The 144179-nt window shown below is 36.0% G+C and overlaps 2 protein-coding genes and 1 long non-coding RNA gene across 6 annotated transcripts; 1 reads left to right on the top strand and 2 right to left on the bottom strand.

The window, feature by feature from the left end:
* Positions 1–17984: 17984 nt before the first annotated feature.
* LOC141718626 (uncharacterized) lies at positions 17985–20768 on the bottom strand. The gene is made up of 5 exons (XM_074521005.1): positions 20598–20768; positions 19119–19127; positions 18999–19040; positions 18798–18893; positions 17985–18714 (listed from the first exon to the last, which is right to left on the bottom strand). Exons 1-5 carry the CDS (start codon positions 20766–20768, stop codon positions 18547–18549), a joined length of 486 nt encoding a protein of 161 aa, XP_074377106.1. The 3' UTR covers positions 17985–18546.
* Positions 20769–39107: 18339 nt separating this feature from the next.
* On the bottom strand, positions 39108–90222 carry LOC141716772 (uncharacterized). 4 transcript variants are annotated; one of them, XR_012573346.1, is made up of 6 exons: positions 89952–90222; positions 89778–89863; positions 86779–86868; positions 77109–77175; positions 62740–62833; positions 39108–39547 (listed from the first exon to the last, which is right to left on the bottom strand). It is a non-coding gene; the product is annotated as an uncharacterized LOC141716772 (long non-coding RNA). The 4 variants fall into 4 exon arrangements; XR_012573345.1 differs by lacking the exon at positions 39108–39547 and adding an exon at positions 55745–56035 and having other exon boundaries at positions 86762–86868; XR_012573344.1 differs by lacking the exon at positions 39108–39547 and adding an exon at positions 55745–56035.
* Positions 90223–91910: 1688 nt separating this feature from the next.
* LOC141716771 (uncharacterized) lies at positions 91911–93097 on the top strand. Its single transcript, XM_074518955.1, has 4 exons — positions 91911–92307; positions 92488–92593; positions 92716–92814; positions 92957–93097. The coding sequence occupies exons 1-4, from the start codon at positions 92242–92244 to the stop codon at positions 93046–93048; spliced, it is 363 nt and encodes a 120-aa protein (XP_074375056.1). The 5' UTR covers positions 91911–92241; the 3' UTR covers positions 93049–93097.
* Positions 93098–144179: the final 51082 nt, after the last annotated feature.

The following is a 144179-nucleotide window of genomic DNA, read 5'->3' as shown; positions in this document are numbered from 1 at the left end:
AAAAGTTCAGCATCTCTTATGAGTATTGTGCAGGGAGCTAAGGAGTCTTTGAAAGATTACCTGAATCGTTTTACAAAGGAGGCTTTAAAAGTCCCAGACCTTAATGATAAGGTAGCCATGATAGCACTGCAACAAGGGACTAGGGATAAGTTTTTCAAGATGTCCTTGGCCAAACGTCCCCCTGAAAGCATGTTGCAGCTCCAAGAGAGGGAAGGGAAGTATATCAAGGTTGAAGAAAGCATGAAGAAGACCGTAGTAAGTAATGAGTCCACTGGAGGCAAGAAGCGAAAAACTGATATGGAGTATATCGCCAAGGACAAGTATCCTAGAACCGAACAAAACCCTGATTCAACCCCCAAGAAGGGAGGACCTGGGCAAAAGTTCACCGAATACGCTAAGCTGAATGCTCCTAGAAGTCAGATCTTGATGGAAATCGAGAAAGATCGAGATATTCGTTGGCCTAAGCCCTTGAAAGCTGATCCTGCCAAGCTGGACAAGAGCAAGTATTGCAGATTCCACAAAGATGTTGGCCATGACACCGATGAGTGTAGGCAATTGAAAGACGAAATTGAGTTTTTGATTCGAAAAGGAAGATTGAACAAGTATACTGGAGAAGGAGGGGACAGGAATAATAATGGAAGGAAGAACTTTGAAGATCGTTGGAGGGACCAAGACGATCAGGGGCGGAATCCCCAACCTAGAGGGCCGGTTATAAATGCAATTTTTGGAGGGTCGTCACCTCGAGGACCTGTGATAAACACGATCTTTGGAGGTCCAACTGCTGCTGGATTGTCCAAAATTTCCAGAAAGGCATATACTAGAGAGGTTATGCATATTATTGGAGAAGCCTCGAAGAGGGCCAGGACAGAAGTAACATTGGCTTTTGATGATTCTGACCTAGAGGGTGTAAAGTTTCCTCATGATGACCCGCTGGTCATAACACCAATAATAGGAAATAGCCCGGTTAAGAGGGTTCTTGTGGATAATGGTGCTTCTGTGGATATATTGCTCCACGACACCTTTCTAAGAATGGGGTATAACGATTCCCAGTTGACACCAACCGACATGCCGATATATGGATTTGCTGGAGTAGAATGTCCTGTGGAAGGGATAATCAAATTGCCAACCACCATAGGTACGGAACCAAGACAAGCAACGCAGATTTTGGATTTCGTGGTAGTAAAGGCTAGTTCAACTTATAATGCTATCATGGGGAGAACAGGGATACATGCCTTTAAGGCAGTCCCCTCTTCCTACCATTCAGTTATGAAGTTTCCCACCCGAAACGGGATTGGAGAAGAGAGAGGAGATCAAAAAATGGCTAGAAGCTGTTATGTGGCCTCTTTAAGGGCAGATGGAGTCGGGGGGGCAGGTTCTTCCTATTGAAGATATGGATGTCCGAGAAAATGACGAGAATAGAGGAAGGCCAGCAGAAGACTTGGTTTCCTTTCCTTTAGACCCCGAGAATCCTGAGAGGATGACTTTCATTGGAGCCACATTAGAGGAGCCCCTTAGAGGGAAGTTGGTGAAATTTTTGCAAGAAAATAGTGATGTGTTTGCATGGTCAGCAGCTGATATGCCAGGCATAGACCCGGAATTGATTACTCACAGGTTAAACGTGGATCCAAGCCGGAAGACAGTGAAGCAAAAGAAAAGAAATTTTGCCCCGGAAAGACAAGAGGCTATAAAACAGGAAGTAGAAAAGCTCTTAGAGGCTGGTTTCATTGAGGAGATCCAATTTCCAGAGTGGTTAGCAAACCCTGTAATGGTGAGGAAGGCTAATGGAAAGTGGAGGATGTGTATAGACTTTACTGATCTGAATGATGCATGCCCTAAAGACTGTTTTCCGCTGCCAAAAATTGATACTTTGATTGATGCCACTGTTGGGCATGAGATGCTGAGTTTCATGGATGGATTTAGCGGATACAACCAGATCAAAATGCATAAGGATGACATTCCAAAGGTATCATTCATCACTGACTTTGGTGTTTATTGTTATCTTGTTATGGCGTTTGGTCTCAAGAATGCAGGAGCCACCTATCAAAGGTTGGTAAATAAAATTTTTAAGGATCTTATTGGTAAGACTATGGAAGTCTATGTTGATGACATGTTAGTCAAGAGTCTAGTAAAGACTGATCATATAACCCATTTGAGGGAAGCTTTTGAGGTCCTGAGGTACCACAAGATGATGTTGAATCCTACGAAGTGCGCTTTCGGAGTAGGATCTGGAAAATTCTTGGGATTGATGGTCTCAAAGAGAGGAATTGAGGCTAACCTTGATAAAATAAAGGCAATCCTGGACATGGAACCACCAGAAACTGTCAAGGATGTTCAGAAGCTCACAGGAAGGGTCGCTGCGCTAGGACGATTCATCTCCAAGTCAGGAGACAAGTGCTTGTCATTCTTCAAGTCACTAAAGAATATCAAAAACTTTGTATGGAATGAGGAAAGCCAGAAGGTGTTCGAAGAGTTAAAGAAGTATATGGCTCAGGCCCCGTTGTTGGCCAAACCATCTTTGAATGAAGTTTTATTCTTGTACTTGGCTGTTTCAGAGAGCGCCTTGAGCGCGGTGTTGGTTAAGGAGGAGCTAAAAGTTCAGAAGTCCGTATATTATGTCAGCAAAATTCTGCATGGTGCTGAATTGAATTATTCAACTATTGAGAAATTTCTCTAGCCTTGGTAATGGCTTCGAGAAAACTGCGTCCTTACTTTCAGGCTCATCAGATTGAGGTGCTAACGAATCAGCCACTGAGAAATATCATTCACAGTCCCAAGGCAAGTGGGAGGTTGATTAAGTGAGCAATAGAGTTGGGAGAGTTCGATCTCAAGTATAAGCCACGTACGGCCATAAAAGCCCAGGCACTAGCTGACTTCGTGGTGGAATGTACCATACCCAACTAAGAAGTCAGGGGCAGGAAGATACCATACCTCAAGACAAGGAAGTCGATAATGGGGACAGAGAGAGGAAGATACCATACCTCAAGACAAGGGAGTCGATAATGGGGACAGAGAGAAGGATGATAAGGAGAAAGAATATTAGGTCCTCTATTTTGATGGAGCATCAAAAACAAATTCCAATGGAGCAGGGTTGGTTTTGCAAAGCCCTGATGGGTTCTTAATTGAGTATGCTATGAAGCTAGACTTCCCAACCACAAACAATGAGGCAGAATATGAAGCCCTGATAGCTGGACTTGGTCTAGCTGGAACACTTAGAGTCAAAAACTTAAAGGTCCGTGGAGACTCGTAGCTGATTATATCCCAGGTAAAGGGAGAATTTGAGGCAAGGGATGATACGATGGCTAAGTATGTCCGCCTAGTAAGGGTTGTGATGACCCAATTTAATGAATGCCATGTTGAACACATTCCAAGGGAAGAAAATGCTAAGGCAGATGCGCTATCAAAGTTTGCTTCATCTGAGATAGAAGAAAGTTCAGGAAGTGTGTACTTCCGTGTTTTGAAGACACGAAGCATAGATGTTAAGCTTGTGGCTCCCATAGGCCTGGGGATGTCATGGATTGATCCTATTAAGGCTCACATTCAAACCGGTTGGTTGCCAAGTGATGCAACTGAAGCACGAAAGTTAACTGTTCGAGCACTAAGGTACTCTTTGATAGATGGGATTCTTTACAAAAGATCTTTCGTGGTTCCCTACTTGAGGTGTTTCAGGCCCGATGAGGCACGCTTGGCTCTTGAAGAAGTGCATGAAGGTATTTGTGGACAACACTTGGGGGGCAGGGCCTTGGCTCATAAGATAACTCGTCTAGGCTTTTATTGGCCAGAAATGATGGCTGATGCCAAAGAATATATGAAGAAGTGTGATCGCTGTCAGAAGCATGCACCTGTTGTTAGACAACCTCCCGAGATGCTGACATCTATCAACTCGCCCATTCCCTTTGCAATGTGGGGGATGGATATTCTGGGGCCTTTCCCTATGGCCACGGCACAAAGGAAGTTTCTGATTATCGCCATTGATTATTTCACCAAGTGGATTGAAGCCAAACCCTTGGCCAAAATCACAACTAAGCAAGTTGCACAATTCCTGTGGGAAAACATTATGTGCCGATATGGAATTCCCTGTATCCTCGTCACTGACAATGGAACACAATTCAACAATGAGGAATTCAAGAAGTATTGTGAAGAAAATGAAATTGAGTTACGGTTCACCTCTGTGGCTCACCCACAAGCCAATGGGCAAGCGGAAGTAGCAAATCGAATAATCCTGGATGGACTAAAGAAGAGGATCGATAAGTCAAGAAATAATTGGGTGGATGAGATACTTCCCATATTATGGGCCTATAGGACTACCTGTAGAGTCACGACAGGAGCAACTCCCTTCATGTTGGCATATGGGGCAGAAGCAGTAGTTCCAGTGGAGATATCACATTCCTCTCCAAGGATTCAGGCTTTCGATGCAGAAGAAAATGAAGAAGGATAGAGGTTAGCCCTGGATCTAATCGATGAAGTGCGAGATAAGGCACATGCAAATATAGTAGAATATCAGAAAAAGGCTTCATTCTACTACAACCTAAGGGTTAAAGAAAGGTTTTTCAAACAAGGCGATCTAGTCTTGAGGAAGATAGAAGCATCTGGTGTAGGACAAAAAGGGAAACTTGCCCCGAATTGGGAAGGGCCGTACAGAGTCAGGAGTGTTCAGGGTAGAGGAACCTACAAGCTAGAGACTATGGATGGTTTTGAAGTCCCGAGAACTTGGCATGCGCAAAACCTGAAGGTTTACTATGTGTAGGATTGTTGAAGTACGATTCTCACTTGTCAGTATGACAAGTAGGTTTAAAAGCACCTTGAAGCTTTGCTTGTGTAGGATTTTATATTCCAGTAGAATTTACATTATCGAGTTATTATTGTTAAGGGTCGAACCCATACCATGTAAGGTTTTGAAAAGCCAGACTTCATGATTAAGAGTTTGAAATTATTTCAACCTTTGGATGTTTAAGTTATGATAATACCCTGTGAGGGTATAATAAAAATTCATGCCTAAAACGCGTATTAAGTATTGGAAAGAAAGGCAAGTAAGAAAAGCAGCATATGAAATATAACCCCGAAGGGAAACAAGTTCTGATATGAATAAAGTTCAAAAAGAAGATATACATAAAAAAAACTTAGGCCTTGGAAGGTTGGGATTCCTCGGAACCACTATCTGAAGTCTCCTCGGATGTCTCAGTCGTCCCTTCGGACATCTCGGTCGTCCCCTCCGAAGTCTCTGTAGAGGTTCCCTCTGCGGGAGACGTTGGTTGCTGAGGCGCTGCTCTTGGAGGCTCTTCCACCCTGTCCTTCTTACCGACAGGCTCAAACTCCTCTTCAGAAGAATCTTCCTCCTCTCCGGAGCTGGACCCAAGCTCTTTTCTCTTGTGGCCTTGGCTCCTTGAAGGGCCGTCCTTGATCATATCAGCAAGCTTCTCAGTAACACCCCCAAGCTTTGGAACTCGCACAGGGCAAGGAAAGGAGGACTGCTCGAGGACTTCTGGAAATTCATCTTGTATGGCCTCCACAGCAGCATCCCAGCCTTCTCTATAGCTAACTGGATGTAGGAGAGCATCGTGCTCCACCATCAAGTCCTTGAACTCCTGAGTGTCCATCCAGCCATCAAAGGCTTTATCCTTCTGAGCCTTCAGGATAACATTCTCAGCCCGGGCCGTTTCCAAGTCAGAAGTGGAAGAGGCAAGTTGAGCTTCAAGGGCCTCTATTCTCTGGTTGGCCTCCTCCAACTTCTTGTTAGCGTCCTCTAGGCCAACCTTCCAATCCTTGGCTTGGTGAATCGCCCCTTGAAAGTGGGCGTTAGCCTACAAGAGAAGCAGCAAAAGTATGAGATAAGAAAATCGAAAAGGGCAAGTATGAAGGGCATAGAAAAAAAAAACGTACCGTCGCCAAAGCCTGGGCTCCGAAAAGCTCGTTCCCCTCTAAGTCCTGTTGAAGGACAAAGTCTTGATAATCCACCGGGGAGATGGAATGCTTAGACCATTCCTTGGCAAGCGCCGTGCTGCCAACGATTGAATCCTTGCCCCGGATTCCCCAAGCAGGTTGAAAATAGGCCCCTGGCCTCTGCTTGGTACGCATAACTTGGTTGGGGCCTTCCTCTCCTGGTTCCATTGCTTGGAGTAGGAACTCAGGGAAGCGATCACCAAGGCGCGGGTCTTTAAAGACCTTCCCAGCCCGCTTCATCCTGGTTGTCTCCAGGTCTTTAGGCTTGGTAGCCTCCTCAATCTTCTCAGCCACTGCAAACAAGTGAGATAAGTTGAAGAATCAGCGGAATAAAAAATGAAGGAAATAAAAAAGAGATATAAGGAAGGAAACTTACTTTTCTTAGGGATGGGAGAGAGGTCGCGTTCTACAAGAACGGTCTCCCGGATAAGATCCCAAGAATGGGAAGTCCCATTATCTTGTGTGAGGAGGTTGAAAGCTCTAGCCTCCTCCTCAGACAAAGTTATGTCATTTGGGCTCCCATCGATGGCAAGCCCAAAGGACGATCGAAACAGGGTGCCCCAATCGCCACCCTCCCAAACAACGAACAAAAAATCTTTCTTTCACCCCAAGTTGTTGTCAGAGATGGACTTCCCGTTCACAATGTGGGGAATAGTAGGGCGCTGGTTTAGAGAAACCCAACCCGAACTTTTATCAGGGTTGTTTTTGAACTGGAAAATCTTTCTGAAAATGGCAACGGAAGTGGGGACATTGTGCTTGGCACATTGTGACAGATAGCACAGAATAAACCTCCAAGAATTAGGGGGAAGTTGGCAAGGGTTGATGCCCACATCAGCCAGTAAAAGAGGAATGAACGGATGAAAAGGGAGTCTGATACCTGCCCTTAGAGTATCCCTATAGATGCATAATGCGTCCTTCCTCCACTGGCAGGCCCTATCGGCCGGACCTGCAAGAACCAGCTTGAAAGGTTCCTTGATTTTGAAGCAGCTCCACAACTTTTCCAGCTCCTTGGGATCCCGCAAAGCACTAATATGGTCGTGCGCGTCCAGATGCGCATCAGACGGGTACTCATCCCCTCGAGTGTTGATCATGTCGATTAAGGAAGTGTACCTCGATCGAATAGGAAATTTATTGGACTTTCTAGCCACGTTCATCTTGGCCAAGCGAGTCATTTTCTTGTCAGCCATCTGAAAAAAGGGCACGTAGGCAGGCTATCTTAAAAAGGCACACAATGGAAAAATAGACACGAAAAGTAAAGGGAGGGATTTTACCTGAAGAAGCGATCCTAAAAAAGGCTTTGAGCTCCGACTTGCTGTTATTGCTCTGAGAATCTTAGTAGGAGGAGAAAGAAGAAGAACTTAGAAATGAGAAAGTGAGGAGTAGTAGCCTCTCCTCAGTCCTTTATATAAGAGGAAAAGGGAAGTTGAAGGGACAAAAGCCCATTAGGGACAAAGGCCCAAAGGAAAAAGCCCAGAAAAAGGAATATTCCAGAATATTCCTGGGAATTCTAAGGGATTCTAAACAGGGTATAATAAGCCCAGATCAATATTAAGCCCAATAAAAGAAGGCCAGGCCCAAATCCAATTAGGATTTGGAAAATACAATACCCTAGATTAAAGCCCTAAAAGAAGTGAAGCCCAATAAAGAGGCCCAGTAGGATTTGATAAAGCCCAATAAAAGAAGGCCATGCCCAAATCCAATTAGGATTTGGAAAATACAATACCCTAAATTAAAGCCCTAAAAGAAGTGAAGCCCAATAAAGAGGCCCAGTAGGATTTGATAAAGCCCAATAAAAGAAGGCCAGACCCAAATCCAATTAGGATTTGGAAAATACAATACCATAAATTAAAGCCCTAAAAGATGTAAAGCCCAATGAAGAAGGCTAGTGGAAGACCAGAATCCAGGTCGAAATTCAGGTCGTGAATCCTTCCCGAAATCATTCGAGTAGACACCCGAAAATAACGGGTAAAAAAGACCAGAATCCGGGTCGTGAACCCTACCCGAAATTTTTCGAGCAGACACCCGAAAATAACTGGAATAGCAGGACTGAATTGAGGTCAAAACCTCGACCAGGAACGAGGTCCAAGGAATCAAGCATTTTTTTAAAATGGGGATTAAAAAACCCAGATAAAAACCCTAGTCGAAGATCGACTAGGATCCTGGTCAAAAACCAGGTCGTGGATACTAGTCGAAATCCTTCGACCAGGAAGCATAAGAATCAAAGAGTTCTCGAACAGGATCCAGGTCGAAATATCGACTAGAGTTCTAGTCGATAGGCTCAAGTCCAGGAATAAAAAAGGGGGGTGAGTATTCGACCTAGATCCAGGTCGAAAGTTCGACTAGGATCCTGGTCGAATTCCAGGTCGTGGATCCTAGTCGAACTCCTTCGACCAGGATTGCAAGGCTGCCCCCTACTTCGACTAGGATCCAGGTCGAAATTTTGACTAGGATCCTGGTCGAAAAAGGGCTGGAAATCTGAAATATCCCCAAAAATAAGGATAAATCCCGGAAAATTAAGGATAAATCCCGGAAAATAAGGGAAAAATCCAGAAATTAAGGATAAATCCTAGAAGTTAAGGAAAAAATCCAGAAAATTAGTGAAAAATCCCGGAAGTAAGGGAAAAATTCCCGGAAATTAAGATAATTCCTGGATAAAAGGAACAATCGTTGTAAACGTGTAGGTCGCTCCACACTTTACGCAAAAACGAAACCCTGTAAGGGAATGAATAGACTTAACTTTTGCAAAACCTAATCAATGTTTCCCAAAAGTTGGGGGGCAAATGATAGGGATAAATAAATCCTGATTACATAATAGTTTGGGCTGCAAGGCCCAATAAGAAGATGTATGACATTCAAGACCAGAAAGGTTAACATGTCGATCAGGCCTGATGGACCAGATCAGGCCTGATGGAACAAAGAAGGCCCAAAAACCCTGATTATTCATTAATTTCGTAATTAGTAAATAAGAGAGAAAAATAGCTATTAAGATAAGTCCTAGTGAGGATATAAATCCTTGTAGATTGGCCTCCAAGGAACCTCGTGGGATAAGGAATCAGCTTCCTACTCCCTAGGACTCCTAAGTCTATCCTAATTCAGAGACTTGACCACCAAGTCTCCTATACCAAGTCCAATTCAAGGACTCTCAACATCTATATAAGGGGCCTCACCCCACAGATCAGAACTACATTTTTTGACTTGATCCTTGGCAATCAGCAAGGTACGTAGGCATCTTGTTAAGGCAGATTGAGTCACGAAACACAAGAACAGTCAAAATCGAGCCTTGAAGCTCACGTTCCTTATTATTAGATACAGCAATCATATATATTAGTTTTAATCCATAACACAAACATAAAAACTACACACCTGATAAATATGCACCAAAAAAAATATGTGTTAAAAGTGGTAGTGTTAATCATTTGTCTGTTAATTGCAAACTTGTTGTGTATGCTTCCATGTCTGTACCCCCTTCATTTCCCAGTATGCCTACATTGCCTATGAATGTTATGCCTACACATAATTTGAATGCACAATATGCTAATATGCTATTTGCACAAAATCCTTACTATGCTGCTTTTAGTATGCCATAAATGCCATTTAGCATGCCATACTGGAATACCATGTTTTCTCAAAATATGCCTTTCCATGTTAATCAAGTTGTGCATGATAATTCTGTAATGATGAATAATTTTAAGGGTTCTACTCAATTGACTAAGGATGAACTTCAAGTACCTAAGTCAAATGAAGATAAACCTAAGAAAACTAAGAAAAAGGCTAACAAAATAGGACCCAAGGAAACTTGGGTACCAAAATCAACTTGATTTGATTTTGGTGTGTGCAGGGAAATAGAAAGAATCTTTGGTATTTAGATAGTGGGTGCTTAAGGCACATGACTGGAGATTCTACCCTGCTCACTGAGTTTAAGAAAAGAGTTGGTCCGAGTATTACTTTTAGAGATGACAGCAAGGGTTTTACTGTGGGATATGGCTTGATTTCAAAGGATAATGTCATCATTGAAGAGGTTGCCCTAGTGGATGAACTCAAGCACAATTTGTTGAGTATCAGCCAGCTTTGTGACCAGGACAATTCAGTAACCTTTAATTCTGAAGCCTGTGTTGTGACCAACAAGAAGAGCAACAAAGTGGTTCTCACTGGAGTGAGAAAAGGAAATGTGTACTTAGCTGACTTCAACTCATCAAATGCAGAATTTTTCACTTGTCTATTTAGCAAGGAAAGTTAAGATGAAAGTTGGTTGTGGCATAAGAAGCTATCTCACCTCAATTTCAAGACTATGAATGAGCTAGTTAGGAAAGACTTGAAGAGCGGTATGCCTTAAGTGGAATTCTCAAAGGATGGACTGTGTGATGCATATCAGAAAGGAAAGAAAATTAAAGTATCATTCAGAAAGAAGCTTGATTCAACAATTGAAGAACCTCTATAACTATTACACATGGATTTGTTTGGACCAGTCAATGTGTTGTCAATCTCGAGGAAAAGGTATTATCTAGTAAATGTGGATGATTTCTCAAAGTTCTCTTGGACATATTTTCTCAAGTCCAAAGATGAAGCTAGTAAAATCATCATCAATCACTTAAGACAAGTCAACAATCATCCTGATTTTAAAGTAAGAAGAATCAGGAGTGACAATGGAACTGAGTTCAAGAATTCTGTGATGAAATCATTTTGTGAACAGAATGGGATCATGCATGAATTCTCAGCAGCAAGAACCTCATAACAAAATGGTGTGGTGGAAAGGAAAAACAGATCTCTTATTAATGCTACAAAGACAATGCTAGAAGAATCAAAGTTACCAACATACTTTTGGGATGAAGCTATAAATACTGCATGCTACACTCAGAATATTTCCTTGATCAATCAAGCAAAATACATGACACCCTACCAATTGTTCAAGAATAAGAAGCCAACACTAAAATTTCTTCATATCTTTGGCTGTAAATGCTATATCTTAAGGAATCAAACTGATCAGCATGGGAAGTTTGATGCCAAAGCAGAAGAAGGCATTTTTGTTGGATATGCTGTTAGAAAAGAATATAGAGTCTACAATCTCAGAACCAACATTGTTATGGAATATGTACATGTTGTGTTTGATGACAAAAAGATTGAAGTACTGCAAGATAGAGATTTCCATGAAAGCCTCAAATTTGACAATGTTGAGATGGTCAGTGAAGACAGTGATGATGAAAGTGATCAAGAACCAATGTCTAAGGAAAATGCAGAAAAATCTACAACTAATGAAGCACATAATTCAATATCTGTTAAAAGACCAAGTGCATCATCCATTGGAAGACAATCTGCATCATCCGTCGAAAGGCAAAATTCAGATCCGTTGAACCTTCAATAGAAATTGAGGGCCAATACAGATCACAAGTAGAAAGAACCCCAACTACAAGTCAAAGACCCACAAACTCAGGGGAAGTTTCTTCTAATCAAAACTTTGTCACACATCAAGACAATAATGAGGCCTCTTCATCTAGAGCTAATCTACCTCAATAGAGAAAATGGAATGGAGATCACCCATTTGAACTAATCATTGGTGATGCATCTTCAAGAGTGCAAACAAGGAAAGCAACTCAAGATGAATGACTATATAGAAGCTTTCTATCTCAGGATGAGCCTAAAAAGGTAAAGGAAGCTCTGTTGGATCCTGATTGGGTTTTAGCTATGCAGGAGGAGCTAAACCAATTTAAAAAGAATAAAGTATGGAAGTTGGTACCCAAGCCTAAAGGAAAGAATCCTATTGACACCAAGTGGGTATTCAGGAACAAGATAGATGAAAATGGCATAGTTGTAAGGAACAAAGCTAGATTGGTTGTTAAGGGCTATTGTTAACAAGAACGAATAGATTTTGATGAAACTTTTTCCCCTGTTGCAAGACTTGAAGCCATTAGAATTTTCTTAGCCTATAAAGCCCATGCCAATTTCTAATTCTATCAAATGGATGTCAAAAGTGCTTTTCTGAATGGAGATTTGGAGGAAGAAGTCTATGTCAGTCAGCCTCCTGGTTTTGAAGAGCCAAATTTTCCAGATTATGTCTACTATCTTTTGAAAGCACTTTATGGATTGAAGCAAGCACATAGAGCCTGGTATGATACATTATCAAAGTTTCTGCTAGAAAATCACTTCACTAGAGGTACTGTTGACAAAACCTTATTCTTTAGAAATGTTAATGGCTCTAGTATACTTGTTCAAATTTATGTAGATGATATTATATTTGGCTCTACAGATGAAAAACTTTGCAGAAAGTTTGCCAAATAGATGCAAAGTAAATATGAAATGAACATGATGTGAGAACTAACTTACTTTCTTGGTTTACAAGTTAAGAAAGTTAGTGATGAAATATTCATTAGTCAAACCAAATATATTTATGATCTTTTGAAGAAGTTTGATCTAACGGATTGCACATCTGCAAAAAATCCCATAGCCACTGCAACTAAACTTGAATTAAACACAACTGAAAAGTCTATAGATATTTTAAGCTATAGAGGCATGGTTGGCTTATTTTTATATTTAACAGCTAGTAAGCCAGATATAATATTTTCTACTTGTCTCTGTGATAGATTTCAGGTTAATCCTAGAGAATCTTATTTAATAGCTATAAAGGGAATTTTCAGATATCTCAAAGGAATACCAAAATTTGGCATTTGGTATCCTAGAGATTCTGGTTTTGATCTAACTGGTTATTCAGATGCAGATTATGCAGGTTGTAAAATTGATAGAAAAAGTATAAAAGGAACCTCTCAATTTTTAGGAAACAAGCTAGTATCCTGGTTCAGTAAAAAGCAAAATTCAGTTTCTACTTCTACAACTGAAGCTGGATATATTGATGCTGGTAGTTGTTGTACACATATTTTATGGATGAAAAATCAAATGTTAGACTAAGGTCTTCAGGTGAATAAGATTCCTATTTTCTGTGATAACACAAGTGTTATGTCCATCACTGAAAATCCAGTACAACATTCAAGAACAAGCACATTGACATCAAGTACCACATCATTAGAGAGCATGTTATGAATTGTACAGTGGAACTTCATTTTGTTCCAAGTGAGAAACAACTTGCAGACATCTTTACCAAACCACTTGATAAAACCACATTCACTAGGTTGGTAAGTGATTTAGGTATGCTTAATTACTCATAATCTATTTTGATGTCTAAGCAAATTGAATTACAACCAGAATAATATTTGATATTTCTTGTCAGTAATGTAAATTTTGGCTAAGTCAAAATTTATATCTCGACGGATGTTCATTATCCATTGAAAATGAACATCCGTTGAACTTTATTATCCGTAGAAGTATCAATTATTACTCTAGGTAATTTTGTCATCATCCGTCGAATTATACTTAATCTTAGCCGGTAATTTTGAGCATCATCCGTCGAATTTATTTACAGCCTATATGTATATTTCAACGGATAATCTTAGATTTTTGATAGTTTTTCTCATTTTTAAACGGCTATTTTGGGTTAATTTGATTGGTCACTTTATTTTACTTTTTTACATTTTATTTCTGAGAAAGTATAAAAGCTAATTACATTTCTATTCTTTGTTTTTATCTTTCTCAAAGAAATTTCTCTAAATTCTTCTTCCCAAAAGCAAAAACTCTCTCTCTGCAACTAATCTCAATCACAACAATGGCACCCGTAGTCAAAATCATGTCCTCAACTGGGTTTGTTTATGAAAAGAACAACTTTGTGGCTTTGGTGAACAAGCAAATTCCGGCATCTGAAGACTATCACAAGATAATGAACTTCATACTAAACTGCAAATTGAGCTCTGCCATGCTTGAGTCCCCAACCATTTACTGTGAGGTTGTCGAAGAAATTTGGACTAGAGTTGTGTTCAACTCAAAGGAAAAGACTATTACCTTCACTCTCAAAGGTCATGAAAATTATGTTAACTGTGATACAATTGAAAAGTGTTTTAAATTTCCTGAGAATAATACACTTGCTCCACACACGGACACTGATGTGAGTAAAATGCTAGTTTCTATGGGTTATGCTCTTGATGCCATTAAATTAGGTGATGTTAGGAGACTAGGTCTTAGAAAAGAATGGAGTTTTCTGTGTGATTCATTTTTCAAGGTATTTTTTGGAAAAATAAGTAATTTTGATGTTGTATCTTACTCACTTGTTCACATGATTTACATGCTTCTTAGTGATAAGTATTTCAATTTTAGCACTTCCGTCATTTATGAGATAGGGAGTAAATTAGGGGATATTAAGAAGAGGTCTATGAATATCTATTATGCTAGATTTTTCATGATGCTAGCTAATTTTGTTTCTGAGAATCTCACCATTGAGAACCCAACAAACAAGTTAGCTTGTTGGATCCAAGAGAGGAGAATTATTGCTGACTTGAACAGGGCAAATCATCATAAGGAAATTGCTCTTGTGTATATGTCAATCATGAAAAAGCCTCAGGTAAGTGAGGTAAATGTTTCTGTTCCCACTACTTCTCAACCACCTGCTTCTTTACAACCATTTGTGGTAATGGAATCAGTGACAATGACCAAACAGATGCCTACCCAAGCCACAAAACTAAAGGTTTCCAAAACCAAATCAAAGAAAGCCCCCTCTAGTGTCTCTCAAAAGAAACTAGTTGAAAAATCCACTACAAACCAAGAGGGGAGTGTGAAGGGAAGGGAGACTGGTGAGGGACAGGGTAAATATAAAAGAATCTCTAAGGATAAGGATGGAGAGGTGAGTACATCCCACCCAAGCCACACTACAGTTTCTCAACAAACTGTAGTGCATATTAAGGATATTAGCTCATTGCTAGTTGCATCCTCTCAAAAGGATGTAACTATTGAAAAAAGCTCTCAGCCAAGAGCACATGCCAAAAGGGTAAGGGACACAATCTCACCCCAAACTTATGCTAGAAAAAAGAAATCAAAACCATTGGGAATACACAGGGTGCACACACTGTGCCTACTGCAGTCAAAGACTCAGTACATGCACATTCTCAAAGTCAGGTTGATGTGGCTCCAATAAATGTGGAGACACGGCCAAAATCTTTAACTATAGAAGCACCTAACACACCAAACTCACCCACACATTCTCTGGATGTTGATATAATTCATACATCGATTCCTGATTCTCCATCTCTCACTGTCATGGAGAAGCCAAAATCCAAGCAAGTGAGCATCATCTTTTAGATTATTTGTTGGATCACTTGCCATTTCTTTCTGAGTCTACTAAAACATCTATGCAAAATCTCAAATTAATCACCACAGATTCTATAGTAGTCTCTACTTCAAACTCTTTCATTTCCACTATTTCAACGGATATTGTTCATCTGTTGACAAGTGATTGTATCTCAACGGATGTGCTTAACAACAGTCATCCGTTGAAACTCTCAAATACTATTTCGACGGATGTTCCTCATCCGTTAAATATTATTGCACCACTTCAAACTACAACAAATGTTACAAGTGCAGATGATCTAGTAGTTGTACAATCACTCTTAGGACTGAGGGAAGGGAGTGAATTGAGTGAGAGGCTGAGTTGCTCTCAGGAAAAAGGAGAGGAAAAGAGTGAAAATATGCAAGATATTTCTTCCAGCTTGGCAAAAGTGAGTGAGTGGAGTCCCACTTTAGTAGGTGAAAGTGAGGGTGTGAGGGTGGGAAGCCAAGGGGAGCCCTTGATCCAAAAACAGAGAAAACTTGAGAGAAAAGCAGGTATAGGAGAGATAAGGATGGAAACCATTGCCAGTGAGTCAACGAATGTCAGTGAGCAGAAAAAGAGAAAATATTTCAGCAAGAATATCAAGCTGTCATAGATTCTATCTCTTTGGATGCTGAGACATTTACTCATCATGTTACAACATATCAACTTTTTGATGGACAGGGCAATGAGGAGGCTGAGAAGCTACTCAACTTGGTGCACACTACTGCTTCTATGCAAAGGGCTAAGGATGCCATCACAGCCATGCCACCTACAGCTAGTGATGATATTGATTATGGAATTTGTGGTTCTGGGGATATTTTTGGAGATGAAGATGATGATGAAGAAGAGTTCATGGATATAGGGGGAGAAGCAGGCCCTAGCTCAAGATCAAACATGTCATTTTGGGTGTTTTCCAAAACATGTGATGAGCACCATTTCAAATCCACTCTATCTCACATCATTCAACAAACTCAGACAGCTCTTCACACTACTACAAATGCCAATACCAAGAGACTTCTACAAGCACACTTAAACTCTCTCCAACTTCATCAAATTTAATCTTTCAAATAAAATCTGGATGTTACTGAGCTGAAGACAGAAATTGATCAAGTCAAGAAGGATGTTCTTGAGAGACTAGATGCTAAGTTTCCCAACACAATCATGCTTAACATCAACAGACAACTAAGGAAAAATTCTGATCTAGCTAGCAAGGTGGACTCCTTAAAAAAAATGCTCAAAACCCTGGAAACTTCAGTTACTCAAATCCATCTACATCAAGCTCAACAAAATCAGCTACTACAAAAACTGGTGGGTACATAAACTTCTTCCTCCACTCAACTTGATGTTAATAAAAAGGGGGAGAAAGACTCAATTGTTCCAGTTAGTCAAGGGGAGTCAACAAGTGAGGGGGATAAAGTTCTCAACATATAATTTAGTAAGGTAATTGTTCCAGCAATTGCTTTTACTAAGCCACCAGCCTTGGACAACATTGATCTAATCAATTTAGCAGCAGCTAAGTTAGAGTCAAGTAAAAAATTCAAACAACTTGATATAGCAGCAGTTGAGAAAGACCTAGATGCAAAGTGGAAGAAGCTTGATGAAAACATTAAGAAGAAATTTGGTCCAATTGAGAAGCAAGATAAGGTCTTTTCTCACTTCTGCAAATTGAGACAAATTTCAGCTAATGAAATGAGCCTAGGAAACTTAGAAAGGGGTCATCCCTCAACAATCAAATCTCCAAAGGCCAGTGTGATTTTTAAACCAAAAAGAAATTACCTAAAGACCTCATACAAAAATCCACTGGATTTATCATATGAAACTCATAGGCCAGATGAAAATAAACTACTTGGAAGGTCCTTAGCTTTCTTCAAGGATCCCAGAGATTCAATTCTAAAGAAAAGGATTGCTAAAATCTACAGAAATGGTAAACTGATATGTCTTGTGGCTGGATATCCACAATTTGCACAGGCTAAGAAAGAAGAAAAGGTGAGACTCAAACAACAACAAAAGCAAGCTTTTTAGATACCAAGAACCAAGCTAAGAAGCCTGCAATCACAGAAGCTGCATTGCCAACTGAAAAATTAGAAAATCTGGATGAAGGAAAGAAGGAAGAATCAAAGTAGACAAAAAGGAAGTTTAGATACAAAATTCATGCACAGAGGAAGATAGATTTTGATGAAAACAAGGAAGAATACAAGCCAATCCAATCTACAACGTCAAGCCAAACAGTCATACCTACTGTGAAGGAGGCTGAATTCAAGGTTGATCCCAATATCACCTTTCACGGTGATCTTGTTGTTCCTAAGGATGAATCCATAGATTGGTACAGCTTGCCCCTTCCTGATGTAAACCTTCACTATGCCATAAGTGCTCAAATGCTATGCTCTTCTATTGTTGCATTATATCAAAAAAGCATTGCATTTTCAATAATGCAACACCAAGGGGCGTTACATCTGCGGCCGTTGTATTAGAGGCCTAATGTAACGCTTTTTGGGGGTCTACAGCAACACCAATAAGCATTGCCTAATAGATGTAATGCAACAATATATACATCAAATACAACACCAAAAAGCGTTGGCTCTGACATAAGCTGGATGTAAGACTCCATGTGTGGGGCCCACATTAAGGACACATCAGCACATGACATATGGATGCCACATCAGCAGTGGGCACCATATAAGCACCACATCAGCAGTGGGACCCACTAAAATGTCAAGCAGTAGGGCCTATATACCACATCAGCAGCGATACACATGTCACGCACTGGTATGTAATGCAACGCTTTTTATCAACTTTTAGGATAGGAGAACATAATTAAAAGCAACGCTTATATAGCTAATGCAACACCACAATATCCGGTAAAAACATTGTTATTACTTTATAATGCAACACCCAACTATCAAATACAACGCTTTAATCAAAATTTTTGCAAGATAATATTTCATAATTACAGAACCCATGAAAATTATCCTAATAACCATTCAACAATTTCTACTAGCCATCCAAAACATCATCCAACAACCCTATGACAAGTTCCATCCACAAAATATATCCAACAACCCAAACATCATACTAACTACTAAGAAGGTGTTGGTACTTCTTAGTAAGACAAAGGTTTCAATAAAATTTGGGAAACATGCTGAAAGAACAATTAAAGAACAAAGGTTTCAATAATATTCTTTTTGTAAAGCTTGTCTTTGCTGGTGTTGGATCTTCTAGCAAATATTTGGAGCCATGCTTGTAAACAAAGGCAGTTACCTATAGGCATGCAAAAAAAATAATTATTTATTTAGCAAGAAAAAACAATTAATTACGGCAGCTAAAATTGATGATTGAAAGTTACAATAAAGGATGTTTGACTAAAAACGGTGTCTTCCGAGTTCTCAAGTCCAAATAATGTCAGAAAGGGTTTTGCAAGGTTTTCGACTTTAATGTCTACATGTATGAACATTATCTGTAAGAGGAAAATATATTAGAAGTATGATATCAGACAAATAATTGAGGATCTGAGAGGCTTCTGATATTTCATCACTGCCAACTATAATTGCGACAAGGGAAAATATGCATGCTAGTTGTTGAAGACAAACCATGAAAGCCTTTGTTACCGAATGAGAAAAGTCAGTTTGTTTGAAAGAGAAATCAGGGATGAGGATGAAAATAAAGGGCAGAGAAAGAGTACAATGATGCAATTATCACATTTCGTTGTCTGGATATTGAACTCATCTTGCAAAAGGAAACGAGTTAATGCGACAGAATTTGCAAAGCATAGGAAGACCTGCAAGTTTTGACAATATTAGACTTTATAACATCAAAACAACACTTAATGCAGGTGAAAAACAAAGATTTTTTTAGTACAAACTTTTCAAGGCAATTGCTCTACCTCAGGCAATTGCAGGGGAGAAAACCACCACAACAAACATACCTGTGGCACAATACAAGTATAAATTGCACACGTTTAAACACTGCAACAACAGAAACAGAGGTAAGAAATTGTGCATACCTCGACATATCATTGTAAAGAGCTCGCTTACAAAGCATGTATGATGCACATGGTGCACTGCAATCCATGGAATGTACTTAAATGCAGCATTAACAACAAAAATAAAATTACAGACTAAGGTATTATCAAAAAATGGCATGTGATGACGATTAACAGAGCCAAGCTTTACATCTGTTAGGTTAAATTATTCACACTACATTCACATACAAATTTTTCTTTCAATATGAAAATTTGCGATTCAATTAATATTATTAACCTTCATCCAATATACATATAACATTCACCTGTAAGTTTGTAGTTTAACACTCTGAAATAAGTCTGTAACTGAATGATCATAAATATTCAATGCAATCATAGATGTTCATCTGAATCTCGACGTGCGAGAATGATCATAAACATTCATGTTTACAACACATTTTACAAATTTATCATATAAAAGATCCTAATAGACAGCCAAAAGCTAAAAACACTTGGAATTAGAAAAGTATGTACCACAATGCTGCAAAATAGCAATCTGCATGATCAATTCAGATAATAATTGACCAACTATAGAGAAAAAAACATAGATGAAATGATAGGAATAATTAAATGAAAACGGAGAAAGTGATATATACATGGTGCATCAGCTGTCATTATAGGTGTCAGCTGTAATGGGATACTAGATGTAACTAATACTTAATGAAGAAGTTGATAAATTTGCAGAAGAAAACATAAGAAAGAGACATGGAATGCAGAAGAAAATAAAGCTTATTATCATATTTTTGGTACTAAGTGTAGTAGCTCTTTTGATCATTTACTGGTGGAGAAAACAAGTTTCCAAGAAAGGTAAAAACTGAACCAGACTTATCCATCAAATATGTTTCTGAATCTAAAATTATCTTTGTATTCTTTAAAAGTATTATTTTAAAGGTTGTACGGTTGTTGGGGCATTGTAAGTTTGGCCTTTCATGATCCACAGTTTTATAAGTCTCACGCGATTTGTATTCATCTTAAAGGTTGAGTCTTTTTACTCGTGTTTTATTTGTCTACTCGTACGAGTGAGGGAAAGCGTTGAATGTTATATAATCCAATTAAATCCTCCTCCTGACAGTTTAAGGTATTGTGATTGTTAATTATTAGTCAATTAACAACAATTACTAGTACATCACTAAGAGCTGCAGTTTACTACTTAAACACGAGTACAGGGATCCGAGCGTCTGATAAGATGTTATTGGATAATCTATGCATCCCTTAAAACTCAACCTTTTCGATTCCTAGAGCAAAGTCATTAATTATAAGCAAAGATATAGTAATGTATTAATCTAAAAAAGTGTGCTCTTGCCCACCTTGGACAAGACTTGAACGCTCGACCTCATGTAAAATGTAAAACGAAGAGTTATACAGTGATCTGGTGACTCGAGTATACTACAGTACATCTAAATTCTTGTCTCAAGGTATAATCATAAGTTGATACATATAAAAAAATAACTTAACAGTTACCTGTTTAAGGTCGGGATTATACTTTTCAGAGAAAACTCTAATCTCTTCCAGTTTGTGGGGTGAATCAAGGTCTCGTGTGCAATTATCAGGTCTCAGTTTCCTGTAAATACTCTGTATTCCAGTACTGTTATTACTCTGCATTTTACCCCCTTCAGGAAACACCTGATCCATGAAGAAAATAGCTGGTCTTCGACATCGATTTTCCTCATACTATGTATTCCAGTACTGTTATTACTCTGCATTCCACTGCAATATTTCACCTTACACACCTCGCAACTAATAAACATAAATCGAAACATATTGCAAACGTAACCTAGTGAATCAACAAAACAAACAAGTGCTACCTGCTGACGAGTAATGTAATCAGCCTTAGTCGAAACTAGTATTCACTTTTATTGCTTTGGACAGGGAGGAAACGCCTTATCCTCTTGGTGTCACTCCCATTAGGACTACCACTTTCACCATTCTCCTGAGTCATAAAAACACGTTCCTTCCCATCAGCATCAAAGAAAAAATCTAATTATATTTCATGATATATATAGAGATCATTAAAAAACACTTCACCTCTCTGAAATGACAACATCAAGTATAACTGTGAACTCCATATGCCTGCATAGCAATAATTTCAGTTGACAACTAAGAAAGATCCGAGAAAATAATAATTTTACAGCAGAATTAAATCTAACAAATTACAACAGAACATACACTGAATATAACAAACAAGAACACTATAAATTTAAAAAATTCTTCCAAAAACAAAAATTCTATGCAGTTAGTTGCAGTCTATTGTTTAATCGTTACATACCAAAAATCCAACATACAATCATAAAAGAAGCTCAAATATTAAGAACAAAATCCAACAATATAAGAAACAGATTTGAGAAATTAAAAAACAATATAATTATAGACCTTAGCTCTGAATATAGGAAACAAATCCTTGCTTAAAGATTCAATTGCCATAACTGTATGTAAGAAAGGTCCTGTATGGGACAAATTCAAATAAATTAGTAACTTAAAAATATCGAAGTAAATGAAAATACCATACAGTGCTCTAATTAGGGTTTCGATTTCAAAGACCCCCAATTTCAAAAGTTAGGGTTTCAATTTAAAAAGCCCAAATTAAAATTTGATGCAGAGAAGACCTTAATTCAAGGATATATAATAAATTTACTTACTAATTCGAGTTTCTAAAAAGCCAAAAGACCCTAATTCGAGCCAATCCTCTTACCAACAGAGCAAAGAGTAGCGGAGGTGTGATGGGAAGAGTGGAGGTGAGCAGAGAGTCGAGATGTAGAGGTTAGCTGAGAGAGAGAGTTTTGTCGAGAGGACTGAAAGAAAGAGTTGAAAGAGAGAATTGTTTTTGTTTAGTTTGTCTAAAAGATAGATCAAAAAAAGGGGGGAAACGTAAAATTCGCAAAGTGGGGAGAAATTTTGGGAATAAGCGGGGAAGAATTTGACTAAGCGGGAAAACAATATTTTTAATTAAAATATTATTTTTTTAGATTTTTTTAATTTTCAAAATTTATAATTTTACAAAAATTAAAATACGATTTAAACTTATATAAAATGTATGTCTAAATATCTTTAATTAAATAAAATATTATATTTTATATTTTAAATAAATTAATAAAATTTTAAAGTTATTGTATTTATTTTGATAATATATCTATTTTTATAATATCAAAAATAATTTAATATAATGAAACGTTTAAACGAAAAACCTATATTTCGATTAAAAAATATTTTTTCTTAGATTTTTTTAATTTTCAAAATTTATAATTTTACAAAAATTCAAAATACGATTTAAACATATATAAAATGTATGTCTAAATATGTTAAATTAAATAAAATATTACATTTTATATTTTAAGGAAATAAATGACTAAAATGTTAAAGTTATTGTATTTGCTTTGATAATATATCTATTTTTATAATCTCAAAAATAACTTAATATAATACAACGCTTAAACGTGGTGTTGCACGTCACAACACTAACAATTTTACCAAAACAGTACATTTCTATTTAATGCAATGCTTTTTGACTAGTGTTGGAAAAGATTAAGCAAAATCATACCTAACCAAACGCTTTCCTTTATGGCGTAGTGCTTCCAATCTTTAACAAACCAAGAAAGACAAAGGAAAGAGTAGTCAAAACAGTCAAGTCTACCAAACTTCAATCCAAGTCTTTGGCCAAACCCAAGTCTGCTGTCAACAAGGGAGATCAACCCTACATCTGTGACATCAAGAATTTTCTGACATAAATCTCTATCTGGATGATCTGGAAGAAGTTAGATCTAGTGATGCCTACAGCCATCTTCCAGAGAGATTAGTCTTCAAGTATAAGGCTGGGAGAGAAATAACATGGCCACTTCAAAGAATTCTCGATGAAGGCTATTCAACCTTGGTAGTTGTCTTCTCCTCAATCAAGAAAAACTTTAGATTCAATATAGTTGCCAAGAAAATGGTGGTAAACAAGATTGAGGAGATAAGGAATAGATGGAGAGGGCCAAATGCACTCTCAAGGGTATTGACAATTCCTTTTATTGGAAATAGGGTGCATTTGAGGCCATTCTGGATTATGGAGTTCAAGGATGAGAAAAATATCAGAAGATTCTTTAGATTGGAAGATCGGCTAAAGATTGCCAGCAATGAGACTCTGAGAGAGATGCAAGAAAAGCTTGATCAGACAGATGAGGATGAATCAGAAATTTTATAGGCAACTCCAAAATCAAATTGAGGAAAACAATGTGAAGCTGGGAAAGAAGACAAGGCAATCAAGGAAATGATTTAAATTTTCCCAGTCTAGAGGAGCACCTTGAGAATGAACTGTAAGACTCTCTACAAATCTTTCTTTGTGAGAATTTTCAATAAATTACAGCATTTGTAAATTTTATCTACTTTATTTCATTATGTATTCATAGAGTATTTTGTTATCATCAAGTTTCTCTTAATTTATGGCTACAATTCCAGTAGACATAAATTGGGGGAGATTGTTAGGAATATGTTGTGTACTTGATGATAACTTGAACAAAATACTAAGTAGATTTTATTTAAGTGAATTTGTAGCTTTCAACGGATGATCATTTAAACATCCGTTGAAAGAGTAGCTTGTACAATAAGACTAGATAAGACTAGTAGCACATTTCTGCATACTTAAAAGGCTTAGTGATATAGGTGTTGTAGAATGTTTGAAGTCATGTTGACTACTAGATTGATATGCAAGATAGGATGGTGAATTGTAAATATTAGACGCCTTGTAATCTTGTATAAATAAAATAGAGTTAACTGCCAAGAAGACAGTCTCAACAGATGATTGACAAAGGTTCAAGGGATGATCAACATAAGTCTCGACGGATGATCAACCAAAGTTCCAACGGATGATCAATCTAAGTTCCAACGATGTTCAAATTCAAAAGAGCAGTTGACAGTGACTTGACAGTCACATGCGTTGGTTGTATGCAAAGGGAATGTGGCAGCCTGTTTGAAGGATTTAGAGAACAAATAAGCATTTCCATTTCCATGCTAAACAAATGATATTCAAAGATACTGGAAAGAGAAGTGTAACAACATGAAGTTAAACTAGATATAGTTTGTCTTATTATCTTGTCTTTTTAATCATGTAACTTGGTGATATATAAACAAGGGTAGCAAGTTGAATAGATAGCAAGTAAGTAAGCATTTTACCGGAGAAATAGATAAAGCAAAATTTGTAAAGAATTTCTCTGTTCTTATTTTCAACTTGTAAGCAGTTGTGAACAATTTTGTTACAAAGAGTTCTCAACTTAATATATATCTCTGATGGAAAAGTTCAATCCACTAGAAAATTTTTAAATACTTGCATGCTTTGATTTTAATATTATTCTCATTCCGCACCTTTGCCAAATAAAACACAGTTATATATTTATAGAAGAACAATTCTTGAAATTCAAAAAGAAGTCAGAATTACATTCAACCCCCCTTCTGTAATTTTTTTTATCGTAGGTAATCCGCAACCGCTACCCTTTGGGTGTGCACTGAGTAAACCCTACGGGCTCACGCAATAGCCTGCAAACCACGTGAACCAAGGTAAACCACATTTAAGCGACAAACTCTGACTCAGGAGGCATAATCATAAATTCTCCTCTCGTGGGATTCGAACTTGTGACCAAAAGGATAGTTATCCCCTATTTAACTAGCTGAGCCAACCCTTGCGGACCCCTTCTGTAATTTTTGTTTAAATTGTTTGGGAATAACAAAAATGATTAGGAGATCGCAATTCTAACGAGATTTTTTTAAAAAAGCTGATATTTACTTACTTAAATCGTGATCGTTACAATAATAAATACAAATCATCCTCTAAAAAATATACTATTAAACTAGGTTAAAATAATAAAATCGAAATATAAATCGGTGGTCGGTATAATGGGCTCGAGTTAAAATAAAATAATATATACTACTCAGATAAAACAATATTATATTCAATCGATTTAAAATAAAAGTACAAACAAATTAAATATGGCATTAAGCTGTCGGACATTGATTAAAAAGGTAGTCCCTTAACCGCCTATGATAAGTGGCATTTTATACCACTTAGAACGTCTTAAAATGGCTTAAATTGGTGTCTTGAAATCAAGTATTTTGTGTATTTGATGCGTTTTTCTAGTGTTTATGCATTTCAGGGTATTAGTTGCATTTCGGAGGAGGAATCATCAAGAATAAGCCTTGGCATGTGTTCACCATTGCGAGAGGAAAAGAACGGGCAGATTACGGCGAAGAAACGGAGCAAACCTGGAAATTTTCCAGTAGCGTCCTGCGCGCCCGCGCAGCAATGCTGAGCGGCCGCGCAGCAGCCTTGCGCGCCCGTGCAGCAATGCTGAGCGGCCGCGCAGCAGCCTTGCGCGCCCGCGCAGAAATGCTGAGCGGCCGCGCAGGGTCGGGGAAAATAATATATTGTTTTAGACTTCTACTTCTGTTTGGCTTCCAACTTCTATGTAATCTGAGTTTTATGGGACTATTATATAAGTAGATTTGAGACGTTTTTCACAGAGTATTAAGAAGGGATTATGTTTTAGATTGTGTTTTGCAAGAAGCGAAGGAGATAAGGAAGAAGACCGATTTAGCACACAGCAACGAAGAGGAAGCATATATTCTTGTGATTCTTGTTTCGTTGTAACGTTGGATGCTAGTTTTCTTGCTTTGACTTATTTACTCTTGTGACGTACTCTGTTTTAATATAATTAGTTTAGTTGTTATTTTCTTGTGTTCGTTTATCATGATTTCATATGAACCCATGATGGCGATAAGTTCTATTATGGGTTAATCGTGATCGTGGGGTTGCAACGGATTTATTATGGAATTCTTTAGTTAATTGTTTAATACTTTAGTGTGTGATGATTGTATGATATCTAGTATTGGTTGTGCGTATTCGTCTTATGTGCGTCGCGAACATATAAGATAGGGTGTTAATCTCCTATGAAGTGACAGTGGATCTTGAGATTTAGAACTTGCCATGCTAGCATAGGTTCATGTACGTTGTGCATGATTAGTGGGTAACTCTAATAGTTTTATTTGCCCTATGTAATCAAAAGGAATAACTTGTGCTTAAATCGTTGTGTTGTCAATTTCTGTAGACATATAGGAACTCAACATAATTGATGACTATTCAATTTCTATCTTAATTGTGGATGTTTGGTAGAATGGTATTAGTACAATGAAAGTTGGTTTTTATCAGTTTTGTGTTATTCGATTAATATCATCACTGTCACATGCTAAAGGTAATAACTATGGCTATAGAAGGAAGTAATAATGAAGTTGTGATCTCATGAGTGTTTTATTATTGATAAATTGCAGTGTTAGTTAAGTGGTTAATTAAGTAGTTAATTATAGTTAATATTTAATCAACAATTTTAAGTATTATTATCTTAACATTGAGAAGTAATCATACATTGGTGAGTCAGTTAAATTAGACAATAACTTAGTCTGAGTCTCTGAGGGAACGAATTAGAAAGTATTCTATATTACTTGCGAACGCGTATACTTGCGTGAATATTAGTGCGTGATTTCACCCTAACAAGTTTTTGGCGCCGCTGCCGGGGACTCGGCGTAGTTGTTTAGTTTATGTACTTACCATCATTGGTCATTAGGACTCAGTGATTAGGACGTAGTAGTTAATTACTCTTTTCGGTTGTGTTTCAGGTACTTTGGTGCGTTTATGCAAACTCGTTCTCGTGCTCGCAAGAGGACCTTAGATACAGCTGAGGAGAAAGACGAAGTTCTTGATACACCGGAGAAGTTAGATTTTGAGGATTCGGATTCAGGAACTGAGCAGAAAGAACCAGTAAACATGGGAGATCATATTGTTCAAGCTGATCCAGCTCTTATGGATTTTTCTCGGCCTAAAATTGATGACATTCAGTCAAGCATCCTTCATCCGACTATTCAAGCTAACACCTTTGAAATCAAGCCGGGCACTATTCAGATGGTGCAGAATTCTGTTTCTTTTGGAGGAGCGGCAACTGAAGACCCCAACATGCACATAAGGAATTTTGTCGAGATTTGCAGCACTTTTAAGTATAATGGCGTGACTGATGAGGCAATCAAGTTGAGGCTTTTCCCATTCTCACTGAGGGATAAGGCTAAAGACTGGTTACATTCTGAACCAGCTGGGTCAATCACTACGTGGCAAGATCTTGCGCAAAAGTTTCTGGTGAAGTTTTATCCAATGGCAAAGACTGCTGCTATATGGAGTGCTCTTACTCAGTTTGCGCAGCAACCTACAGAATCTATGTGCGAGGCTTGGGAACGCTACAAGGAAATGTTGAGAAAATGTCCACATCATGGAATGTCGGATTGGATGGTAATCACTGGTTTTTATAATGGTTTGGGGGCTCAATCTCGGCCCATGCTCGATGCAGCAGCTGGAGGCGCCTTATGGGCTAAAAGCTATACTGAGGCGTACAATCTTATTGAGATGATGGCTGCAAATGAGCATCAAAACCCAACTCAGAGGATGACATCAGGCAAGGTAGCAGGTATTCTAGAAGTTGATGCAGCCACCGCTATTGCAGCCCAGCTCCAAGCGCTATCAATGAAGGTTGATTCTTTGGCTACATATGGAGTTAATCAAATAGCTATGGTTTGTGAGCTTTGTGCAGGTTCTCATGCTACGGATCAGTGTTCTCTTGTCAACGAATCTGTTCAGTATGTGAATAATTATCAGCGACAACAGCAGCCTGTGCCAGCAACCTATCATCCTAACAACAGAAATCATCCAAATTTCAGCTGGGGAAATAATCAGAATGCTATTCAGCCACCATATCAGCAAGGAGTGAGTAAACAGTTTAACCCACCTGGATTCCAGCAACCACAGCAGTATGCTACAAGACAATCATATCCTCAACAGGGAAGTGCAGCTGCACCTACTAGTGCTGATTTTGAGGAACTTAAGCTGTTGTGCAAGAGTCAGGCGGTTTCTATCAAGACCTTGGAAAATCAAATCGGTCAATTAGCCAATGCAGTGCTCAATCGTCAACCTGGCACTCTTCCCAGTGACATGGAAGTACCAGGCAGGAAGGAAGCTAAAGAGCAAGTCAAGGCTATTACCTTAAGGTCTGGAAAAGTAGCTGATGCTGAAAAGGCAAAAGAAGTCGAAGTTGAAGTTCGAGATGAAGAATCTAAGCAAGGGGAGAAAGCGGCGGAACTAAGGAAGACTACTGTTGAACACACTCTGCCTGAGGCTAATATAGGGGAGAAACAGCTCTATCCTCCACCACCTTTTCCTAAGAGATTGCAGCAATAAAAGCTGGATAAACAGTTCGGGAAGTTTCTGGAGGTGTTCAAGAAACTTCACATCAATATACCTTTCGCTGAGGCTCTGGAACAAATGCCTAGTTATGTGAAGTTTATGAAGACTATTCTTTCAAGGAAGGTGAAACTGGATGACCTTGAAACCGTTGCTCTCACGGAAGAATGCAGCGCGGTTCTGCAACAAAAGTTACCACCAAAACTGAAAGATCCAGGAAGCTTCACCATTCCTTGCACCATTGGCAATCTAACTTTTGACAAGTGCCTTTGTGATTTGGGAGCAAGCATTAATCTGATGCCGTTGTCGATCTTTAAAAAGCTGGACCTACCTGATCCAAAACCCACATACATGTCGCTACAATTGGCGGACCGTTCCATTACTTACCCAAGGGGCATAGTTGAGGATGTGCTCGTCAAGGTGGATAAGCTCTTCTTTCCTGCTGATTTTGTTATTCTGGATTTTGAGGAAGATAAAAAGATTCCCATAATCTTGGGGAGGCCTTTCTTGGCAACTGGTCGTACCTTGATAGATGTGCAAAAAGGAGAACTTACTATGCGGGTTCAAGATCAGGATGTGACCTTCAACGTATTCAAGGCAATGAAATTCCCTACAGAAGATGAGGAGTGCTTAAAAGTGGATGTGATTGATTCTGCGGTTACTTCGGAACTCGATCACATGCTAATGTCTGATGCATTGGAAAAGGCCTTAGTGGGGGAATTTGACAGTGATGATGAAGATAGCAACGAGCAATTACAATATCTGAACGCTTCTCCCTGGAAGCGAAAGCTAGATATACCATTTGAATCTCTTGGTACTTCTGACCTCAAGAACGCTGAAGGGAAGCTCAAACCATCAATAGAGGAAGCACCTACCTTAGAGCTCAAACCATTACCTGAACACTTGAGGTATGCCTTTTTAGGTGATTCATCTACGTTACCTGTTATTATTTCAGCTGACCTTTCAGGTAGTGAGGAAGACAAGCTCTTAAGGATTTTGAGAGAATTCAAATCGGCTATAGGATGGACTATAGCAGACATCAAGGGGATAAGTCCCTCATATTGTATGCATAAAATTCTGTTAGAGGAAGGTAGTAAGCCAACTGTGGAACAGCAGCGAAGACTGAACCCAATCATGAAGGAGGTGGTGAAGAAAGAAATTCTGAAATGGCTAGATGCAGGCATCATTTATCCTATTTTTGACAGCTCGTGGGTGAGCCCTGTACAATGTGTTCCTAAGAAGGGAGGTATCACTGTGGTCGCAAATGAAAAGAATGAGCTCATCCCTACTCGAACAGTTACAGGATGGAGAGTATGCATGGATTATAGAAAATTGAACAAAGCCACAAGAAAGGATCACTTCCCTCTCCCATTCATTGATCAAATGCTGGACAGATTGGCGGGACATGAGTATTTTTGTCTTCTGGATGGGTATTCCGGGTATAATCAGATTTGTATTGCACCAGAGGATCAGGAAAAGACTACCTTCACTTGTCCATTTGGCACATTTGCTTTTCGAAGAGTTTTATTTGGGTTATGTGGCGCCCCGGCCACCTTTCAGAGATGTATGATGGCTATATTCTCTGACATGATTGGAAATAACGTCGAAGTGTTCATGGATGACTTCTCCGTCTTTGGACACTCATATGATGAATGCTTGAATAATCTGCGCGCCGTACTCAAAAGATGCGTGGAAACTAATTTGGTGCTTAATTGGGAGAAATGTCATTTTATGGTGCGTGAAGGCATTATCCTTGGGCATAAGGTCTCTGGAAAAGGTCTGGAGGTGGACAAGGCCAAGGTGGGAGTCATTGAAAATCTTCCCCCACCTAATTCAGTGAAAGGAATCCGTAGTTTTCTCGGTCATGCGGGTTTTTATCGGCGATTCATCAAGGACTTTTCAAAGATATCTAAGCCGTTGTGCAATTTACTTGAGAAAGATGTGCCTTTCAAATTTGATGATGAATGTTTGGCAGCATTCGAGACTCTCAAGGAGAGTTTGATCACGACACCAGTTATTACAACACCAGATTGGACAGAACCGTTTGAGATGATGTGTGATGCGAGTGACTATGCGGTAGGTGCAGTTCTGGGACAGCGCAAGAAAAATCTCTTCCATGTGGTCTACTATGCGAGTAAGACTTTAAATGGGGCCCAATTGAACTACACCACTACTGAGAAGGAGCTTTTGGCTATAGTCTTTGGCTTTGAGAAATTTTGATCTTATCTGCTTGGTACGAAAGTGACAGTATTCACTGATCATGCAGCTATTCGCTATCTGGTTTCTAAGAATGATTCGAAGCCGAGACTCATTCGTTGGGTGCTTTTACTTCAGGAATTTGAGTTAGAGATCAAAGATAGAAAAGGTACCGAGAATCAAGTGGCTGACCATCTCTCTAGGTTGGAGAATCCCGATTCTACTTCACAAGATAGGACGTTAATCAATGAATCTTTTCCGGATGAGCAGTTGTTTGCAATTCAGGAGGAAGAACCATGGTTTGCAGATATTGTAAACTATCTTGTCAGCAATATAATGCCTACCAATTTGACATCCGCGCAAAAGAAGAAGTTTATGTATGAGGTGAAGTGGTATATGTGGGATGAACCATATTTGTTTAGACAGGGAGCTGACCAGATCATCAGGAGATGTATCCCGTTCTGTGAGACGGAAGGGATATTACGAGACTGCCATTCCACAGTTTATGGTGGACACTATGGAGGTGAGAAAACGGCAGCTCGTATTCTGCAAGCAGGTTTTTTCTGGCCCACCTTGTTCAAGGATGCTCATCAGTTTGTTTTAAGGTGTGATCGTTGCCAAAGAGTGGGAAATTTGTCAAGGAAGGATGAGATGCCATTAAATGTGATGCTTGAAGTCGAGGTCTTTGATGTATGGGGAATCGATTTCATGGGGCCTTTTATCTCATCTTGCAATAATCAGTACATTTTGCTGGCAGTCGATTATGTCTCAAAATGGGTCGAAGTTAAAGCTTTACCAACAAATGATGCAAAGGCAGTGCTAAATTTTCTTCATAAGCAAATTTTCACAAGGTTTGGAACACCTCGGGTAATCATAAGTGATGAAGGATCGCATTTTTGCAACCGTAAGTTCACTTCTATGATGCAGCGTTATAATGTGAATCATCGAGTAGCTACTGCCTATCATCCGCAAACAAATGGTCAAGCGGAAGTGTCTAACAGAGAGATAAAGCGCATTCTAGAGAAGGTTGTTTGTCCATCAAGGAAGGATTGGTCTTTAAAGCTCGATGAAGCTGTTTGGGCTTACAGAACAGCATACAAAACGCCACTTGGGATGTCACCGTTTCAGTTGGTGTACGGTAAGGGATGTCATCTACCGGCGGAGCTTGAGTATAAGGCCTACTGGGCATTGAAAAAATTGAACCTGGATTTAGATGCAGCTGGTAAGAAAAGAATGCTTCAGCTTAATGAACTTGATGAATTTCGACTTCAAGCGTACGAGAATAACAAAATGTATAAGGAAAAGGTGAAAAGGTGGCACGATAGGAAGCTACATCCTAAGTTGTTTGTGCCAGGGCAACAAGTTCTGTTATTCAACTCTCGGCTCCGACTTTTTCCTGGGAAGTTGAAATCAAGGTGGTTTGGACCTTTTATTGTCAAAACTGTGTTTCCACATGGAGCGGTGGAAATTTTTGAGAATGATTCGGACCAAGCATTCAAGGTTAACGGTCAGTGGTTGAAGCACTACTATGGGGACATGGAAAACCGAGAGGTGGTTAGTGCCATTTTGTTGACTACGTGAGAAAGGAACGGAACGTCAAGCTAATGACGAAAAAGAAGCGCTGCGTGGGAGGCAACCCATGAATTGTTGTTACAGGAACCCTTAGAAGTTAATAACCTATCCAAAAATACAAAAAAATCAGAAAATAGGGGCTGAAAAAAAAATTTCCAGAGACCCTCTGCGCGCCCGCGCAGCTATGCTGAGCGGCCACGCAGCTTGCTGCGCGCCCGCGCAGAAATGCTGAGCGGCCGCGCAGGGGTCGAGTTCCAGAAATTTTTTTTACAGTTCAGAAAAAAAAAAAAAACAAAAACAAAAACACAAAAACCCATTACAGCCCATAAACCCACGAATTCTTTTCCCATTACCCCATGATTTTATCCCTCAACCCCACTCCTAATCTAATTTAACCTACTCCACACCCTATATATACATACACCTATCCTACATATCTCCCACAACTTCCTACACTTAAACCCTCTCATAAACATCAAAAATCAGTTCTTACACACTTTTATTCACAATTCAATGGCACCCAAAAGAGCACGCACTATTGACAGCAGCAGCACAGTTCCTACTGCTGATTCATCAAGGGGTACTGCTGCGAGGCCTCGGTTAACTGACAGAGCCGCGGAGGAGGAGTACACTAGGCTGTTGGGGAAGCCGATTCTGAAGGAGAGGGGGTTTTTACCATCAGGGAGGGATGGTGAGTTGTTGCCCATGATTGCAGAGAAGGGGTGGATAGCTTTTTGTGAGTCACCCGAAGCAGTACCGATGAGTGTTGTTCGCGAGTTCTACGCGAACACGAAGGCTGAAAAGAATGGGTTTTCTGTAGTTCGGGGGCTGACGGTTGATTATCATCCTGCGGCGATTCGCCGAGTGATTGGACAGCGAGAGAGGAAGCCCGAGGAGGAGAACTGGAATGAAAAGACTGCTGAGGATTTTGACTTGGATTTGATTTGTGCGACTCTCTGTCGACCGGGCACAGTTTGGAACCGCAGTCCAGCCAATAATGAGTATCGTCACTTTCCGGCGATCGCCATGAACAGGTATGCCCGTGCATGGAACGCATTTATATGTGCTAATATTTTGCCTTCTTCACATGCACACGAGGTCACAGTTGAGAGAGCACAGTTGTTGTGGGGAATTCTGAATGAGGAATACTATGTGGACCTTGGTGAGTTTATCTACCAAGGAATTCTGAAGTTTTTGAGGGGAGCAAAGCATATGAACATCCCTTATGCATCCACGGTTACAAAGCTATGCCGTGCAGTAGGAGTGAACTGGCCGGCTCATGAGCAGTTGTAGTTGCCAGCAGCTCCTATAGATTCTGGCACTCTGAATGGGATGCAGGAGTGGACCGGTGGTGAGCCTGAGGAGCATGGGCTGGGTTATCGTCTTCCAGGAGGGCGTCCAGCACGAGGTGCTACTATGGCCAGGCCAGGGCGTGGTGAGGCTAGTTCTTCGAGAGCTCAGGAGGGTGCTGGGATGGGTGATGCCCAGTATAGGAGGCTTTCACGGCGGATGGATGCCATGTATGAGACGCAGAGCAGGTTTGCTCAGGAGCTCACCCTTGCGTTAGGGACTGCTTTTCGAGGCCTTGGAGCTGATATCCAGTGGCCAGTTTTTGGTGAGGACTCTGCATACCCGCCGCCTGATACTCCACCCACTGAGGGTGATGATGATGATGACTCCGAGTAGGTATACCCTGTGTTCCTTTCTACTACCTTCACTGGGGACAGTGAAGATTTTAAGTTTGGGGGTGGTAGTTAAGGAATATTTTGTGTGTATCATATAGTTGCATATTCATGATAGTTAGTTCATATAGTTGCATAATTTTTGCCATATAGTTTTTTTTATATAGCTTTATTTGTTGTTATATCATATAGCTCATGCATATACCATGATCCCTTTTGCAATGATTTATCGACTGAATTGTGATATTGATGCGAGTGTAGTGATAGCATTAAAGTGATATTAAGTTGTGTAGGTTGATATGTATGTTAGAAGCACTTGTATTGTCACTAAGTCTTAGAGAATGCTGAAGGACTAGATTGTTGTTATGATCTGATTATTTTCGAGGATAATCTATTTATTATGCTTAGAATTTGATAATAGGTTCTTAGTGGTAAAGGCATGAAAAAGAAAAAAAAATGGAGTAAAAATGGAATTTGTTGCTAGTTGTGGCTAGGCGTCAAATGGCTAGTAGCCGGCTCGCATGTTATGCGAGTAGTCTAGGGTTGAGCAAGATGGAGCGAAACGCACTTGCTCAGAGTTAAAAAAAAAAAAAAAAATTGCGTAATTGATCAAGAGTGGGCTCTTTGGTATTCGAGTTATTAAGTTCTTAGGGGACTTTGTGCCTAGTGACCTAAGGCTTTTAGAGTCTGGGATCCGCTAACCTAACGCTCGTTACATGGATACCATTGTATAAGTCTTTTGTGGACCTCACTCACTGCACAGTCAAATAAGCATTTGCGTTGTAAATAAAAAGCACGATTCCGTAGTAAGCTCCAAAGTTCTTGTAGTGTTGTATATCACTTTGTGCCTAGAATTTTTATTCTTTGTATAATCGTAGGATTGCCTTGAGGGAAGTCTAGTCATAGTAATTGGTCTAGTTCCGAAGCATATCTGTTAAGCATTTGCACACACCACGTTTCTGGCGGTATGTCCGTTTGCATGAGTTTCTTGATCTTTAGTGTCTAACTGCATTCGTTGAGATGTGACAATTTGGTTGGTTAATTGTAGTAAGGGGGATCGTTGCATTTTCATATAGATTGCATTCATGCATATTTTTATTTGTTTTTGAGTCTGTGACGCTTGAGGACAAGCATCGATTTAAGTTTGGGGGTGTGATAAGTGGCATTTTATACCACTTAGAACGTCTTAAAATGGCTTAAATTGGTGTCTTGAAATCAAGTATTTTGTGTATTTGATGCGTTTTTCTAGTGTTTATGCATTTTAGGGTATTAGTTGCATTTCGAAGGAGGAATCATCAAGAATAAGCCTTGGCATGTGTTCACCATTGCGAGAGGAAAAGAACGGGCAAATTACGGCGAAGAAACGGAGCAAACCTGGAAATTTTCCAGTAGGGTCCTGCGCGCCCGCGCAGCAATGCTGAGCGGCCGCGCAGCAGCCTTGCGCGCCCGCGCAGCAATGCTGAGCGGCCGCGCAGTAGCCTTGCGCGCCCGCGCAGAAATGCTGAGCGGCCGCGCAGGGTCGGGGAAAATAATATATTGTTTTAGACTTCTACTTCTGTTTGGCTTCCAACTTCTATGTAATCTGAGTTTTATGGGACTATTATATAAGTAGATTTGAGACGTTTTTCACAGAGTATTAAGAAGGGATTATGTTTTAGATTGTGTTTTGCAAGAAGCGAAGGAGATAAGGAAGAAGACCGATTTAGCACACAGCAACGAAGAGGAAGCATATATTCTTGTGATTCTTGTTTCGTTGTAACGTTGGATGCTAGTTTTCTTGCTTTGACTTATTTACTCTTGTGACGTACTCTGTTTTAATATAATTAGTTTAGTTGTTATTTTCTTGTGTTCATTTATCATGATTTCATATGAACCCATGATGGCGATAAGTTCTATTATGGGCTAATCGTGATCGTGGGGTTGCAACGGATTTATTATGGAATTCTTTATTTAATTGTTTAATACTTTAGTGTGTGATGATTGTATGATATCTAGTATTGGTTGTGCGTATTCGTCTTATGTGCGTCGCGAACATATAAGATAGGGTGTTAATCTCCTATGAAGTGACAGTGGATCTTGAGATTTAGAACTTGCCATGCTAGCATAGGTTCATGTACGTTGTGCATGATTAGTGGGTAACTCTAACAGTTTTATTTTCCCTATGTAATCAAAAGGAATAACTTGTGCTTAAATCGTTGTGTTGTCAATTTCTGTAGACATATAGGAACTCAACATAATTGATGACTATTCAATTTCTATCTTAATTGTGGATGTTTGGTAGAATGGTATTAGTACAATGAAAGTTGGTTTTTATCAGTTTTGTGTTATTCGATTAATATCATCACTGTCACATGCTAAAGGTAATAACTATGGCTATAGAAGGAAGTAATAATGAAGTTGTGATCTCATGAGTGTTTTATTATTGATAAATTGCAGTGTTAGTTAAGTGGTTAATTAAGTAGTTAATTATAGTTAATATTTAATCAACAATTTTAAGTGTTATTATCTTAACATTGAGAAGTAATCATACATTGGTGAGTGAGTTAAATTAGACAATAACTTAGTCTGAGTCTCTGAGGGAACGAATTAGAAAGTATTCTATATTACTTGCGAACGCGTATACTTGCGTGAATATTAGTGCGTGATTTCGCCCTAACAGCCTACAGTCACGTTATTAGTTGGGTTTGGTGCCTATAATTAGCCTAGAGTTAAAATAAAATAATATATAATATTTATCTGAGTAAAAACAATATTAAAATCAACTTAAAGATCCTTATGCTATTGCCTAGGCTAAAACTTACATTTTAATTAAAATAAAATCATCTTTTCTAAACGCAATTAGAAATACCAATAAAATTATATACTTCAATAAGTAATATTATCTTCACAAGTTATATCCTTATATATAATTTGACTAAAGCACTTAAAGTGGGATGGTTACTTTGACATAGTCATTTTGGTATGGTCGTCACTGGACCCCACAATTTTTTTTAATTAGTTTCCCATTGAAAACACGTGAACAACAAAACAACAAAAAAGACAGGACTCCAAAAAAAGGTGAATGCAAAACCCTATCTATCAGTGGGCAAAAGCATTGAAAATCAGGCACATGTATTATTTTAGATACATATATATATGTATTATATATAAGATCTTGAGGAATTGGTGCAGAATATCAAAATTGTTTCTTACGACTTTGGGGTGAAGGAATACAAGACTAGAAAAATGGTAAATTACGAGGGTGACTTATGATGACGTAACCATCTCTCTGATACATTAGCGTCCAAGTGGGCATTCATATACCCATTTCAGGTTGCACATTTACTATCACTGGATCCTCTATACTAGGAGATTTTTTTATCTGTACTTTTTTAATTGCCAATTTAAGTCTTCCAACTTCCATCAATTTCAAACGTGTCCTTCCAAACCAGGGAGAGAGTATTATGACCTTTTTCGGTCTTTTAGTACACTGTATAAGAGTTGAATACAATGCTAATAATCAAATTAAATTGAAACTCAACATAAATGAGTAATTTTATATTAATAAATAAAAACTAATTACAAAACTCTTTCAAAATATGAACATATAGACTAGCACAAGATTTGCTCATTTAATTTGGATTCCTTCATTGCTTATGTAAGAACCACGCCCTTCTACTTTGTTTTATAAGTTGTGGCAGCTATTCTGCTTTACCTGCAAAAACTTCCATAATAATATAAATTAAAGTAAGCAAATTGATAGCCTAGCACAAGAACTTTTTGACCTTTCATATAAGTACCATACATAGGAAAATGCACACACCACTCCACACCTATATCCAATCACCACAGCTTCCATAAATAATAAAAATAAAACTAAGCGCCATGTAATTAAGTGAACATTTATGATAGGCTAGCACAAGACCTTCCAATCACCACAGCTTCCATAAATAATTAAAATAAAATTAAGCGCCATGTAATTAAGTGAACATTTCTGATAGCCTAGCACAAGACCTTTGCCACATTCATTAGAATATATGTGTTCATTGATTTAATTTGTGTGGTATAGTCTCTGTCAAGGAACTCAGCTTGATTATTACCACATACATACTCTGTATTAACGTATTAATCATTGTTATTATATTTACAGGAGGCAAGTAAAAATCTCAACAACTGCAAAAGGTTATATGTACAAATTTTTGTTGATATCCTATTACTATTTTTTCATTTTTATTATTACAATTTGAAGTTTTTAACTCATGTCCTCCAGGTAAAGTCAAAAAAACATTAAAATTAAAAATCCCAAAAAGGTCACCTATTTGTTGGTAAATAATTGAGAAATTATAGTTAATTTGCATTCATTAAAAAAGACATCTGCCCTGTATATTTAACTACGCTTACATTTGTTTGAAGTAGGAAAGTTATTGTTTCAATAATGTATAGAAGTTAACCACATGCCTTTGGCAGGATATATATTTATGGTCTCACCTGCTCATGGAAGATCCTCGAATGGAAGGATATGAAAATGGTGATAAAAGGCTAGAGCGAAACAAAAGACGACGCGAACAATATAACACAATGACAGACGAGGCCAGGATTGAAAGAAACAGAAAGCGATCTGAGCGGCGGCGGCTACAAAAAGAAGGTATTGAACACTTAAGAGATATTCAGACTCAGTAACACAATAATAAAGGCACTTTTCAAGTATTCATAGTTGCACTTTGAAGTGACAATAAATAATAAAAAGAAGTTGTAGAACAAGGAAATGATCTAGAATTAACAACAAACATACTAATATAAAAATCATGTTATGCATTAACAACAAGTACATGACATAAAATTAACAATATGAATGCTAATATTTTTTTTCATTAACAGCTTTGATGGAGATAAGTGTTGTTGACATCGATCAACCACAAACTACTAGGTACAGTCATTATGGTGAAGATTGTACCTCATCAATTGATGAGCAGAGGCTTGCGCGAAATAAAAGGCGACGTGATCAACGGGCCAAGAAAAAGAGAAACTTGCAAAGTAAGTTGAGGAATTTAAAGGACTCCCACTTTGAAATTATTTATTAGCCGTCACTTTAGTCTTGCAAATAACATAATAATTGTATCTATTTAGTAAAAATGTTAAATCCGCCACAAGTAATTGTATCATTTTACGATCAATTTGTTGATAATTTTTTTAAGCTATATGTTTGTTTATATTGGATTAACAGGTTCAATGGAGAAAAGTGTAATTGAATTTAATCAACAAGAAATTCCTACAAACATCTGTTATCTCCAAGAGGGTACAATGTTAATTGATGAGCAGATGATTGCACGGAATAAAAGACGGCGTGATCAAAGAGCCCAGAAAAAGAAAAATTTATTGCGTAAGTTCGAAATGTCCCACTTTCAAAATATTTATTACGCCTAACTTTGGTGTTCCAAACACATTAATAATTTTATTTTTTATGTAAATTTTAAAGATATAACAGAGACCGAAGAGCCGTGTAATGCCGAACAACATGCACAATGTAAGAATATGATGCAAAACCTGGCACAAGTAATTTAAGCATTTTACGTTAAATTTTTGACTAATTTTTTAAAGTTATATATTTGTTTGGTTTCAATAAATAGGTTTGATGGAGAAAAGCGTACTTGATCAACAACAAATTTCCGCTCTCAACCATTGCCTCGAAGATTGTAACCCAATAACTGATAAAAATAAGTATTTGCTAAATAAACGACAACCTGAAGAACAAGGCCAAAATAAAAAAACAATACAACGTAAGTCAAAGAAACTGAAATACTCGCACTTTTACTATATATTAGGTTTAACTTTTTTTCCTTACATACAACATACTGATTCTACTTAGTGTGTCACTTTATAACATGTAATAGGTACAGATGAGCAAAGAAATGTAATAAACATGCGACGTCGTAAGAAACGAGCTGAAAAAAAGATTCTCAAGTAAAACGTAAGTGAAAATGGGTAAACCCACCACACATAATTGTATAATATGTTTAATTTATTAAATGCCAGTTTTCATAAAGTAATGTGTAATTGTTATAAAGAATATTTGTAAACTTCATTTGAATAAAACATATAATCTACAATTGTTACCTGCTATAAAGTGGGCGCAGTTTTGCATGTCATACCAATCTTTGTTATTACTATTTTGGTTGAAACTGTTATTGTTTTACAGAGACTGATGACCAGAAAAATGCACGAAACAAACGTCATCGTGAACAACGAGCCCAAAAAAGGGAAGTTTTCCTTCAATGTAAGTTAAAGTAAAATTTTACATATGTATGTAATATCAATAATTTTAAATTTATGCACTATAAAATAATATTATATGCCTCATATTTTAAATTTGGATATATATTAATAAACTGTGAATGCATTACATATGTAGCTAGGGATGTGCCTACAAAATCGATTCAAATGATAAGAAGACAAACTTTTACAACAAAAGGTAACTTAATAATTTTGTTTTACAATTTTTTGAATTTTTTTTACTATAAACCTGCTAAGGTTTCCTCTTTAATTTTTTATAGCATTTGCTGAAGTTAGTACACGAACAAGGAACAAAATAAATGCCAAAAAATTGGAGTTTGGTATGTATTAGTTCATACAATTATACATTTTTATTCTTATAATTTGTATCACGTGTAATGATATTGATTATTTGATTACAGGAAGAAGTAATGCTATTTTGGACATAGGATTTCCTACAGAAGAGTGCTTTCATTGTGGTGCGATAATGTGGAAATATGAAAGAACAAAACAACAAGACCGTATAAATTCTTGGGGTTTTTCACTATGTTGTGGTGAGGGGAAAGTGGAATTGCCAAAATTACGGGAGACTCCGGTGGAATTGAAGAATTTATTAGACGGTTCTGACCAATTAAGCAAATCATTCTGCACAAATTCTAGGATGTACAATAGTGTATTTGCATCTACATCTACAGGTGGAAAGATTGATAACAGGTTTAATCATGGTGGAGGACCTTTTGTATATCGGGTATATGGAGAGCTTTATCATCAAATAGGATCTTTGTTTACGGAGGATGATGATCCAAAGGCCGTATATTCTCAAATTTATATGCTTGATAATCTAGAAGCATTACAAAGTCGCATAAATTTCCCACACGACGATAAACCTTTGGACAACAGGATAATTGATCCACTCTCAAAAATGTTGGACCGTGAGAATGAATTGGTAAAAATCTACCGCCAGGCACGTGATCGGTATAAAGAAACAAATTGTGAACCATTCAGAATTCGTTTAATTGCAAATAGGGAAACAGATGGTCGGGAGGATCGTACCCCTACCAATGCTCATGAATTTGCTGCATTAGTTGCTGATAATAACCTCATTGATAAAAGAGACATAATTCTAGAGTATAAGGGAGGTGGTCTCCATAGAATTTCGGAACTTAATCCAAGTTACATGGCTCTGCATTATCCATTATTATTTCCATATGGTGAATATGGTTTTAGAACCGATATACTACACCGCGGTGTTACCACACATAGACCAAAGAAAAGAGACCAAGTCTCAATGAGAGCATTCTATGCGTACCGATTTCAGCAATGTAAAAATGAAGGGCAAACAGTTATTCGAGGAGGTATATTATTCTTACAGTATGTGGTCGATGCATATACATGTGTTGAACATGGAAGACTATTGTGGGTACAATTGCATCAAGAAATATTGAGGGTTGAACTGTATAATAATATAGTAGATTGTGTAAATCGTGGTGATGTAGATGCGAGAACTGTTGTTAGGAATATATGTGCATTAGTTTGATGATATGTTTAACAAAACACTTAAGTAGAAATCTAGTGTTTGTAGCCTCAACGGATAAGACCACTTTGGCTATCCGTTGATGGTGTAGCTTTACTTAGAAATAAGTCTAGTGTTGTAGCACATTTCAGTCTCTGAATTTGAGATATAATTCTTAAATGTTGAGGGAAATTATAAGTCATGTTGACTACTAAAGGATATGCAGATAGGAAGGCCAATTGTAAGTATTTCATGCCTTGTAATTTTGTATAAATGAAATGGTTTCAACGGATAACTTAAAGACCTTCAACGGATGAGAAACAAAGCTTCAACGGATGTCTCTAAAGCTTCAACGGATAACATCCTTCAACGGATGAGTGCATCAACGGATAGAGCTTCAACTGCTAACACATCAACGGATAAAGCCATCAACGGATGAAGGCTTCAACGGATGTTCTGTTAAATAGCAGTTGACAAGTGGTAGTTGTACCTACAAACAGAGGCACATGGGTTGACAGAGACAACTGAGATGTGGTAGCCTATTTCAGGAACATCAGAAAAAGCAGCCGTTCTACTCTAGCATAAAGAGGCAATAAGTCAACAATGCACTGGAGTAAAATGGAGAAGAAACAAGTGGAGAACTTATTTTATTATTGTACTTTTTATCTTTGTCTTCACTTGTAAACTTGGTGTTATATAAACCAAGTAGCAGCTAGTAATTAGAATAGAATTTTTCCAGAGCTGTTTAGAAAAATCTTGAGAAAAATTATCTAGTTTGTACTAGGATGCAGCTGTGATCAACTTCTTGAATCACAGATTTTCTGAAATACCATCTCTGGTGGAACAACAAATCCACCAGAAAAGTTTTTAAGGTCTGTTGTGTTCTGTACTTTTGTGCTTGAATATATATCTGTCTGTATTAGCTTAAAGCAATTCACACACTTGTTTATCTTAAACACACAGCCTTTGAAACTGCTCAAAACTTGAAAAAGTTTTGAGATTTACATTCAACCCCCCTTCTGTAAATCTCATTGTTAGTTCACTAGGAATAACAATTGGTATCAGAGCAGGCTCTTGACACACAAAGAGTTTAAAGTTCTTGTAAACTAACAAAGATGAGTAAGAAGGATATTGGAGTAAAAATCCCAGTTCTTGACAAAGACAGTTATCACCATTGGAAGGTGAAAATGCACCTTCATCTACTCTCCCAAGATGAAGGTTATGTAAACTGCATTGAGAATGGTCCTCACATTCCCCACAAAGTAGCCACAGTTGCTACAGCCACAATTGTTGTTGGTCAATCCATTCCAAAACCTAGAGCAGAATGGACAATGGAAGACACAGAAGAAGTCCACAAGGATAAGAAGGCTATGAACATTTTGTTTAATGGTCTTGACAAGGATATGTTTGATAATGTGATAAATTGCACAACTTCCAAAGAGGTTTGGGACACAGTTCAGCTACTGTGTGAAGGTACAGAACAAGTAAAAGAAAACAAAATGCAGCTTCTCATTCAACAGTATGAGTATTTTCATTTTGAAGAAAATGAATCTTTAAATGACACATTCAATAGATTCCAAAAGCTGTTGAATGGACTGAAGCTGTATGGTAGAGTGTACCAGGTGAAGGATTCAAATCTTAAATTTTTAAGATCCTTGCCAAAGGAATGGAAACCCATGACTGTCTCCTTGAGAAACTCTCAAGATTATAAGGACTTCACTCTTGAAAGATTATATGGAATCTTGAAGACTTATGAACTAGAGCTGGAACAGGATGAGGTATTGGAGAAGGGAAGAAAGAAAGGAGGTTCAGTTGCCTTGGTAGCTGAAAATGAGAAAGAATGCAGACAAGAAACTGTGAGATCAACATTAAACTCCAAAGATGGCACAAGCAAATCAGAATCAAGCAAGGGTAAGGAGCAAGTTGCTGAGAATAAAGACAACTCCAGCCAAGATGACTCTGATGGTATTGATGAGCATCTTGCATTTCTGTCCAGAAGATTTGCAAAGATGAAATTTAAGAAAAACACTAGAGCCACTAAACCTCATAAGAACATGGTGGACAAATCCAAGTTCAAGTGTTTCAATTGTGGTATAAGTGGACACTTTGCAAGTGAGTGCAGAAAGCCAACTTCTGAAAAGAAGAAATTTGACCAAGTAGATTACAAAAAGAAATATTTTGATATGCTCAAGCAAAAGGAGAAGGCTTTCATTACTCAAGAAAAAGACTGGGCAGCTGATGGAGAAGAAGAGGATGAAGATGTGGAATATGTCAACTTGGCTCTCATGGCTGATTCTGAGGAAAATGAAGTTAGTTCATCAAGCAACCAGGTAATCACTACTGATTTAACACAGCTTACTAAAGAAGAGTACAATGATGCTTTTAATGACATGTCTACTGAATTGTATCACTTGCGTGTGTCTCTTAAATCTCTTGCTAAAGAAAATAGTAGGATTAAAGAGAACAATCTGTTTTTAAGTAATAGAAATGCTGTGTTAGAAGATAAGTTGATTGACCTAGAGAAAACTAAGCTACATTGTATATCTGTTGAAAATAAACTAGCTGAATCTGTTAAGAAAGTAGAAATACTTTCTAATCAATTAAAGAGAGAGCAAGAGGTGATTAAAGCCTGGAAGACATCTAGGGATGTTAGTGCTCAAATTATCAAGGTCCAAGGAATTGAATCATTTTGTGAGACTGCCTGGGATAAAAACAAAAAGAAAATGGAATTAATTGATGGGCTGTCAACGGATGTGGAATCAACGGATGATGAAAATTATCCGTTGAAGGAAGAAAAGGAGCATCCGTTGAAGGTTCCTCAATTAAAACAGGCAGATGTTTCTAAAAGTGAAAATCTAAAGAAACTCAACAAAAAGTTTGGTTCAACTTCCAAGAACTTTGTCAAAGAAGAAGCAAGCACATCCAAAGATTTCAGTAAGGTGAATATAGGACACATGACCATAGAACAGTTAAAGAATAGGCTCAAAGTGGTTGAGGATAAAAAGGAAACTAAAAGGAAATCTAATAGAAATGGGAAGGTAGGGGTTAACAAACATAACAATTACACACCTGATAAGTATGCTCCTAGAAAAAGCTGTGTGCATTGTAATAGTGTTAATCATCTATCTGCTAATTGCAAATCTATTAAGAAAACTCCCATACATGTACCCTCTTCCATGCCTAATATGTCTGCATCACCTCTGCATGCTATGCCTGTTATGTCTCAACAGAATCCTTATGCACATTTTGCAAACATGCCATATTTTAACAATCCTTATCTTGCTGCATTTAGTATGCCTCAAATGCCATACAATATGCCTATGTGGAATAACATGTTTGCACAATCCATGCCTTATCAAATTCCAAATGTGCTAAATGATTCTGTGACTAACCCTACACCTCAACCAATTACATCTAAGATCAAGGTTGACTCAAAGTTACCTAAGTCTAAAGATGCAGGAGGAATGAAGTCTAGGAGAAAGGCTAACATGAATGGACCCAAGGAAACTTGGGTACCAAAATCAACTTGATTGATTTTATGGTGTGCAGGGAAACAGAAGAAATCTATGGTACTTGGACAGTGGCTGTTCAAGACACATGACAGGAGATTTCTCCCTGCTCACAGAGTTTAAGGAGAGAGCTGGCCCTAGCATAACCTTTGGAGATGACAACAAAGGGTTCACTATGGGATATGGCTTGATTTCAACAAGGAATGTTATCATTGATGAAGTTGCATTAGTTGATGGTCTCAAGCACAACTTACTGAGCATCAGTCAACTATGTGATAGAGGGAATACAATTTCCTTCAATTCTGAAGCCTGTGTTGTCACCAGTAAGAAAGACAACAAAGTGGTTCTAACTGGAGTTAGAAAAGGAAATGTGTACTTAGCTGACTTCAACTCTACTGATGCAGAATCTATTACTTGTCTCTTCAGCAAAGCAAGTCCAGTTGAAAGTTGGCTATGGCACAAGAAGCTATCCCATTTGAATTTCAAGACAATGAATGATCTAGTCAAAAAGGACTTAGTTAGAGGAATTCCTCTTGTTGAATTCTCAAGGGATGGTTTGTGTGATGCTTGTCAGAAAGGCAAACAAAGGAAAGCATCATTCAAAAAGAAGCTTGAAACAACAATTGATGAACCATTACAGCTGCTACATATGGATTTGTTTGGACCAGTCAAAGTATTGTCAATTGTAAGAAAAAGATATTGCTTAGTGATTGTAGATGATTTCTTAAAGTTTTCATGGGTCTATTTTCTTGGATCAAAGGATGAAGCAAGTGAAATCATTATCAATCACATCAGGCAAGTCAATAATCATCCTGACTTGAAGGTTAGGAATATCAGGAGTGACAATGGAACTGAGTTCAAGAATTTGACAATGAGGCTGTTCTGTGAAGAAAATGGAATCATGCATGAGTTCTCAGCTCCAAGAACACCTCAGCAAAATGGGGTAGTTGAAAGAAAGAACAGATCTTTAATTGAGGCTGCTAGAACAATGCTTGAAGAATCAAAGTTACCAACATATTTCTGGGCTGAAGCTGTTAATTGTGCCTGCTACACTCAGAATATTTCTTTGATCAATCAAGCTAAAGGCATGACTCCTTATCAGTTGTTCAAGAGAAGAAAACCAACTCTAAACTTTCTTCATGTCTTTGGATGTAAATGCTTTATACTGAGAAATCAATCTGACCATAAAGGGAAGTTTGATGCAAAGGCTGATGAAGGGATATTTGTTGGTTACTCAGCTGGAAAATCTTATAGGGTCTACAATCTAGGAACCAACATTGTTATGGAATCTGTGCATGTTGTGTTTGATGATAAAAAGATTGATGGACTAACAGATGAGGGACACCATGAGAGACTCAAATTTGACAACATTGAGATATATTGTGATGATAGTGAAGAGGAGACTGATGGAGATGACACTTCAAAAGTGATTCAAAACATGCCCTTGGATAATGCACAAAATTCTGCATCCGTTGATAGAGGCAAAGCAGTATCCGTTGAAAGACATAGTGCATCATCCGTTGAAGTACAAAATGAAGCATCTGTTGAAGTACAAAATGAAGCATCCGTTGATCATAGTTCATCAACGGATAATCGATTTACATCATCAGTTGATAGAACTCCAAGTTCCCTGCAAAGGACCAACAACTCAGGGGGAGTTTCAACTAATCAACACTCTGTCTCACATCATGACAATACTGAGGCCACCTCATCTAGAGTATATCTTCCACCTCAAAAGGAAATGGACCAAGAATCATCCCTTTGAACTGATCATTGGTGATGCATCATCTAAAGTGCAAACAAGAAAAGCTACTCAAGATGAATGTCTGTATAGTAGTTTTCTATCTCAGGAGGAACCTAAGAAAGTGGAAGAAGCTTTATTGGATCCAGATTGGATATTAGCTATGCAGGAAGAGCTGAACCAATTTGAGAGAAACAAAGTTTGGAAGCTGGTACCCAAACTAAAGAACAATAGTCCTATTGACACAAAATGGGTATTCAGAAACAAGATGGATGAAAATGGCATTATCATAAGGAATAAAGCTAGATTGGTTGCTAAAGGCTATTCTCAACAAGAGGGAATAGATTTTGATGAGACATATGCTCCTGTTGCAAGACTTGAAGCCATCAGAATTTTTCTAGCCTATGCAGCCCATGCCAATTTCAAAGTCTATCAAATGGATGTCAAGAGTGCATTTCTAAATGGGAAATTGGAGGAAGAAGTTTATGTAAGTCAACCTCCAGGGTTTGAAGATTCAAATTTTCCAGACTATGTGTATTATCTGTTGAAAGCACTCTATGGACTGAAGCAAGCACCTAGAGCCTGGTATGAAACCTTATCAAAATTCCTTTTGGAGAATCACTTCACTAGAGGTACTGTTGATAAAACTCTCTTCTTTAGGAATGTTAATGGCTCTAGTATACTGGTTCAAATTTATGTAGATGACATAATATTTGGATCTACAGATGATAAGCTTTGTAAAAAGTTTGCTAAGCTAATGCAAAGTAATTATGAAATGAGCCTGATGGGAGAACTAACCTATTTTCTTGGTTTACAAGTTAAACAAGTTAGTGATGGAATTTTCATTAGTCAAACTAAATATATTCATGATCTTTTAAAGAAGTTTGACTTAATAGAATGTTCATCTGCAAAAACTCCCATGGCCACTGCCACCAAACTTGAATTAAATAAGACTGAAAGGTCTGTGGACATTACAAGTTATAGAGGCATGGTTGGTTCACTTTTATATTTAACTGCCAGTAGACCAGATATAATGTTTTCTACATGTCTCTGTGCTAGATTTCAAGCTGACCCTAAAGAATCTCACTTAGTAGCTATTAAAAGAATTTTCAGATATCTCAAGGGGACTCCAAATCTAGGAATTTGGTACCCTAGAGAGTCTGGTTTTGATCTAATTGGCTACTCAGATGCAGACTATGCAGGTTGCAAAATAGACAGGAAAAGTACAACAGGCTCCTACCAATTCCTGGGAAACAAGCTTGTATCATGGTTTAGCAAAAAGCAAAATTCAGTCTCTACTTCTACAGCTGAGGCTGAATACATTGCTGCTGGAAGTTGCTGCTCTCAAGTGTTATGGATGAGGAATCAACTCCTTGATTATGGACTACATGTTGATAGAATTCCTATTTTTTGTGACAACACAAGTGCCATAGCCATAATAGAGAATCCTGTGCAGCACTCAAGGACCAAGCACATTGATATCAAGTACCACTTCATTAGGGAACATGTGATGAAAGGTACAGTGGAACTTCATTTTGTTCCAAGTGAACAACAAATTGCAGACATATTTACCAAGCCACTTGATGAATCAACATTCACAAGATTGGTAAGTGAGCTAGGTATGCTTAATTACTCTTAAAATTCATGTCCTTATTGCAATTTGAATTGAAGCCTGAAATGTATTAGCTGCAAGAACAAGTTTGATTTTTAACATAGATTATTCCATCAACGGATATTCCCTATCCGTTGAAAGTCAAAATTGTTCCATCAACGGATGTTCATTATCCGTTGAAAGTCATATACATTTCTGGAATTTTTATCCGTCAACGGATAAAACTGAAGTGCTCTTCAACGGATGACAGTTTACCTTATCCGTTGAAATATCACATCAGTCGATTCAAGTGTTTCACAGGCGTTGATTCTAATGTCTTAACCGTTGATACTCATACATACAGCTGTATGTATTTGTTTTAAAGGTAGTTTTTAGAATACTTACAGTTTATTCTTAAACGGCTGAAATTCACTTACACATATTTATTGTTTAATCTCTTATTTATGTTTTTTTTAATTTGAGAAAGTATATAAGCCCTTCTAATTTTTCATTTTTACTTTACGCTTTCTTGAAATTTCAAAGCTTTTACCATTTTCTCTCTGCAAAACCTTCAAGTTATTCTCTGTAATTTCTACTCACAACAATGGCACCAGTAGTGAAGATTATGTCTCAATCTGGGTTCATCTATGAGAAGAACAATTTCATAGCTTTGGTAAAAAAGAATGAAGCCCACTCAGATTATCACAAAATGATGGACTTCATCAAAAACTGTAAACTTAGCTATGCAATGCTGGAAGCCCCAACGATTTACTGTGAAGTAGTTGAGGAGATTTGGACAACTGCTGAGTTCAACTCCATAGATATGACTATCTCCTTCACTCTCAAAGGTAAAAATCACTGTGTTAACTGTGATGACTTACTAGCATGTTTTAAATTACCTGAGAACAATGCCATGACACCACACACTGATAATGATGTATCCAGCATGTTAGATTCCATAGGCTATTCTCTTAACTCTGCTAGTTTAGGGAGTATTAAAAGAAAAGGCCTTAGGAAAGAATGGAGTTTTCTTGGGGATGCCTTTATCAAGGTTTTCTCTGGGAAAATTAGCAATTTTGATGCCATAACTTCATCTCTTGTTAATATGCTCTATATGCTTGTTTCTGATAGGTATTTTAATTTTAGCAACTATGTTATGCTAGAATTGGGTACTAGATTAGGTAACAAAGCTAATAGACCTAATAACATCTATTATGCTAGATTCTTTATGTTATTGGCTAACCATGTTGCTGAAGGTTTGGTCATTACGAATGAGAATAATAAACTCAAGTGCTGGGCACAAGAGAAAAGAGTTCTTGCAGATTTATTGAGAATGGATCTCAACAGCAGTGTGCCATTGGTATATTTACCAATCATGAATGCACCTCAGGTAGGTGAGGTAATTGCTTCTACAACTCCTACTTCTTCCAACCCCTCTATTTCTTTATCTTCTAGTGTGGCCATGGAATCTGTGACAATGCCCCAACAGATTCCTACCAAGGTCACCAAAACTAAACTTTCAAAATCAAAGACAAAGAAAACCACCTCTGTTGTTTCTCAAAAGACAACAGTTGTAACACCTACCATTAACCCTGAGGGGAGTGAACAGGGTGTGACTGGTGAGGGGAGGGGTGAACATCAAAGAAACCCCCATGATAAGGAAGGAGAGAAAAGTGCTTCCCAAGCTAGCCAAGCCACAGTTTCTCAAAAAGCTGTGGTGGTTGAAAAGGTTACTAGCATATCCCTAGCTGCATCCTCCCAAAAGGATGTAACTATTGAAAATAGTTCCCAACCAGGAACACACAAACGAGGGAGGGACACTAAAGCCAAACACTCACCAACAAAAGCCTTTATTAGAAGAAAGAGAGCTAGAACCCAATCTTCTACACAGGGTGCACACACTGCACAGATACATCCATCTGTATCTATGCCTTCTCAAACTCAGTTTGATGTGGCTCCAACAAATGTGGAGTCACAGCCCCATTCTCTCACAATTAACACACATCAATCACCACACACTTCTTCACCATCTCTAGATGTGGATATGTTATTCCCATCAATTCCTGATTCTCCCTCTTTACAACTCAGGGAGGAGCCCCACTCAAATACAGGTGATCATCATCTTTTAGATGATTTGTTGGATCACCCACAAATTCTTTCAGATGTAATTGAAGGATCTGTATCACCAAAACTCATATCAATCTACACAGATTCAACAGTTATATCACTTTCAATTTCTACTTCTTTTCCTTCTTCAACGGATATCACTCATCCGTTGACAAGTGGTTGTTCTTCAATGGATAAGCTTAACAGCAGTTATCCGTTGATACCATCAGTTTCACCTTCAACGGCTATTCCTCATCCGTTGATAGTCTCTACACACACAACTGAAACAATTCCAAGTGTAGAAGACTTGATTACTGTACAATCACTTCTAGGACTGAGGGAAGGGAGTGACAATTTGAGTGAGAGGCTGGGTTGCTCCCAGGCAAAAGGAGAGATTGAGAGCTCAAATATGCATGCTATTTCTTCCAACATGGCAAAAGTAAGTGAGAGGAGTACCACCTTAGTAGGTGAAGGTGAGGGAGTGAGTTGTGTGAGCCAGGGGGAGCCCCTGATGCAAGAACATAGAGAAAATGAGAGAAAGGCAGGTACAGCAGATATAAGGATGGATCCAGCCATTGCTAATGAGTCAATGATTGTGAATGATGCTGAAAAGGAAAGACAATTTCAGCAACATTACAAAGCTGTAATTGATAACATTTCCTTGGATGCTGACACTTTTACTCATCCTGTTTCAGCCTATCAAGTATTGGCTGCACAGGGTAATGTGGAGGAAGAAAAGACACTACATCTAGTACATACAACAGCATCTCTTCAAAGGGACAAAACTGTTATTAACAAGATGCCTTCAACAGCTGGTGAGTCATTTGAAGAATTTGGAGTAAATTCTGATGATGATGACTTTGTCTCTTCTGATGGAAGCATGAACTTAGGGGAAGATGAAGGCCCTAGTTCTATTCCAAATCTACCTGAATGGGCCTTCACAAAGGAGTCTACAACAGGGCAATTCAATGTCTCCTTAGTCAAACAAATCAGTACTATCAAACAGGCCATTCAGAAAACTTCTCATGCTGGTACAAAGGCTATCCTTACAGCTCACTTGGACTCACTGCATCTCATGAAGTTGTAGCAAGTAAGACAGAATCTGAGTGTGGATGAACTCAGAAAGGATATTGCTGACTTAAAATCCTACAATTCTGAAAAATTGGATTCAGTCATGCCCTTTGGTACAATGCAGGACATTTTGTTGAGATTGAAAAAGGAATCACATACTGAAAAGAGGCTGGCCAAATTGGAAGACAGAGTTCAAGTTCTTGAAGATTCTGTGGCCACCATTCTTCACAACCAACAATCTCAGACAAATCTACTTATGCAGCTGGCAAAAGCACAGGGCTTGACCCCTCTCCTTGATGATAACAAAAAGGGGGAGAGTAAAAGGGAAGGGGAAGGAGAGCCATCTACAAAAATCCAAATATCTAAAGTGCTAGTTCCTGCCATCACTACTTCTCCAATCATTCAAATCAAAGGAAAGCCTGATGGAATTGATTTAATCCAGCTAGCAGCAGCTGAAATTCAAGTGAAAGAGCAAAGGAGGAGAATTGATGAAAGGATGCAACAGCTGTTTGGCTCAACACAAGATAAATCAATATCTGTGAAACATAGCACAAAGGTTGAACCAATCAATATGGAGCACAAGCCAGAAAGGAGAAATAAGGTTGGAGAGACGTCTTTCAAGAATCTAAAACCTATGGTTCTCAAGCCCAATACCAGATCCAGCAAGGACTCCACAAAGAACCCTCTAGACTTTGCTCAGATGAAAGAAGTGGACTTTCCTCTTCCAAAGCCTGATGAAGACAAAGTTTTGGGTACTAGCATCATAAAACACAAGGAGACCATGGATGAGGCAGTCTGAAAAACTCAAGGCTGACAAAAGAGCACAAGCAAAGCTTGAACAAAAGCTAAAGTCAAGTCTTGTTGAAAATGAGAAAGGAATTGAAGTCAGAGGTGAAGACAAGATTGCAAACTTAGATGAGGTTTTTGGGAGTATATTTGGTGAAAGCATGGAGGAAAAAGAGGAATGGCAGAAGGGAAACAGAAGAAAGGCCAAGGCACATAGAAGGAGTGAAGGCAACACTGAAGAAACTAAATCTCTACCTTCCATACCTGAACCCTTTGTTACTGATCCCACTATAAACATCCATGGTGAACCAATCATCCCAAAAGAGGAACCTATTGATTGGGACACCATCAATTTGCCTACCTTTTTAACCACTCTTCCACTACCAAAGAAACAGAAAAGAAAATCCAAATCTACACCTCCCCTAAACTCTAAGAAATTCATTCAAAAACATAAACCTAACCCTAAACCACCCATTTCTAAAGATGATTATGTTCACATCTGTGACATAAAAGAAATTTCAGACATTGAACTCTATCTGGATGAGCTGGAGGATGTAAGGGGAATTGCTGCTTACAGACAGCTACCAGAGAGATTGGTGTTCAGATACAAAGGAGCTGGGGAAAGAACATGGCCTCTCTACAGGATTCTGAATGATGGCTACTCTACCTTGATCAGAGTCTTTTCAGCCATACAAAAGGATTCTGGCTTTACCAGGACTGCCAAGACTGAAATTCTCAACAAGATTGCCAACATAAGGAAAACTTGGAGGGAGCCCAATGTTTTGCCCAGAACCTTACTCATTCAAGAAAGGGGAACTACAATTCACAAATCACCTCATTGGTTGATGAAATTCAGAGATGATAAAGGAGTCAGAAGATTTTTCAGACTTGAAGACCAACTCAAGATTGCCAGCAATGAAACTCTCAAAGAAATGCAATCTAAGTTGGATATCAGTGATGAAGATGAAGCTGAATTCTTCAGATAACTCCAACTCCAAATTGAGGAAAATGACAAAGGGCTAGGAAAGAAAACCAGGGATCAAAGAAGAAAAAGATGATTTGCTCAGGCTAGAGGAGCACCCTTGGAAACACTGTAAATCTTCAATTACCTTCTATTACATACACTTTTGCAGCACTTTTAAATTTCTACTTAGTTTCAGTTCATATATTTGTTAAGTGTTTTGTTATCATCAAGTTAACCTTGAATTTATGTCTACAATTCTTATAGACATAAATAGGGGGAGATTGTTAGGAATATATGTGCATTAGTTTGATGATATGTTTAACAAAACACTTAAGTAGAAATCTAGTGTTTGTAGCCTCAACGGATAAGACCACTTTGGCTATCCGTTGATGGTGTAGCTTTACTTAGAAATAAGTCTAGTGTTGTAGCACATTTCAGTCTCTGAATTTGAGATATAATTCTTAAATGTTGAGGGAAATTATAAGTCATGTTGACTACTAAAGGATATGCAGATAGGAAGGCCAATTGTAAGTATTTCATGCCTTGTAATTTTGTATAAATGAAATGGTTTCAACGGATAACTTAAAGACCTTCAACGGATGAGAAACAAAGCTTCAACAGATGTCTCTAAAGCTTCAACGGATAACATCCTTCAACGGATGAGTGCATCAACGGATAGAGCTTCAACTGCTAACACATCAACGGATAAAGCCATCAACGGATGAAGGCTTCAACGGATGTTCTGTTAAATAGCAGTTGACAAGTGGTAGTTGTACCTACAAACAGAGGCACATGGGTTGACAGAGACAACTGAGATGTGGTAGCCTATTTCAGGAACATCAGAAAAAGCAGCCGTTCTACTCTAGCATAAAGAGGCAATAAGTCAACAATGCACTGGAGTAAAATGGAGAAGAAACAAGTGGAGAACTTATTTTATTATTGTACTTTTTATCTTTGTCTTCACTTGTAAACTTGGTGTTATATAAACCAAGTAGCAGCTAGTAATTAGAATAGAATTTTTCCAGAGCTGTTTAGAAAAATCTTGAGAAAAATTATCTAGTTTGTACTAGGATGCAGCTGTGATCAACTTCTTGAATCACAGATTTTCTGAAATACCATCTCTGGTGGAACAACAAATCCACCAGAAAAGTTTTTAAGGTCTGTTGTGTTCTGTACTTTTGTGCTTGAATATATATCTGTCTGTATTAGCTTAAAGCAATTCACACACTTATTTATCTTAAACACACAGCCTTTGAAACTGCTCAAAACTTGAAAAAGTTTTGAGATTTACATTCAACCCCCCTTCTGTAAATCTCATTGTTAGTTCACTAGGAATAACAACTGTAGGTAAGCGTATTGTCCTACCAGCTTTTTTCACAGGTAGTCCTCGATATATGCAGCAAAATTACCAAGATTGCATGGCGGTATGCAGAAAATTGGGAAGCCCGGATTTATTTATTACTTTTACATGTAATCCGGCATGGCCCGAAATAAAAGACTTATGTGCTAAGATTCCTAATCAAACCCCAGATGTCAGGCCAGACATTATATGTCGAGTATTCAAGATTAAACTTGACATGCTCTTAGAAGATTTGATGCATAATCACGTCCTTGGGAAAGCTATTGCAGGTAACATGTTTTTTATTATATATTTTCCGGTTTATGATTGTTAATAATATATTGGCAAAAATATAAGGAAATTAATATATCTTTGCAGAAATTGTGAGTAACACAACATTACGCTCTTCAACTATCCTCTCATCCCTAAAAAAGTAAGATTAGGTCGCCTGGTAAGAATAATTCAAGGTCTGTACAATGTGACATAATACCAAATACCATGAGAAGCATAAAATATAATACCTTCCAAAGTTATGTAACCTTTTATTTATTCATATTATTATTACATGAAGTCTTTGCATAGAACCTTAATAATATATATCTATGAAAATACAAACACATCAATACAATAATACACAAAAACTAATAACAACAATAATTGTTTAAATTAGAAAAATTTAGAAATTATCTCAAATATATACATAAACTCAAATTTGAAAAATAAACTTTACTAAATAAAACTATACTTAACTATAATAACTAAAATAGATTACATTTTGGTTCAATTATCCTGATTATATTTGTATTTTATATATAATAAAAAAATTGAAAAAACAAACATACTACCTAAGTCATCATATGTGCAAGCCCTTCTAAAAAACACATACATTATTCCCCACTACGGAATGATTATACATATGTTAAAAGTTTCAATTTTATAATTTACCATTAACCATCCTTTATAGCCTCCATAAAAGAATAATACTTTCGTTGGGTCTAAATTCCACATGGTAGTACTTTATAGGAAGTAAAGAACTTCATACCTTACATTCGAGTGTTCACCAAAATATTTCTTCAAGTGATTAATCACTTCACTAGAGTTGACAAAAGACACTATAATGGATTCAATACCCCCTGATAATCCAAATTCAATATAAATCCAAACCTGTAAGAAATGGACGGTTGAATTTAACAGACACTTACATTTTCATTATCAATCACCAACAATAAATACGAAATCCATAAACCTTTGCAGAAATTATTAGTAACACATCATTAGGCTCTTTAACTATCCTCTCATCCTTCCAAAAAGTAAGATTAGCTCGCCTGGTAACAATCGCCTGGTAACAATAATTCATAGTCTGTACAATGTCAAATAATATCAAATACCAAATACAATGATAAGCAAAAAATATTATAGTTTCAAAGTTATGTAACTTTTATTTAATCATATTAATTTTACAGAAAGATTGCAAACAACCTTAATAATGAATATCTATAAAAAGACAAACACATCAATACAAAAATATGAAAAAACTAATAACAATAATTATTGTTTAAATTAATAAAATTTCAAAATGATCTCAAATAAAAACTTAATCTCACCTTTGAAAAATGAGCTATATTCAATTCATTTACACTTAACAATAATAACTAAAATAGATTATATTTTGTTTCAACTACCCCAATTATAATAGTATTTAATGTTAAAAAATTAAAAAAAACAAGCATACTACCTAAACCGTTGTATGCGCAAGTCCTGCTAAAAAACACGTTATTCCCCACTCAAATACTACCTCTGCTGCGGCCTCTGACTCATATACTACCTCTAATTCCGTCTGCTTCGGCCTAAATTTTCAAAACTTCAATAGTAATTAGCAGGTCAAATTCATCCCAATCTCCACCCTTTGTTGCAGCAAGGTACTCTTCCCAATTTCCCCCGTCTCTTGGTTATACTTAGTTATTCAATTAGCCTGTTAAATCTTGATTACACAATTGATTTTCCTTATACACAAGTTAAGTCAGTAGATGACATTAACTTTAGTATTTATTTAGTCAATTATATAAATATATATAGGTGTCTAGCATAATGTTTTAGAAGATACATATATGGTCATTTCTGAAGAATTTAATTTAATTCTGTTTTTTAAGAAAAATATTATGTTTGCAGTAGCATACACAGTGGAATTTCAAAAAAGAGGCCTCCCACATGTGCACATAGTCCTTTGGCTTGCTGAATACTATCGTTGTCATTCTACAGAAGAAATAGATTCTATCATTTCAGCAGAAATTCCGGAAAAGGAAACTGATCCTGTAGGTTTTGAAGCTGTTACAACATTAATGGTTCATGGTCCATGTGGTGCTGTCAACCGAAATTGTGCGTGCATGAAAGGCAACGAAGGCAACAAAAAATGTAGCAAGTTTTTCCCAAAAGATTTCAATGCTGAAACAACAATCGACTCAAATGGATATCCAGTCTATAGGCGACGTAATGATGGCCGAACAACAAAACGTAAGGGGGTGGAACTTGACAACAGGTATATAATTTATGTTAATTGCGAAATCTATTAAATCTTTAATAAAATAATTGCAATACTAAAACATTTTCAATGTTACAGGTTTATTGTACCATATAATCAAGAATTATTGGTTAAGTATTAGGCACATATAAATGTTGAATGGTGTCATCTGGGTAACCTAATAAAATACATGTTCAAATATGTGCTAAAAGGCCCTGATCGTGCAACAATGGTCATTGAGAGAGATGGACAACCACATACGGATGATTCAACAACCACTGATAATAATGAGACACAAAACTATTTGGCATGTAGGTATTTATCTTCCTGTGAGGCATGTCGGTGCATATTTGATAACCCAATTCATTATAGAAAACCTGTGGTCCAGAAGTTAATCTTCCATCTTGAAAAAGAGCAAACAATTTGTTATAATGAGAAAGAGTCTCTAACAACAGTTTTGAGAAGAAATCATATTGATGGGACAATGTTTGTTTAGTGGTTTCAAGCAAATGAACGATATCCGAGTGGAAGAAACCTAACTTATGTTGAATATCCAGAAAAATTTAAATGGGACAATGCAAGTAAAATGTGGATCCCTAGAAAAAAGAGATTCCCGTAATTGGGTGATTAATATATGTTCAGCCTTCTGCGGGTGAGTTGTTCTACATAACACTTTTAATCAATATTGTATATAGTTGGACATTTAATTGATGTTAAACTTTCTACAGGTGAGTTGTTCTACATGAGACTTTTACTAAACTTTGTATGTGGAGCAACTTAATTTGAGAGCCTAAGAACAGTGAACGGGGTAGTGTACAACTCTTATAAGGAGGCATGTTTCCATCATGATATTCTTGGCAGTGATGATGATTGGCATTCAGCAATACAAGAGGCTTCTACGCACCAAACAGGTAATCAACTTAAAAATTTATGCCTTACTATACTACTTTTCAGAGGTGTCTCTAATTTTTCCTCTTTTTGAAACAGGTAGACAACTACGAAATTTGTTTGTTACTATACTCTTATTCTGTGATGTCTCTAATGTTCGGTCATTGTGGGATAAGAATTGGACCCTTATGTCAGATGATATTGAATATAGTCATCGCAAAAAAATAGGACATCGAAACTTTGCAATCACTGCTGAAGAACTACAATCATTGACTTTATATGATGTAGAATTACAACTCCGTAAAACAGGCAAGTCATTGAAAGATTTCCCCACCTTACCTCCGGTAGATCCTGCACTTCATCTTAGAAGTCAAAATACACTTTTATACGGGGAGTACATGTATGACAGACATCTTCTTAAGCAACAAAGCCACACATTAATCAGAATGTTAAATGAAAAACAGAACATGATCCATCAAGTGTTGACCAAAAATGTCATGGAAAAAAGTGGTGGATTATTTTTCGTCTATGGACACGGAGGTACGGGCAAAACCTTCTTATGGAAAACTATTATTGCTACACTACGATCAGAAGAAAAAGTAGTATTAGCAGTTGCATCATTAGGTATTGCATCACTTTTAATAGAAGGTGGTAGAACTTCCCATTCAAGATTCAAGATCCCATTACAAATTTTTGAAAATAGTACATGCGGCATTAAAAAAAGCACTTTGTTGGCCGAGCTAATTTTATATACCGATTTAGTGGTGTGGGATGAAGCACCGATGAATCATAGGCATATATTTAAGGCTGTTGATCGTACTTTCCGTGATATAATGCAATGTCAAGATCCTAACAATCTACAAAAACCGTTTGGTGGGAAAACAGTTCTACTTGGGGGTGATTTTAGACAAATCTTGCCTGTTTTGCCAAACAAGGGTAGGGAGGATATAGTGATGGCATCCATTAGTAAATCCTATTTGTGGAAGTAGTGCACCGTGTTCAAATTAGACCAAAACAAGCGGATTATAGACAATGCTCCATCTGTAACAGTTGGTGAAAATCTTATTCCATATAATGAATGGGTAATTAAGGTTGGAGATGGCACTATTGGAACTGAATTGAGGAAAGATTCATCAAAATCAAATTTAATTGAAATACCACCAAAGTTACGTGTTCATCCAGGTCCAGATGGGAAACAAGCAATTATTAATACATTGTATTCAGATATACGTCAAGTGAAAAATGATCCAAATTATTTCAGAGACCGGGTCATCCTAACACCATTAAATGAAGATGTTGATGCTATAAATATAGAGGTTTTGAAGCTATCACCAGGTAATGGAACAAATAACTTATGAATTAAATTCCAATCATACTTAATTCTCAAGCTCTATATATAATTTCTTAATCTTCCTTTTTCTTAATGGTTTGCTTTTTTCACTAACCAGGGGAATGCAAGATATATCGAAGCTACGATTCCATATGCAAGAGTTCTGTGAATTATGAATCTCAAGAAAATATGTACCCTATAGAATTTTTGAACTCTTTAAAATTTTCAGGTGTTCCAAATCACGTTTTGCAACTTAAAGTCGGGTCTCCAATTATTCTACTCAGAAATATATGCCCAGCTAGAGGACTTTGTAATGGCACAAGGTTAATTATGACGCAGCTATGTACAAAGGTAATTGAAGGAATTATCAATACAGGTAATCATATTGGAGAAAAGACTTTTATACCAAGAATATGTATGAGATCAACTGATTCCTCCCTACCTTTTGTATTCAAAAGAGTACAATTTCCCGTGGCTCTTTCCTATGCAATGACAATAAATAAAAGTCAAAGGCAAACTCTAAAGACAGTTGGATTATACCTTCCAAACCCGGTATTTAGTCATGGCCAATTTTATGTGGCTGTCTCAAGAGTAACATCGCCAACATGTCTACATATAGTTTGTGAGCCAATAAGCCACTCACATGAAGGAATGACTAAAAATGTGGTGTACCATGAAATATTTAATGATTTGTAACATTAAAAAATCATATGTTCTCTCCTATTTTCTTAAAATTGAACTTCCTGCTATAACTTATTATATGAGGAATTTTCCTTATATTATTTCCTTATTATGATTTTTATGACATCTTTGATGTTGTACATCACTTTGCAGTAGCCTACTCTCAATCAGGGACCTGAAGTTCAAAGCTTAGTTTCAGAAAATGCAATTTTATAATGTCTTAATACTGTTTACAATTCCATTATTAAGCTCCCTTGGATATAAGTTACAACTTTTTTGGGTATATTAACCCTATTCAAATGAGTTTAATGTTTTGCTATGCCAATTATTATGCAAGCAATTAGCAAAAATAAGAAATTATTATATGACCTCTTCATGCAACATATTCTGCGATTTGTGTAATGCTATTACGAATTTTCTTTATATTTAATCCTTATTATAATATAATGACATTTTTGATATGTTGTACATCACTTTGCAGTATCCTACCCTCAATCAGGGACCAGTAAGTTCAAACCTTAGTTTCAGAAAATTCAATTTTATTATCAAATAATTATGTAGACACTTCCATTACTACCCCAACTCCCTTCAATATCAGTTACAACTTTTCTCTCGGGATATTTACCCTATTATGATAATATTAATGTTTGGCTATGCCAATTATTATGTCAGCATTTTGCAAAAATATAAATTTATTATTTGTGATTTGTGTATATTAATGCTACTTACTACAATATTACATTACATTGCATTCATTATTTAGAATAAAACAAGATTACATTTTGCTTTCTCCTCTATTCAACATGATATGTAGATACTCCAAACTTCTTTGATAGTCCTAAAAAACCTTCAACATGAACCTGGTAACAAATCTTACCTATCAGTGACTACCATTACTTATTTAAAAAAACACAAGAAAGACTTCAAAATTGACAAACATGATTCTGCAACTCCCATGCACAGTTTTTTTAATATACCAGCACATAGAAATTTCATAAAAAAATATCCTTTCAAATTTAAACTTACATTATTAGTTAATATATTTATATATATATATATATGTAAACATGCATTTCACAGTCAATTTACAAATCTATACATATTCAAACTCTCTTAATCAAATTTCATTAAAATTAATTAGTGAGATTATAGGCATTTTAAACTTATCTTTCTCTTTTTTTAAACGTATCTTTCTTTCTTTTTTAATGTATCTTTCTATATTTTATCTGTTTTACTAAAAGTCATACCATATACAAATTTTTTTTTTACTTGACTACCTCCAAAATATAATGATAAAATATACCTAATAATTAAAATCATATAACATTTTCATATTAACAAAATACTTAAAACCAAATTTTTAGGATTTAAAAAAACAATTTAATTTACACTATAATAATTATTTATTGAGAAAAGTCTTATGAACATTAATATTTAGCCTCCAAAAATAAAGTTAAAATATATTAATTAAGTCCTAAAACATATACTATCCTACCACCATTTGCCTACATGTAAACACAGATTACTTCTTTCACAGTCAATTTACAAATCCATACATATTCAAACTCTCTTAATCTTATTTTGTTAAAATTAATTAGTGAGATATACAACACAAAAACACACCACTATTCAAACTCTCTTAATCTAAAAATGTTAAAATTAATTTTTTTTCCTAGATATACAACACAAACACATGCCACCTCTCTAGATATGTATCATTATACAAATATAGACATTTTAAACTATCTTTCTAATATAGTTTATCTGATATACTAAAGGTCATACCATATAAAAAATTCTTTTTTAGGTGACTACCTCAAAAGATAATGATAAACTATACCAAATAATTTACCAAGGTCTTATATATATACTAAACACAACTGCAAACAACAAAACACACAACTGCAAACCAAATAATACAGGAAACGTTCAGGTAAAATACATTCTCGGCCCATTTTTACTCATGACACTATACACTGGGTTAAGCCTCCCATTACTTACCTTACATTCTACACTTTGTTATGTTTACAGAATGGCATTAGGTTATCACTTGCTTAAAGAATTAACATTGGGAAAGGACGATTCAGCCATCAAAGTACGACTAAGCAGGATGTGGGATTCAATTAATGCAAGGACAAAATTCATTATGAACAAAAATCTAATCCTGTTAGATGAAGAGGTAACATTCATTTTATACTTCATTTACAAAAATATCATACTCATTAAAAATATGTTGCTATATACGCAGGACCAACACATACATGCAACTATTTATGTCAATCAATTTGACCAGTTTAACAGCAAACTCCATGTTGGTAGCACATACATTATCTATAATGTTAAGGTCGTGCCTGCACAAGATACATATAGACCTGTGCCCGGTGATAAAGCCATAAACTTTCAAAGGAAAACAACAATCAAAAGGATTCCTGACGAAGGAAACATATCAACCTACAAATTTCACTATTTGTCTTATGAAGAAGCTAAAGCAAGGGTTGGAAATGTAGTTGACCTTATTGGTAAAGATTGTTAAAAACATTATTTTTTATTATTATAACATTATAGTTAAATTATAATATTATAGTTAAATACAAAAATTGTGTTAAAAACGTTTACGATGCCTTACCAAATAAACCATTTCCTCAATAGATGTTGTTGGGAGATTGTTGTCATACACAGAGCTGCAGACTACATCAAATGGAACCCACAAAATTGACATCCTGCTACAAGATCAAAGGTCAGTAAAATTACATCTACTAACCACTAACTAATATATCTATCATAATTAAAAAAACTAGGCATTTATTATGCAGGTCCGAGGAGATTAAACTAACTCTTTGGGAAGATAAAGCAAAGAAATTTACTGTAATAACCCCAATTTTTGGGAATTTTTGAAACCCTTATGAATAGTGTTTTTGCTGAATGAGAAAACTTTTCATGCCACGCTATGTAGGGGTTCTGTTATTGATCTTATGGGATATTATTAGTACTCTATGTGGTATATAAGTGTATGTAAAGATCGTCAGAATCCAATTCCGAACACTTTGGTTTTTCCCGGAAATCCATAAGATACGGAGAGAATTGAGTATAAGGTAACTGAATAAAAAGGATTTAAATTAAAGGATTATAATAGAGGATCATAAAAAGGAATATAATGTATTGAGAAAGGTTAAGGGAACCTAAGTAATAAGATCCCGGGTATGATCCTTCAAACGATAGACGAGAACGAAAGTTAAGCGAACCGTATAACAGATCAGCGGTCATTAGGAAAACGATTAGGAAGTTAATCAAAGGGATTAATGGGAGTGATGTCATCCAACCAATAGAAAGGAGACAAGGAAGGGAGGATGACATCATAAGGGTGACATAAGCATGACATGGAAGGAAGGAGGTGTGGTTGATTTAGGACCACACAAATTCAAGGGCAAGGTGGTAATTTGCTAAATCAAAAACAAAACCAAGCCAACCAACTAGCAAATCATTTCATCAAAAATCAAAAAAATCAGCCAAGGCATTGTTCTTCATATTAGCTCTCGGCTTTTTGCTTTTTTCAAAGAAAAAAATTTCTAAAATCAAGATCCAAGCATCCTTAATTGGTAAGAAAATTCCCTAACCATCTTTATGCTTAGTTATGGCTATATCATGAGTTTAAGCCATTAATTCTTTCTCTAGCTTCTTCATTTAATCAATGAAGAAGACAATGAATAGTGTTTTCAAGTTTTTAACTTGAACTTTTCTTGTTTTTCTTGAAGATCCAAGCTTCCCTAAGGCTTCTCCAAGCTTATTAAGGCTTCCTAGCTCAACCCACCACTCCAAGGAAGGTATACCATTTTCAAACCCTAGGTTCATATATATTATAAGTGATTTTGATGAGTAGGATGTTATGGTATCTTATTGTTATGATTAGAGTTTGAGGTTTGGTATGGTAGTGAAATGAGATGGTAATTTTGTGGTTTTGATTTAAAGAAACTTAAGTATGATTAAAGTTAGGTTTAAGCATATGTATGAATGATTAAAATTGAATTGGTTGGGATTGTTATGATGTGATAAGGATGGGTGTTTGTTGTGTGTTGGATTTGAGGATGGTTTGTGTTGATTGTGGATAGTTTAAAAAATGGGAAATCGCGTAAACATAGTCGTCGTAACGTCCGATTTTCTTTGGACTGTTTTTGTGCATAGCATTAGGACCCGAGAACCCCCTGCTAAATTGTGACCACTGCCATGTTTAGATAGCTCATGTTACGAGCTTCGTTTTGATATGTAGTTCGTTCGATTCCGATTTACGGTTTAGGAGAAACGACCGTTTCAAGTAACGGCGTTTCACGAACGAAACTTTTTCCCTCGCCTTACTTTGAAACATAGGTTAAAGACCAAAAAGGGTTAATTAATGCATGAAACATTTATGGTAAGTGTTTTAGGCAGTTGGTAAGTCACTCGCGAAGGAATCGCTTTAAAACTCGTAAAGGTTAAATTATTAAAAATGGTGGAGCCGAGGGTACCCGAGTGACTTAAGCGAATCAGTGAGCGCAAAACAAGCGTTAGAGTCTAAGTTAGTTAAAGTATAGATTCACAAGTGACTTTGGTTTAATTCCAACTTACTTGTTGTTTATAGGTTACCAGACTCGTCCCGAGCCATTCGTAACCCCCAGTCGCTCAGGCAAGTTTTCTACCCGTTATACTGTTGTTGTGATGTAAATATATGTATATGCATTATCTTGTGATATTGCATGATTGTTATTAGCAAATTTTGCAATATATTGGAGTATGCTAATATGGTATATATGCATGCCTGTTTCATATTCTTGAAATATATATCTGTTGGTTCATTTGATAATACCTATGCTAGAGGATAGTTGTATCTTGCATATACCCTTAGTATAGGGACCCAACGGTGAAAATATTTTCTAAAACCGGGAGTCGAGGATCCCGAGTAGATTTTATATGGATATGGATATATATATTTATATATATATATTTATATATATATATATGGTTATAGTTTTCCAAACTATTAATCGAATAAGGTTTATTCGATAACTTTAACTTTATTTATTTATTTGAATATTATTTCGAATATTATTCGAGGGCTTATGACTCTTTTATATATTATTATTGAATATTATTTGAATATTCATTCGAGGGCTTATGACTCAGTTTATATTATTTAATGAATATTATTTGAATATTCATTTGAGGATCTATGACTCCGATTATTTGCTGAAATATATTCTTTATTTTATTAAAGAATAAGGTGTTAATAATCAAACTTATTTTCGATTATTCAAATAAAGATAATACTTTCATATAAGTATATCTTTGGTTATTTAATACTCGTTTCAAGTATAAATTTTAATACTTCTACTTCAATTATTTTTATAAAGACTATTCTTTATGGGAATATTATTTAATTAATAATATTCAGATATTTTCTAATATTTTGGGGACTGATTTACTTCATTAAATCAGCCTTACTCCAAACACTCTTTAAAGTGTTTTCGAGTCTTCAAAATGATTTTTAAAAGTCAGAGCGGATCCCAAAACTCATTTTTATATTTAAGATCTTCCTTTTTAAAGGGGATTTAAATACTCGCTCAAAACCTGGGGAATCCGGCTCTGTGGTGTATTTTATATTCGCAACAAGGATGCAGATTTGGTAAATGAATTGATTACTTGCCCAACGTTCGGGAAGTAAGCCCCTCTCATTGAGTCGGCATAAGCGACAGGCCGGGGTACGGTCTATTATTGTGTAAGTGGCTCAGTGGGAGTCCATCAAATGCATAAGTGGCTGAGTGGCAGTCCAGCATAGGTCTTAATTATGATCAGGGTGATGACCAGTGGGGAATTCGTCCATCTACTAGTAGAAAAGGTTACTTATTGGTATCTTTGCCTGATCAGCGAGATATCGGGTTTATGCCAAAATTCTTTTCCTTTCCAAAATTCATTGGATGTTTCAAACTCTGTTCATACTTTACATAACAGAGGTTCCAGGAAATGTTTAAGAGATATATATGTGGATATATATATATATCGGGACTAAATAAAGTATCTCGTAACTTTATTTCATTCAATAATATTTCAAAGATTGAATCTATTCAAATCTTGTCTTGTAGTCTCATCTATGTGATGAACTTTTGAAACTGATTATAACTTGAACGGTGGTAGTTCAAGTAGTATTGGGAAAGATATAAGTATATTGGGGTATTTGGTAACCTCATCTTTTAAACTTATATCTAATTAATAATTGTCTTATGAATGACAAAGATTTTCAGAAAAACGTTGAGACAAGGTTAGATATATGAGATCACCTTGCAACGATATTTTTTTTTATATACAGTTATACACTGGGACTTTGTGTATATTATGCATGGAAGAGGACTTCCAATATTTTGAAAAGTATATATGTATATATACTGAATATTTTGCGACTTCATCGCATTAAGATATCAAACTTGGTTCATTTCTTTTGACCAAGACTTTCATGAGTATTATGAGTAGGCTCATATACTATTAATCATTATACATATTATTTTGGTGGGCTTGCTGCTCACCCTTGCTTTCTTCTTTCATCACACAACAACAGATAGAAAAGATGAACAGAACCAAGCTCCCGATTCGCAAGCGATTAGGAGACGTTCCGCAGTTTTCTAGAAGCATTGATGCCGCCGTAGCTGAGGTAGGAACTACCAATAGGCTAGGCTTTCAACTTTTGATGGACCAGATTTATTTATATTTATGAATTGTAATAATGGCAAAGAAATGTAAATTTATTCAGAAAACCTTTCAAGGTGTATTGGCAGATAATTGTGGAATAAAATGACTTGTGGTTATTTTTGGATGTTCATCTCTGAGACTATAACGTGTGGTGTGTGTTTATTGTGGGGTCACAGTACAGAGTAGTTGAGTAATTATTAAGATTGGGTGTTATTAAGGGAAATGGAACTCGTGACGACCCGGATCCCCGACCCCGGATCTGGGGGTGTTACAGAAATGGTATCAGAGCTAAGCGTTATAAACCTCAGAGATGATGGGACGTTAAGATAATAAGTTCACTAAGATAATAAGAACTCTTGCCAAGTTCATAGTCGGGCTACCTAACGTAGCACTGACAGTTAAAACCCTTATGGGAACCCTTATGGGTATCGTGATAGTAACATAGTTTGTTCTCGTATAGGGCAGCGGGGCACCAAACCTTGAGGTTCAGGAGCATCAGCATGAGGATGTTTTATTACAAGTTGGAGATCAAATTGTGAATCCGATGGAGTACCCTAATGAGGGACCGGATGAGGTTCAGATAGAGAATGCTGCGGTTGAGGATGTGATTCCGGAAAGGATTGTGGCTGAGGAGGATCTCATGGAGGATCCTGATGAGAATGAAGAGAGGACCGTTGAGGAACAGATGACCGCAGTCAGGGCGACTACCAGAGCAAGAATGGCCGCGAGGGTGGCCCTAGAGAATGAAGAGTTACCAAGGGCACAAAAGTTAATGAGGGCAGAAGGAGTGGGGCCTTCCACGACCCCAATTATACCAGTATCAGACCCTCTTCCAGAGGCTCCTGTAGACCTCCATGAGGTTCCACCAATTCCTGTTCCCTCCCCTGTACAGAGCCCAGCACATACTGAGGAAATGCCACCTTTATCCCCTGCACCATTGTCACCTGATACCGTGCTTGGTTATCCATTTGGATCTCCTGGGTCTGCACCACCTGTTCCCCATGGAATGCTAGATGCTACCACTCAGGCATCTCTTATCGCTGATTATCATATGACTTTGGGTGGCCTGTCAGAGGCCCGGAATGTTAGGAGTGATCTGTTGGATCGACTTACTGCACCAAGGATTGAGGGTGGGATACTTCCGGCAGGATTAGCGTATAGCATGGAAAGGATTGAGGCTACCACCCGTGTTACAGCTAGAGGCCATCTTGAGGGTCAGGTTGATCCAGCTCTACTTGCGACTATCTTAGACCTCATCACCTCTGTGATGGAACAGGTTAGGGATGTTGTGCGTGCTCACACCTCTTAATCCATGGTAGTGTGCAGAGCCAGAGCAATCAAACAAGGGTCTCATGTAGCACCGCTTTTGGATGATTAGCCTAAGTTATGAATGATTAGTATTAATGACGAGATGACTATTTATGGTAGTACTTTTGGGATAGGAGCGATAAGTTCATATGATGTAATCCTCTTTAATATGTTCAGTTGTTGTACCCTCGAACAAATGGTTATGTATATATTCGTTAATTTCAGTTCAGATCAGTTTGATTGTGATAAATCACATTGTTAATTGCTCTATTAACACTTAAGAGAGTGTCATGAAGTTTATCGAACTTAAGAATTCATAATTTGCAATCGTGCAAGGACTAGACGAGGGGAAGACTTAAGCAAAGTAAGTAAGACAAATATCCAGAGACTCTCAAAATTTTCCAAGTAATATGCCCCACAAGGAATAAGATTAGGGGCAAACCTTGAATGTGATAATCAGGGAGGTCGCAATTAAGATATAAGGAACCCAGAATATAATAAAGTGGAAAATGAGGATTTTAAATTAAAAGATGACCCCAATTATGGGGAGTAGGAAGAAATATTTAGAAAAAAAAAAGCAGAAGTCGAGCAAGATAAGGAGACCCGAGGCGGTACTCCTATACGGAAATTCATGGACCTATCTAAACAGAACTTATACTTTATTCCCAACCACCACCTTGAGGAAACAATGCGATAGGAAATTCTTTCAGGACCTTTAAGTCGCTAAGCTCTCAGAGTTCCATGGAACAAGCTGACCCAGCCGAGGCAAGAGCCTGGCTAAAGGAAATATAGGAATTATTTGAGATTCTAAATGATTGGCGAATCACAAAAGACTGTTTTTGTCACTTACCCTCCTAAGAGAGAGACCACCCGCTGGTGAAAGACCAAGAAAAGCACGGAGCCAGAGGTTATAATAAACTGATTAAAGTTCAGCCAATTGTTTTCGGGAAAGTAATTCCCAAGGTTATGGAATAGTGTAAAAGCTTTAGAGCCAGAACAAAGGCAGACGAGTATGATGAATTATGAATCTAAGTTGTAAAAGTTATCAAGATTCGTTCTGAAGACACGAATCCAGAATGACGGGATGTTTGAAATCAATGCTTATGTTGTGTTGGTTCATGAAATAACGATAAGAGAAAGGAATATAAAGTCAAGAGAGTTTGAGGAATGATAAGGGAGTTGGGTATGAGGAAACCCTAAAGACTCGTAGAAATAGAAATAGAAGAGTATGTAATCGTCAGGATGAGGGTGATTCACCATGAGTTAAAATTGATGGTTGAAGGCATAAGAGTTATGTATATTTTATCCCCTTTAAGTTGGGAGGATTCGAGGAAACCTTGAGGTAATTCGAAGGATAAATAATGAGACGCGGATAGACTGAGGAGACAAGAAAGTAAGAAATTAAGAAAATTGGATGAAGGAAGTGACCTTCAAGAATGGGAAGTGTAAGACCGGTGGCTTGATACCCAGGAAGGGAGACGCCAGGTATGAAAGATATCCCAACATTGAGGTGACTGTTGAGATAAACAACAAAAGTAAATAAGGAATTATTAAGAAGAAGTTCATGTTGAACATGACCAATATCTTCCAGAACATCCATGTTATCATTACCAAATCAGGAAAGAAAAGCGGATGACCATTGTTATCTTTTGGAGGCCATATGGATTGACCTTAATTTGAATAAGGATGCTATTATGAAGTTAGGTATAGACTATCGAGATGGGAATGATGAATAAGATAATCTATCATGGATATATGACTTGATTTATCCATGGAAGGATGCAAGTACCTTTTAAAGGTGGAATTAAGGATAGAACATTGGTAACTTAAAATGAATCCTAGGGGAATGCATACAGGTTGGCATTTCATCCTTAATAGGGATAGTATGAGTTTTGACAGTATGAATTGGAAAGGATTAAGGTAATAATAACCTTTAAGAATCAGTGGAGAAATTTTTCAGAAATATATAGACAATGGTTCTAGTATTAGTAAATGGTATTTTGATATGCCCTGTATCTAGGGAATACAGGAGGAACGATTGAAGGATAACCTTAGAGGTTTTACAGGGAGAAAGGTAATATTCGAAATTCTCAAGAATAGAAATGTTGATAAAGGAAATATGACGTAATTATGATGTTGCCAAGTGGGGCACGTGTTAAACCACGAGAAAGTATGGATCGAACCAGTAATGGTCGAAATTGTTCAGGGCAATTAGGGCCTAGGATAAAAGATGTTCTAAGTATGATTGAGAGTCAGTCGTGACAGTGATTAACCTCTAAAGATTGAGGCAATAACTTATGGAAAAATGGTGATATTTTTTTTTTACTCATCAGATTTTAAGGAAAACATCTTCACATAAGCTGTGATTGAAATGAGGTAGAAAATTTAGTTGAAGGTGGTTAAAAGACATTGATTATAAGGAACTATTACTATCAGGAAAGGCCAAAGAGGTGGCCGACACTTTAACGGTAAAAGGATAATTATAGGCGCTTGTGCCAAAGGAATACAGTGATGATGGTTAAAGCTATGAAGGTTGTATTATGGTTTGGAAGATTGACATTCCTTCTGATGACTGTGCAATACCCAACCGTAATAGTAGTTGGTAAAGGTTTAATTCGTGTAATCGCCATGAACGGGCTATCTATCTTAGAAGGTCCTATCTTGAGATAAGCCAGGACCATGTTTCAAAAAGGACTAGACGAACCTTTGAGTTAAGTCTTCTATTTAAGGCATATGATTAAAAATGGTATTAACCTGCTATCGTTGCTTTGAGCGAAACTCTTCTGCAATTTTATCTGCTTCATGTCATGTATGTATGTCAGAATCAGGAGTGTACTCCATGAATCAAGAATGGTGATTATGTTAACTCCTTAGAAGAATTAGATACGACATATATGGACTCCGTATGGTTAGATATTAAGATTTCATGGAAAGTGAATGATGACAGTAGGTCAGTGGTGGACCATAGTAAGGCAGCAATGATTCTGCGAGTAATGAGCTGATTACAACCATGAGAGTTGTATTGGAATGGGTGTTGAGATTGAGCACCACTAATCGGGTCGTGGTAGTGTATAAGTTATCATTGATAGACTAATTAAGTAGAGTATCTACCTAGTGAATTATTATTCTTTCTTATCAATAGAGAGTCGTATTATTATACGAGGAAGGTTGCGGTGCAAGCATAGAATTCAAGTAACGATGATGTCTAGAATGAGATCCCAGATTCGATTTTCGATGTCGAGGGAGTTTCAAAGGTAATTGTGTATAAGCTCGAGGAAGAGCATGGGTCCATAGAATGATGGACGGGATAGCGAAAATATTTAGGCACGTGAAATGCGATGCTATAATACTTGATGTTGATATAAATACGTATATGTTTTGTTCTCCTATGACAAACCTCTATAGTTCAGAGGTAGGTTCCAAGCCAGATATTTTGTGGCAGTATATTTTTTTCATATATACAATTCTCTTCAGTTCGTTCTTTTCTCTTCTTTTCATTTCATGTAAGCTGAGAAGAACAACCCTTCCAGAAGGGGAGGTATTGCCGAATGACTATCTATCTTTGTGATAGAAGCCTAGTAGGATACCACATGTTGTTTAATTGCTTGTCAAGTACTAAAGGCTGGCCACCTTCTGTACTAACTATGCGATATAACAAGTGTTCGTGATCATAGTGATCTCTCAACAAATTCCTTTACTTCTATTTGATTGATCAAATTCCGGAAAATAGAAACAACTGAAAAAGGAGTAATAAAGTGGTGGTAGTATGCGGAATGGGAACACGTTCGTGATACTAAGGTTGACGTGGTTATTAAAAGGTTATAGAACGATAACGAGCAAAAGTATAACCAGTATAATATTAGGAACGGAAGGTGATAGCGATTACGAACTGGAAAAGAATGGGTATTGAGAAGCAAGAGCTCTAATGATTGGAAGCTATGATGAGAGTCTGTGTAATAGACTTGAAAGAATTTGGAATGATCACTTAATTCAGATTGAGTTATCTTACGACAATAGATCATATGTCATTATCGAGATGTCGCCTTATGAGATCCTTGAAGGAAGACAATGTCGATCTCCCTTATGTTAGGATGAAGTTGTAGAGCGCAAGATGCTCGGACCCACAGTAGTCCAAAGGACCAAGGATATGATAGATCTAATCAGAGGACGGCTGGTAGTAGCCCAAGATGGACATGATAAGTATGTTGATTTGACACGAAAGGATAAAGAGTATGAAATAGGGGACCTAGTAATGTTATAGGTACCCCTTGGAAAGGATTGATGAGGTTCGGAAAGAAAGGAAAGCTAAGTCTACAATTTGTTGGACCCTTGGATATATTAAGACGTTTGGGAAGTTAGCATAGGAGCTAGCCCTACCCCCGAACCTGTAGCAAGTTCATAACGTGTTCCACGTATCAATGTTAAGGAAGTGTAATTTAGATGCCAGATGAATAGAGGCATATGAGCGCATAGATATGCAACCCGACGTAACCTATATGGAGCAACCAGGAAGGGTTATAGAGTGAAAAGGGACAAGTGCTTAGGAGAAGGATTATCAAACTAGGCAGAGTTTGGTGGTAGAACCACAATGTGGGAAAATTGACTCGAGAGTTAGAAAGTGTGATGCTAAGAGAGTGTCCCCATTTGTTTTCTATCTGATTCCGGGACGGAATCCTTTTAAGGAGGGGAGACTGTAATAACCCCAATTTTTGGGAATTTTTGAAACCCTTATGAATAGTGTTTTTGCTGAATGAGAAAACTTTTCATGCCACGCTATGTAGGGGTTCTGTTATTGATCTTATGGGATATTATTAGTACTCTATGTGGTATATAAGTGTATGTAAAGATCGTCAGAATCCAATTCCGAACACTTTGGTTTTTCCCGGAAATCCATAAGATACGGAGAGAATTGAGTATAAGGTAACTGAATAAAAAGGATTTAAATTAAAGGATTATAATAGAGGATCATAAAAAGGAATATAATGTATTGAGAAAGGTTAAGGGAACCTAAGTAATAAGATCCCGGGTATGATCCTTCAAACGATAGACGAGAACGAAAGTTAAGCGAACCGTATAACAGATCAGCGGTCATTAGGAAAACGATTAGGAAGTTAATCAAAGGGATTAATGGGAGTGATGTCATCCAACCAATAGAAAGGAGACAAGGAAGGGAGGATGACATCATAAGGGTGACATAAGCATGACATGGAAGGAAGGAGGTGTGGTTGATTTAGGACCACACAAATTCAAGGGCAAGGTGGTAATTTGCTAAATCAAAAACAAAACCAAGCCAACCAACTAGCAAATCATTTCATCAAAAATCAAAAAAATCAGCCAAGGCATTGTTCTTCATATTAGCTCTCGGCTTTTTGCTTTTTTCAAAGAAAAAAATTTCTAAAATCAAGATCCAAGCATCCTTAATTGGTAAGAAAATTCCCTAACCATCTTTATGCTTAGTTATGGCTATATCATGAGTTTAAGCCATTAATTCTTTCTCTAGCTTCTTCATTTAATCAATGAAGAAGACAATGAATAGTGTTTTCAAGTTTTTAACTTGAACTTTTCTTGTTTTTCTTGAAGATCCAAGCTTCCCTAAGGCTTCTCCAAGCTTATTAAGGCTTCCTAGCTCAACCCACCACTCCAAGGAAGGTATACCATTTTCAAACCCTAGGTTCATATATATTATAAGTGATTTTGATGAGTAGGATGTTATGGTATCTTATTGTTATGATTAGAGTTTGAGGTTTGGTATGGTAGTGAAATGAGATGGTAATTTTGTGGTTTTGATTTAAAGAAACTTAAGTATGATTAAAGTTAGGTTTAAGCATATGTATGAATGATTAAAATTGAATTGGTTGGGATTGTTATGATGTGATAAGGATGGGTGTTTGTTGTGTGTTGGATTTGAGGATGGTTTGTGTTGATTGTGGATAGTTTAAAAAATGGGAAATCGCGTAAACATAGCCGTCGTAACGTCCGATTTTCTTTGGACTGTTTTTGTGCATAGCATTAGGACCCGAGAACCCCCTGCTAAATTGTGACCACTGCCATGTTTAGATAGCTCATGTTACGAGCTTCGTTTTGATATGTAGTTCGTTCGATTCCGATTTACGGTTTAGGAGAAACGACCGTTTCAAGTAACGGCGTTTCACGAACGAAACTTTTTCCCTCGCCTTACTTTGAAACATAGGTTAAAGACCAAAAAGGGTTAATTAATGCATGAAACATTTATGGTAAGTGTTTTAGGCAGTTGGTAAGTCACTCGCGAAGGAATCGCTTTAAAACTCGTAAAGGTTAAATTATTAAAAATGGTGGAGCCGAGGGTACCCGAGTGACTTAAGCGAATCAGTGAGCGCAAAACAAGCGTTAGAGTCTAAGTTAGTTAAAGTATAGATTCACAAGTGACTTTGGTTTAATTCCAACTTACTTGTTGTTTATAGGTTACCAGACTCGTCCCGAGCCATTCGTAACCCCCAGTCGCTCAGGCAAGTTTTCTACCCGTTATACTGTTGTTGTGATGTAAATATATGTATATGCATTATCTTGTGATATTGCATGATTGTTATTAGCAAATTTTGCAATATATTGGAGTATGCTAATATGGTATATATGCATGCCTGTTTCATATTCTTGAAATATATATCTGTTGGTTCATTTGATAATACCTATGCTAGAGGATAGTTGTATCTTGCATATACCCTTAGTATAGGGACCCAAAGGTGAAAATATTTTCTAAAACCGGGAGTCGAGGATCCCGAGTAGATTTTATATGGATATGGATATATATATTTATATATATATTTATATATATATATATGGTTATAGTTTTCCAAACTATTAATCGAATAAGGTTTATTCGATAACTTTAACTTTATTTATTTATTTGAATATTATTTCGAATATTATTCGAGGGCTTATGACTCTTTTATATATTATTATTGAATATTATTTGAATATTCATTCGAGGGCTTATGACTCAGTTTATATTATTTAATGAATATTATTTGAATATTCATTTGAGGATCTATGACTCCGATTATTTGCTGAAATATATTCTTTATTTTATTAAAGAATAAGGTGTTAATAATCAAACTTATTTTCGATTATTCAAATAAAGATAATACTTTCATATAAGTATATCTTTGGTTATTTAATACTCGTTTCAAGTATAAATTTTAATACTTCTACTTCAATTATTTTTATAAAGACTATTCTTTATGGGAATATTATTTAATTAATAATATTCAGATATTTTCTAATATTTTGGGGACTGATTTACTTCATTAAATCAGCCTTACTCCAAACACTCTTTAAAGTGTTTTCGAGTCTTCAAAATGATTTTTAAAAGTCAGAGCGGATCCCAAAACTCATTTTTATATTTAAGATCTTCCTTTTTAAAGGGGATTTAAATACTCGCTCAAAACCTGGGGAATCCGGCTCTGTGGTGTATTTTATATTCGCAACAAGGATGCAGATTTGGTAAATGAATTGATTACTTGCCCAACGTTCGGGAAGTAAGCCCCTCTCATTGAGTCGGCATAAGCGACAGGCCGGGGTACGGTCTATTATTGTGTAAGTGGCTCAGTGGGAGTCCATCAAATGCATAAGTGGCTGAGTGGCAGTCCAGCATAGGTCTTAATTATGATCAGGGTGATGACCAGTGGGGAATTCGTCCATCTACTAGTAGAAAAGGTTACTTATTGGTATCTTTGCCTGATCAGCGAGATATCGGGTTTATGCCAAAATTCTTTTCCTTTCCAAAATTCATTGGATGTTTCAAACTCTGTTCATACTTTACATAACAGAGGTTCCAGGAAATGTTTAAGAGATATATATATGTGGATATATATATATATCGGGACTAAATAAAGTATCTCGTAACTTTATTTCATTCAATAATATTTCAAAGATTGAATCTATTCAAATCTTGTCTTGTAGTCTCATCTATGTGATGAACTTTTGAAACTGATTATAACTTGAACGGTGGTAGTTCAAGTAGTATTGGGAAAGATATAAGTATATTGGGGTATTTGGTAACCTCATCTTTTAAACTTATATCTAATTAATAATTGTCTTATGAATGACAAAGATTTTCAGAAAAACGTTGAGACAAGGTTAGATATATGAGATCACCTTGCAACGATATTTTTTTTTTATATACAGTTATACACTGGGACTTTGTGTATATTATGCATGGAAGAGGACTTCCAATATTTTGAAAAGTATATATGTATATATACTGAATATTTTGCGACTTCATCGCATTAAGATATCAAACTTGGTTCATTTCTTTTGACCAAGACTTTCATGAGTATTATGAGTAGGCTCATATACTATTAATCATTATACATATTATTTTGGTGGGCTTGCTGCTCACCCTTGCTTTCTTCTTTCATCACACAACAACAGATAGAAAAGATGAACAGAACCAAGCTCCCGATTCGCAAGCGATTAGGAGACGTTCCGCAGTTTTCTAGAAGCATTGATGCCGCCGTAGCTGAGGTAGGAACTACCAATAGGCTAGGCTTTCAACTTTTGATGGACCAGATTTATTTATATTTATGAATTGTAATAATGGCAAAGAAATGTAAATTTATTCAGAAAACCTTTCAAGGTGTATTGGCAGATAATTGTGGAATAAAATGACTTGTGGTTATTTTTGGATGTTCATCTCTGAGACTATAACGTGTGGTGTGTGTTTATTGTGGGGTCACAGTACAGAGTAGTTGAGTAATTATTAAGATTGGGTGTTATTAAGGGAAATGGAACTCGTGACGACCCGGATCCCCGACCCCGGATCTGGGGGTGTTACATTTACAGATGAGGAACCCGTGTACAAAAAATCGGCCACATATGTCATTGTGACTGGAACTTTAGCCAAAAATATTGGACGTAACTATCATTCCCTTTTAAAACAGAAATATTTAGACACATCCAATTTGGTACTTTTTAATTATTATCTCCTAATATGATTACCTCTGAACAGGTCAAGTTCTGTTATCCTCAACGTCAGCCACACAACTATATTTTAACGTTGACCATCCTGCAATAGTCAATCTCAAATCATCCGACCTCTTCAAAGATTCAAGCAATGAAAATCCAAAAATTGTCCGATCAATACTACAAGCTGGATAAACTACTACATCAGATATTAAAGTAATGACACTCATACAACTGATCGAAGCAAAGCTACATGACAATGATAAGGTAAAAATATTGTTTATAAGATTTAATTTGAAAGTTTACCATGTACTTAAAAACATACATTCGACAGGAAATACTATGCACAACTGAGGCAACAATTATCGAAATAATACCAAATTTCGGTTAGTATTACGTGGCTTGCAACAACTGCTTTAAGAAAATGAAAGATGGAACAAATACAAAACAATGTTATAATTGCCCAAACATTGAAACAAGCCCAACCTACAAATATAAAGTCATTGTCAAAGTGAAAGATGCAACTGCAACTACCACTTTCATATTATTCGACAAGCAAGTTCTCAGTTTGATAGGAGTACCGGTTCAGCATATCATGGACACAAACGAGGTAATATATCTCCCACTACTTTGTACAAATTTAAATGTTCAATTCTAAAATTAAACAATAATTTCTTTTATTATTGCATATAAAACAGCATTTGTAAATCACATTTCAAACAACCATTACAACAATAATTGTTATATTAATCCATTTAAGTTAACATTTTTATATCAGATATCACCAAAACCATTACAATATAAAAATTATAATACATGCATGTACAATTATATCGATAGATGATTGTATTCATAGATGCTATACATGTTACCCTTCCTGAAACAAATATTTAATATTAAAGATAGTTCTCATAAAGTAATTTAGGCAGATAAAACATTATAAATATACTACCTATTGGACAATTGAATTAGATGCATATAATTGTTAAACTTAAAGAGAACATGAGCCTAAACATACTCTGTGTAAGTCATATGTCATAGCCTATTTGTATATTCGAGGATTCAACTCAACTCAAATAAGAATGTAATAAGTAAATAGTGGATCGACCGTCAGAGAGATCTCGCAAAGTAATATCTGTCAAAGGATTCAGAACAAGGTTCATCTACAGACTTGAGGAGTTAATTCACTGGAAGAAGTTCAAGAAGTTGATCATGCCTCAGTGATATAAATCAAGATCGTGGATTTAATCAAGTGACAGAGATCTCGTCAGAGTATCATTAATTACAAGGATTTAATCTGAAGAAAATCAAAGTGTCAAAGTCAAGACATGAAGAAACGTCACGGAAGTTAGTCACTCATGAACCATACAGTACATCGAGTGTCAATATTGAAGTGGTGGAATTGATTCATAATTTTCAGTGATTTTCAGAAGATCTGCAGAAGGATGGGTGTTGTTGAAGACTAGAATTAATTCTCTATTAATTAATTAGTCATCTAATTTAATTAAGAAAATAAATTATATCTGCGAAGAATAATTTATTTATTAATTGAATTAATTGATTAATTAATTCTGAATTAATTTTAGGAATTTTCAGAATTTAAATTGGATTAAAATCTGCATTAAATCAGCAAGACAATTGAAAATGAACTAGCATGACAATCAGGATTGTCATACCGATTGTCATGCTAGGCCATTTTCAATTATCTCACCGAAAGTTACACTAGGAGAAGGATTGTCTTGCTAGTTCATTCTGATTGTCTTGCTAGTTCATTCTGATTGTCATGCTAGTTCATTCAGATTGTCTTGCTAGTTCAATCCATTGTCCTACCGAAAGTCTTGCCAGCTATAGGATTGTCATGCCAATTCAATTTTATTCGGTTGTTGATTAAAAAGAAGCAGAGAGTCATTCAACTCAATCATCCATCCAACAGACTGAAAAAATACAAGAACAAAGAAAAAAAGCAGCCGCCTTTAAACATTTTATTTTCTTTTCTGCTTACATCAAGATCAAAATTCTAGTTTGTTAATGTTAAATCCAAACCACTAGAATTATTTATCTTGTTCTTGTGTAACAATCTAGCGGATCAAAATCCCTAGAACTTAATCTCAAATCGCGTTTAGCATTTGATTCTAATTATTGCAAAAATAGAAAAAGTTCATGTCGAATTTATTCTAGATTTGTGATAATTGATTTGAGATTAATACCTTGTAATCGATACAGTTGTTGTAACACCTTTCAAGTTTAATAATATTTTTATTTAACTTGAATTTTGTTTCACATTTTTTATTCCGTATTTATTCGATTATTTGGTACTGTTTGTATTCAACCCCCCTTCTACAAACACATTGGGACCCAACAATTGGTATCAGAGCCTTCTGATTAACAAACAAATCAAGATCCTAGACTTTTGTGATTTTTCAACTCCTTGAATTCTTATTTATTCAAAAATTTATAATGACTTCACATAAAGTTGGAACCGTTAAAATTCCACAATTTGATAAAGAGAATTATATCATGTGGAAGAAGAAGATGCTATTATTTTTACAAGTTGCAAATCCCAAATATTCAAACTTGTTAAAGAAGGGTATAAAAACTCCGATGGTTATTGAACCGGAGGTAATAATAGATGGTGTGGTGACTACTGAAGCTAGAACCTATCCAAAAGAGCCTGAAGATTTTACTCCTGCTGAGAAGGAAGAAGCCTCCTTGGATGCCAGCCTTCAATTAATATTAATTGATTCCCTTGATCCCTTGATGAACAGACATGTGATGAACTGTAAAAATTCCAAACACATGTGGGAAACTATTGAGGTGATTAATGAAGGCACAGAGGAAGTTAGGGAGAACAAGTTGGAAATCCTAACCTCTGAATATGAACATTTCAAATCAAATCCAGGAGAAGGAATTACTGAAGTGTTTGAGAGGTACAATGCGTTGATCAACAACCTGAACATCAATGGAAAGTATTATTCAATCAGGGAGGTCAACAAAAAGTTCCTTTTAACACTGCCAGCTCATCTTGAACATAGAATCACTGCCATTAGAGAAGCTAGAGATCTGAGTGAGATTTCTTTGGACAGGCTCTATGGAGTGTTAAAAACCTATGAGTTGGAGCAGATTCAACAGAAGGAAGTCTACGGGAAGGATAGAATGGTCAGCACATCTACTGCACTTGTAGCTGAAGGTCAACAACAACAACAATCTCAACAGTTAGAAAGAATGGTACAGTTTTCCAAGGGTGAGGAAAATGAGTTAGTAGCAGAATATGATCCTCCTACTACAAATCAATCAAGTGATGATTTTTATTCCTTGGAAGAGCTGGAGCAATTGGAAGATGAATCAATGGCCCAAATTGTCAAGAGATTCTCCCATGTCAGATTCAGGAGGAATCCCAAGCTTAAGTACAAGTCCAACTACAACAAATTCCAGAAAGGTGGATCTTCATCCTTTAACACCAGCAGTGGTGGGTACAAAACAGGGATGGTTGATCGAAGCACCATTAGATGCTATAACTGCAATGAGTTGGGACACTTTGCCACAGAATGTAGGAAGCCAAAGCAAGTAAGAAAGAACTCTGAAAAGGCTTATCTGGCAAAGGGAAGAAGCTGGGATGATACTGACAGTGAAGATGAAGAAGAAGGAAATCTTGCTCTTATGGCTATTGATGGAAAAGCTTCATCGTCAAGAATAGAGGTAAAACTTTCTGATGCTGAAATGGTTTATCATCTAAGAGGTAACTTAGATTGTGCACGTCATGATAATGAACTGTTAAGTTTAAAGATCACAGACCTTGAGAAAGAGGTCAATGAATTAAGACTTGTGCATATTAATCAAGACAAATTAAAAGAACAGGTATCTTTTCTAGAGAATAGAGTTGACTGTTATAGAAAACTCGAAACTATTCTCAAAGACAAGATCACCGGTCTTGAGACTAAGGTTAGAGCCTACTTCAATTCTTGTTCGAAGGCTAAAGAGTTCTACAGTAAGCAAGCTGTTAATCAAACATCAGGAATAGGTTATGATTACAATGCTGCTATTGGAGAATTAGGCATAAACTCCCCTCCTCATGTATGTGCTAAAGGGAGGGAAGTACCACATGTGCTTAAGGGTGTTGATGAACCCCTCTATAAAGCATCAATTGCTGAACCATTTGATGCGACCTCTTCTGTTATTCAAGAAGAAATACGTGCTGAAGATCTTGCTAATGAGAAGGTTGTTTCCAAGTCAAGTGAGTATAAAGTTCCAGTCAAAGTTGTGAAAGCAACTGAGACTAACTCAGACACACATGAGTTGGATAACAATAATGCCATGTCTACCATGCATAAATTGCCTGCTGTTAATCACTCTCATAAAGAATGTGGTGTTGCTAATTGTATGTCTTGTGCTTTTAATATGATGTATGCTTATTTTAATGGTAAGCATGTGTCTAATGATAAGACTACTCCTCGTCAGCATGTGAATAACAAGAAGCATGATAGGTCTAAGACTGCTAGTCCTTCTAAGGCTAGAAAGGAGACATTTGTGCCTAAGCTTAAACAGAAATTTGTTAACGCTGTTTACAAGGTCAAATGTTCAGTCATTGAGAAAGTTGAGGCAATTAAAATTAAAAATGTTGTTTTGCCTGACAAAGGACAATTCTACAAGTGTGCCGGGCCCAACCAAGTTTGGGTTCCGAAGAAGGTCTAATCCATTTGAAGTGCAGGGCATTAAACAGGTGTAACCGGTAGTATGGATTCTTGACAGTGGATCATCAAGACATATGACCGGAGATAGAGCCCTGCTATCAAATGAGGATTGAGAAAGCTGGCCCCCTGGTTACCTTTGGAGATAACAGCAAAGGTTTATCTGAGGGATATGGCTGTTTGCAAGCTGGGAATGTTATCATTGTAATTTTGTATATTGTGCTAGGTTATTATCAGGAAGCAGTATCTAACATATAGCACTAGTGACGAGACTTGAGAATATTACGACATATCAGGCACCTGATGCACATTACACTTGGAATTGGACTCTAGTAAGATGTGTACAAGTGTACTCCTGGTTGGTGAGTCAAAAGAGGAAGTCAATGCACCACAGTTCATGGACTTTACAGCTGCAGATCTATTGGACTATGCAATTTCTTCTTCACAATCTCACTTCAGGTTGGTATGAACTAGTATACTGCTCAAGCAATCGTCAAGGACATGGTATGGCACTCTAACAGAATTTATAATTTTATATGAATAAGTAGAGTCGTCATATTAATAACTATCTTATCACTAGGCACAATCATATTGTTTTATATGTGCAGTGGTATATTGATTATGCAACATAACAATTAGTATCTAAAGTACTTGACAAGTATCGGTCAATGATATCTTGTTAACATTATGTTGCAGATATTTGTAAGCTTTTGATATGAATGAGAATTACTTAGACTTTACCCTAAGTGATCAATGTTTTATCAAAAACTCATTCATATTGAAAAACAAAATCAAACTTCTTTCTACATTAGTGATTTCTTATTTCATGTAAAATCTTTTGAAATCACTATTGTAAATCATTTTCTCTCTATTACCATATGTTCTGTGTTACAGATTCAGTCTCCAATGACTTTCTTTCATTGACAGTCATGAGGTTGAAAACCCACAACGTCTATCCCAGACTGTAAAGACAAACACAAAAACAGAACCAACCAACACTCTCTTACCACTAAATATAGTATGAATGAGTGTGAGGGAGATAGTGCCTAGTGCACCACATAAGGAAGGTTCTGTAGTCAACCCAGTGGCTCTGTCTCATACATAGATGAGTAGTATTTAAACCGAGACAACTGCTAGCCCCCATACATCTTCTCAAAAAGATGTAATGGCTGAAAGGGCACAAAAACAGTTACTAGATTCATTCTCTCAACAGGGTGAGTCTATTGAATTTTGCCTGTCGGCCAAGGTATCCGATATAGTGTCACCACTTCAAACATAATCAATTCTTGATGCACAAGGAGAGGTTACACACACAAAGGATGAGTTGACGGAAACAAGAGTTTCGACCATTTTAAGGTCAGATTCGATTGTTCAAGGTTCGTTAGTGGACCAATTGCCTTTACAGGTGTTAGGAGAGGATACTGATCCAAAAGCCATATGTCAGTGGTCAGTGTCTACCTCCCCAGGCTTAAATCCCCTGGATGCATCTGCGGATAGTGGATCTGACATAGGTGCAGATCGGCAACTTGTTGACAATGATTCAGATATTACCTGATGAGTCACAAGGAAATGTCTTCACAGACATTAAAAGGGAACTTTGATCTTTATGCTAAATTCGTTGGATCATTGTTTACCTTCCCAGAATTCAAATCTGGAACCCTAAAAGGGAAACTAGCAACTTGTAGATTATGACTCAGATTCATCTGAGGAGTTTAACAAGGATGGGGATTTGCGAACTCCCATTGCACCACATGTGACCTCCTTAAGGATGGCTAAGGTGATTTTCCTTGCAGGTACAGCTGGATTATGGAGCTATGAGAGAAGAGTGATACACTTGTGAGAATGAGTGTAAACACGAGTGGAGAGAAGAGTGAAACACATGTGAGGTACACTAAACAGAATCACACACTCACAGTGAGGAAGAAAGAGAAACTTCTTGTTATTTCTTTTCCAACCAAGTGAAATATGAGAACTCCTTCAGACGACGGCATACATTCCTTCTTTAAGGGGGAGATAAAAGCTTAAGTAATAGTTTGGAGGATTCCTCAACTAAGGGGGAGAAATAGCAGGGAGGAAGAAAAAGATCATATGTACACTACACCACACCATTGTTGTTTGTAACTACGGATCCTATTGTACGGGAGAGGTGGTAAACACAAGGTGATTTCCTAGTAAGGGAAGAAGCAGTTAGGGGAGTACCATTGGTTTTTATCTGCGGATCCTATTGTACGGGAGAGGTGGTAAAACGAAGGTGATCTTCTTTAATCAGTTGATTCTCATAGGGGGAGAAGCAAGAGATATGGGCTTCTCAACAGGAAATGTGGTTGTACAAATGAAGATGGAACTACTTGAAGATATGTTCAGTCTAGAGGAACATCTACTTGGAATCTGGAAAATGTTAAATCACATCCAGAACTTTTCTGCTATTTACTTTGCATGTATGTTTATATCTTTTTCTTATTTGTTAGTTGAGTTATCCTCTAGGTATTTGTGTGTTATTGTCTAACAAACAAATAGGGGGAGATTGTAAGTCATATGTCATAGCCTATTTGTATATTCGAGGATTCAACTCAACTCAAATAAGAATGTAATAAGTAAATAGTGGATCGACCGTCAGAGAGATCTCGCAAAGTAATATCTGTCAAATGATTCAGAACAAGGTTCATTTACAGACTTGAGGAGTTAATTCACTGGAAGAAGTTCAAGAAGTTGATCATGCCTCAGTGATATAAATCAAGATCGTGGATTTAATCAAGTGACAGAGATCTCGTCAGAGTATCATTAATTACAAGGATTTAATCTGAAGAAAATCAAAGTGTCAAAGTCAAGACATAAAGAAACGTCACGGAAGTTAGTCACTCATGAACCAGACAGTACATCGAGTGTCAACATTGAAGTGGTGGAATTGATTCATAATTTTCAGTGATTTTCAGAAGATCTGCAGAAGGATGGGTGCTGTTGAACACTAGAATTAATTCTCTATTAATTAATTAGTCATCTAATTTAATTAAGAAAATAAATTATATCTGCGAAGAATAATTTATTTATTAATTGAATTAATTGATTAATTAATTCTGAATTAATTTTAGGAATTTTCAGAATTTAAATTGGATTAAAATCTGCATTAAATCAGCAAGACAATTGAAAATGAACTAGCATGACAATCAGGATTGTCATACCGATTGTCATGCTAGGCCATTTTCAATTGTCTCACCGAAAGTTACACTAGGAGAAGGATTGTCTTGCTAGTTCATTCTGATTGTCTTGCTAGTTCATTCTGATTGTCATGCTAGTTCATTCAGATTGTCTTGCTAGTTCAATCCATTGTCCTACCGAAAGTCTTGCCAGCTATAGGATTGTCATGCCAATTCAATTCTATTCGGTTGTTGATTAAAAAGAAGCAGAGAGTCATTCAACTCAATCATCCATCCAACAGACTGAAAAAATACAAGAACAAAGAAAAAAAGCAGCCGCCTTTAAACATTTTATTTTCTTCTCTGCTTACATCAAGATCAAAATTCTAGTTTGTTAATGTTAAATCCAAACCACTAGAATTATTTATCTTGTTCTTGTGTAACAATCTAGCGGATCAAAATCCCTAGAACTTAATCTCAAATCGCGTTTAGCATTTGATTCTAATTATTGCAAAAATAGAAAAAGTTCATGTCGAATTTATTCTAGATTTGTGATAATTGATTTGAGATTAATACCTTGTAATCGATACAGTTGTTGTAACACCTTTCAAGTTTAATAATATTTTTATTTAACTTGAATTTTGTTTCACATTTTTTATTCCGCATTTATTCGATTATTTGGTAATGTTTGTATTCAACCCCCCCTTCTACAAACACATTGGGACCCAACACTCTGCAGTGAACATGGCAGATAAAAAATGTCAGTTAGACATATTTCGATTATATAATTAACCTCACAACCTATTAACTTCAACCTAACCATAAAATGATGAAAACAAACATACTCTGCAGTGAACTAGAAAAAATATAACCTAAATAACTAAAAACTAACTTGAATAATTGCTAATTATTTAATATAATTAAAAATATATAATACATAAATAAATATAAATTCCAAAGAATATACTAAGATGTAAATAATCAAATTAACACGAAAACGAAAAAATGAAACATGTTTATACATGAGATATAATAGCCATAACATAAATACTACAAACCAAATATATATATATATATATTAAATATATTATATATTACTTGACCTTTTAAATATATTTTTTCCAACAAAATAATTAAAAAATATATAAACAAGAGAAAATAATAATAACAAACATGTAAAAATAAATTTCACTACTTAAAAAATGTAAGTTAACCATATTTCTATTATATAATTAACCACACAACCTATTAATTCCAACCAAACCATAAAATGACAAAAACAAAAAAATTCTTATCATAATGCAGTGAATTAGAAAAAATGTAACCTAAATACCTACAAACCAACATGAATAATTAATTACTAATCATTTAACATACATACCCATCCTAAATTCTCGAAATTGTAGTTTCATTTTCTAAACACATTTTTACACCTCTTATATATTATAATTAACTTATTCAATTCCAGTACTAATGACTTACAAAAACAAATTTAACAATGGGAAACTGAGTGCATCAGGTTAGAATAGCATTAAGGACTGCATGTTAGTGCATACAAGAACTAATTTGAAACATGTATAAGTGTTAACCAACTTTATCATAAACATCTCCATCTTCATTCCTATTAAGCAATTGCACTTATTTAGACAATTCTAACCATTACAATTTAGCTTAGTTTGCTTAATCACACATAATATCACATACATAATTGAACATATTTTCAAAATCCTATACTAACCAAACACCATTTATATTTTTGAAATAGGAAGCAAGTCCTATGAACATTCCAACATTCATCAACAATATGATTGGGAAAAAATGCACATTTGACTTGAAGGTCACTAATTACAATATTGGACGAGAGGAATACCTGGTCACCAAACTTACTTGTGTCAAGAATGAAGAAACACAGACTGGACAAGATGGTGCCAAAAATGGAGATGTCAATCAAGCTTTGTCAACCACGGAGCATGGAGACTTGACCAAAAAACGCATGGCAAACATAGACGATGATCAGTTAGACAATATCATCACCAAAACCAAGGACCAGCACAGAATAAAGCAGAGGAAGTTCAAGGATAAAGACAATACTACAAGCAGTGGAAGAGTGCAGGAGTAAATTCCTTCCCACCTCACTATCAATAAAACATGCAATGCTTTTGAATTCGAACTTAAAACTTAGTTTACATTTCTTTTTATAGACTATTAGGATTTTGTTGCTTTGACTTTATTTTACAACACCTTTGGTATTGGTTTCATTCCATGAACTTTACATTATTATTTAAGAAATTTAGCCATTTGGATGGTTCAAATTTTAATGCTTAGAAAAGTACTTTTCATGTCAATGTACTACATTACACATAAACAAATTAATTCTTTATATTTAAGCTTCAATCATTCTTCAGTCTGCATAATTGTAAATAATGTCAGAATTATAATAATTACAACTCATACTTTTTAATAAACTTATTTTTATACATGCCCACAACTACAAACATATGTCAAAAAAAACACATATAAACAAATTTATTTTTTAAAAAACTTATTTATTTATTAATTTATTAAAATAAAATAATGACAAAACATAAATTAAAATACTCCTAACAACCAATACAATTTATTACTTCAATATCTAGGAAACTACAATATAAAAATAAAATGGAATTTTGGGTATTTCAACCTTAAATATTAGGATTATATGTAATTCATAAAAATCCCACAAATCCTATATCGGAAAAAGTTTTAACATAAAAATTATTTAAATTCCGATTAAATGTAAAATTTACTTGAAGCCTATTGAACAAAACCTAATTAGATTAACATAAACGGACCTATAAATTATTAACATATAATAGACGACTTAAACAACTTAAAGGATATAAATCTACTATTTTAATGATAAGTTTACTTAAGAATCATAGTTCAATCCATATACACAAAACAAAATAGTATAATCAAACTCTATTTCATAATGATATAATCAAACTCTATTTCATATTAATCTACAAAAATTATCACTTTAGAATAAGTCTCCTATAAATACAAACAAAACCCATAAATACAAACAAACCTCATACTCTCCCTAACCTGTGAAACTAGATACAAAAAACCAAAAAATGACAACCCTTACTGACATGCCCATCTTTGCCATCTTTCTAATCCTTGAACAACTAGCAACAACTAGCTTTGTAGATTTCTACACATTCTTCAAAACTTGGTCACAAACACATAAAAGAATGACGGTAAGACACATGTTAAGCTACTACCGACTCAGGAATTATATAGGTGGGGTAAGAACACCAACAAATCAGTAACTGATATGCTGCTGCATTTTATGGAGATCTCAGGATCATATTATGACAATACTGATGCCCTATTTTTTACAAATTTCCGTATAATACTTCAGCGAAATACTGGCCTCTACAATCGGTACAATGAATCTTATGAAACTCTTTGCAACTTGGCAGAAAATGACCATACTTTGTCGTCAATAACAACAAAAGTTTTGGATATTTACTACTGTCCAGAAAAAAGAGCTGCATCAATTGACAACCTGATAGAGATGTTGACCAAACCTGATACAGCTAAAAAATTCCCTACTACCATTCAGGTATTACGAACAGTTGCTAAAAGTGTTTGGCCAAACCACATTTTCACTGAACTCTATGGTCCGTCAATCTGTAACCAACACAACGAAAACTCACACCCATATTTTGTGTCAGACGGAATGCCGATCCAGTCGCATCTCATATATGACTACGCATGCCCAAGATGTAAGGTCGCAATTATAGTCTCCTGTTTTGCATATCTCAGCCAGTCTACAAATATATGATCATGCGGTGATCATGGTCTACTATCTTTAGAAAATTGTAGCAAGGGAAAAATAATTTCTGTTTCATTTGGAACATGGCCTAGGATTTCAAAATTTATTGCAATGTATTACTTTCTTTAGAAAAATTAGCCACTAGCTAGGGAATAAATCATGTATGTTCCATTAAGAACATAGCTTAGTGTTTGAGACTAAATTTAAATTTTCTTTACCATCATATTTGCTTTTCTGTTTCCTACCATTTGATATAATGCACACATTTACATAATATAAAAAATTATAAAATACATATATAGGCACTACAACCAAAGAATAAAACAGGTAACAATTAAATTAAATGCACACTAACATACTTATTTCCATGCAAATAATGTTACATTCTTCATACTTGGTTTTAAATTAGTTTCAACCAACTCCCGCCTTCAAATTGTCATGTGTAAAAATAATTTTACTTTCGAAGCTAGGCATTCATGCGAAATGGATTTAACGCTCTGCAATACCTATTGATGTTTTAACTGTATCTCTTCTGAAAAAGGTGTAGCTTCTTTCTTCAGTTTTTTCATTCTCATTACTAAAGACACTACGGTGTTGCAAATGAACAAAATAATCAAATAAAATTTTAGAAAAACATATGACACTGTGTAAGAACATCACAACCATCCTAATGATGTCCCTGTTCTTTTGCTATATGCAGCGGTTTGAGCCCTGCATGCTGCTACGCATAAAATAAATTATACCCAATTCGGAATGTGCATGATCCATCTTTCTCAGCTACAACTTTATTTTGCGACTGCATCGCTACACCCAGTTATTGTAGGTAAATTGTCCATTTTTGATGTACCGTTATTTGGTGTTACTTGGACACCTATAGTTTTTTGAACTTCCATTAAGGACACCTTTCATTGTCTAGGAGCCAATGCTAATACTAACAAAATATACACTTTTAAATTAACCATTAATTATCTCAACCACTGCTACAAGGATCTGACTTTCCTCCAACAATTGACTAAAACAGAAGAAATGAAATCACCACTAATAACTGTAAAAAATTTATTACCTTACACACTTGTGTGATGCAGGTCTATAAGCCCTCCCCTTCAATAGCAACAGGAATGTGCTCTTTCTTATTTGCATCCACTGAATCTGAGGACAAATTTTGTAAAACCGAGAGTTGTCAAACAATCATATAGACATGATATCATTAATTATATATACCAATAGATAACAATACCTCATCTTAGTTTCCCTGTACATGAAACACCAAAAAATAAACCAATTAATCACCTTTCACCAATACACCCCTTCCTATCAATAATCACATAAACCCAAAATAAAAGATCCCCTTTCTTCCAATATATAAATCTTACTAATCTCTATTCTCTTCAAAGAAAATCACACACTCATACTGTAAACAAATGATTGTGAACATGTATACAGGTTAGCGTATGTATATGTACAGATGTAGTGTATGTATATGTCTAGATGCATGTTATGGATGTGTCTCTTTCTCTACTCAATCCTGTCTCAAACCCTTCTGCGTACTTATCGAAAAAATTAACAAAATTTATTTCTTTTCCAAATTTTGGATAGGAACCAATATTAATAATTTTTCTTCAACAAAAAGTAACATATTAATCAAATTATTTAATTATACTACACTATTAATTTAAAATAACAACAAAAAATCAAAATTTTATTTTATAATAATTTTAATGAATTTAGTTATTAAAAATAAAATACTATACTAACAAATTATACCTATTAAAAAAAATTATTATACTAGACGTAAAGAATTAAATGTGAATATATAACTTTCATAAAAGTTTAAAGAAAAGGAAATAGATATGTTTATAGTGCACATCAGCAACAATGTAACAGCACACTATGTACAAGTTTCCATGACACGTACCAATTCGTAATACAATTAAGAAATATATAACAATGACAAGAAAATGAGCGTAAAGGTTATTAAATCATAAATTTCATAATTTTAAGATTAAAAATAAATAAAAACTTTAAAACTTTAATTAAATTAACAGAGATTATTATTAATACAAAAATATATTTATTATTTCGAAAAATATTTAAAAAAATAATTAAGTCAATTCACCTACATAATTCACTAATTTTAAAAAATTACTTTACAATAACCTCACAAAAAATAATATAAAAACTTAATAATTTTTTTTAAAGCATCCCGTGCTTTGCAATATAAAAACTTAATAAAAATTTTTTTAAAGCATCCTGTGCTTTGCACGGGTACCAAAAATACTTGTTACACGTTTGTTTGCAGTTTTACTATTTTTAGAAAATAACTGAAAAAGATATGATTTGCAACAAGAAAACAGCTACATATGCAAGTTTTATGAAGAAGTCCTGAACTATTTTTTTTTGCAGCCTATTACCTTTTTCAAACTAAAATACATCTTTTTTGTTAAATATCAGGGATTTATACGTGTATATAAATATAATTATTATATAAATATAAAATATAATCATTAACAAATTATTTTATTTAAAATTTTTAAAATAAATAAATTTCATATATCTTAATTAAATACTATAATAGCCGGAATAAAGATAATTTGGTTCAACGATAATTCCCTAATTTTGATTATTACAAAAATAGATAAATAGTGTTATAATCTAATAAACTACTAAATTATTAAACTACTACTAAATATAGTATACTTATTCAACTAAACTACGAATACAACTTATCATATTATTAAAAGATATAAATAATAGTGTTATATATCTGCTAAACTACTAAATTGTTAAACTATTAGAAATAGTCTATTTATTCTACTAAATTACGACCACATGTTATTCTATTATTTTTATTATAAATTTATAATCATTATATATTTATATAAATATTTTAAAAATATAATTTAACCGGATAAATAAAAATTTAAAATATTAATGAGAACCATGCGGGATTTATGGTAGTCTTAATTAAAAACCGCAACCTGTCTATAAAATCCGACTAGTGAAGATGGAGATTTTGTGTAATATAAATCACATGATACTCTTCTTTCTTTATAATTTGAATGGGGGTTATCGCTTATCAGCTTATATTTGAATAAAAAGAAATATAAAATACAACTTTGTGTCTGGTTGTCTGCAATTAAGGACGGTAGACCATTACGATAGATAGGAAAAGATATTAAAAATGGGAGGAGAGGAATTGAGGATGAGGTGAATCATAAAATAGGGGATTCTCATTCACTTTTGACCCTTCGCCTAGATATTCCTGGATAACAAACCATTTGGAAGTCCCAACTACAACCTGCAGCTCTCCCCCCTCTTCTCTTGTCTCTTTATTCCTTAGAGTAGTACTCTATTTTCACACAAATATCTAAATAAGCCAACTAAATATCTGTTCTTCTCTTTGCTCTTTTTAAAATTTCCCATTTTTACACAAGCATATATAAATACTTCACTTTATCGTAATCTCCAACTTCATATTCATACACACACAAGATATAGCTAGATAAATATTGATATTCTTAAAAGAGATGGCGAACCAGGTTCATGATCAAGTTCCTTGCTTACATTGTCATCCAGAAAGCTTTATCAGAATGGTAAACAATATCAATTCTCTCTAACCCTTTTGGTTCAACCACTTGTTTCAAATCTTTTTGATATTACCGTCTTGAAGTACTTGTGTTTATTCACACTTTATTTTTTGTAACTCAGAAACGAATCCCGAATATAATATGTATATTCTCACGTTGTTGATGAAGAAGTTTATATTTTTGCAGGTTCAGCATATGATAGAGAGGTGTTTGCTATTAAACATGAGCCGGGAAGATTGCATTTCTGCACTCCAAGAGCATGCAAACATAGACCCCATCATCACTATTACAGGTATGAAGTATTAATTTGTTTACATACCGCTAGAGTACACTAATTACTAAACCAATTTCATGTTTCATGTTCGTACGTGTGTGTGTGTGAAATATATAATAGAAGGAGGGGTTTAATTGCAGTGTGGGAAGAACTACGGAAAGAGAACACGAGTTTCTTTGAGTCATACGACATCCATGCAGTTTCCTCAGAACATGAATCAATGATTAGTAGTATTAGTGGTCAGTATGCTTTTATTACTACTCATTTTCTTTGCATATATATATATATATATGTATATTACAATGTCATTTATTTTTTATAGTTAAATTACCTCAGTAAATTTTGCCAGTTAATCTGATAAAATCTGTCAACTGAATGCAGGGGAGAGTGGTCAAAATGAAGCCGAATCAAAGTTGAGAAATGAAAATCAGATGTGGGGTGATGAAGAAGAAATATCATCTTGTCAATATTAATCACAGACTATTTATTAGAAATAAGTATTGTATATTGTTTCCAAGTTAATTGGTTTTGCTGTTCTTTGAAATTCTTTCAACCGTATATTTATATGGTGCATACGGTCTTGGTTAGTAACTATTTGTTTTATCAACAAGTAAAAATGATTATCAGACTAGTAGCGTAAAACAATGTCAAACTCTGATCTGACCTCAAATAAAATATTTGGACTTGAAGTTAAAAGAATTACGATTATTGAAAATGAGTCATGATAAATGATTTAGAAGTGCATATAATAGTAATTTATTTAGTATTTTGTCAAGCAACTCTTGAAATTGCTCTTGCTTGATGATATACGGGAATGAGAATGACTTGCGTCTAGGGTGAAGGAGCCGTCATGATCGAATATAACCGTCAACATGCTTGAGTAGAGGTGGCCAATTGTGCGGGCTATGCGGTCCGGGCTAGGTTCAATACGGGTTAGTGTTTAGAAGTTCAAACTCGTAACCGACCCGTAGGTGAAGCAAGTTGTGCCTGGCCGGGCTTAAACCGTGAAAACTAAATTCGTAACCGGCATTCTTGGCATGCCGGGTTGTATTTTGTATGTGCGGGCTTGCGGACAGCTTCTTGTTTTTAGTCTTAATTTACCATCCAACTAGTCTGTATATTCTCAAATCTCAACCACTAACTTGTAGTCTTGTATATTCCATTAATGAATTTGCATTGACACGTGCAAACTCATTAGAAACTTTCTAATATTAAATTAATAAAAATAAAAGATGAGATGGAAGAGCCACATGTAATATTTGGCTTGTGCATGCTCCTGTGGGTTGTGCGAGTTTCTTATTCGTAACCGAGACTTTAGTTTTAACGAGTTGTGCGAGTTTGAACCGGCCCGGTTCAGGCCGAATAAAATTGGGCTTCCGTACGAGCCGGTCCCAAATTAGCGGTTCAAATCCGCACAAGTGGACACCTCTAGGCATGAGTGCAGGCACCAAAATAAGAGTATTTCAGAAGAGGCCAGGTCTAATTTATCACTATGGTCAAAAAAGGAAAAATAAACTCATCACTAATCGACTTTTTACGCATTAAATAAGAGCAGTAATACTGCTTTGATGTCCACTATTCAAATAATGAGTAGAGTATTGACTGCTTATTTTATAGAGGATTTATATCTAATAAATAGTAGGATATAATCACCTCATGCTCATGTTAGCTTATACTTGTAGTGCTATTCCCCTTTCCGATTCCCAAATGTGTAATATATCATCGAATACTAGCTAGATGTCTTTTTTCTTTCCCATACCACTCCTTGTTGGAAATAATGACTATTACAGCAATATAGAGGCAGTTATATATCATATTTAACAAGCCAAGGACAAGATACCAATTAATGAAATAAAACATGTAGGTAACCAACATGCATATCAGAAACTGTAAGAATGAAGAAAGAAAAGAAAGTGTACCAGTGACCATAGCTTCAACTGAATGAAAAGAACAGAAAGTTGTGGTAGCCAATAGGTACAATGCAACAAGAAAATAATCAGCTGAGTCGCCAGGCCTTGCTCGAAGCCCTGACTGTTATTGAAGAGATAATTGTCCCCACCTGCTGTGTTGGGATGTTTGCAATGCCTCCTCCAGGATAAAACAGCTCTGAGCTTGGTGTTCAAAACAACAACAAACTCCACTTCAACTAGCACCGCAGTCGCCGAAAAAAAGCACTTCAGAATTGTGTTTGGGAGAGGAGAAGAGAATGTAGGGTGTGGTGTATGAAACTCAACACCTTAGTCCACTATTTATACTAGAGGATAAGTGTAACTGACCACCCCTTTAATTTCAGAATTATACTGCACAATTAATAAATAAATCAAAACTGATGATTTTGAATTTAAATTAAATTGTAACAGCAGCTTATTCATTATCTCTCACATTATGGTCACCTTTAATATTTTAATTTGAATTATAATATCAGTTACAAGTTCTTATCTAATGTCCAAGTTCATTGAATCTGACTCAGCCCACTTGCAAAGTGACTCAGCCCACTTGCAGCTCTCATTGGAACATGATGACCTCTTTCTATGCAGTCCACATAGGCCTCATCTTGAGAAAGCATATGAAGATGCATCTTTACCTTCCAATGATGGTAATTATCTTTATCTAGAAAAGGAATCTTGACTCCAACATCCTTCTTATTCATCTTGCTGAATTGTTTTGATCTTTAATCTCTTTATAAGTTAAGAGCTTGCTCTGATACCAATTGTTAGTCCTTTAACAATATAGCAAGAATTACAGAAGGGGGGTTGAATGGAATTCTTGGACCTTTTTCTTAAAATAAAAATGTTCAAACTCGAATATATATATAAGTGTGTTGATTAGCACAATGCGGAATAAAAACTTAAGTAAACCAAAACACGAGTAATTAAAAACAAGAGTCTTTAAAAACTTTTTGGTGGATTTAAACAATTCCACCAGAGATATATATTATATCGAGAGAACTCTATGTGCAAGAATGCTCACAGCTGCTTACAAATATGAACTGCTGAGAATACAGAGAAATGCTAATAATTCTGCTTACAAATGTTTCTCACTTTTTGTATCTCAGTTCTTCTTTTCTATTTGCTACTTATTGGTTTATATATTACCAAGATTACAAAGTCGAAAGACAGGATCATTATAAAAACTATCGGGTCTAATGCTTTGCTACTTTGTTCTCTATTACTCAGTTAATAGGGTTCCTCATTCCATTTACATACACTTCGACGCATGTGACCAGTTGTCACTGTCAACTGATATTTGAATTCTTTATCCGTTGAGTACATGATCATTCGTCGACTTTATGATCATCCGTTGATGGCTTCATTGATCATCCGTCGACTGATATATTAAACATCCATTGATAGGCATTTGATCATCCATCGATGGCTTTGTTAATCATCCGTCGGTAGCTATTTTGGCACTTGACTTCAATTCATTTATACAGAATTACAAGACATCATCTATGTAAAGTTAATCAACCTATTCTGCAAATCTAGTTAAAGTCAACATGACTTATATGCTACTATAGAATCTATACAAAGGTGTATGCAGAAATGAGCTACAGACTTATTATTACATAAGCTACTCACTCGATGGATAATAAGTCATCATCCGTCGGGACTATAATGAGTTATCCGTCGGGACTATAATTCTTATCCGTCGAGTGCTACATTATTTCACTAAGTAAAATCTACTTAGGTGTTTTGTTCATGAAATCATCAAGTACACAACATATGCACAACAATCTCCCCCAATTTATGTCTACTGGAATTGTAGCCATAAATTAAGAGATACTTGATGATAACAAAACACCCTAAACATACAGCTTTAAAGGAAAGTAGATAATACTGAAAAGTGCTTCAAATAATAAAATGTACAAAGTTTAGCTCATAGTCATTTTCAAGATGCTCCTCTAGCCTGAGCAGATTTTTCTAGTTTCTTGAAGGTCTGGATCTTCTTCCAAGCTTTCTGTTGTTTTCATCAATCTGATTTTGGAGCTGCCTGTGGAATTCCAATTCTTCAGATTCTGAGAGATTTAGCTTTCCTTGCATTTCCAAGAGAGTCTCATTGTCGGAGATGCTCAATTGGTCTTCTAATCTGAAGAATCTTCTCACACCTTTGTCATCTATGAACTTCATCAGCCAGTAGGGCCTTAGATGCACTCTTCTCCCCGTGTATGGGATGATTAGAGTCTTTGGGAGTGCATCTTTTGCTCTAACACTCCTTAGTTCTTCAATCTTCTTCAATACTAGTCTTCTTGCAGTGATATTGAACCCAAAATTCTTCTTGAAGGATAAATAAACTTTAATCAGTACAGCTTGGCTCTCTTGAAGAATCCTATGAAGTGGCCACTGAATCTCCTTTCCTCCTTTGTACTTGAACACTAACCTTTCAGGTAGGTTTCTGTATGCATCAATTCCCCTCACCTCATCTAGTTCATCCAGATAGAGGTTTAGATCAGAAAATTCTTTGATGTCACACAAGTACAGGTAGTCTCCCTTATTGACTTTGGGCTGAGTTTTAACTACAGACTTAGATTTGAGAGGTGACAACTTCACTTTCTTGACTGCTCTTGACTTTGTCCTTTTTGGCTTGCTAAGCATTGGTAGATTGAAGTCTGAAATTGGTATGTTATCCCAATCTATTGGCTCATCCTTGGGCACAATAGGTTCACCATGAATATTCCTGTAGGGATCCACCACCTTTATGTCTTCAAATACCACATAAGGCTTTGTTGCTTGAGTTGTAATTGGTGTGGATTTCTTAGGAAATTGATCTTCCAATTCCTTGTCAACAATATCCAATTTCCTTTTAGTTCTTTTAGCCAATTCTTTCTTTCTTGGAGATTTCTTCTGTTCTTCAACTTGCTTCCTTGATTCAGTAGCTTCAGATGGTTGAGAGGGAATTTGTTGTGATGTATTTACAGCATGTAGCTTGGCCAAGATAGCAATCTGCTCTCTCTTTTGTTTAGCCTTTTTAGCATCTAGAGCAGCTTGCTTCTTTTCCTGCTTCAATCTAGCTTTTTCTTCTCTCTTTGCTTGAGAAAATTGAGGGTTTCCAGCCACCACACAAATTTCTTTCCCATTTCTGACAATTTTAGCAATCCTTCTTTTAGAAACTGAATCAGCTGGATCTTTATAGAAGACAATTGATCTTGACAGAAGCTTCTTTTCATCAGGCTTAGGTGTCTCATACACAGTGTCCAAGGGGTTCTTCAAAGATGATTTTGAGTAGTTTTCCCTTGGTTTAAGAATCATTTCAGCCTTTGGAGACTTGATGCAGGAAGATTGTCCTCTTTCCATATAATTCATGCTCATCTCATGCACACTAATTTGCTTGACTTGAGAGTGATGGATGGCTGACTTAACTGGCTCCTTGACAAGTTCAAACTTTTTCTGTATCTCCTCATCAATTTTCTTCCAGTTGACCAAACTCAACTTTTCCTTCTCAGCAACTTTCAAGTTAGCTGCTGCTACTTGAATCAGATCTATACCATCTGCAACTGGTGGCTTTGAGACAGTAATTGAAGGCACAATTACTTTACTGATTTGTATCTGAAGTTTCTCCCCCTCACTTGGTCCTTTCTCCCCCTTTTTGTTATCATCAAGTTGAGGAGTCAAGCCTTGTGCTTTAGCCAGTTGCATTAGAAGACTGGTCTGAGACTGTTGATTTTGAAGAATGGTGACCACAGAGTTTTCAATAACTTGAACTCTGTCCTCCAATTTTTCCAGCTTCTTTTCAGCATCTGATTCTCTTCTCAGTCTTAGGAGCAGATCCTGCATGGTACCATAGGGCATTATTGAATCCAGCTTCTCAGAATTGTAGGTCTTCAAGTCAGCTATATCCTTTTTGAGTTCATCCACACTCAGATTCTGTCTTAATTGTTGTAGCTTGATGAGATGTAGAGAATCTAGGTGGGCTTGAAGAATAGCCTTGGTACCAGCATTTGAGGTGTTCTGAACTTTTGGATATACATGATTTGTTTGACTAAGGATACATTGAATTGTCCTGGTGTAGACTCCTTTGTCAATGCCCATTCAGGTAGATCTGGAATAGAACTTGGGCCTTCATCTCCCCCTAAGTTCATGCTTCCATCAAATGAAACAGAGTCATTATCATTAGAATTTACTCCAAATTCTTCAGATGGCTCACCAGCTGTAAAAGGCATTAAATTAACAACAGCTTTATCCCTTTGTAGAGATTCTGAAGTATGTACTAGATTTAAAGTCTTCTCTGCCTCCTCATTGCCCTGAGCAGCCAACAATTGATAGGCTGACACAGGATGAGTAAAAGTGTGAGCATCCAAGGAAATTTTATCAATTACAGCTTTGTAATGTTGCTAAAATTGTCTTTCCTTTTCTGCATCATCCACAATCATTGACTCATGAGCAATGGCTGGATCCACCTTTAAACCCTCTGTACCTGCTTTTCTCTCATGTTCTTTTTTTTGTTGCATCAGGGTCTCACCCTGGCCTCACACCCTCACACCCTCACCATCACCTACTAAGGTGGGAATCCTCTCACTCCCTTTTGCCAATCCTGAAGAAATGGATTGCAGATTTTCACTCATTTCCTCTCCTTTTGCCTGGGAGCAACCCAGCCTCTCACTCAAGACACTCTGCTCTCTCAATCCTAAGAGTGACTGTACAACCACTAAATCTTCTGCACTTGAAATAATTGAAGTTTGAAGTTGTGCAGAGATACTCGACGGATGAGTGATATCCATCGAGTGAGTGGTTTTGCTATCCGACGGATAACTGCTGTTAGGCTTATCCGTCGGGATACAATCACTACTCGACGGATGAGCAATATCCGTCGAGAGAGTAGAAATGAATGAGGTGGGAAGAGAAACTATTGTTGACTTTGTGCTGATTGAAGAAATTTTAGGCACAGATGACACAATAGTTTCTAAAAAAATTGGCAAGTGAGCCAACAAATCATCTAAAAGATGATACTCACTTGCACTGGATTTTGGCTTCCCCAACAGAGTTAAAGAAGGGGAATCAGGAATTGATGTGTTTATCATATCCACATCCAGAGAATTTGTTGGTGAGTATGGTGTTTGAGGTGCTTCTATTACTAAAGATTTTGGCTGTGACTCCACATTTATTGGAGCCACATCAAACTGAACTTGAGAAGGTGCAGTGACTGTGTCTTTAGCACCAGTTTGCACTGTGTGTGTATCCTGTGCATCCCCAGAGGTTTTAGATTTCTTCTTTCTTGTATAAGTTTGGGGTGAGCTTGTGTCCCTAACCCTCTTGGCCTGTGCTCTTGGTTGAGAGCTTTGTTCAATAACTACATCCTTTTGGGAGGATGCAGCTAGAAGTGAGCTTTTATCCTTTTTAAGCACTGCAGTTTGTTGGGAAACTGCAGTGTGGCTAGGCTGGGATTCACTCAACTCTCCAACCTTATTCTTGGGGTTTCTTTGATGTTCACCCCTTCCCTCACCTGACTTTCCCTCTTTCACACTCCCCTCCTTGGCTTTTGTGGATTTTTCAACTGGCATCTTTTGAGAGATACCAGAGGGGGTTTTCTTTGATTTGGAAATAGTAGTAGGTTTGGCAGCTTTAGTAGGCAACTGTTTGGTCATTGACACAGTTGCCATAGCTACTCCTGAACTCAAAGAAATTGTGGAGGTTGGAATAGTTGTAGGGAAGGATAAACTTACCTCACTTACTTGAGGTGCCTGCATTACAGGAAAGTAGAACATTGGCACATCCTTGTGATAATTGGCCCTGTTCAAATCTGCAATGAGCCTTCTCTCTTGAACCCAATAATCCAGTTTGTTGTTAGGGTTCTCAAGCACAATCTCTTCACAGAGGTGGTTAGCCAATAACATAAGAAATCTAGCATAATACACATTCTTACCTCTTTTAGCTAACTCACCTAATTTAAAGCCTAACTCAAACAAGACAAGGTCACTGAAATTATAAAATTTATCTGTAACTAGCATGTATAGCATGTTAAGCATGGAAATATTCACTGAATCAAAATTACTGATTTTTCCTGAGAAAACCTTTGTAATTACATCACACAAGAAACTCCACTCCATCCTAAGACCCATTCTCCTAATGTCACTCAGTTTAGAAGTAGGAAGAGCATAGTGCATGGAATTAAGCATATTTATAATATCAGTGTCATTGTGTGGTGAAGTCACATTGTTCTCAGGAATTTTAAAACATGCTTTTATCACATCACTATTGATACATAATTCTTTACCTTTGATGGTTAAAGTGATGGTCTTATCCGTAGAGTTGTAGGTGGCAGTGGTCCACATCTCTTCAACAACTTCTGTAATAACCCCAATTTTTGGAATTTTTGAAACCCTTATGAATAGTGTTATGCTGAATAAGAAAACTTTTCATGCCACACTATGTAGGGGTTCTTTTATTGATCTTCTGGGATATTATTAGTACTCTATGTGGTATATAAGTGTATGTAAAGATCGTCAGAATCCAAATTTGAACCTTTTGATTTTTCCCGAGAATCCACCAGATACCGAAAGAATTGAGTATAAGGTAACATGATTGAAAGGATTTAAATTCAAGGATTATAAGAGAGGATCATAAAAGGAATATAATGTATTGAGAAAGGTTAAGGGAACCCAAGTAATAAAATCCCGGGTATGATCCCTCAAACGATAAACGAGAACGAAAGTTAAGCGAACCGTATAACAGATCAGCGGTCATTAGCCAAGTAATTAGAAGCTAATCAAAGAGATTAGAGGGGATGATTTCATCCAACCAATAAGAAGAGGGCAAGTAAGGGATGGTGACATAAAAAGGTGACATAAGCATGACATAAGGGGGAAGGAGGTGTGGTTGATTTAAAACCACACAAAGTTCATGGTTAAAAAAGTAATTAACCAAAATCAAGCTAAAAACAACCAACCAACAATCATTTCACCCAAAACACAAAAATCATTCATTTTCTTCATCTTGCTCTCGGCTTTTTCTTCTTAAACCAAGGAGGAAAATTTCAAAACCCTAGCTACACACCTTCATAATTCAAGAGGTTTGTTTCTTTAGCTTCCATAATTCATAACTTAGATGAGCCATAAGTTTAAGCTCAAGATTCCATGATTATCATAGCTAATCAATTCATCAAAGTTCTTGGTGAATAGTGTTTTTCAAGAACTTGAAATTTTGATCTTGTGTTTTTGTTTAGATATAGCTTTGGTAAGGATTTTCAAGGGTGATTCCAACCTCCCTAGTACTTTTACTCACCAAGGAAGGTATAATCTCATACCCTAGCCCTACTTTTGTATAAATTAGAGTTAGTATGTTTGGTATGGTTCATGAGAGGCATGGTTATTGTGTATTTCGAGATTGGTTGGTTTTGTGATGTGTTTGGAGTTGTAAATCTTGTTGATTAGTTAAAGAACTTAAGTAAAGCTTTTAGTTCATGTGGGGAATAAGTATAAATTGTTAATTTTGAGTTGTTGGGGCTGTTATGATGTAGTATGGATGGAGTTTTGATTGGGTTGTGATTGTGGATTGATTGTGGGTTGAATTGGAGTGTTTTAAAATTGGGTAATCGCGTAAACATAGTCGTCGTAATGTCCGATTTATTTTAGGCTGTTTTTGTTCTTAACATTAGGACCCGTGAACTCACTGCTAGGTTTTTACCATTGCCATTATTAGATAGTTTATGTTACAAGCTTCATTTTGATATGTAGTTCGTTTGATTCCGATGTACGGTTTAGGAGAAACGACCGTTTTAAGTAACGGCGTTTCGCGACCGAACCATTACCCCTCGCCTTACTTTGAAACCTTGGTTAAGGACCTTAAATGACTAATTGGGGTAAGAAACAATTATGTAAAGTGTATTAGGCAGTTGGTAAGGTACTCGCGAAAGAATCGCCTTAAAACCCTTAATGGTTAATTTATTAAAAAATGGTGGAGCCGAGGGTACTCGAGCGACTTAAGTAAATCATTAAGCGCGAAAGCGAACGTTAGGACTCTAAATGGTTAAAGTCTAGTTTCTTAAGCGACCGAGGTTTAATTCCGACTTATGTTGTTGTTCATAGGTTATCGGACCCACTCTAAGCTTAAGTCTATCCGGGAACACTCAGGCAAGTTTTCTACCCGTTATACTGTTGTGGTGATGTATATATGTATATGCATTGTCTTGTGATAAATGCATGTTGGTTAATTAGCAAATTCTTGCGATATATTGTAGCATGTGATATGGTATATATGCATGCTTGGTTCGTAATTTTGATACATATATCTTTTGATTCAGTTGATAATACCCATGCTAGAGATAAGCGGTAATTTGCATATACCCTTAGAAAAGGGGACCCCAAGGTGAACATATTTCTAAACCGGGAGTCGATGTTCCCGAGTATATTATATATATATATATTTATATATATATGGATATAGTTTTCAAAACTATTGATCGAATAAGGTTTATTCGATAACTTTATTTTATTTAATAAATATTATTTGAATATTCATTTGAGAATGTATGACTCCGTTTATTTTATATAATGAATATTATTTATAATATTCATTCGAGGTATTATGACTCCGCTTATTATTTAATAATATTCTTTATTTTATTAAAGAATAATGTTTCGATAATCAAACTTATTTTCGATTATTCAAATAAAGATTATACTTTCGTATAAGTATATCTTTGGTTATTTAATATCCATTTCAAGTATGAGTTTTAAAACTTCTACTTCAATTATTTTTATAAAGATTATTCTTTATGGGGATATTATTTAAATAATAATATTCAGATATTTTCTAAATATATTGGGACTGATTTATTTTAATAAATCAGCAGTACTCCAAACATTCTTAAAAATGTTTTCGAGTCTTCAAAATAATTTTTAAAAGTTAGGGCGGATCCCAAAACTCATTTTTATATTTAAGATCCTCCTTTCGAAGGAGATTTAAATACTCGCTCAAAACCTGAGGGATCCGGCTCTGTGGTGTATTTTACATTTGCAACGAGGTTGATGTTTTGAGAAAACAGTTTGATTACTTTCCCAATGTTCGGGAAGTAAGCCCATCTAATTGAGTCGGCATAAGCGACAGGCCGGGGTACGGTCTATCAAAGTGTAAGTGGCTGGGTGGCAGTCCATCAACGCGTAAGAGGCCGGGTGGCGGTCCAGCACAAGGTCCTAATGAGGCCAGGGTGATGACCGGTGGGGGATTCATCCATCTACTAGTAGAAAAGGTTACTTATTGGTATCTTTGCCTGATCAGCAAGATATCAGGTTTATGCCAAGGTTTTCTCCTTTCCAAAATTCATTGGATATTGCAACTCTGTTTATAATTTTCATAACAGAGGTTTTCAAGGAGTGTATGAAATATATATATATAGGTGTATATATATATCGGGACTTAATGAAGTATCTTGTAACTTCATTATTTATAATAATATTTCAAAGATTTAATCTATTCAAGTCTTATCTTGTAGTCTCATCTGGGTGATGAACTTTTGAAACTGATTATAACTTGAACGGTGGTAGTTCAAGTAGTATTCGGATATAAGTATATGGGAGTATCTTGTAACTTCATCTTTTAAACTTATATCTAGTAAATGATTATCTTGTGCATGTCAAAGATTTTCGGAAAAACGTTGAGACAAGGTTAGATAAATGAGATCACCTTGCAACGATATTTTATACAGTTATAAACGGGAACTCTGTGTATATTATACATGTCAGAGGATTTCAAAGATTGTGAAAAGTATATATGTACATATATACTGAATATTTTGCGACTTGGTCGCGGTAAGATATCAAACTTGGTTCATTTCTTCTTGACCAAGACTTTCATGAGTACTATGAGAATGCTCATATATTGTTAATTATTATACATATTATTTCGGTGGGCTTGTTGCTCACCCTTGCTTTCTTCTTTCATCACACAACATCAGATAGACAAGATGAGCAGGACCAAGCTTCCAATTCGCAAGCGATTAGGAAACGTTCTGCAGTTTCCTATAGGCGTTGATGTCGCTGTAGCTGAGGTAGGAACTACCAATAGGCTAGGCTTTCAACTTTTGATGTACCAGACTTATGTATCTTTATCAATTGTAATAATGGCAAAGAAATGTAAATTTATTCAGAAACCCTTTTAAGGTGTATTGGCATATAATTGTGGAATAAAACGACTTGTGATTATTTTTGGATATTTATCTCTGAGACTATAACTTATAGTGTGTGTGTTTATTGTGGGGTCACAGTACAGAGTAGTTGATTATTTATTAAGATTGGGTGTTATTAAGGGAAATGGAACTCGTGACAACCCGGATCCCCGACCCCGGATTTGGGGGTGTTACAACTTCACAGAAGATTGTGGGTGATTCTAGCATGGCATAATTGAGCTTGCAATTCGTCACAAATTCCATCATCTTGTGATAGTCATCCGATTGCTGAATACCCTTGTTAACTAATGCAGTGAAATTGTTCTTCTCATAAATGAACCCAGTTTGAGACATGATCTTTACTACAGGTGCCATTGTTAGAGAATAAGAACTTGAAGAGAAGGAGAGTAGGTGCTTGAGAGAGAGTGAAATTAGAGCAGTTAAATTTGAGAATGATAAAAGAAAAGCAATTGCAATGAAATAAGCTTTTATACTATCTCAAAAATAACTGATAAAAATAATAAAGTAAAATAAAGTAACCAATAGAAATTGCCTAAAATAGCCGTTTAAAAAATAAACTGTAAAAATTCCACCCATTATCCGTCGTTTAATGCTTACAAACTGTAAGTATACTCGATGAATAATGTATAGGGAATTAACGGCTGAGATTAAGACAATTCGACGGATGAGGATAAACAGTTATCCGTCGAGACATAAAATATTCCAGAAATGTAATTGATTTTTATTAGCAAATTGTATGTCGACGGATGACAAAACTCGATGGATAAGAGTCATCCGTCGAGATGTAAATTTTGACTTAGTCAAAATTTCATCCAAGACTGAAAAATCAGTTAAATTTTTGGCTGCATATCAACTTGCAAAATAACTCAGATAGATTTAAGAGTAATTAAGCATACCTAACTCACTTACCAACCTTGAAAATGTGTATTCATCCAGTGGCTTGGTAAAGATATCTGCAAGTTGCTTCTCACTTGGAACAAAATGTAGCTCCATAGTACCATTCATTACATGTTCCCTTATGAAATGGTACTTGATATCTATGTGCTTTGTCCTTGAATGTTGCACTGGATTTTCAGTGATGGCAATTGCACTTGTGTTATGACAGAAAATAGGCATCCTCTCAACTTGCAAACCATAGTCTAGCAATTGATTTCTCATCCATAAAATCTATGCACAGCAGCTGCCAGCAGCAATATATTCAGCTTCAGTTGTGGAAGTAGAAACTGAGTTCTGCTTTTTACTGAACCAGGACACAAGCTTGTTTCCTAGAAATTGACAGGTTCTTGTAGTACTCTTTCTATCAATTCTACAACCTACATAATCTGCATCTGAATAACCAGTTAGATCAAAACCAAAATCTCTATGGTACCAAATGCCAAGGTTTGGTGTTCCCTTGAGATACCTGAAAATTCTCTTAATATCTATTAAGTGAGATTCTCTAGGATCAGCTTGAAATCTAGCACATAGACATGTAGCAAACATTATATCTGGCCTACTAGCTGTTAAGTACAGAATTGAGCCAACCATGCCTCTAAAACTTGAAATATCCATAGACTTTTCAGTAGTGTTTAATTCAAGCTTAGTTGCTGTGGCCATAGGAGTTTTTGCAGATGTGCAATCCATTAGATCAAACTTCCTTAAAAGATTAAAAATATATTTAGTTTGACTAATGAATATTCCATCACTAACTTGCTTAACTTGTAAACCAAGAAAGTAAGTTAGTTCTCCCATAATACTCATTTCATACTTACTTTACATCAATTTGGCAAACTTTTTGCAAAGTTTCTCATCTGTAGAGCCAAAGATAATATCATCTACATAAATTTGAACAAGTATACTAGAGCCATTAACATTCCTGAAATATAAAGTTTTATCTACGGTACCTCTTATGAAGTGATTTTCCAAAAGGAACTTTGATAAAGTGTCATACCAGGCTCTAGGTGCTTGCTTCAGTCCATAAAGTGCTTTCAAAAGATAATAGACATGTTCTGGAAAATTTGGATCTTCAAAACCAGGAGGTTGACTGACATATACTTCTTCCTCCAAATCTCCATTCAGAAAGGCACTTTTGACATCCATTTGATAGACCTTGAAATTGCCATGGGCTGCATAGGCTAAGAAGATTCTGATGGCTTCAAGTCTTGCAACAGGAGCAAATGTTTCATCAAAATCTATTCCTTCTTGTTGACAATAGCCCTTAGCAACCAATCTAGCTTTGTTCCTGACTACTATGCCATTTTCATCCATCTTGTTTCTGAATATCCACTTGGTGTCTATTGGATTCTTTCCTTTAGGCTTGGGTACCAGCTTCCACACATTATTCCTTTCAAATTGGTTTAGCTCCTCCTGCATAGCTAAGATCCAATCAGGATCCAACAAAGCTTCTTCTACCTTCTTTGTTTCTTCCTTGGAAAGAAAGCTGCTATAGAGACATTCTTCCTGAGTTGCTCTTCTTGTTTGAACTCTAGAAGTAACATCACCAATGATAAGCTCAAAGGGGTGATCTTTTGTCCATTTCCTTTGTTGAGGTAGATAAGCTCTAGATGAAGAAACCTCATTGTTGTCTTGATGTATGATTGAGTTTTGACTATTTGAAACTCCCCCTGAGTTTGTAGATCTTTGATTTGAGAAAGGGGAATTTTCTATAGGTGATCTATCTTGACTTCCTGCTCCTTTTGATAACCCGACGGATGGTGAATTTTGAGTACCGACGGATGAAGCAGGTTGTCTCCCGACGGATAACGCAGATTGCCTTCCGACGGATGAAGCATTGTGCAACTCGACAGATGTTGAGTTTTGTGCTTCATTAGTGGTAGATTTATCTGCATTATCCGTAGATACATTCTCTTGATCACTTTCATCACCACTGTCATCACTAACCATCTCCACATTGTCAAATTTGAGGCTCTCATGGTAATCTCCATCTTTCAGTCCTTCAATCTCTTTATCATCAAACACAACATGCATTGATTCCACAACAATGTTGGTTCTTAGATTGTAGACTCTATATGCTTTACCAACAGCATATCCAACAAAAATTCCTTCATCTGCTTTAGCATCAAACTTCCCATTTTGATCAGTTTGATTTCTCAGAATATAGCATTTGCAGCCAAAGACATGAAGAAAGTTTAGAGTTGGCTTCTTGTTCTTGAATAATTGATAGGGAGTCATGCATCTTGCTTGATTAACCAGAGAAATATTCTGAGTGTAGCATGCAGTATTTACAGCTTCAGCCCAAAAATATGTTGGCAGTTTAGATTCTTCAAGCATTGTCCTTGCAGCTTCAATAAGTCATCTGTTCTTCCTTTCCACTATCCATTCTGTTGTGGAGTCCTTGCTGCTGAAAGCTCATCCAGAATCCCATTTTCCTCACAAAATGCTCTCATGACAGAATTCTTGAACTCAGTTCCATTGTCACTCCTGATTCTTCTAACCTTGAAATCAGGATGATTATTGACTTCCCTTATGTGATTGATGATGATTTCACTAGCCTCATCTTTAGACTTTAGAAAATATGTCCAAGAGAACTTTGAGAAATCATCTACAATTACTAGGAAAAATCTTTTCCTTGAGATGGACAATACATTGACTGGTCCAAACAAATCCATGTGAAACAGTTGTAAAGGCTCTTCAATTGTTGAATCAAGTTTCTTCCTGAATGATGCTTTAATCTGCTTCCCTTTTTGGCAGGCATCACACAGTCCATCCTTTGAAAACTCCACTAGAGGAATGCCTCTTACCAGTTCTTTCTTTACCAGCTCATTCATGGTCTTGAAGTTTAAGTGGGATAGCTTCTTGTGCCATAGCCAACTTTTATCTTGACTTGCTTTATTGAGAAGACAAGTTACAGAATCTGCATTAGATGAGTTGAAATCAGCTAGGTACACATTTCCTTTTCTCACACCAGTGAGAACCACTTTGTTGCTTCTTTTATTAGTCACAACACAGGCTTCTGAATTGAAGGTTACTGAATTGCCTTTGTCACAAAGCTGGCTGATACTCAACAAATTGTGTTTGAGACCATCCACCAAGGCAACCTCTTCAATGATGACATTGTCCTTTGAAATCAAGCCATATCCCACAGTATAACCCTTGCTGTCATCTCCAAAAGTAATACTTGGGCCAACTCTCTTCTTAAACTCTGTGAGTAGGGTAGAATCACCAGTCATGTGTCTTGAACAACCACTATCCAAGTACCAAAGATTCTTTCTGTTTCCCTGCACACATCAAAATCAAATCAAGTTGATTTTGGTACCCAAGTTTCCTTGGGTCCTGCCTTGTTAGCTTTCTTTTTTTGTTTCTTAGGTTTTATTTCATTTGACTTAGGAATTTCAGATTCATCTTTATTCATTTGAGTTGGGCCTTTGAAACCATTCATTGCAACAAAATTATCATGCATATTATGACTAACAGGGAATGGCATGTTATGGCTAAATATGTTATTCCAGTAAGGCATCTTAAATGGCATTTGTGGCATACTATATGCAGCATAATAAGGATTAGGAGCAAATGGCATAGTAGCAAATTGTGCATTCTTGTTTTGTGTAGACATAGCATTAACAAGCATGGGAGGCATGGCATTTATGATAGGAAATTGAGGTTGCACAGATATGGAAGTAGGCATGGCAGATTTGTAATTAACAGACAAATGATTTACACTACCATACTTGACACAGATTTTTTAGGAGCATATTTATCAGGTGTGTAGTTATTGTGTTTGTTAATCCCTACTTTACCATTCATATTGTTTTTCCTTTTAGTCTCTATTCAAGTCTATCACTTAACTATTTGACATTCATGTGACCAACATTAGCCTTTTTCCCTTTCTTAACTTGACTTGACTCTCCTGAAACAAATTTCTTGGAAACAAACCCATACTTCTCATTCAGCTTAACTAGTTTGGCTTTGCTAATGGGCTTGCTCACAGCCGAAGGATGAGGATTTTCATCATTCGACGGATAACACTTTTTGTTATCCGACAGATAGTCCTCATCATCCGTCGAGTCTACATCTGTCAGCAGTCCATCTACCAAATTAGGTTCTAGTTTCTCTTTGTTCTTTTTCCAGGCTTCATCACAGAAGGACTCGATTCCTTGAACTTTGGTGATTTGAGCATGGACATCCCTGGATGTTTTCCATGCTTTAATCACCTCTTGTTCACACTCGAGCTGCTTCTTTAAAATTTCTTCCTTTTTCAAGGACTCAGTTAATTCCTCCTTAGCAATCTTACACTCAATTCTTAATTTCTCGAAATCAATAAACTGAGACTCAAGCACATTATTCCTCTCACTTAAAAACAAATTTTTTTCTTTGATTTTAGCATTTTCTTTAGTAAGAGACTTAAGTGTAACACGCAGATGATATAATTCTGTAGACATGTCATTTGTGGCATCATTACACTCAGCTTTAGATAAATGTGCAAGGTTTGCGGTAATTACCCGATTGCTTGAAGAACTTGTCTCTGTCTCATCACACTTGGCCATTAGGGCTAGATTGACATAGCTGACATCTTCATATTCATCCAGACCATCTGCTGCCCAGTCATTTTCTTGTGTAATAAAAGCCCTTTCTTTTTGCTTGAGTAGATCAAAATATTTTTGCTTATAATCCATAGACTCAAACTTTTTCTTACTGGAATCTGACTTCCTACACTCACTGGCAAAATGCCCTGCCAAACCACATTTGAAACATTTGAATTTTAACTTATCCACCATGTTTTTATTTGGCTTGGCTGCTCCAAAGTTCTTCTTGAACTTGAGCTTGGCAAATCTCCTGGAAAGAAATGCTAGGTGCTCATCATTGTCCTGCATGTCATCTTGGCTCAATGAATCTTCACTTTCTACTGCAAGCCCCTTGCCCTTGTTCTCACATACCTTTGAAGTTGATTCAACAGCTTCCATCTTTACTTCCTTCTCCTTTTCCAACTCAGCAACTAGTGCAATGGATCCTCCTTTCTTCTTTCCTCTCTCCATCCATTCATCCTGCTCTATTTCAAGCTCATAAGTTTTTAGGATGCCATACAGTCTCTCCAAAGTAAACTCCTTATAATCTTGTGAGTTCCTTAATGAGACTGTCATTGGTTTCCATTCCTTTGGAAGAGATCTAAGGAATTTCATATTAGAGTCTTTAGTCAGATAGACCCTTCCATGCAACTTGAGAGCATTTAGTAGTTTTTGAAACCTACTAAAAATGTCAGTGAGTGCCTCACTTTCCTCATTGTGAAAATGCTCATATTGCTGAATCAAGAGCTGCATCTTATTTTATCTAACTTGCTCAGTGCCATCACAGATTATCTGTATAGTATCCCAAACTTCCTTGGCAGTTTTGCAGTTGATAATGTTGTCAAACATGTCTGCATCAACTCCATTAAACAGAATATTCATGGCCTTTTTATCCTTCCTGACTTGTTCAATGTCAGGATCAGACCATTCATGCCTTGGCTTGGGGACTGATGGCTCGTTTCCTATTGCAGCTCTCATTGGAACATGAGGACCTCTTTCTATGCAGTCCACATAGGCCTCATCTTGAGAAAGCATATGAAGATGCATTTTTACCTTCCAATGATGGTAATTATCTTTATCTAGAAAAGGAATCTTGACTTCAACATCCTTCTTGTTCATCTTGCTGAATTGTTTTGATCTTTAAACTCTTTATAAGTTAAGAACTTGCTCTGATACCAATTGTTAGTCCTTTAACAATATAGAAAGAATTATTGAAGGGGGGTTGAAAGGAATTCTTGAACCTTTTTCTTAAAATAAAAATGTTCAAACTCGAATATATATATAAGTGTGTTGATTAGCACAATGCGGAATAAAAACTTAAGTAAACCAAAACACGAGTAATTAAAAACAAGAGTCTTTAAAAACTTTCTGGTGGATTTAAACAATTCCACCAGAGATATATATTATATCGAGAGAACTCTGTGTGCAAGAATGCTCACAGCTGCTTACAAATATGAACTGCTGAGAATACAGAGAAATGCTAATAATTCTGCTTACAAATGTTTCTCACTTTTTGTATCTCGGTTCTTCTTTTCTATTTGCCACTTCTTGGTTTATATATTACCAAGATTACAAAGTCAAAAGACAGGATCATTATAAAAACTATCGAGTCTAATGCTTTGCTACTTTGTTCTCTATTACCCAGTTAATAGGCTTCCTCATTCCATTTGCATACACTTCGACGCATGTGACTAGTTGTCACTGTCAACTGATATTTGAATTCTTTATCCGTTGAGTACATGATCATCCGTCGACTTTATGATCATCCGTTGATGGCTTCATTGATCATCCGTCGACTGATATATTAAACATCCGTTGATAGGTATTTGATCATCCGTCGATGGCTTTGTTAATCATCCGTCGGTAGCTATTTTGGCACTTGACTTCAATTCATTTATATAGAATTACAAGACATCATCTATGTACAGTTAATCAACCTATTCTGCATATCTAGTTAAAGTCAACATGACTTATATGCTACTACAGAATCTATACAAAGGTGTATGCAGAAATGAGCTACAGACTTATTATTACATAAGCTACTCACTCGATGGATAATAAGTCATCATCCGTTGGGACTATAAAGAGTTATCCGTCGGGACTATAATTCTTATCCGTCGAGTGCTACATTATTTCACTAAGTAAAATCTACTTAGGTGTTTTGTTCATGAAATCATCAAGTACACAACATATGCACAACAGGACACTACCCATGTGTGTGATACAATATAAAACCTACACCCCCTTTATTTATTTCCAATGTGGGACAAAACATATTCTTAATTTTTTCAAGTTCTTTCAAGCTAACTTCAACTCTAATTCACTATGGATTTCATTAAGAAAAATTCTTAAAACCATACATGAAAGTTTAAGTTTACATATCATGGAACAACTTTCAATCATTAGATTTTAGGATTATCATCAAGAATATAATAAAAATTATGATCTAAAATCCAATTTCTAACAATTCCCTACAGATCCATACAGAAATGTGATCAACTTTTCATCATGACTTGTTTTTCAGAGTCGGTACCCTTCCAGATTTGAACCCTCCTAAGTCCCCTACTTCAATGGCTACCAGACTCAGATATAATATTTCACCTTGAATCTTAATTTGTTTAGTATAACCATTTTCCATAGACGACGACAAGTCGACGGCTATGGTTCCAATCTACGGCTTTGTGACATTAATGGCCCTGTATCGATCCTGTTCATCGAATGCTTCAAGAAATACCCCTTTCCTCTAATTGCGACCATGCAATTATATTCACTTAGCTGGGCATCTCCAGAGATATACTGCTTCTATCTCATCAAATGACTTGATCCCATTCAGAGTTTTAACACTCTTGCTTTTCTAGAAGTGTCAGTACCATCTAGGTTTATAGGGGATAGACTCATATACAATAGTATCATCTATGTAGCAAAGGTACAACCAATTTATCCTTACAGCTTGTTATCACCACATTGAATACACTTCGAGGGATCTCTTCTCATGTGTATTGGGTTTCCACTGTTGATGAATTATGATGGATTGACAGTCCCATCCCTAACCTTGACTTGAGGACCACTGCAGGTTCCCGTCCATTAGTCAAATGATCAGCTATATTATTCTAAGTTTCTATGAACTCTATAGCTATAGTCCTATCAGACACTAAAACCCGTATAAAATTGAGTCTAACTTGGATGTATCTCTTTGTTTTAGCATTATGCTTTTTACTGCTAATCTTATCGATAGTTGTTCAACTATCACAATGAATAGCAATAGCAGGAAGTGGTCTGCTTACTACAGGTATCGCAGACATAAGTCTGTGTAACCATTCAGCCTCCGTCCCCATGGCATCAAGTTCACACAACTCAGCCTTAAATATAGACCGAATCACTATAGTTTGTCTGCTAGACTTCCAGGATATTGCTCCACCTGACAAGGTGGACACATATCCAGTCACTTTATTGGAACCAGACTTATTAGCTATCCATCTTGCATCACTGTACCTTCAAGCACACCAGGAAATCTCCTGTAGTGTAAACTAAGGTACATTGTGCCTTTTAGATATCTAAGTACTCTATCAAGAGCATCCCAATGAGTTCTGTTTGGACATCTTGTATATCTAGCCAACTTAGACACAGAATAACCATATTTCTCAAGTATAGATTTCTCTATATAATGAGATTGAGTCAAGGTTATTCCCTCATCTGACTAAATCAGTTTGATTTCAAGAATCACACTAGCCTCACCCATATCCTTCATTTTAAAATCCATTTTCAAGAATTCTTATATCTCGTTAATAATCTCAATATTGGTTCTAAACAATAAGACGTCATCCCCATGTAGGCACATGATAACACACTCACTACCTTTAACTTTTGTGTAGACACACTTGTCCCTTTCATTAACCATATAACTGAATGGCAATACAGTTTCATCAAACTTTTTATGCCAATCCCTGGTAACTTATTTCAAGCTATAGATGGATTTGATCGACTTACATACTTTCCTATTATTTCCAGATGCAACAAATCCCTCAGACTGGTCCATATAAATATCTTCTTCAAGTTCACCATGAAGAAAAGCGGTCTTTATATCCATCTGATGGATGATAAGACCATAGACGAGAGCCAATGTTATAAGCATTCGGATTGTTACCATCCTTGTAACCGGAGAATATGTATCAAAGTAATCAATTCCTTATTTTTGCTTAAAACCCTTAGCTACCTGTATAGATTTGTACTTATCTATTGAGCCGTCAGGGTTCAATTTCCTTTTAAAGACCCATTTGCACCCGATAGTAGAACACCCAGGAGGGAGATCAACCAACTCCCATGTTCTATTAGAAATAATAGAGTCAATTTAACTCTTCACAGCGCCCTTCCAATGCCTAGACTCCGAAGAATTCATAGCTTGTTGGAAAGTTAAAGGTTCGTACTCGACATTGTAAGTGATAAAATCACTTCTAAAATCCTTAACTACCTTTGCATGTTTACTTCTCCTTTGGTTCCTCTACTTCCTTAGGAATAGAGCTACTACTAGGTTCCGCCCCCCACATTTGTCATATTTTCCACATGATCAGGAATAGAACTCGATGCGTGAGTAGGATCTTCCTCAGAATTCATTTCAGGTATTCCATTCTTCATAGGGTAGACATCCTCAAAGAATGTAGCATCTCGAAATTCAACTACCGTGTTTGCCACTATACCATCTATGTCAGATTTTAATACCAAAAATCTCATAGTTGTAGTGGTTTTAAGATAGTCCAGAAAGATACATTCAACAGCTTTCGGACCTAGTTTCTTTCTCTTGTGTTCAGGAACAAGCACCTTAGCAAGGCACCCCCAGACACGAAGATACTTAAGACTAGTCATCCTGGCTTTTCATAACTCCAAGGGTGTCTTATCCATGTGTTTCAGAGGGACTCTATTCAAAATATAGCATGCCGTATTTAGAGCCTCTCCCCACATGTATTTAGGTAACCCAGAGTTAATAAGCATACTATTAATCATATCTTTAAATGTTCTGTTCTTTCGCTCAGCAAACCCATTGGACTCGGATGTATATGGTGGAGTAACTTCATGAACTATACCATTGTTTGCACAAGATTCATTAAAAACATTACTCGTATACTCACCACCTATATCAGATCTCAATCGTTTATGTACCTTACTGGTTTGTTTTTCTACTTCAGTTTTATATATAATGAATTTACTAAGTGCTTCATCCTTATGTCTAAGTAAATAAATATAACAATATCTACTACTATCATCTATAAAAGTAATGAAGTATTAAACTGGTCCTTGGTCAACACACCACCAAATTCACAAATAACAGTGTGTACTATATCTAACAAGTATGAATCCATAATAATGTTATGAAAAGGTTTCCTTATTTGTTTAGCAGACACACATACTTGACATTTAGAATTCTTTTCTATGGTATGTTTTGGAATCAACTCTAATTTCATCATATTCTTAAGAGCACCAAAGTTTAAGTGACCTAGTCTAGAATGCATATATTCGAGGATTCAATACAGTTAACAGAAGGAATAATATTATTATTCAAATTCCCCAAAACGGGTTCAATATTAGTAACAAATAAACCATTTGACAAGTAACTCTTGCCAAAAAATGTACCAGTATGAATAAGAACTACTTTATTACACTTGAAAGAAATTTCAAAACCACTAGAAACTAAACAGCTTCCACATATTATATTCCTACGCATGTCGGGAACATGATGCACTCTAGTCAGAGATAGTATGCGTCCTTAAGGGAACTTCAGATCCACGTTTCTTACTCCAAGTACTTGAGCAACACTAACATTCCCCATTTTCACAGTCAAGCTATGACTCTGTTGGTAAGATACAAATAAACTAATATCAGCACAAATATGCACATTAGCTCCAGTATCTATCAACCATTCATTTGACAGATAGGTAGAAAATATTACAGGATTGTATGATACATACTGGTCAACGTCGGTTTCGGAAGCCGTAGCTTCACCAACGACAATGTTCGCTACAGACTCATTTGTAGTTCCAAGCACAACATTCGATTGCGCTACAGCCTCAGTTTTCCTCGCTTTTTTTTGTAGGGTAGTCCTTACTCCAGTGCCCAACTTACCCACAAGATCAACATGATTTCTTTGCCTTGGGTTTTTTGGCCTTGTCCTTGTCAATCTTAGGTTTATTACTATTAATTTTCTTACCAACAGCCTTCCTTTTCTGTCCTACAGTTGCTACGTTTACCTTCGAGGTACCGTGCTCAGTTGGAAACAGATGTCCCTGTTTGGACTTGTGTTATTCTTGGACCGAGATGTCCAGCATAAGGTTGGTCCATGTGATATCTCCTTTTGTGTTTTCAGGGAGAGAGATAACTCTTTCCAAGACTTCGGGAGCTTGTCAATCACACTCATAACCTTGAACTTCTCAGGGAAGTCCATTCCAGACTCCTTCAAAGCATGCACTATCATCTCGAACTCATGCACTTGCTCAGTCATGGACTTATTGTCCACCAACTTGAACTCAAGGAACCCAACCACATAATACTTTTCCATACCTTGTGAGTCAGTATTATGTGTCTGGTCCAGCTTCTCCCATATGAGTTTTGTGGAATAGGCATCAGAAATAAACATCAAACAAAGTGTTTGTTAGAGCATCCAAAATGGTCGCCCTAGCCACCCCTTTCTTCACAGCCCACTTCGTAAAAGGCTTAACCGTGTCAGCCTTTTTTAGATCTACAACCGGTTTCTCATACTCCATAATCGGCCACAAACCCTCTATAGTCAACCACAATTTCATCCTTTTCTATCAGCGAGAAAAGCCGATGCCACCATTGAATTTCTCCAGTAAACTAGTTAATTCAACAGCTTGTGGAAAACTATAAGTGGTCCGATCAATGAACCCAGCAGTTGTACCAGAACTACCACCACCTACGGGAACCTCAGTTTCGCTAACCATTATTATAAATAATATATAACTAATTATCTCTTTAAGAATGTTGGAAATAATGACTATTACAGCAACATAGAGGCAATTCTATATCATATTAAACAAGCCAAGGCCAAGATAGCAATTAACGAAACAAAACATGTAGGTATACAACATGCATATCAGTAACTATAAGAATGAAGAAAGAAAAGAAAGCGTACCGGTAATCATAGATTAAACTGAATGAAAAGAACAGAAAGCAATGGTAGCCAACAGGTACAATGCAATAAGAAAATAATCAGCTGAGTCGCCAGGCCTTGCTCGAAGCCCTGACTGCTCTTGAAGAGATAATTGCACCTAACTGCTGTGTTGGGATGCTTGCAATGCCTCCTCAAGGATAAAACAGCTCTGAGTTTGGTGTTCACGGCAACAACAAACTCTACTTTGACTAGCACCTCAGTCGCCGAAAAAAAAGCACTTCAGAATTGTATTAGGGAGAGAAGAGAAAGCAGAGATGAGAAGAGAATGTAGGGTGTGGTTTATACAAATCAGCAGCTTAGTCCTCTATTTATACTAGAGGCTAATTCTAACTGACCACTCCTTTAATTTCAGAATTAAACTGCACAATTAATAAATAAATCAAAATTGATGATTTTGAATTTAAATAAAATTGTAACAACAGCTTATTCATTATCTCTCACATTATGGTTAGCTTTAATGTTTTAATTTGAATTATAATATCATTTAAAAGTTCTTATCTAATGTCCAGGTTCATTGAATCTGACTCAGCCCACTTGCAAAGTGACTCAGCCCAATTCAGAAACCGAACCCAGCCCAACAGTAATAACCCAGTCCAAACTGATAAATAAATTCTAATTAAAATATTAAATCACAAATAAATAAAATCTTCCCCCAGGTCGTCTCGCGTACGCGAGACGCCGAGACATTCTCCCAAATTGCCCTTCGACCTGACCTGGTCCGGTGCGGTGCATGGCGTGGCAGGGCGGGCTGGCGGCACGAGTGTGTGTGTACGCGTAAAGCACACAAGAACACAATAGACCATCACACACCTTAGTAGTTGTACACTACCCATGTATGTGATACAATATAAAGCCTACACCCCCTTTATTTATTTTCAATATGGGACAAAACACATTCTCAATATTTTCAAACTCTTTCAAGCTAACTTCAACTCTAATTCTCTATGGATTTCATTAAGAAAAAATCTTAAAACCATACATGAAAGTTTATGTTCATATATCATGGAAACACTTTCAATCATTAGATTTTAGGATTATCATCAAGAACATAATAAAAATTATGATCTAAAATCTATTTTTATAACAATCCTATCCGGGATCCTGTAAGAAATCAGAAAGTTCTTTCTGTTTAAAAAATATTTAAATATTATATAAAATATGGTTTGGAAAAATCAATTTAATAAATTATAATGTAAAATATATATTTTTTAAATTTTATATCATATTCTAACATTAATTTGAATTATTTTTTATTTATAACTTACATTAAAAAAACTAACACTATAAGTATTTTAAAATTAAGTTTTTATTTAATAAAATGATTAAAATATTTTTAAAATATTAATGAATAAAATAAACCTAATTTAATAATTTATCAAAAACATTAAAATTAATTAATTAATTTGTTTGTTTATTCGTTTGTTATACATGAGGATCGAGGAGCAGGAGGAACCGGTTGCAGAAAGGGAATGAGAAATTTTAGGACGGGATCGTAGAGATATTGAAATATTAATCTTATCCTTCGGTTCCCAATTTTTATTATTTAATTTCCCCTTTTCCATTTTGAACCCAAGAAAATTTTAAATTCGAGTTCAATTTGAAGCGATTATTGAATTAGAGTCGGGCAGGCTGATCAAGCGATTAACAATATTATAATGCTTAACTTGAATTAGTTGGACTTGATTAATAAACAAAAAAAAATGTACATGTAATAATTTTGTCATTTAAAATCATCAAACTCAGCTAATCCCTTATATAGTTCTGTTTTCAGTTGATGGGTGGCCAATTTTACCAGACCCAGTCCATGTGAAACCCACTTTACAAGCTTAGAATTTTTTTAAATTTCTTTTATACACCGATAAGATTGTTGGATGCTAAAATCCAAAATAAACGATAAAGGTTCCTATATAACTGGTCTAAAGAGGGGAAAACTCATTAATTATATGCTTAAGACCTACACTGTTATCCACGACCATTTTTGTGAATGAAATAAGAAAAGAAATTGGTGAAAATATTAATAAATATTTTCTGTAACTTGTTCCCAGAAAATTTTGGTAGAAAGAAAAGTACTGAAAGTTGAGGAAAATAAGGGGCAATTTATTTTAAAATATTTTCTTCCCAAAATTGGAAATATTAGGAAAACGAAATAGAGGAAATAGCTGGTCTGCCTTTATTTTTTACGTGTATTGATCTATCATATCATCTCTCTCTAATGACTATAACAAGAAGCCTAAGTATGGGGTTAACATCTCATGTGATGATAACAAAGTCAAATATGGTCAATAAACTAGCAACGACCTTTAGCCAAACAAGGCCACGCATTGTAACTATTTTTGGTTATTTGTTAAGAATTCTATAATGCCTCAATGACTGGTGTAATCATTTTATCTAGGTATGTTAGGCCTTAAATCAACCGTAGATGGGGTGAATATAGTTAAATAATCAATTCAAAATAAAAAACTCAACATATAAAAATAGTTTTAATATTACTAAATAAAAATTGATTACAATACCCTCTCAAACGATGAAAGATATCCTTGAGAGCTGTTAGGTTTTATGTATGATAGAACAATGCACGACACCTATAATGTTAACCTAATCTGTGCTTATATACTGCACAGTTACACAATCAATCAGTTGATATGATATACATGAATAAGGAATCCTAATATATATCCAACTATTGATTGTTATAAATAAGTAAAGTCGTACACCGACATATCTCTAAAAATATATCCTCCTGTAATATCTCCTGATCTTCAGCTTGATAAATATTGATATGGGTTGATGATAAATACTAATCAGCAAATACTGATGACAAATGCCGATGACGTCATCCTTTATAAAACTCTAATATCATAAGTACTTATGACAAACTTTGATAGTTATATAATGATATCATCAATTATATCTAACAATCTCCCCCAACTTGTATATTAATAAAATATATACAAGTTCCTAATTGATGATGTCCGGGATATCCCAGGCCCTTGTATTCTTGATGTTTATCTAAATGCATAAATACAATTTTACCGTCAGTGTATCAAACTTTAATCTTTAATCTTCAACTTTAGCAAAACTAGTAGCACCATCAAAAAAATTTCTGATCAAATTTTCTTCAACCACATTCAAATACATCTCAATTCTCTATTTGATATTCTTCAGCTCTTCAGTAGATTCATCATCTTGATAGATAGCTGTTTTAAGGTCATGAATGTTGAATCTTCCAAGTGGTAAATGATCTAGCTAAAGAATTCCAACCTTTTTACAATTTGGATTAAAAGCGAGAACTTTTATCCCAATATAAGTAGTTACCTTAGCTCCTCATGTAGGCATATCAACAGTCTGATCATCTTCATTTATGTACTTTGGAATGTACTTGGATTTGGAGCTCATTCCTCTCTACTTTATGGATACTAAGTTCTTCAGATATGTAGACGACCTAACAGTTGTAGAGTTTTTTACTTTAATCAAAGTTACTATATATTCCAACTCTTACCATGGTTTCTCTTGCATTTGTTCTTGTGAAATCTTCAACCTCTTGCCTGATTCAAGAAAATACAACATCTTTTTTTTGGCTTATTTGTGTCAAACAAATTAATCACAATTTGAATTGATATAACCTTCTGTAAATCTTCAAGATTCACATTCTCACTGATACTTGTCAAATTTCTTGGCTCTCTAAGAATCAAGGCATTTCCTGTGTAACTATCAATAGTTGGAAGTCCCGACCCACCTCTTCTGCTAGCTAATCTTGCTTGTGAATTACCACTAAAGATTTTGTTAATGGCTTCAGATGAATCTCTTTGAGGTGTAGGTGACATTTTACTCCATAAAAGCTTTTTATTTTCTGCTATTGAAAGTTTAGAAGTATCAAACTTTGGGGAATCCTTAAAGTCAGATTTTTCATCATCGGAGTTTAGGTCTTTTTCAGGAATTGTGTGATCAACTTTTATCATTTCTTGGTCATTTCTATCTTCAACATGAGTAGTATTAGAGGTTGAGACTGGTAGATTTTCAGCATTGATTTCTCCAATATGAGCAATGTCGGTGGTTGAAGAAATTTTAAGTTTTTCAGCCTAATTTGATCCAGGAATCACCTTTCTTTTCTTATGAACCTGATTGGCCTCTTCTTCAAGTAATTTGTCTTCATCAACATCATCATGATCTTCACTTGCTGTATAGAATGGATCTATCAGTGTTTGAGATTTAGCCGATGCTAATTTTGACTTTGATTTTTCACCAACTTTTTATTTCCCCTTATACCTCCTATCAGCATTTAAGATAGCTTGATATCTAAGAAAAGGTCATTTAGCATTTATAATTGAGCTGACTTCCTTGATGATAATTCCCTTTTCTTTTGGTCTTTGATTTCTTTGTCTTCTTGGAAAGTCTTCAATTTGAGGTACATTAGATGTTAGATATATTTGATAATGTCATGGCTAATATGATTTATGTTTAGATTTCAGTTCTTACTTAACAGGACAAGTCAGTACTTAACCATTAATCAGTACTTATACTGGAAGTCAGGACTTAAGGATATCAGTACTTATATTATCAGGAGATAATCATCAGAAGTTAGATATCAGAACTTAAGTGCTGAAGGACGTTCAGATAAGGACAGTAGCTGATTAAAGGAAAGAAGATCGAGATAAACATAAGAAGAGATATGCATGAAGAAGGAGTTCCGTGAAGAATGGAATACTTGGAAGAAAAGATATCTGATTGATATATTTTAGGAAGCAGAATTATATTCCATATCAATTAGCGATTATCTTGTAACTGTGTAGTATATAAACACAGACATAGGGTTTACACTATAAGTGTTATCATATTCAAGAAGATTATTCATTGTAACCCTAGCAGCTCTCGTGATATTTGTTCATCACTGAGAGGTAACAGTTCCATACTGTAGCAGAGTTTATTGTTTCAATAAAGTTTGTTTTCTATTACTTAAGATATTAAAGTTTGATTTGATTGTATTATACACTGTATTCACCCCCTCTACAGTGTGTGTGACCTAACAAGTGGTATCAGAGCTAATTTGTTAACACACATACAGTTAAAGATCCAAACACAATCATGTCTGACACAGAAACTCCAACTAAGCCTACAAAAACTGAAGAACCTCCAAAGACACAAATCCAAAGTCGGTATGAGACTATCAGAGTTCCCATAATGAGACCATCTGAAAATCCCATATGGAAGGTAAGGATGACCATGTTCGTGGAAGAAACAGATCCAGAATACCTTGATAGAATCAAGGAAGGGCCTCACAAACCAACCAAGCTCGATGTTGCAGTTGCAGGTGAAGCAGTAAAGACCGTACCAAAGGAGAAGAGTGATTATACTGCTGAAGATATAGCATCAATTGCTAAGGATGCTAAGGTACGACACTTACTGCATAGTGCCATTGATAATGTAATGTCAAACAGGGTAATCAACTGCAAGACTGCTAAGAAGATATGGGATGCTCTGGAAACAAGGTGTCAGGGAACTGACACAATTAAGAAGAACAGGAAGACAATACTCACTCAAGAGTATGAACATTTTGACTCAAAGACTAATGAGTCATTGAATGATTTATATGATAGATTTGTCAAACTTTTAAATGATTTGTCATTGGTTGATAAAGAGTATGATCTTGAAGATTCAAACCTTAAATTCCTGTTAGCTCTTCCTGAATGCTGGGATTTGAAGGCAACGACAATAAGAGACAACTACAATCTTGATGAAACAACTCTTGATGAAATCTATGGAATGCTCAAGACTCATGAACTTGAGATGGAACAAAGAAGCAAGAGGAAAGGAGGAAAGTCAAGGACAGTTGCTCTTAAGGCTGAAGAAGAATCCCCCAAAGCAGCTTCCTCAAGGAAAGACAAGGGTAAAGCTCTTTTCATAAAGTCTGAAACTAAGTCATCAAGTTCTGAAAGTGATGATGACTCAGATTCTGAAAGTTTGTCTGAGACTGATGCTGATGAGGAGATAATGAAGCTGTGTGCTCTTATGGTGAAAGGAATCACAAAGATTGCATACAGGAAGTTCAGGAAGGGAAAGAAGTTTTCCAGGAAAGGCATAAGTTCTGATAAGAAGAATTTCAGAAGATCTGAAGGCAGAGGAGGAAAGTCTGACAGAGGAGATTATACCAATGTTAAATGCTATAACTGTGATGAGAAAGGCCACATATCTCCTGATTGCAAGAAGGTAAAAGGTGACAAAGGCAAGGCTCTTGTCATAAAGCAGAAAAGCTGGACAGACACCTCAGACTCTGAAAGTGAGGAGAACTATGCATTGATGGCAAATGCTGATAAAGAAAGTGCTGAGAGCAGTTCTGAAGCTGCTGAAACAAAGGTACCTCAGACTACTTATGCTTTTCATACTGATGATATTAATGAGTTAAGAAGATATCTTAAAACCATATTTGTTAGTTATAGAGATCAAACTTTAACATGTGAAAGATTAACTTCTGAAAATCTTGCTTTTAAGAAAAGAAATGATTTCTTAGAAAAAGAGTTAGTCATGTTCCATCAAACTCAGAAGGATAGAGATGATGCCTTTTATGTTAGGGATGAAGTGCTAAAAATGAATGAATCTCTAAAAACTGAGTTAGAAAAGGAAAGAGAGATTATCAGGACTTGGACTAACTCTGGCAAAACAACTCAAAATTTGCTAAGTAGTGGAAACTGGAAAAAGGGCTTAGGTTATGGAGAGGATAAGAATGATAAAGGAACTGAAGAAATTAAGCCTGTTGTTAAGCAAAAGCCAAAGTTAAAACCTGTTAAGTTTGTAACTGTAAAGTCTGAAAATGAGAAATCAGAAGTTAAAGAGGAATTAACTTCTGACAAACTAAAACAGGAAAAGACAGCTGAAGTAAACATAGGCTTAATGACAAAGAAGCAACTTAAGCATAAGTTGAAAGATGTTAAGAATGCAAACAAGGTAAAATCACCTAGGAAAAATAGGAATGGAAAGGAAGGTGTGAATAAAAGCAATGATTATAAACCTGTTCCTGATGCTCCTAGGAAAACATGTTATAACTGTGGAAGTTCTAACCATCTGGCTTCTTTTTGCAGGAAGAATAAGAATATTAACTCCTTACCTTCAAAATCAGGAGTTAAGAGTCAGTTTGTTAGATACAAACCACAAAATCCTTGTTTTCATTATGGTAGTTTATGGCATTCCATTTATACTTGTAAGGAATATCATAGTTTGTACTATGATTATTATCAAATAAAACCTTCTTTGAAGAAAGTTTCCATTGTTCATTCTAGTGTAAATTCTGATTCAAAGTCTGATAGTGTAAGTTCTGATAAGAAAAATGTTAACATAAACTCTGATGCTAAATCCGCTGCAAATGTTAACAAACTTAATAAGACCAAATGATCCAAGCAAGTATGGGTCCTTAAAACTAATAATTAGTGGTCTTTGTGATTGCAGGGCAACAGGAAAAATATTCTAGTTCTGGACAGTGGATGTTCAGGACATATGACTGGAAATAAGGCCCTGCTATCAGACTTTGTGGAGAAGGCTGGCCCAAGTGTTTCTTATGGAGATGGCAACATTGGAAAAACATTGGGATATGGCAATATCAATCTTGGGAATGTCATAATTAAAGAAGTAGCTCTGGTCTCAGGACTTAAACACAATCTGCTGAGTATAAGTCAAATCTGTGATAGAGGTTATTCTGTTGATTTCTTTGAAGAACACTGTGAAATTGTGAGTAAATCTAAAGGCAAAGTTGTTCTGAAAGGATACAGGCGTGGTAACATTTATGAAGCTAAGCTTTCAACAAGTACTGATGGTTCTGCAATTTGTCTGATGAGTAGAGCATCAATTGAAGAAAGCTGGAATTGGCACAAGAAACTCTCTCATTTAAATTTCAACAATATAAATGAACTGGTCAAGAAAGATCTTGTGAGAGGACTGCCAAAGTCAGTATTTGCTCCTGATGGCCTTTGTGATTCCTTTCAGAAAGCCAAACAAAGAAAATCTTCATTTAAGAGCAAGACTGAATCATCAATTCTTGAGCCTTATCATCTACTACATGTTGATCTATTTGGTCCAGTGAATGTCATGTCTATTACAAAGAAGAAATATGTGTTGGTCATAGTGGATGAGTTCACCAGATACACATGGGTGTATTTCTTGCACACAAAAAGTGAAACTGCATCTATCTTGATTGATCATGTTAAACATCTGGATAAATTGGTCAAAGATTCTGTGAAAATCTTAAGGAGTGATAATGGCACTGAGTTTAAGAATTTGATAATGGAAGAGTTCTGCAAAAACTATGGAATAAAGCAGGAATTTTCTGCTCCTGGAACTCCACAGCAAAATGGAGTTGTTGAAAGGAAGAATAGAACTCTCATTGAAGCTGCACGTACAATGCTTGAAGAAGCAAAGCTTCCAACCTATTTCTGGGCTGAAGCTGTGCAGACTGCTTGTTTTACTCAAAATGCAACACTCATTAACAAGCATGGAAAAACACCATATGAGATGGTGAAGGATAAGAAGCCAAATCTGAAGTACTTTCATGTATTTGGATGCAAGTGTTTTGTTCTCAAGACTCATCCTGAACAGCTATCCAAGTTTGATCTAAAAGCTGATGAAGGAATCTTTGTTGGATATCCACTTTCCACAAAAGCCTTCAGAGTCTATAATTTGAGAACAAAAGTGGTCATGGAATCTATCAATGTCTCTTTTGATGACAAGAAGATTACTGGTCTTGAAGATTTCATTGACCATGATCAGCTGAGATTTGAAAATGAAGACTCAAATTCTGATACTGAAAATCCTGACAGTCTAAGTCCTGATACTGTAAATTCTGATGGATTAAACTCTGATGTTATTGAAACTGTGGTGACTACGTCAAAGGAAGATGCACCTATGCAGGGGGAGCATACTTAAGATCTTACCACATCTCAAGAAACATCAGAACATACATCTGGCTCTTCAAGTTCTGATTCATCAAGTTCTGATAAGCCAAGTTCTGCTAGTGCTGAAAATCTAAATTCTGAAGAATCCAACTCAGAGAGCATAGTTTCAGGGGGAACATCAGAAAATGAAATAGAAGACAACATGGATCATGGGGGAGCATCCAGTTCTAGAGAAAACCTTCCATCTGCAAGGAAGTGGACAAAATCACATACACCTGATTTGATAATTGGAAATCCTGATGCAGGTGTCAGAACTAGAACAGGTACTTCAAATGAATGTCTTTACAATTCTTTTCTCTCTCAGACTGAGCCAAAGAAAGTGGAAGAAGCTCTTCAAGATGCTGATTGGGTGCAAGCAATGCAGGAAGAGTTGAATGAATTTGAAAGAAACAAAGTCTGGACCCTAGTGCCAAGACTAAAGAATAGATATGTTGTTGGTACAAAGTGGGTATTCAGAAACAAAACTGACAGTGATGGCATAATTACAAGGAATAAGGCAAGGCTGGTTGCAAAAGGATATTCTCAACATGAGGGAATTGATTATGATGAAACATTTGCACCAGTTGCTAGGTTAGAAGCCATAAGGATATTTTTAGCTTATGCTGCTCACAAAAAGTTTACTGTCTTTCAAATGGATGTGAAAAGTGCTTTTCTCAATGGAGAATTGGAGGAGGAAGTATATGTTGAACAACCTCCAGGCTTTGTAGATTCCAAACATCCAGATTATGTCTACAGGCTTGATAAAGCCCTTTATGGACTTAAGCAAGCTCCTAGAGCATGGTATGAGACTTTAGCTCAGTTTTTTCTGGAAAGTGGATTCAACAGAGGAACAATAGACAAAACACTGTTCTACCTCAACCATGGAAATGACTTACTTCTGGTCCAGATTTATGTTGATGATATCATTTTTGGGTCTACAAATGACAGACTTTGCAAGAAGTTTGCCAAACTGATGCAGTCAAGATATCAGATGAGTATGATGGGGGAACTTAGCTATTTTCTGGGCCTTCAAGTCAAGCAGAATGAAGAAGGCACTTTTATTTGTCAAACTAAGTATACCAGAAACTTGTTGAAGAAATTTGGAATGCAAGATTGTTCAAGTGAATCCACTCCCATGGCCACTGCAACAAAACTGGATAAGGATACTGGTAAATCAGTAGATATTACTGATTACAGAGGTATGATTGGCTCTCTACTCTATCTAACTGCTAGTAGACCTGATATCATGTATGTTACCTGTCTTTGTGCAAGATTTTAAGCAGATCCAAGAGAACCTCACTTAACAGCTGTGAAAAGAATTTTTAAGTATCTTAAAGGAATAGCTGATCGGGGATTGTGGTATCCTAGAGAATCAGATTTTAAACTAATAGGTTACTTAGATGCAGATTTTGCAGGTTGCAAAATTGACAGGAAAAGCACAAGTGGAAGTTGCCAATTCCTTGGAGGCAGATTGGTTTCTTGGTTCAGCAAGAAACAAAAGTCAATCTCCACATCAACTGCAGAAGCAGAGTATATTGCTGCAGGAAGCTGTTGTGCACAGATTCTTTGGATGAAGAATCAGTTACTGGATTATGGGTTAACATATTTCAAAATCCCTATTTACTGTGATAATCAAAGTGCTATTGCTATGACAGGTAATCCAGTTCAACACTCTATGACAAAGCACATCAGCATCAGGTACCACTTCATAAGGGAACATGCGGATGAAGGTACAGTGGAATTGCACTTTGTTCCAACAGATCAACAACTAGCAGATATCTTCACCAAACCATTGTGTGAAGCCACTTTTACAAGATTGGTAAATGAACTTGGAATGGTTTCAGGTTCTTTTTCTAAATCTGCCTAGTTTTGTTCTGATGCATCAGACTTTATGATCGGTATTTACAGAATGTAATCTCCTTGTGTATTCTGTGATTAATTGAAATATGCGTTTAAGTACTGATTGTTGTCTGATATATGTTTCTAAACTCTGATAAGTGATATGTATGTTTAAGTAACTATTCAATCCTATGAGGATAACTGTGCTAGATACTGACCTAGTAGTCTTCCAAAAACAAATGATCCCATACAAGAAGTAATTATTTCTGTGGAAATTTTATGACACAAGCAAATTCTGATAATTGAGCTTAGTTGAGTTTACTTTGTTTATCTTATTACTAAGTCACAAATTAGAATAATGCTACTCATCTGTTAAGTTCTGATACTAGTAAAACTGCTGAATGTACTAAGTGCTGATAAACCTCACTTATCAAAAGAAAAACTAAAAGGATCAAAGAATAAAATCAGGTACTCCTTTGAGATCTAGAATAAAAATATGGAAGGGACGACCCAAGTGCATTGCTGGTATTAAGTAAATATGCATTAGAAAAGCAAAATATTTTCTTGGTGACTTTTCACACTCTATGATTACTGGAGAAATACTCTGATAATAGCATAAATTATGATAAGCAGTCGTGACTCACTTTCACTGAGAAGCCACTGTAAAATAGAATTTAAAAAGATGAATAAAATTAACACAAAACAGTTGAGGTGGACTCAAGCATGAACTCATTCTTCAATAGGTTTCAGGATAATGACAGCTCTTTAGCAAAATTTTAGTTATGCCTTATTTCTAAGATGTACTGAAGTGAATCAGACTTTACTCTTTATCTGCTATTTAGCTTAATGCACACACTAATCACTCCATCTGAATGATAAAAATTACTGTGGTGGTCTATATTGTTTTAGATAAACAGTCATTGTGTCACCTTGCACTAATTCTGAGGACAAGTTCTGGTTGCATATTCTGAAGATTAAGTTCTGAAGAGTATAACTCAGAACTTGTATGAGGATTTACTCAGATAAGCATTCCTTTTTAGAGTTAAGAAATTATGTTCTGATGACTGTTAAGTTCTGATATAAGTCTAAGTTCTGATATTACAGTCTAAATTCTTTACTTGACTTATCTGTGGATAAAATTTGATAACAGTCTCGGTTCATACTAGAATATATTGAAGTGGAAGATTAATAGTCACTATGGTTAGGGTTAATGGTATTCGTACTTGAACAGTCTACTTTTACTTGTTTCTTGTGCGCATTAAACCATGTTTTCTCTTTCCAATGAATGTTATTCTTTTTCCAAGTCTGGGGAGACGAAGTAGAATTAATTCTACCTGTTAGCATTAAATTCCTTTGCGTCTCCTGGCATTCACTTGCCTATATAAGCAACCACTTCACATCAGCCTTCCCATCAAATTCTTTCTCACAAACTTACCTTCATACTTTTTCTTTCAAAAATATAATGGTTAGATACAACATGTTTTTGAATTACCAAACATTTAATATGGATCTAAGCTGTGCTGATTGGCAGCAGGAATGGCACGTCACGGCCATTCCTGAGGGGATATGGGACTCTGTCCCACAGGAGGTACTGACCCACCTCCTGTTCTTCTATATGGATTACCATCGCCATCTGGAGCGATTGGAGGAGGAAAGGCTGGAAGCTCTCCGCCAGCAAGAGCGAATCATCCGACTCGCCATTCTGTTTGTCGAGAGTAGGAAGAAGAAATGATTTATTTTCTTCCTCCTGTTTTTCTTCATCATCAGCCTTGCCCTGCTTCTTGAGCTAGGACAAAGGCTGTTGATGTTAGGTTTAGTAGCTTATGGAAATCTTGTATAAGTACTGATGTAATTTCAATTTCATGAATGTATTCTCTTGATATATTAATGAAATTTGTTTTTGTTTCAAGATTTTATCTCTAAGTTATTGTGTAATGCATTGATAAATCCTGATAATTATTCATATTCTGATGACCATATAAATTCTGTTTTAATTTAAGTTCTGATTTTTCTTTATCAGCACTTACTCATCTGATTTATCTTGGTCATTTTTACTTGATTTATTTTCAGAATATTAATGATGCAGTGAAAAATAATTAAATCAGTGAGAACGGTTTCAATTTTGAATTAAAACTGTTTCACCTTGATTAATGGAATATCTGGGTAAGTGGAACGGTTTTTCCTTGAAAACAGGCAAGTGGGCAAGTAATGATTACTGTTTTCTCGCGCCCAGTAACTATCCGTTATTACTGCATGTCTGACAGGTGTCCAACGGTAACATTTTTTTCAGAGTATAAGTACGACAAAGAGAGGATTTCTTTAATCTTTTATTTCCTTCATACTTTTTCTCTCTACTTGCTTTTACTCTCTCTTTCTCTCTTCTTCTCACGTTGATTTTTCATACAAACATTTTATCAAACACCTAACAGACACTTTTAAATCTCAATTTTTCACATGGCACCTAAGGATTTAATCATTGATGGAGCTAAGTTTGTTCCAAATAACTATGCTGCAATTCTTGATCATGCTGAAGCTCCATCTGAATTGCATTTTGTGCAAGATCTTCTTGCACACAGTGAGATTGGGTATGCATTAACCCAACCTTCAGTCTTTTCGAGCCAACAAGTTCTGACGTTTTGGCGGACTGGGCACTTTGATGATGGTGGTAGACATGGCACTCCTAGTATTGTTTTCAAAGTGGGTGATTCTTCTTATGCAGTCACTCCTGGTACAATACACAAGGCTCTACATCTCCCAGAAGGTTGTACCTTTTCAATTCCAGAAGAATCAGCTCTTCAGGAGTTAATGGCAAATTTGGGGTATGAAAAGAGTTTGGCAAAACTTGGGCAGTTGAAACGGGCTCATATCAGAAGAGAATGGAGCTTCTTCTTCGACTGCATCACTAAAGCTTTTGGGAACAAATGTTCGAATTTTGATGCTATCCCAATTCTGAGTCAGCACATCGGGTATGCTATTATAAATCAAACTCATTTTGATTTTGCAACTGGTATAATTGGTTTTATTGGGGATAGGATGACAGAGGATAGGAATGTTGTCTATTTTGCTAGATTCTGTCAACTTATTTATACTTTTTGTACTGATGAACCTCAATTAGTCAGTTCCTCAACCCCGCCTTTTAAAGTTGCAAAACGCTACTTTAATGACCTGGTAAATGCTGACACTAAGAAATCAGTGGTTAGACCATTACATATTCCTCAGTCTGTAAAACAGATCCTAGTAAATGCTGATCCTGATACTTATAGATCTATTTACTCTGTTGTCCAACCAACAACAAACACTCAAAAACCATCATCCTCAGCACCTACCACTCATTCTACTCAACCTACCCTCAGGAAATATCTCAAATCCTATCTCTCCACTTCACAGACTGTTCAACCCTCATCCTCAGCACCTACTTTGAAGCCTTCATCCTCCAAGCCAAAGAGGACAAAGACTGTTCCTCAAACACCTCAAAAGAGGAGGAGGATTTTCTTGAGAGATGAATCTGATACTGAGGACCAGGTTCCTTCTTCAGAACCTGTTGTAGGTGAAGCTGAGAAAGAGACTTCTCAGAAGGATTCTGGAATTGGGGGTCTAGGCTTCTCAAAAGGCTTAGAAGAATGACAGTTCCTGAAACTCCCAAAGAATCCAAATCAACAAAGAGATACAAGAAACAGAGGGCAAAAAGGCCAGTTTCAGATGATGAAGAGGAAGCAGCTAAGGAAAGGGATCAGGAATCTCTGATCTCACAAGACAAGGAATTTGCTACAGTCATTTCTTCTCCATCAACTCCATCTAAGGAAGCTGTTTCTGAAAAGGCTAACACACCATCTGTGTCTCCTGTTGATCCAGGCATAAGTGCTGATATTGATGTTCAAAACTTGGTTGTGCCTGAAGTAATTCTCTTAGAAGCTCCAACAACAACTAATCCTTCAACAACACCTGTTACTGATGTTGTTCAAACTCCAGAGTTATCTACAACACCTTCTCTGCATCATGATGCTGATGATCAGACTTTAGGTGAGCATCAGGATATGGCTGTTGATCAGAACTTAGAACCAGATCAACAATTAGAGGATGCTGAAGCCTCCATTACTACACACACTATTGTCTTATCAGAAGATACTGATTCTTTAAGTTCTGATGCTGCAAATGCTGGAGATACTGGTGATGCTGCTCCAACTGCAGATGCTGATGCAGCAGGTCCTTCAGGACATGCTCCTCAACAAACTATTCTTAAGTCTGAACTTATTAAGAAGTTTGTTACCCGAGAAGCACCAGTGCCTTGGAGTGAAACTCCTGCAGGACGGGAGTGGACTAAGGAATGGAACTCAGTTTCATGTGTTCCAAATGATATTCATCTTCCTAAGCACTTGACTAAAGCTGATGAAATGTTAAATTCTGATGATTTCAAAACCCAGCTTAGAGTCACTGCATTGAGTACTAAACATCTACAAGGTCTTCATTCAACTACTCGTGCAGAGCTACACAAGATTCAGGAAGAATTTATTAAGCAAGGAGAAGTTTGGAAAATTGATAAGAAAAAGTTCTTCCAACCTACCTTTGACAGGATTGCTTCTATTGAGAAGAATCAAGACCATCAACAAGCTCAGATTGGTGATATTCTGAAAAATCAAGCTTCTCAGCAATCACAACTAAATGAAATCCAATCTTCAGTGGAATTGCTTGTCTCTCTTCTATTACCTGCTGATGCCAAAAAGGGGGAGAAAGTAATTAAGTCCAAATGCAAGACTGACAAGACACTGAAAGAAGAATACAGAACACTACCAATGATCCAACTTCCTTGAGTGAACCAGGTATTGGAGCAACTCCTGAGAGATTGAATCAACTGGAATCTGTACAAATGGTTTACCATACCTGCTTGAAAGAATACATCTTGTTGTATTTCATGACAGATGGTAGGGTTTATCATATAAGACAAAATGCCATTCTATTGAAGTATTTTGAAGAATTGGAGCATGTACTATTCTTACTTCAAGTGAATGACAGATTGACAGGAACTGCTGCAAATTATGTGAAGGATCAGATTTAGAGACAGAAAAGGCTTTATTCTGTTAAGTCTGACAGCACATATGTTCCAAAGTACAGAGATCACAAGGGTGATATAGTTGAAATGAAGCCCAATTCTGCTCAAATTATAACTACCTTTCTAGGGTACAGGGCTGTGGAATTCAATCTTGAGTCTGATAAAGCTTATCTGATCAGACTGGATCAGGATATAAGAAAAGCAAAGATTAATGATCTCAGGGCTGCAATCTTTCAGATTGGTGAAGATACTGCAGAGCTTAAAGATGCTAAAAGGAGGATGATTGATGAACTTAGATATGCTGAGAGATGTTTGTTAAAGAACTATCTCAGAACAACTCCTGACATCAGAGAGATCAGATAATGAAGCCAAGTCAAAGATCTACAACTGCTTAAATTCTGATATTTGAACAGACTGAAGTTGTTATCAGAAGTTAAATATTGGTAAAGCTTTAAGGACTGTAAGTTGTAGTTATCTAGTCTAATTTTCATGCATTTGTACTTAATGTTTTTGACATCATCAAATATCTGTTAAACTTGTATATTATGCTAATTTACAAGTTAGGGGAGATTGTTAGATATATTTGATAATGTCATGGCTAATATGATTTATGTTTAGATTTTAGTTCTTACTTAACAGGACAAGTCAGTACTTAACCATTAATCAGTACTTATACTGGAAGTCAGGACTTAAGGATATCAGTACTTATATTATCAGGAGATAATTATCAGAAGTTAGATATCAGAACTTAAGTGCTGAAGGACGTTCAGATAAGGACAGTAGCTGATTAAAGGAAAGAAGATCGAGATAAACATAAGAAGAGATATGCATGAAGAAGGGGTTCCGTGAAGAATGGAATACTTGGAAGAAAAGATATCTGATTGATATATTTTAGGAAGCAGAATTATATTCCATATCAATTAGCGATTATCTTGTAACTGTGTAGTATATAAACACAGACATAGGGTTTACACTATAAGTGTTATCATATTCAAGAAGATTATTCATTTTAACCCTAGCAGCTCTCGTGATATTTGTTCATCACTGAGAGGTAACAGTTCCATACTGTAACAGAGTTTATTGTTTCAATAAAGTTTGTTTTCTGTTACTTAAGATATTAAAGTTCGATTTGATTGTATTATACACTGTATTCACCCCCTCTACAGTGTGTGTGACCTAACATTAGAGTTTACATATTTTAGCAACTTGAATTCTTCCTCCAACAATATCAACTATTCACGATCAACTCAAGGATTTTCTTTTTCAAAAATCCTTCTATTCACCTCAGAATCAAAAGCTATAACTTTAGGATCCTTGTAGAATAGAGTTGTCTTTCTTCTCTTCACTTTCAGAGTTTGCATGAATTGACTTGCTTCAATACATACTTCTATAACCCTTTCAGCCTGGTCATCATCAACATTTGTGACTGTCAGAGTTTGTCTTTCAGTGGTTGTCATGGTAGTCAATTCTTCTGTAACAGTTGTAGTCTTCTTTCTTCCATCTCCTCCAATTTTTCCAACATACACCTCTTATATGGATAGTAGACTTAGAAGTACCATTACCGCCACTAGTTTGTCCACCCTTGTAGCTCCCAAGAGTTTTGCCTCCTTTATTCCCACCATCAGGGGCATCATCCCTATCATCAACTTTTAACTGGAGCTGTTTGCATTTAGATTTTAATATTATCTCCTCCTTTTTGGCATCATCACCAAGCAGGAGAGAGACAATTAGCTCCATTAATTTTTTTTCCTCATCCAATTGCCCAGACATTTTATTTTGAGTTGGCTCTAGCTTGGCTTGATTTGCTTCTAATTTGTCTTGTTTGGACAATAGTGGTTTTAGCTGCTTTTGTAGGTCAAGATCATATTTGAATTTTACCTCATGGAAAGCATCCTTGAGTTCATCCATTTAAGATTTAGCCATACTCTGATTAGTCTGAATGGAATTAACCATTAAATCTATAGCCTTGAGATGGGTAAGCACATCAGGATTTGTATTATGTATCTCAACTGTAACATCCGGGATATCGCGTGTAATTATTTTTATTAATAAGTAATTTTTATATGATTATTATGTGATTTTTGGTGAATTATCTGATGATGGGTGTGAATATGTGAATGCCTATATGTGATACGGTATAAGTTTGTTAATTTTATTATGACCAAAATAAAATATAGATAATTACGTATTTTTCTGGTAATTTTTAGGCTGTTAAATGATTTTATATTGATTTATGAATTTATTAGTTATTTTCTGAATAATTATAAAATTATTTTATAAAGCCAGAAATCGTCTGACTTCAACCGTTTTTACATTTTTACAACCCGAAACTCTTCCGAAAACTCATTCCTAACCCAATCTGGTAATTCCGGACATTTTCCATGTTTTGACTTTTTCGATCCGGATTACGGTTTGACCCGTGCACGGCCCGACGCAAGATTTTCGATACGATAATCATTTCGATGAATCAACAAAACCTATATTCTTAAAAGACGGGATAATATTACGTTATTTTCGTATAAAGTATTTTATAAGAAGCCCGGTTTGGATAATTATCCAATACGGGTATCAAATCGGATCGTTTCTGCAGTTACTTAGTGGCTAAGTAACTAATTTATCGATCCAAAACGATCCAGAACGAAACAATATTCCAAAAATATATATAGCCCTTTTATCATTTCTTTTTTTCGTATAATCATAATCAGTCAGTAAAATCCCGTAAAATACAGAGAAATTGTCGAATTAATATCGCGTTCTTGAGAATCAAACGTACGAACGAAGGCGTTATCGAACTCCGATTCGGGCGTGCAACATATCAAAACGAAGCTCTCGAAAAGTTCTTTCATAATCAATTTGCATTTCAGTGCAGAAATTAAGGTGATTTTCTTATTTAATTATTTAAATTCGAATTATTTAAGAATTATTATATGAATTTTTGTTCTTGATGTTGTTGATATGATTTGATGATTCCATCGTGTAGATAATATTTTTCTGGTCAATTTGGTATATTATATGTCAAAAATAGGTTTCAATAACATAGAGAAAATGATGTTTGATTCTCAGAAATGAAATTAGGGTTTTAAACTTTGAATGTTCTTGATCAACTTTTGGGTTTTAAACTTTGAATGTTTGTTTCGTTATGAGGATTCGAAATATATGGTTGAATCGATTATTGGAATCAAGATGGAGCCTCGCCGGAGTTGAAGAACTCGACGGCGGCGGCAAGGTTCGATCGAGTTTTCCAGTTAAACGATCGATTTGTTGGCTGAACTGAGCACATAGATCAACTCCTGGTAGTCTGTAGAAGTAATCTGCACCTTCCGGTGCGTTTCTGGGCATGATAACGTCGACCGGCGAAGTCGCCGCCGGCGACGTAGCTGAGGAAGACGACGGAGGGTCGAAATTACGGTTTCACCCCTGCTATTTTCCCAAGTTTCAATTTTCTTCCCCAACTTTCGAATTGAACATTTTTAACCTTGCGACTAAAAGTTTCAAAACTTTGCACGGCGACGTAGCTGAGGAAGACGGCGGAGGGTCGAAATTACAGTTTCACCCCTGCTATTTTCCCAAGTTTCAATTTTCTTCCCCAACTTTCGAATTGAACATTTTTAACCTTGCGACTAAAAGTTTCAAAACTTTACACTTTACCCCCTGGAATTTCTATTTTTAAAAACTGTTTTTATTTATTTATTTTAATTTCAAAAATGCTTTTTAAATTATTTTTAATTTTTAAAATAAATCGTAATTATTTAATTAATTAATATTAGTTGATAATTAATTATTTAATTAGTCAATTAAGTTAAATATTAATTGATTAATTAATTTAATTAGTTATTAATTAATTTTAATTGATTTAGTAATTAGATTTAATTATTTAAAATTGATTTAAAAATTCCGAAAAATAGTTTCGAGCTTTAAAATATTATTTTAAATTTTTTTCAAGACTCGATAATTATTACAAAATTATTTTAAAGTCCGATTCAGGTGTTTGAACCCTATTATTTAATTATAAATTGATTCGGAGTCCTGTTTTAATTCCGAAAAATGTTCAAAAATTCGTATTAAATACCTCGAAAATCATTTTGACCTCGAATCTTCTTTGAAAAATTATTTTGATCAAATATCATGCATGCTATGTGCTACGTGCTAACTGATTGATGTGTTATATGCCTATGTGGTTATGGTTTGACTGTTTTAGTCATAACTTTTAATCCGTAAATCGGATTTGGGTGAAACGAAAGGTAGATAAAAGCTTATGATGTCTATGTGACGATTAGAATAATATGAGTATGAATAATTGATAGATACTTGTGACGCCTAGCAGAGTCAGCGAGGTATAGAAAAGGAAACCAGTTATCCATAAATAGAATCAAAGCGTACAAAGAGAAGGAAAGTGATTGATAAATAGAAGCAAGGCATAGAAAGAGAAAAAAAGTGGTTGATGAATACAACTGTTAGATGAGTACCAGTAAAGTGGAAATTGTCGGTGATAAGGCAAGTACCTCTGAACCTTTTTCAAGATATATTGCAAATATTTTCGAACTGTTTCATAATATGTCGCTAATATTCAAAATAACTCATGGTTTATACAAGCACTTTAAACTATTTAACCTTGAACCCTGATTCTTATTGATCTTGAGCCATAAGCCTTATTCTTCATAAACCATTGATTTTTGAATTTCCAGATACGAGCCAAACACATACGATACTACTCAACAAATACATATCTACCACATACTGATTTCTGATATTGAATTGCTTGACATACCAACCCTTTTTCCTTGTTTAACAGAAGACCAATTCTTGGAACCCTTGAACCCTTGGTCTTCTACTTTCTGATTCTTTCCTTGATTGAAAGCCAATCTTTTTGAATTCCCTGTTATGCCTTCATGGTGTTATGAATCACCCTATGCTTCAAGATAAATGTTGTTTATGATTCATCTTATTGATTTACATTGGTTTTTCTATTGAATTGTTCTAGAATTGGATGGTTTTATACGTGTGGACCAGATTCGTGGTCAGACCAGATTCGTGGTAATAATAGGCCAATGTGTGCCTTGGATCCAGTATATAGAGCAAAGCTGGGAGCCTTGCTCGGGGTTAGTGCGTGACTGATCAGCAACCTAACCTTGGTTTTTAAAATGAAAAGTGAATATCCATTCTAATCATTGCTTATTCAGAAACTTGATTCTTCTGAATCACTTCAATTGATTATTGATTAACCTCGATTGTTGCTATTATAACTTGCTAAGCTAGTTAGCTCACTCTTGCAAGACTTTTTATGTTTTCAACAGTTGAAAAGGAAAATTTATTGATAACAAGGATTCTCAGTCCAACGTGCGAGCTAGGATTCCAGGTTAAGTTGGATCGAGCTAGCAGGAGCTTATATTATAGATGAGTTATGTGAGATTGTAAGAATGATATCATTATCAATTGTAAGTTAAACTAGTTGGGGTTTGCTACGATATAATAAAAGTTAAGGTTGTGGCTTGTTTTCATACTTTAACCTATTGCGATCTGTGGTTGTGTAAAGAAGGGTCAATGCATATAATACTTAATATACGGGTTTAAATATTGTGGTGTGTGTTGTGAGCCCCAAACTTCTGACCCGGGTTTGGAGGGCGTCACAGGTTGGTATCAGAGCTACAGGTTATAAGTCACTGAAATAAGCCTAGATTATCGGGAATGGATAGAGGGTTAGGATTAGGATATAGAAAGATAGAACGTCAAGAGGTTGAGTACGATTAAATAGTTGGTTTTAGTGGGATTTGTGATAAAATTCGACATCCTTATCTAGCAACGTGATTTTTAGATGGCGATGATGGAAGATTCTTTTATCCTTGGATCGTCTGATCATTCGGAGCCTTCATTTGGAAGACTATCATCTGATTCACGCTTTTCTCGTCCACCGATATTCACCATGTCACCTCATGTTGCAACGGTTGTACCTTTTTATGTTATTTTCTCATCCCCTAATGCGAGACTACCTAGTCGGGAATTCTCCACATGCTAACCATAGTTCTACCGGATGTTCGGGTGTGAGTGCATCTTTTCTTGCTACCCTCCACCTTGTCCTATACCATCGGTTTAAAACACGTACTAGGAGGTAATAGCCCCTATGAAGATGGATTCGAGAGCTACAGTATATGGTGAGTATATAAAATATTAAGAAGGGTGAGGAGAAACCTAAAGAGAGGATTCATATGTTTCGGAGAATAGTTGCTACTAGATTGTGTGGAGTTACTAGTAAGTATGCTATCTATAATTATCTTATGGAGTGAGCTAGATAGATTTGAAAGGAATTTGAGAAGACTAGAAATCGAGTGTTTTCTTGGAAGTAAATGATGATAATGTGACCAAACATAATGCATATAGTGGTAAAGTGATGTCATGTTAGCCGATTTGGTTTTATAAAATAGGTTTGATAGACTTATTATACTTAGTGATCGTAAGAAGTAATAATGAAAGTCTTACCAGTATGAAAGATTTGAAGAGAAGCTACGAATAAGATAGTATGCAACGGTAACTGGAGTTTTGCTGACCAATGAAGCCAAAATGGACCCAATAAGGGGTAGAAGATATATGGAAATGAATGGGCTCTTATATGATTATTTTCCTAATTGGACTTCTTGTGATACTTGAGAAGGACGAAAACCAACTCATATAGTAATGACGACCATGTGTATGATTTTAAACAAGTTTTCGAAAGAGATTTTCTTAACAAATTTTTCTAAAAGTCCTTTAAATAAAACAAGTTTTAAAAACTTGGTTGTTCAATTACTCCTTGAGTTTCTCGATTGTTATAAGATTTGGATTATTTAGAAGAATACTTGTTCAAGAAGTTGGTATGGTTCGTTTAGAAGGCCAAGTGGACCCACTATTATAGAGAAGGTTTGATTGTTTCTAGCAGAAGAATGCAAATATTATTTGATAAGTTTAATGACAGAACCAATATACGGAGAAACTGTTCATCCAATTTTCTGAGACGATTAGAGTTCGAAGAATACGTCAACTCACAGGAAGCCGAGTATGAGCAAAGAAGATTGAGAAAATTTCCAGACTTTTCTAAAGGAAGAACGTTATTAGCAAAAGAGGCGATATGTTGAACGATCAGCAACATAAGCGAAATTTGAAGTTATGATTGTAAATCTCATAAGAATGCAAACAGAGTCGAATTATTAATATGGAAGCACGATGCTAAAGATACAAGACCCAGTACAGGGAAATTTATTCTAATGATCGATTAAGAAGGCATGTCTAGGAACTTTCTAAAGTTAATATATGACTCAGATTAGGATCTATTGATCGAACAAACGTTGAAGCTGTAAATAGATGGAATGTGGATGGTGATCAATTGTATCATTCTTTCCTATAATCCTATATATTCTTATGAATCTCGAGTGAAGTATGAACTTCTTTCATGATCAGCTCTATAAGGTGCCAAGACAATTGTTGAATCTTTTTCAAATCATTCCTTCTTTAAAATATTGTTTCCTAAACTGGGACAAGCAGTGTTATGGTGTGATGATTTGTCGAAATGAAAAAGAGTCTGGTGGGACGCCACCTAATCATGTGTTGCGTGCCATATGGTATGAAAGAGTGGCCATCTTGAGTATTAATATGGTTGTCTCATTCCTATTCAAATCAGTATTCATTCTTTCTTTTTCAATCCTGATTTGTTTATTCATGAATTCTTTCGATTATTTCCTTATACTCTTATTCCTTACAGAAAGTTTCCAATCAGAATTAGATACACAAATCTCTTCTTGTGTAAGATATGTTCCTTGAATATCTTAAAAGGAAGTCAAATGAACTCGTATAGCAAAGAGAGTATGTGGGCAATGGCAAGCCGAAGAATGGTGGACATTTACGTGCAGAGAAGAATCATTATGCCGATAACGAGATTGCTGCGAGGATATTAAATCAAAGGAGGAAAATTTATATACATGATACCTTTCAAGTCTGAGATTTTGGCATGAATTGGAGTAATTAGAAAACTATATGGGATAAATTAACTAGAGAAATAAGAAAGTAAAGCGGCATGTATCAGATGAGGCAAATGATTGATTGGACAATGAATGCAAATGAAGAAATTCTTAATAATAACCAGATAATCGATTAAAACATTGTGAAAATGAAGTATGTCTCAATCGAGTGGGAGATATTCATCATAAAGATTCATGATCGAAGAAATGCTAGTTACGAATAAACTTTAAGAGTGTTCATCAAGGATGGTTGGGCTTTCCCACTCAAGAAAGTGAGTTGTGGTAAAATTTACTCTTGTAGCAGGGTCGGCAAAGAAGGTTCAATATGGAAAGACATAAGAGGAGATGAAGGCATGGTGGTTTGACTGCAACAATTTTTAAGATGTGAAGCTTTAAAACCAAATGAACTCATTCGCAAGATTATAAGAGTGTTGGTTAAGATTAGGTGTTGGTCATTAAAAGTTGAACAAGTTAATTAATAAGAACAAATGTATATTTCAAAGGATGGACGAATTGTTAAGTAGAGAGATTGAATTGAAACATGAACTAGAAGAATTTTTGAATAATTTGTAATTGTACTCCCTAGTGATATTCTGTTATAATCAAAAAATATGAGAAAAATGTATGGTATAATATGAACTGTTCTCTATAACCTTAAGTTGAATTAGAGACATGGGTTGTATTGATTATTATTACATGAGGTGGTGAATTGGTGAGTTTGGAAAGTGAAAGTGGACTGGTATATTTGAGGATTGATTATTGGTTATTTGGTTGATTGTGGGTGTCGGCTTGAGTCCGACTGGTAGTCAATAATATAAAGGAGATGCTGCCCAATTTTTTTGAAAAGTACCCTACCCTTAAAAATAGAAAGTATACTCCCGTGTGTTATAGATATTCATGTTGATACTCCAAATAATTATGATCTCGATTCTCGAAAGAGGTTGTTACATTCAATTCGACTATATACAATTGGTCATTGATTTCATTTAGCTAGTCATTACTTGGTACAATTGATCAATTAAGTTAATTGGTTAATTTTACCAATTAATGGCCAGTTAGATGGAAATCGATTCCAATTAGATTAAGCTAAATTTTGATGTGACTTTCAAATCCGAAATCAAAATAATGAGGAATTGGGGAAAAGTAAGGACGCTGGTAGAATTCAGAAATTGCTGCAAATGTGTGAGTTTTTACTTGGATGAGTATGCCCTTCATAATAGACAAGAGAAATAAAAAGTCAATTGTATGGACAAGTGAGAAGAATATTTTCAAGAGCTAAAGATTTAAGATGAAGCAACAAGAAGAAAGGAAGAAGGGAGATGAAATAAAGCAGAAATTAATAACTACACCAGTATGGATTTCATTAGACAGCCAGGGAGATGTTATCATCTGCAACAAAGTTTTATCAAAGGACATTTTGTTTTTGATACTCATATAATAATGATTTGTCAAGTATTTCTGTTTTGGATTAAGTGTGAGATACAGTTTTAAATCAGTTTCCGATTGATGTTGATACTTAGGTTGTTGTTAAATATCGAAAATAGTAGTAATACCGATGATTGATATTTACTTTAGAATGAGATGTTGTGAGCATCAAAGTTTGTATTAATATCTAATTTCAAATGACAATAGAATGAGCATTAATGTCAAGAGTTTAGTTCTGAATAAGCTATGAGAATGAATAACGAAGATAGAATAGAGAGTGGAATTAAAAAGGGTGATAAAAAAACTTCATAAGATGCCAGGAAAAGCAAACGTAATAACGGATGCATTAAGCGGAAAGGAAGGACTGAACGTGTTGACGGTATCAGAAGAATTTTACAAGGAATTTCAAAAGTTGAGAGTGGAAGCCAGAGTTTGCAAACCTAACAATGTAAAGATGTATAGTATGACTTTTCAGCCAGAATTGCTAGAGAAGGTAAAGAAATGTCAAAGGGAAATAATGGATCGAGATATTAATTGTTACAAATATATATATATATATATATATATATATACTCAAAAGGATAATCAAGGCATTCCCAGATTTTATTTCAGAATATGGGATTCCACCAGTGACAGAATTGAAGAATGAAATTTGACAAGAAGCTCACAACCCAAATATGCAATCCATCCATAGAGTACCAATATGTATAGAGATTTAGAGGAAAATTATTGGTGGCCATATATGAAGAAAGAAATGGTGGGATAGATTAGCAAATGTTACACGTATCGAGGAGTTAAGGCGGGACATCAAAGACTAGATGTATATATTTCTCCAAGAAACGTTATGGTGATGCCACCTGAAAACCAAAGGTGAGGAAATCGTTAATTGTATTATTATTGATAGGTTATTTAAACCTGGTCATTTTCATTTAGTAATAAACAGTTTATCCCATAAGTGGGTTAGTTGCTGCTTGAAGAAATGATGGTACGTCATCAGATCCAGAAACTAATTATAGATGATCAATACTGACTGATTTAAAATTTGACAATAGTATTCAGAATACGATAAATTATGTCGAACGAGAATGGTATGTACTACTTCTAGATGAACGGATATTAAGTAAAGCGGAACTCAAAAGATAGGAATTTGGTTGAACAATAATAACTCAAGAGATTCAAGCTACTCCGAAGGTATGATACGAGACATAGATGTCAAAGAAGACTCTCTGATAGTATGGCATAAAGAAAGAATAAACGTTATATGTGATTAAACATCAAGGAAAGCATTACGGTTAGTTTCGTATGAGAACTCCTTAGAACCAAAATAAATGATGATATGGGTTAAAAATATATCGGTGATGCCTCGCGGTTAGTGTACTTTCTTTAAAATGGTAAGAGATCTTCGCTCGATAAACATCCTCGATTGTGCTTCAAGGAAAATAAAATATGGTGATAAGTCTGTGCGTCAGTCATATTCAGTCGAGATTTTCTCGATTAATTCCTAACTCTGGAGTAATCTCAGGAACGTTAGAAATCGAATACACCATAGTTCCAGTATATCATTCACAGATGGACGGGAAGATTAAAAGAACGAC

Source organism: Apium graveolens, chromosome 4, assembly GCF_009905375.1.
Source record: "Apium graveolens cultivar Ventura chromosome 4, ASM990537v1, whole genome shotgun sequence".
In the NCBI taxonomy this organism is placed as follows: domain Eukaryota; kingdom Viridiplantae; phylum Streptophyta; class Magnoliopsida; order Apiales; family Apiaceae; genus Apium; species Apium graveolens.
The sequence above is the reverse complement of the archived record's forward strand: the minus strand, read 5'-3'. Positions and strand labels throughout refer to the sequence as shown.

Bases quoted from the DNA above. Each gene is read 5' to 3' on its own strand.
- LOC141718626 (XM_074521005.1), bottom strand. From the start codon at position 20,768: ATGGATCAGGTGTTTCCTGAAGGGGGTAAAATGCAGAGTAATAACAGT. The intron at 18,894-18,998 runs GTAGAGCAATTG...CAAAACTTGCAG, and splicing joins CTCCCCTGCAATTGCCTGAG to GTCTTCCTATGCTTTGCAAA. The intron at 18,715-18,797 runs GTACTCTTTCTC...TCGGTAACAAAG, and splicing joins AATGTGATAATTGCATCATT to GCTTTCATGGTTTGTCTTCA.
- LOC141716771 (XM_074518955.1), top strand. From the start codon at position 92,242: ATGGCGAACCAGGTTCATGATCAAGTTCCTTGCTTACATTGTCATCCA. The intron at 92,308-92,487 runs GTAAACAATATC...ATATTTTTGCAG, and splicing joins CAGAAAGCTTTATCAGAATG to GTTCAGCATATGATAGAGAG. The intron at 92,815-92,956 runs GTCAGTATGCTT...AACTGAATGCAG, and splicing joins AATGATTAGTAGTATTAGTG to GGGAGAGTGGTCAAAATGAA.